The 144,179-nt window shown below is 43.0% G+C and overlaps 2 protein-coding genes across 2 annotated transcripts in view; both read right to left on the reverse strand.

The window, feature by feature from the left end:
• Window positions 1–9,953: 9,953 nt before the first annotated feature.
• Window positions 9,954–80,397, reverse strand: LOC306918077 (uncharacterized protein; the record flags this gene model as incomplete). Its single annotated transcript, XM_079530965.1, has 5 exons — window positions 79,959–80,397; window positions 61,443–61,583; window positions 60,308–60,514; window positions 14,253–14,393; window positions 9,954–9,973 (listed from the first exon to the last, which is right to left on the reverse strand). The coding sequence occupies exons 1-5, from the start codon at window positions 80,230–80,232 to the stop codon at window positions 9,954–9,956; spliced, it is 783 nt and encodes a 260-aa protein (XP_079387091.1). The 5' UTR covers window positions 80,233–80,397.
• A 41,493-nt stretch (window positions 80,398–121,890) lies between these two features.
• The window catches only part of LOC306918078 (uncharacterized protein), a gene marked incomplete at its 3' end in the record, with an annotated part of 28,254 nt that continues 5,965 nt past the window's right edge, over window positions 121,891–144,179 (reverse strand). The window contains exons 2-9 of the mRNA XM_079530966.1: window positions 133,819–133,959; window positions 132,553–132,765; window positions 128,489–128,773; window positions 127,062–127,280; window positions 123,957–124,024; window positions 123,618–123,868; window positions 123,271–123,516; window positions 121,891–123,055 (exon numbers count right to left, since the gene is read on the reverse strand). Coding sequence (XP_079387092.1) covers window positions 121,891–123,055; window positions 123,271–123,516; window positions 123,618–123,868; window positions 123,957–124,024; window positions 127,062–127,280; window positions 128,489–128,773; window positions 132,553–132,765; window positions 133,819–133,959 — 2,588 coding nt within the window. The remainder of the gene's footprint in view (window positions 123,056–123,270; window positions 123,517–123,617; window positions 123,869–123,956; window positions 124,025–127,061; window positions 127,281–128,488; window positions 128,774–132,552; window positions 132,766–133,818; window positions 133,960–144,179) is intronic.

Below are 144,179 nucleotides of genomic sequence, written 5' to 3' on the forward strand. Positions count from 1 at the left end.
TTTAAAGTGCGGGTGCATATTCACTGTGAACTCACATTGTAGCCAACTACGCCACCTTTTTGAGAGGTCTGGTCCTCTATTAAATAATACAAATATAAAAACAAGGCAACACAGGTTCGAGTTTAAAACCAGGTAAAAGAGCATAAAATAGCTAAAAACACAGGGAAGGACTGAAACCAGCTATAAGGAAGATACAAAATTACAATGTTTATTATAAATTAGGCCTAATTACATGGGTACCTAAATCACCAATTAAAGACAAGACAAATGCTAAAAACTCTTAAAACAATCTAGTGTTTCAACATGTGCAACATTAGCTCAGAGGTAGGGATTGGTGCAGGGGAGGTTCTCTGGAAGAGTAGTCTGGAATATCCTGATCCTCTTCACAAACAGCTCCTGCAATCACATACACAGGTAGGCCAGTACAACGGTTCCAACATCTTCTATTTAAGCAAACGGCTCTGGTAGACAGGTATGTGAGCGAGTACTGCATCAGAAGGTTACTTACAGCGGCGGCCGGCATCAGAACCGGCCACCTACGCTGACACGTAAGCAGCACTCGCTCCCTCTCTCCAGCCTCGTCCGTCTGGGTCGTCTCTCTCGGTCCCCTCGATCCGTCACTCTTTCCGTCCCCTGCTGCATTCTGTGGGTCTCTCTCATGTTCTCCGGACAGCCCCCCCATGGGCAAGGCCAAGCCGGGCACACACCAGCCAGGGGCCGCGGTCGTGGCGCTTACAGTGTCGAAGGCATGGCTCTCATGGCACTTACAACCCATCTGTGGTCGACGAACATGGCTACCGCTGGCCCCCAGCTGGGGTGTCCTGGCCCTAGCCCATGGAGCTGCCCCCATTCCTCCTTCTCCCAACACAGCCTTCTCCTTCCTCTGTTTTTCTCTCTCTTCCAAACACTCTCTTGACTTATATAGGGCTCCTGGTTGACCACACCCAACCCAGGTGCATGTCCTTAAAGCTGCAGGTCCTTGATTAGTTCATGGGTTAGTGGCAGTCAGTGGAAACATAGGTTATACACAATATCATGCAACTCAAAACACAAATAAACAAGCAAAATAATGAAGTAAAATCACTCGACAATAATCTCACTCTACACAGCAACTTAAAGAAAACATTTCAAACAAACATGCAAAAGGATAACACAGCAAAAGCACCAATATCACAATAAACCAAACATCCACATTTCCACCGGCTCACACATGATGTAGGAATTGCTGACAAATAATTTGAACAATGATTTTGTTGAAAAGGTCATGTGACCAAAAAGTTATTCCATTTTTTAGATTTCAGAATCATAAATACATTTTTAGGAAAATAAAATCTAAATAAAGGGTGTGCATAGTGTAGGCATGGTCAATGAACATTGTGATGTAGGAGATATTGCATATTGCATCTGCAATCTGTAATTTATTGACGGTCCCTACATTTTTCGAATATCAACTGGGTGAATATCCAACCTGAAACCAACTTCACCGCAGTGATAGGCCAAAGAGCTGATATACGTTGAATATACGGAGGAAATAAATAAGACACAAGTAGGCAGCAGTGTCAGTTCACATCATCCTCGTCAGCTTCATGTTGACACACAACAGAACTGACGGGAGGCGTTTATTCAGCCAATATACACACACATGTTAATGGGCACTTCCTATTAAGCATGTTCACTTCAGAATAAGAGCATATACAATATAATAAAGATCACATCTCAACACCCCCACTTGATCGAATATTGGTAAATAATAAAATGCAGTAAACTTAATGTTAAAACTTGAATCTCAACATATTTTACACCATAATTTTGTTCAGAATCAATACAATCCATTTCAATACCAATAAAAGTTTCAATAAATATGTGCAAAATGTAAGCATCTCTTTTACATCTGTCATCACATCACATTACTGGTTGCAATAATACAACTTCAAATATGTGATGTCATTTCTCAAATACATGTTAGTTTACTTTTCAAATAAACAGATTAAATAAATCACAATCAGATCACCCAAACACAAATAAACACTTATTTTTTTTGTTTTTTTGTTTTACTGTGTTGTGACAATAATGCACCATCACCCTGTTTTTGTTTTCACCCCCCACTGCATTCTTGCCCTGTATAGTCAGGGTACATTTATCATTTTCTCTCATAACTCCATAACAATAATCAAAGGTTACATCATCTTGGTCATCAGATTTTACTTGACACTCATAATCCTTTAAATATTGAGGTGGTTTTCTTTCCCTTTGTGGATAAGTTGAACTCTGGCTACTTTCACCTGCCTGAAAGTAGTATCTTGTTCTTGTGTTTTTGGGGTTACATTGGTTTTATTAACTTTAGGTAGATGGTTTACAGCCCTCCTCATACTGCAATCATCCTCCTCCTCCATTTCTTGCTCTGTTTGAGTCTGACTCTCAATGACACTCTTTTGACTGACTTTACCAATCTGTGTTTAGCTACTAAAGTACTTTCCCTGTGTCAGGATAAAACACCAAATAAGCTGGGCTGTTTTTGTCATAACCTACAAAAATACCCTTTTCACATTGTGAATCCAACTTTTTGTTGTATGCATAGCATGGTGACCCAAATGTTCTCATTCTCGAAAGGTTTGGCTTCTTTCCTGTCAACATATAATATGGGGTCTGTCCTACACGCTTGTTGAAACACCTGTTTCGAATAACAGCAGCAGTCATTACTGCATATGTCCACAATTATTTTGGTAAATTGCTTTCAATCAGCATGCATCTGGCCATTTCAAACAGTGTTCTCAAATTTCTTTCAGCTGTCCCATTCTGAGCTGAGGTCTCATGTCTGATGGCATTTTTGCTTAGCACTGCTTGAAATAGACCAGAAGCATACTCGGTACCATTATCTGATCGAATACACTTAGTTTGGTGGTGAAACATCAGCAATGTATTTCTCTGTAGCTTTGACTGTGTCACTCTTAGATTTCAAGAAATAAACAAAAATTGCTCCTGAATAGTCATCAGTAAATGCTGAAGTGAATTTGAATCCATCTTTAGCCGTTGGATCGATCGGTCCAAATAAAGCAGTGTGTAGTTCTAGTGCAGCTTTAGCCCTTTGGTCTGGCTCTCTGTTTCGGCTCTGAGCAAATTTACCTTTTGTGCACACTTCACAGACAATTTGGAAATATCAACTTTGCCTTTAATTTCCATACCCTTAGTTACATTCTGCAATTTCAACACATCTTCTTAGTTGCAATGGCCTAGAATGTCATGCCACGTTTTGATATCATAGCACCCATGACATTCATCAACATCAGAATTTCTCTCTACAGTGTTTAAATAAAACAATCTGTCATGTACCTTTATGTTGAATGTTGTACCGTTTTTATGGATGAGCTTGTTCTGTCCCTCTTTGAATATGACTGTGGCTCCGTTAGCTGTAGCTGCATTGACTGCATTGACTGCATTGACTGCATTGACTGTCATGTCTTGGGGAAAGGATGGAACGTAGAGCGCCCCCTTCAGCATCGTTTCCACCTCACGACCCTTGTTATCTCTCAGCCAAACGTTTGCAGTACCTCTCTTCAGCGCTATGCCAGAGGCCCTCACTCCATCAGCCATCTCCAGAACATGCTTTCGTGGCTCGAAACTCTCGTCGAAGTTTTGGAACTTCTTCGCGTCGGTCACAATGTGTGACGTAGCCCCGGTGTCAACCATCAGCCCTCTGCTCAGAGCAATGCTCCGACAGAGTCTCTGCTTCGGTCCCCCGGTGCCGTCCACTTGGCAAACCTTGAAAGCGGACGTGTGCTCCTCTTTATCCATGGCATGTTGTTGCACGTTGACGTTGTCTCTCAGTCTTCTCCGCCTGCAGTTGGTATCGTTGTGCGTGGAACTTTTGCAAAAACTGCACCACTGTCTCTGCTCCCTCTGACCAACAGCAGCCTCAGTGCACTTGAAAGCTTTATGCCCCCTCTGGCTGCAGTTGTAACAGGACAGTTTCACGTCTTTGCCTTTCATCACGCTGTCTCCGACGGAGTTGCACTTGCCACTGAACTTATCAGCGCTCTTGTAACTCCTCAGCTTGGTTTTAAACTCAGCGAAGGTCATCTTGTCATCACTTTGTGTAATGTGGATAGAAAATGGCTTGTATGATTCTGGCAGCCCCTTCAGAATCATAGCTGTTCGGTTATTTGGCGATGGTAGGCCTGGGCTCCGACCAGCCCGAGAGCAAGCAGATTGTTAGAGACTAATACGCACAGTTTGAACTAAATGTCCAATAATAGCTTATATTTGACGAACTCAAACGTGCTTTTTATAGGGTTTTATTAATTCATTATTAAACAAACACATATAACATACATTCACACGTTCTGTTCACACTTCCCCCAACACAAGATGAATTCAGTACCCTGGAGCTTGTCCTATTGGTCCGGTTCTACCCTGCTCTGATGGTTAGGAATTCTAGCTATCATTAAACACTCTCAGCTGACCAGAATCGGCCCTGTCCTGACTATCAGATATTGGTAAAGCTTAGCTTCCTTGTTGTAATGCAGACTTAGTTCAGTGATATGTGTATCACTAAGTGGTTTTAAATCTACGTTATCATTAATTAATTATTGTTATTAATTGATTAATTGATCGGGAGACAAAGAAACACAATAACACTTGGTTACAATCTAAACATCATATTACATAAATTATGAATAATGCACAATTATATATAGCATTTATACGCACCGCTGGCATCTGCCTGCTTCATGTTTCATGTTCGATGTTATTTGTGAATCTGCTTGACACTAGGCCATACAGAATAGTTACAGTAGGCTCTGACTGAAGTCACACCTCCATGCTAACACTTACAGCCAATCAGAAGCCACTGAACATGCATCCTTCCTGGCCTCTCTGTGAGAGGGCAGTTAGAGATCTGACTTTAGGTTAGATTAAACTGTCAGACTATTACAGGTATTATTATTTAGGCTTCTTACCAACCCAATATATAATAGGTTATTAGAACACATTTAAACAATTGAAGAGGAATTAAAGATTAAAGTTTACTTATTCCACATTGCCATGTTATACTTGTGTGAGTTGACACTGCTCTGGGAGGTGTCATAAACTATAGACCCTTCACAGCTGGAATGCTGACAAGCAGCTAAACCCCAGCAAGGAAGTGGCCTGGCATTTATGACCTCCCAGGTTCTCCTTACCCCACAAATGAGCAGTTATTCTCTCTTCTTTGGAAATACACTTAGACCCCATAATCCAATATATTTTCTACCCCAATTTCTGAGAATACATCTCGCACATCCATAAATAACACGACAATAGCTGTCAACAAGCTGTCACTTATAGTCTCTTCCGCATTCCTCAACTTCCCCAGCGCTGCGATAGCGGCTTCTGCTAGCATAATATAGTCAGTGATTGTCTCATTAGCAGCTTTCTGGAGCTACGTAAGCTCTGTGTACAAACAAATCACTCTTGGTTTTCCCTTACCAGCATGGTGATTGTTCAGAATCTTCAACGCCTTCCTCCCATCATCTGCTGCATCGCGCTTCGCGCACAATCAAAGACAAACTTTGATCGTCGAGCACTTGAATTAGCTCAGCATATGCCTCCTCATTTCTTTCGGCGTCCATATTGTCGCTGTTGTCAGGCGCATTCAATATGGTGCTCTTCAGTCAAACAAACATAACCTACTCCACGGCTTCCAATATTCTTCCTGCTGGGTCCCATAACCGAGCTACCATTGCAGTGTAGGAAGAATCTAGATAGCCTATAGAGCTAGTCTGATATACGTCGAATATACGGAGGAAATAAATAAGACACAAGTAGGCAGCAGCGTCAATTCACATCATCCTCGTCAGCTTCATGTTGACACACAACAGAACTGACGGGAGGCGTTTATTCAGCCAATATATACACACAGGTTAATGGGCACTTCCTGTTAAGCATGTTCACTTCAGAATAAGAGCATATACAATATAATAAAGATCACATCTCAACATTGGAATTCTTTATAGGAATAATAATCCCTTTTATGTCGTTTTCGAGGAGGTCTTAGACACAATACACTTTAACAACAACAAAGAAAGGAAAAAAACATTTAGACAACACAGAAACTACAACAACCAAATCAACAACAAATATACAAGTAAACAAACATGGTTGAAATACGGTTGGCATAAAATCATAACTTCATAAGGCCAATGGTTCCACACTTAAACAAAACTGTCACAGGGGGAGGGTTATCACTGGCACATTGGCATAAGTGTGTGAGAGAGGATATTTATTTTTGAAATAAAATAGTCAATTAAATTAAGCCCTCATATCTGTATAAGTGTAGGCTATTCTGTAGCCCCTCTCGGAACCCTCCGTAAAGCATTTCTGAAATTTGGATGACACTTTACGTAGGGTCCCTATGCATTTATTCCACGCGATATGGTACACAGATGTACATACTAGGGTTTAATATTTTCCCGGATTTGGCTCATTTTAATTCCCGGGAATTTGCGGACCTTTTCCCGGAAAAAAAGTGCCCACCAAAATGCATTTATATGTATAGATACTTCATATGTTCAATAGAATAGTGATATTTTTTGGTTTAAAACGTTTTATTTGAACGAAATATGAACATATAGCCTACAATAAAAGTATTCAATTAAAATATTAATAATGTTATAGGCCTATACGCTATTCAGAAAAAGGGACACAGGAGTTTGCACTAATACTGTCTAATGACTGTCGAAGCACGGGGAAAAAACGACCTCACGTCTTTCACATAGATACCTTAGCCATGGTCTTTCACCCTTTGAGCATGCAGTGGGTCCCCTTCTCCGCTGCAGAGACTGTGATCATCCCGCTTTGTACTTTATGAAAAGTCCGATTGGGTGTTAAAATAGCCAGCACGTCCAGTGCACAGCACACTGATTATTAGAGAGAGAGAGCGAGAGAGAGCGAGAGAGAGAGAGAGAGAGAGCGAGAGAGAGAGAGCGAGAGAGAGATAGAGACGCTGCGTGTTGGTGCACTATAAAACAAATTGTAGACTACTCATCTTTGTTTGTGTTCCATTTCACGTTATTGCTGCACACATGCAGGCAAAAGCAAAAAGGGGTTTAGAAGTGACAATGTCCATCACAGGGAAAGGAAACTCCTCGCTCCGTCCGTAATACACACAATTCTCACAGAGTGACTGATTAGGCTAATGCTTGACAGGTGCAGCAGCTTTGGGAGCATGCCTGAAGATGTCTGTCAGACATTCATATTTTGCTAAAGTGTATATAAACTCTGTAGGCCTATCTGATTAATTGCGGGAGGATGCAGGATTCGCGGGGTCCCACTGATTTCATCTTGACCGGCCGGCGGCCGTGCCTGCCCGCCCGCAGGTAGGCTATTTAAATACCGCCCGCGCCGCCAACATTTACGTTGGGTCCCGCTGGCTCCAGTTCCCGTTGCAGGCTTGCAGCCCTCGAGTGTAATCCATAATTCCATATAAATATCATCAAACATGTTTGAAAATGATGGGAGGGTTCAGATTGGACATTTGATCACTCATAGATAAGGGGAAAGAACGAGCGCACTGTGTGAAAACTCCTTTAGTGTAATTTCCCTACAAGAAAAAAAAACTCCGGGACAACGTTCCCGAAGAAATTTCCGGGCAAGAAATTGCGTGCCCTATTCCCGGGAGGCCCGAAATCCCGGGTTACCGGCATTAAACCCTAGTACATACCCTCCGTGCAGGCCGTGCTGCTGCCTTTTGGTGGTGGTGAGATGTTTCAAAAGAAGCATAAATCGGCTATAGGAGACAACGGAAACGTGAGAGAAATTTAATTTGGCGCAGAAGCCGTTAAGTATTTTTGTTTGATCGTTTTGGCTGCTCTAAAATCCTCTCTTCCTTCCTTTCTTGACTTCCTTATTGACTTCCCATTGTACCGCCTCCCGCACCGGGACTGGCTAGCTGAGACAGCGCAGATCAGAGGCAGGAACGTAGGGACGCGCAGCTAGCCAGTTCCGGTGCTGGAGGCGGTACAATGGGAAGTGGAAGGAAGGAAGGGAGAATTTCAGAGCAGCCAAAACGGTCAAACAAAGATTAAAAATACTTAACGGCTTCTGCGCCAAATTAAATTTCTCTCACATTTCCGTTGTCTCCTATAGCCGATTTATGCTTCTTTTGAAACATCTCACCACCACCAAAAGGCCGCAGCACGGCCTGCACGGAGGGTATGTACATCTGTGTACATCGCGTGGAATAAATGCATAGGGGCCCTACGTAAAGTGTCATCCAAATTTCAGAAACGCTTTACGGAGGGTCCCGAGAGGGGCTAGCTATTCTGTTACAGTCTGTCTGTCTGTCTATGAGATACAGCGGGTTCAGTCTAATAATCATTACAATGGCCCGAAATGAAAGGAAATATTTCAAAATAATTAAAATGAAGGTTATTATGTAGATTCATTGATTGCTTTATTAGGCAGAAATGTAAACAGTAGGCTACAGAGTACAGTAGTCACCGAATATCACCGAAAAAAGTCCTTGCACTCTTGTTTCCATTCAGGTCCTGGGTATTAAAATCATAATCATGACATGGAGCATAACAACAAAATTAAAATCATCACAAGTTTGTAAATACATCGAAGATGCAAATGTAATCCATTCCTAATGGATGAAGCCATGGCCTGGAAGAGAGGTCATCAGGTGGTCTCCAACCTTCGTAGAGTGTTTCAACCCTTAACCACTACACTCTCCAGTTGGCTACATCATCCATGCTGGCACAAGCATTTCAGGCAAAAAGTGTATTGATACCTGCCAACCAGCGCTGCCCCGGTAAACAAATTTACATCTTACGTGACGGTACACACATTAACCAGTGAACAGTTTCCTCGATATTATTTTCCAAAAGTAAGAAGGTTTGCCCTGTCTGTTAGAAAAATACTGTATTTGAAGGCCCTAGTAAAATGTAGTGCAAGTCATATGGTTTGGTTAAATAAATAGTCTAGTTGCCAGCCCATTGTGAACCTGGACATGTTGAGTACACCAAAGTTTTATGTTAGAAATGTTGAGTATGGGTCCCCAGCATGTAGAAACTGCCGGATGCTAACTTGCATATGTTGAGCAATTTTCATAATATGTGACCACACACACACACTTTTCTGATGCGCCTCACGAGGCTATTATGGATTTATTTGTGCTTCGTATGTACGTGCACAATGCACGTACATTGTGTAAGAGCTGATCTACAGTCTGACAATGTGTCCCATCTGTGGTTTTGTACACCACATAATGTTATCTGCACGACAACATCGTGCAACGAAAGATAATCCAGGCTTGAACCCATAGAGACAGAGTTATTGAACTTGTGGCAGCCGCATCATCATCATCATGGCATTAAATATATTCCCGGTGCAACACTGTAGGCTACCAGAGAATACATTGGGTGTTTATTACTAGATTGATTGCAGCTGCTCATCAATGCAAACTGCAAAGCCGTTATGTTTCATCGAAACTTGGATGAAACACTTGGAATAGGCAAGTTATATAAACACAATCCGTGCCGGGATTCCTTCAAAGTAGGAGCTCTGGGGTGCCGGAAAGACATATCCGCTTTTACTCTGAAACCCACGACCCGGAAACAATCCGGAAAAAAAGTTTGCTTTACATTGGTAGTTTACATTGCTATCGTTTTAATTTATACGATATGTGATCCAAAAAGCGTTCATATTTTGCGGGAGAGACGGATGAGCAGAAATGAAGCGCTAGTATATCCGTCAGATCAAAACCACGGATAGCGCCCTGGATTAGGAGAGACGAGGCATTCTTTCTGCCAAACAGCTAAATCAACGGTAAGCCAACATGAGCCCAGAGTGTAGCATACGGTATCCGAAAGGCGAACTGACATAAAAAAAGGAAAAAATTCAGAATATTCGCCCTGTATCATTGAGGATGCGCTAGGACGTCTACAGACGTCCTTTGGACACATCGGTTCGATTCCCTAGGACGTTTCCAGACGTCCTATGGATGGAATGTGTTAAGGGGATAGGATAGATATTGTGTGTGTGTGTGTGTGTGTGTGTGTGTGTGTGTGTGTGTGTGTGTGTGTGTGTGTGTGTGTGTGTGTGTGTGTGTGTGTGTGTGTGTGTGATCACTGAACATGTTATCTGTTACTGTATCAAACATGTTTGAAAATTATCAGAGTGATCATGATCAACTCGGGACGGTTCAGATTGGATCTTTGAACACTCACAGATCAGGGGGACCATCCTCACTGTTGCTGCTGCTCCACAATTATTTGTGTGGATTTCGGATCTGCAAAATGCACTAAAGAACGCGTTCTATGTGCAAACTCCCAACATTCCCTTGGCGCGCGTTGGAAATGAACGCCTTGGAAGCGCCTTGGAAATGAGCATCCTCAGAAAGACCAGAATGAACTTAAAGCCGAATGAGTGTATACATGAGTCCAATCCTTTTTTAATTGCATTCAACATCGGAATAATCCGGTCAGTTACATCGGAATGGTTTTTAAATCGCATTGAGCATTTTCATTCGGATTTAAGTCTCTGTAGGTGTTTACATGACAACTTTTATTCTGGATAAAAAGGGGTTAAAAGTCCTCATGTAAACCTGGCCACTGACATAGAAACATGAGGCCCTCATGCCTTAATGTGGTTAAGCTTAGACTTCTCTGCATATGAATCTATGTGCATTTGGACTAAAGTGTTTGTCACAAACTGCAGCTAAAGGTTTCCCCCCACTGTATGAGTCCTCATGTGTCTTCTTAGTTTACCGCTGTCATGAAAGCCTTTGTTACAAACTGTACAAGTGGGCTTTTCCCCTGTATGAGTTCTTATGTGTTTTTTTAGATTACCACTCTCACTAAAGCCTTTGTTACAAACTGTACAAGTGAATGGCTTTTCCCCTGTATGAGTCCTCATGTGATTTTTTAGGTCACTGTTGTAACAAAAGCCTTTGCTACAAACTGTGCAAGTGAATGTCTTTCCCCCTCTATGCGTTCTCATGTGTCTGTTTAGAACACCGTTGTCACGAAAGCCTTTGCTACAAACTGTGCAAGTGAATGGATATTCTCCTGTATGAGTTTTCATGTGACTTTTTAAAAAACTGTTGTAACGAAAGCCTTTGCTACAAACTGTGCAAGTGAATGGATTTTCTCCTTCACCTGTATGAGTTCTCATGTGACTTTTTAGAACACTGTGGTAACGGAAGCCTTTGCTACAAACTGTGCAAATGAATGGATTTTCCCCTGTATGAGTTCTCATGTGTCTTTTTAGGTCACTGTTGTCCCGGAAGACTTTGCTACAAACTGTGCAAGTGAATGGAATTTCCCCTGAATGAGTCCTCATGTGTTTTGTATTACCGCCGACACAAAAGCATTTGTTACAAACATTAGAAGTAAAGGGCTTTTCTCCTGTATGACTCTGCATGGAGTGAGTTCCTTTCGATGGTTTCAGGTCCCGGGACATCTTGTTGCTCAAAGACAATCTCTGTCCTTCAACATGTTGTGTTTTGTGTGACTTCAGTGTGTTTAAAGGTGACTGATCTACACTGTGCTGCCACTCATCACTGTCTTCAGTGATGTCAAATGCACTGGGCTGCCACTCATCACTGTCTTCAGTGATGTCAGATTCAGAACAGTGTGAAGAGAAAAGCTGGTCATCACCAGCTGGTTGTGATGTTCCACAGTCCTCTACATCAGCTTGTGTTGTCATGTGTTCAGTTGAGGTGCTGGCTACAGGCTCTGTGTCTCTGTTCTCACCATCCTCATGTTGACTTTTCACTGCTAGTAATGTCAGCATTGGCCTATCAACCTCTTCTGGTCTTTGAAGTAGCTCCTCCTGCTCATCTTTAATGTGTGGGGGATCTGGTTGCTCCTGGACTATACTGGAGCTCCTCTCCTCTTCAGAGGAAACCTCCTCTTTACACACAGGGAGGTGCAGGACGTCTAGGGAAAGATGCAATCAGAAACTGTAAAGGTTTGAACTTTACATTTTCATGCAGTGTTTCCTCTGTTAAATGAAAATCACTGTAGTGATCAGGTGCAGTTCTCAACAACGGAAAATAAAGTATTAATCGGTTAAAATGCTCAGCTGTTTTTATTGCGCTCTAAATTCCCTAATGAATGATGGAAACACTGAGGGACCCTGAACACTAGTCTGATTCATGTTACATTCATATTAATCTAGTCCGATTCATGGTACATTCTGATTGATCCAGGAGTCAACGCATCGATGCAAATCACATTGTTAATGTTAAAACCAATTACGGATTCATCGGTTCATCTTCAAATTTCTGCCGTAATCTTAAAACTCACCCCTTCAGACTCCAATTTAGCCGTGACTAATCTTGACGACCATGCAGTCTTATGCACAGGTTAAAATGTAATTTAGATGTTATTTAAACAGATGCTAGGTTAATTTGTTGACCTGGCATCCTACAGTTTGTCTAGTTTCAATGTACAGATTATTTATTGTGTGATATTATAGTGTTTAGACTGCTGCTAGGTTCATGGTTTACCTACAGGGTAACAGGTACGCTTGCCCCTTTTCCAACTCGCCCCCGCGAAAAGTGAAGAGCGGTCGCCCCGGAATTTCGAAAAGTGAAGACTGCTCGCCCCAAGCCGTGGATATCTCGCCCCACAGCGTGGATATCTCGCCCCAAAGCATGGATATCTCGCCCCATGTTTATTTTACCTTATTAGAACATTTAGTTGTTGTTGGTCAAATGATGCATGGATAATGAATGGCTCAACCCCCTCCATTGTTCTGGAAATTCCATTCTGGAGAACATTTAGAACCAGTTTGTTGTTGTTGTTTGTCAAATGAAAATGATGCATGGATAATGATTGGCTCCATTGTTATGGAAATTCCATTCTGGAAAGGGGTTCCATTCCTCCATTGTTACTGAAATTAGTTGTTGTACTATTATGCTATGTCTGCCTAAAAGTACAGTACTTAGATTAGTTAGAGTTAAAGATTTAGCTGGGGACCTGGGCCTGTTACACTAGGACAGTCTAGATAGTTCCAGTGGACTGCAGAGCGTGGACATTCTAAAGCAGAGGTTCCCAACCACCTTTACGCGAGAAGTGAATCACAAGTTTGCCCGTCGTATTTTCAAAATCCACGAGAAAAAAAGAAAGGACAAACACAGGCAGCGGATTGGCCGTTGCTCGTAGTAGAGTGCGCGACCCTCAATCAACCATTGGAATGCAAATGCGTGCCTTTCAGGCAGCCTTTGTTTCCTACTCGTCTGGCAGGTATATCTATTTGAAAACCTTTAGTGCTACGATTGTGCGTGGAGAGACGACAATTAACACATCTTGCCTGTCCAAAATGTAATTCGTGCCTGCCCAAAATGTAATTCCTGGAAACGCCACTGGTGAAAAGTTGACTCTTTCTCTTCACCTCCTCCTATGATCTTCACCCGTTCATATGTGTGCACAGCCACGGAACAACAGCTGCAGCCTATTTCATCACGATCGCGCTAATGAAACGTATAAAAAAAGTATATGTATCAGAAGTTGATGTTACCCAGGTAAAGTAGGTTAATGCTAATACATCAATCGCACATGTTTAACGTTTTCCATATGTTTTCAGACATGAGCCTAACCTTTTTTTCATTGTTGATATAACGCCATTTAGGTCAATGATATTTGATATAGGCTAACATTATGTTGTGATATAATAATATAGCAGCGGGTATTTAAGGGCCAGTCAACTGTCATCCGTGAGAACGTGTTTTGGTACGATGATGCGTGACCCAAACCGGCACCGCTCTCGCTCTGTTTAAAAGTACAGGAAAAATCTCAAAGTACAGGTAAAAATATAGTACAGGTAAAAATCTCTCTCTGTCTCTGTTTAAAAGTACAGGAAAAAATATAGTACAGGTAAAAATCTATCTCTGTTTAAAAGTAGGCTACATGTAAAAATCTCTCTCTCTCCGTTTAAAAGCACAGGTAAAAATCTCTCTCTCTCTGCCGTTACCTCGAAAATACTACGGTTTTACAGGGCAACTTGTCCGGACTTTTGGGGGCGACTAATTCAGACTTTTGGGGGCGACTTCGCCAGGCTTTGGGGCGACCGTTCTTCGCCGCTTGGGGCGAGTTGGAATTGGGGCGAGCAGTCTTGTATTCACCTACAGTATGATCCTAGATCACTGAGACACTACACTAACTCTATACATTTGATGAATGTGCTTACCTTGCTTACTGTAAGTTGCTCTGGATAAAGAGTGTCTGCTAAATGCCTAAATAGTAAAGTGTAAAGAGCTTGAAACTTACTGAGATCTATGTGGTCTTCAGGTTCCCGTTTAAGGTGGTCTTCAGGTTCCTGTTTAAGGTGGTCTTCAGGTTCCTGTTTAATAGAAACAGTGGTGGCTGGAGGACTGATCTTCACCTGCAGACTGGACTCCACACACTGGTCTGGAATGAAGGAATACAATAAGGACTTTTAACAATAAAGACTTTGATGTGACCTGGATAAGGACTTCATATGATGGGACACAAATAATGGCTTCAATTAGGTTTGTTAAACGACTCATATAGCGAGTCGACGTGTCATGGCCATTTACAGACGTGTCGATCGATTTCTCTCTTTTATTTTTTTTCAATCAGTTGACAGAAGAGTGCAACTGTCCATTGACTGCATTCATTTAAGCGCCACAAGTTATGCAGCTGCACCTATCATGTTTAGAATTTGCATCAAAGCCCCAGTGATATTAAAAAAAATCACACCCGTGTGAACTGAGTGGTGTAAGGTCTTATATAGCCTGATCAGCTGTGGTCTGACGTAATGTCTGACGTAATGAAATCACACCCGGGTGAACTGGGTGACCGTAGCAACCATGCTCATTTTTTTTAGCACAGACAGACAGACAGACAGACAGACTAACAAAGCCAGTTGTAGGAGTGGTTTACACCACTCAAAAATAAATACATGTGTTAAACTGTTAATCCGTAGGAGTGCCGGCAATCTTCACTAGCCTCACGCAGGCAGACTAATCTGCCGTTGCAACAAAAAAAATCCATTCAGTGATATTGTCTGCGAGGCTGTTGTCTGTTTCTCTTCTGTTTTTTTCCTTTGTTTAGGCTTTTCCCCATAGTTTTTGTATATTTTTTGAGGGGCACCAGCCCCTCCTATGCTCAGCCTTGTGTGTCTGTGTGTACCCCATAGGGATGATTTGATTGGCTGAGAAATGTATGTGTAGTATGTATTGAAGATAAAAGTATGTATTGAAGATAAAAAGTGAGGACGCCAATTGGGATTGGCCGGAATGTGATGGACATCAAGCAGTGTGGACTGACATGGAAACAGCTGGAAAGAAGGCCCAGGATGGCAGACTGTAGTCAATGGCTGTTACGGCCCCTATGGCTAGGGGCAAAAGAGCCTGCAACATTTTAGATGGAGGACAACCACTTTGCAGCATAATCCATTTTATTAACCCTCTTATTGCTATACCTAATTAACAGTGGATTGATTCTTCAGCCAGCATTTTTCATATGTTTAATTTGTCATTTTAATGCCAATAGAAAAATCCGCGATATACACACTATATCTCATTCTGACGGGGCAAGACTATAGTATTGGGACAATCAGTCCTGATGGTGGCGGTAACGTCACCATTGTGCCGATTCTGACCAAAAGGAGCGAGTGAACGATGACCACATCCGGTTAGGATCAAAATATCCGGCAGTAGCTTTGCTAGTGTGCCACAATGAAAGATGTCCGGAATGCTAAGCTATCATCGTATTTTTCATAACTAAGTCAAATTAAGCTCTAATCAAGCCCAAAACATCGCATTTTACGCAGCGATGCATGCGCGATCACGCGCGTGCGCGATCGACCGTGCACGCGCGGATTTTCGGCCGGTTTTAGGAAGATTACATCGGCCGTTAGCCAAATTAGCTAAAAAATGCTAAATTTTGCGACAATAAGCTCCCGATTATTGGGAATCAATCGATTACGTCAATTACGTCAGTGGCCATAAGGGATTTATTGATTTCATTACGTCAATTACGTCAATGGCCATAAACCAGTTTTAACAGAATTCAAGTGAATTAAGGCAACATGTACATGATTGGGTTGAATGCAAGAAAAGACAAGTCAATGATAGGAAACCTGAACTAACAAACAACAGTAGCAAACTACAACTAAAACTAACTCCTTTCCGAAGGGAGATAACTCATAACCTAAAATAAATTAAAGGTTGGAGTATAGCGCGGCTGGGGGAAAGAGCCACAAAGCAGTTGTTTCCCCCAATGGCTGCTTAAAGGCGATATGGCCTGCAGCTGTCAGGTCAGCGTCGTCATGGGAACAGCTCCCAATCCGTGGGGGTTGATCAGATCCCCACATGACCATCAAGGTGATTAGTGGCAATCAGCCCAGAGCCCACTCCTCCAATTCTCCAACTGCATGAGAGTATAGATTCACAACAGTGTTGTGGTTTTTACCATATAGACATAATTATGCAAGCCTTGTGTTCAAGACACGTATTGGTAATCATGAATGTAACCAGGCCTAATATCAGAACGAGAGAGAGGCTAGTGCTGTGTGTCAACCTCTGGACTATGTTATTATTATCAGCATTGTGTAATCCTCCACTACTAAGCAGCGTGATATTGTATATTAGCCAATCAACTTTAAGACCAAGGAGTTAGAGAGAGATGGATGTACCTTTAAGGTAATGTTTATTTCTGTTATCATCTGTAACCGGGACAATGTAGTGGGAAAGTCATAGTCATGCAAACATACTCCTAGTAAGAGAAATCTATGAAAATCTGGGAACTAAATCGTTACCAAGAAATTTCTTCACCAATGTGTTTCTAAAGGTGTCTAATAACATGTACTAAAATTTTGAAATTCAACTCCAATTCAATTCAAAATTTCATCATTCTTTAAGTAGCATGTGACATATGAAACTAGGGTGATTTCATGATTCTGAATCCATTCCAAGCATTAGTTTTGCACAAAAAACACTCCTTGGGAGGAAAACGGCCACACAAACGTGATGAGGTCAGCACATTTGGTCAACTGGATATGGCCTAATTTAGCCCAAGGAGTGTTTTTTGTGCAAAACTAATGCTTGGAATGGATTCAGAATCATGAAAACCCCCTAGTTTCATATGTCACATGCTACTTAAAGAATGATGAAATTTGGACTTTTTTGCCTTATATAGGATGTTATGGGTATGGTCACATATTATGCTAATAACTCAATTTTCCCATGGGAGTTCAAACTTTTAGTACATGTTATTAGACACCTTTAGAAACACATTGGTGAAGAAATTTCTTGGTAACGATTTAGTTCCCAGATTGGTCAAATACCTGATAAAATGCCCTTACTATCATGCTCACCGCGACTCAAAAACGTATGAGTCGAAAAATCGTTATTATTTTTTAATTATTGTTCATTTTTTTGTAATAGCTTGTTATAAAACGTTATAAACGTTATAAACTTTGTGGTTTTCTGTGTGTGACACTGCTGTGCTGCTACTTAAGTGCTAACTGTCAGCGCCACTCGTCACATCATGCATGGTAGCTGCTGTTGTTGTGGTACTTTGAGCAGAAAGAATGGAAAGAATAGACTGCATCGTATCTTAGCAACACTGAAAGCACTGTCCCATTGGTCGTGTCATGAGCCAATGGCTGCAGCTTTGAGCTTCCCGGAACCCAGGTTCACATCTCAATGGTCACACTCAAAGACATTGTTGCCATACCGTTTTATTATAAGCGACTTTGGCATTGTTTTTCTGTACGTTTCTTGTAAAAAATTGTAGTTGCAGCAATGCAGCCTGCAACTACAACTTACAGGTTGCGTTTTTTGGGGCTTGTTTTTAAAAGTGTAGTTGTTTATTTGGGCTTAGGTGTCAAGCTTTGTGATGCACAGCGTCAATGCGTGATAGAGAATAAGCAAGTCTTTGTATTACCATTAGCCTACCGGCATATTTTATTTGTATCATAGTCTGGATGTTGTTTTCATTCCAGCGTCTAGCATATTCCTGGCGCTCTCCAGAGAGAACGTAATGACGTCACGTCCTGTGCGTAAACCTTGTCACAGCATACAATACAACACAGTACATAACAGAGTAAGGGCCCCACCTATCAGTAAAATTAACATTAGGTTTGTTTCTAAAGTCTAGTTGCTTGTTTGGGCTTGTTTCTAAAGTGTAGTTGCTTATTTGGTCGTTTCTAAAGTGTATAACTTTTTGGGCTTGTTTCATATTGTTGTTTAAACCAGTGATTCCCACAAATTTTCATGTCAAGGACCTCCAGATTACAACCTAGATCTAGACATATTTTGTGCCAGGAACCCCCATACAAGATTTGTGTTGTTGGTAAAAGGTTTCAAAGAATATTCCACATTTTGTAAAAGAAAATAATAATAATTCCATGATTTATGTTTCGAAAATAGAAGATCTACACGATGGGTTGTGAGCTTGTAGATCGGCTATTTTCAAATAGCCTAGTAGTCACTTCTTTTTGGCTTGTTTTCATAGACCTGAATGCTTATTTGCCTCACAAATTGGCAACCATTGGCAACCATTGGCTAGGCACTAGGCAGTAAAGTAAACTCACTTTTGCTGCCACAATTATGATTTTGTTATTTTGATATTAGGTTTGGTATTTGTTTTGTACAAGGTGTTATTTTCTACATGTTTGTTTTCATTTCTATATTGGTTTCTACACTTTTTAATGATTTTCGTAACTGTTCATTTTCAATACCATATTGCCGTCATTTCCGGCGCCCCGACCATATATGGTGTGTCGAGAAACCTCACAGGTTCACAGTCATTGCAGCTTCCGTCTGGCCGTCAAGCAGACGGGAGTTTGTTTGTTATGGAGCGTGTTGCCACTAAAGGTTTGTTTGTTATCTCGTCCCATGCCTTAAGAAGTTTGTCAACATTTCAGTTTCATGTTTCATGTTATATTTCTGTATGAGTTTCATTGACCGTTTGTTTATTGCTTTTCCTTTCAGTCCTGGTTGTTCAAATGGGTTCCTTTACAATGTACACATTCGTTCATTCCCTTTGAGATCCGTGCAGTCAGTAAGGTAATTAAGTTGTTCATATTTCCTTTTCTTTATATTTCGTTTATATGCTTTATTTGTTGTTTATTATTTGATCACTGATTATTGTTTGTTTTGTGTTTCGTCAGTTTTGACGTGGGTTTTTGGACTAAATAAAACCGCCAGTACATGCTACAACTGCCTCGTTTCAAGTTCGTATCAGAGGGAGTGACAGTCAAAACTTAGACGCAGACCAGCTCACCAACGGCAGCCCCGGGTCGTCCGTCCGTCCGTCCGAGGTCCAGCAGACGACAGCCTACAGAACCAGCGGGCCCGGCCGGGCCGTTGCGACTCACGACGCTATCGGCGTCACTGTCACACACTACAGCTGCTGATTGTTGGTGAAAATACGGTGCATGGACCCTTCCGAACTGAAAGATCCAGGCTTGATAAAGGCACACGTTTGTTGTCGACTACGACAGGTAACGCACACACGACACTTTACAGTTTCAAATGGAACAAAGACTGTGCTGCTAAACCTTGTCAAGAGACTTTTAAAGAGACATTTCAAATGAAGGAAACGAAGAAGAGAATCACATTATAAAACAAACGGGTCTAGAGTGAACTGTTTTATTTTTGTTTTTCTATTTGATGGTTTGGTTCCACTGCGTCATTGTTGAATTAAATGCAATATAAAGGGCACTGTTGAAATTGTTTTTTACTGGTTTTAAGTTTGGTTAAGTGTGAGCTATTAAGATGTCGGGCAAAGGTGACGCCACAATAGCAACTGAAGGGCAAACGCATGTAAATGAGCCATCACAAACTGAAGAGCCAGTTCAAGCAACAGAACCACCAGTTAAAGAATTTAAAGATGCAGAAACCGATCCTTTGGGTTCCCCCCCCTCCTCCTCGCAGAGGAGAACGATCACGCACACTTACTGAAAAGGGAAAAGTTTTGCAACGTGAGAAAATGAAAAGTTGGTTATATAATTTCGACTGTGTTTATGAGCATTGGAAAATCCAGGCAAAAAGAACAAAAATGGGTGTCATTAACAACGCTCCACATGATGAGCTGAGAGGCTATATCAAAGCTGTTGAGAAAGACATGGAGGAGTTGAATGAAATCTACAATAAATATCGGGCACTTGAAATGCCACCAAATGACCTGCGGCGCAAATTGGATAAAGGTAATCAAGTGACAAAAAATGTAATTGGAAATGCAACAGCTCAGCTACAAGGAAAGGAGGCAGAGTTAAATTGGCCAGATGTAAGTTCTGTGTTTGACTCCAGTGTAGGTGGCTCCTTAACAACATGTCATCAATCTAATCACTCTGGTCAATCTCAAGCAGGCTCTCATATCTCTAAACCACAATCTGTTAAACAATCTGCTGCAGAGTTTGAAGCCACCCAGGCTGTTCTAAAAATCATGACACAACAGGAAAACCATCGACAAACTTTAATGCTAATGGAAAAGGAGGACGTCACAAGAAATCAGACTGAGCATGAATTAAAACTGGAAATTGATCGTTTGGAGCAGCTCAAGAGGATAAAGGCGACCAAAGCTCAATTGCAGATTGCTGGAGCAAGTCACAAGCATCCTTCACAGCACCCACCACCAATGAAGCCTGTAGTTCAAAATGGAGATAATGAGCAAATTATCAAAGCACTTGCTGAAGCAATCACCTCTAACAGACTTCCCATCCCAGAACCTTCTGTCTTTCATGGAGATCCCCTAAAATTCAATATTTGGAAAACCTCATTTCAGACCCTAATTGAAAGAAAAAATATTCCCACAGTTGAAAATATCTTTTTCTTGCAAAAATATATTGGAGGCTCAGCCAAAGAGGCAATTGATGGATATTTTCTGATGGACACTGAGGAGTCCTATCATGCAGCATGGAACCTATTGGAGGAAAGATATGGAGATCCATTCATTATCGCTAAGGCATACAGAGACAAACTGCACAGTTGGCCAAAAGTTAAATCAGAAGGATGGTACAGAACTTAGGAAATTTGTTGATTATTTAAGGAGTTGTGAGACTGCTATTACACGTAACAGCCACTTGAAAATATTGAATGATCCTATGGAAAATCAAATACTTGCAACAAAACTGCCAGACTGGTTGCTGACAGGATGGAACCGCTCAGCAACAACTTATCAATTACAATATGGACAGTTCCCTAATTTCAGTTACTTTGTCACTTACCTTAATCTTGAAGCCAGCATCGCCTGCAACCCTATCACTTCATTCACAGCAGTGCGACAAAGAGAAAATGACAACCTCAACAGAGTCAAGAACGCACCTGTCGCCTACAAAAATCCAACTGCACAAATCTTCACTACAGCCACTACTGAAAACCCTTCTAACATATGCCACCTCTGCAATAAACCAGGTCATGGTCTTTTCAATTGTCGCCATTTCATAGCCAAGCCGCTTTCTGACAGAATTCAATACATACGCAGTGAGAGACTTTGTTTTGCATGTTTAAGCCCTGGCCATCAATCGCAAAGCTGTAGCCATAGACTGACATGTGACACATGTAATAAACGTCACCCAACATGTCTTCATGATGACCACTTTACTTTTGTACCCAAAAGGGAATCATGTCACAATGAGGATGGATCACAGGCAACACCTATCCATACAGTGACCAACCAATCTAACAGTGTTGTACAAAAATAAACAAATGCTCAAACCACCTCAATAATACCGGTTTATGTGTCCACACCAAATGACCCTAAGGAAGTTCTTGTCTATGCCATGCTTGATTCCCAGAGTGACTCTTCATTTATACTTTATGAGGTGGCAGACATGTTGAATGCCCCTGCAGAACCGGTTAAGTTAAGGTTGTCCACCATGTCTTCTAAAGGGACAACTGTAGCAAGTAAGAGACTTAAAGGCATACAAGTAAGAGGATTATTTTCCGACAAGAAGATCACTGTACCCACCACTTACACCCGTGAATTCATTCCAGCAAACCGGTCTCATATTCCTACCCCACAAACTGTCATGTCATGGCCACATCTGCAGCATCTGTCAGACCACATTGCACCTTCTGAAGATTGTAAGATTGCCCTATTGATTGGCTATAATTGCCCCCAAGCCCTTCTTCCTAGAGAGGTTGTAAGTGGCAAAGAAAATTGGCCCTATGCTCAAAGAACCGATCTAGGCTGAAGTGTCATAAGTTATGGAGCACCATGTGATTACAGTGATGTCGTTGGCATCAGTCACCGTATTTGCATAAGACAAGTGACTCCTGAACCAAGCCCAACAGTGAACCTCAAAGGTGAAGGTCATAAGAATCGAAGCAAATAAATTAGTGCTGTAACTAAAGTCCAAAATCTGATGTTAAGCAAGTTAACAATGTCTCTCAAGCTCTCTCTTTCTTGCCTAAAGTGAAGCATGAGATGAAGCCAAAACCAGACTGTCAATTTGAAATGCCCTTGCCCCTCAAAAAGAAGTGCCCAAATCGTAACGCATCATGTGCCATTCAGTGTATACCCCACCCCAGAGTTTATCATCCTAAAAGACCTGGTAAATCACATGGGATATTTGATTGTTCAGCAAGGTTTAGAGACTCATCCTTGAGCGACCATCGTACAGGTCCAGCGCTTACCAACTCATTGGTGGGAGTTCAGTGTCTATTCCACAAGGGCCCCATCTGTGAAGTGGACCGACTGACCCACCAATGCCATGTCAAAGTTGAAGGTCAAGACTATTCAAGGTTCTTATGGTGGGAGGAAGGCAAGATTCCCCCCGTTCACTGTCAAGCAGTACCAGCTTCACCACTTCTCTGATCTCAGTTGTGAATACAGACTCAAGTTGTCCTCGACTATATAAATAATGATTTAAGTCTATTCCATGTGTTCGTTGCAAACGGAATCTAAATAATCAAGTCTCTTACTGATCGAAGCAGTGGCACTTTCGTTCAGTCTGAATTGTACAGATCATGCGTCAAGATTGGCCCAGATTTATGGCAAAGAGCTACCCAAAGGAGAAACATGATGGAAGAGATCACGGACGATCCTGAACTTCACAAGGCCCATGTATATAGGACGGAGGCAAAAGGAAGTCAGGACATTGCTTGACCACTTGAATAAGTTCTCTAATGGAAAAGTGCTATCAAAGCCGTTGTCTGAATGCCAAGTTGCACAAACTAGAACTTTAATTGTCACAGAAGTTGATCCTAGTCCTGATGTAAGGATTGAGAGGGTCACACTTTGATGGGAGATTCAACCTTGAGTAATCAGGGGAAACGATGTACAAACCCAGTTCATCTCGACAGACCCGTACAAAAAATGTTGTACTGGTTGAAACTGATTAAGTCCTATGTCATGAATTGATTTAAGTTGAGAAAATCAATGTGATTTTGGTGGGAGTTTTGCTGCCACAATTATGATTGTTATTTTGATATTAGGTTTGGTATTTGTTTTGTACAAGGTGTTATTTTCTACATGTTTGTTTTCATTTCTATATTGGTTTCTACACTTTTTAATGATTTTCGTAACTGTTCATTTTCAATACCATATTGCCGTCATTTCCGGCGCCCCGACCATATATGGTGTGTCGAGAAACCTCACAGGTTCACAGTCATTGCAGCTTCCGTCTGGCCGTCAAGCAGACGGGAGTTTGTTTGTTATGGAGCGTGTTGCCACTAAAGGTTCGTTTGTTATCTCGTCCCATGCCTTAAGAAGTTTGTCAACATTTCAGTTTCATGTTTCATGTTATATTTCTGTATGAGTTTCATTGACCGTTTGTTTATTGCTTTTCCTTTCAGTCCTGGTTGTTCAAATGGGTTCCTTTACAATGTACACATTCGTTCATTCCCTTTGAGATCCGTGTCAGTAACGTAATTAAGTTGTTCATATTTCCTTTTCTTTATATTTCGTTTATATGCTTTATTTGTTGTTTATTATTTGATCACTGATTATTGTTTGTTTTGTGTTTCGTCAGTTTTGACGTGGGTTTTTGGACTAAATAAAACCGCCAGTACATGCTACAACTGCCTCGTTTCAAGTTCGTATCAGAGGGAGTGACACTCACTGACAGGTCTGCTCTGAGCGGTGAGCGCTCTTCTCGTTGTGAAGAAAGCAGGACAGAGTTGTCAAATAAATTGTGGCGTCATTCATACTGTAGTTATTCCCCCCACCCGACGGGACTCGTGACAGGCTGCAGACACTTGAGAGTTGGGACATAGCCGATAGCGCCGCTGCTAGTTCAGTGTCATTGTTGTTTACAAAATAAATATTTATTTATTTATTATTGGGCTTTGATGCAAATTCTAAACCTATGCATAGTTGCGTTCAACTGCTGCGCAGCAAAATAAATAAATAAAAAGAGGAAAAAAATCGATCGACACGTCGATTTGCAGCCTCGATTTAGATAGATAGATAGATAGATAGATAGATAGATAGATAGATATCCTAATGTCACGATTCGCTACTACTACAATCTGCACGCAGTCTGTTGCATCATCGTCAACTAAAAACACTGTCTGACGTAAGTCATAATGTAGTTGACTTTCTTGTTAGATTAGAACTAATGAGGTTTAAAACAGTTGCAAAACTCATGAGAATAGTCTACTGCTTAGCTTAAAACACACACACACACACACACACACACACACACACACCTGCTAGTCTGATGGGTGGCTGTAGCATCACGTCCAGCAGTTTGTTCTGTTTCTCCAGCAGAGTTTGTGTCTCCAGCTCTGTCTGGAAGAGGTTGCACATGAACTCCCCCACCGCGCTGAGGCGCTCCAACACAAACACTCTGACATTAAGCGTCACACTACAAACATCAACACCACGCCGTTTGTCCAAAACACACAATATCTCCTCTCCCACCGACGTCATGTGTTCATTTATCTTCAGCCGTACAGACTCCATTTGACTCAGTTTACCTCCTTTATGAGACATTTTCACCAACTGTAAAATACCAATATAATGTGTAGAGCTCTCTGTTCCTACTGTAAAATACTAATAATCTATTTTCTTACGACGAGGATCACAAACAAAGATGTTCCAGAACCTTCCGCCTCGCCGATTCCGCCATTAAGGCTGATAATAAACAACACGCATTTACTTCCGGGTCAACGTGTCACGAGCATGCGCAGCAAAGGATGCAGACGCTGTTGCCTGTCGCCACCTGGTGGAGGTGGAGTGTAACTGTTACTGAATACAAGGATGGTGAATGGTGATTGAAATTATTTATAGGCCTATAGCCGGGGTGCCACAGGCCCAAGAGCTCAATGGTTAAGGATTAACCTGTGATGTCATGCCGTATTTTTTATACCACACCATAGACAACCAATATAAGGCAACATTTTCCAAATTCCATCTTGCTATAAGTAGCATGTGACAATTGTGACATGTCAAACTAGGGGGTTTTCATGATGATTTTGCACGAAAAACACTCCTTGGCCTGAATTCGGCCTTAGCCACTTGCCAAAATGTGCCCAAATGTGCTGACCTCATCACATTTATGCTGACCTCATCACATTTGTGATGACAGCTATGGCCGTTTTTAGGCCAAGGAGTGGTTTTCGTGCAAAACTAATGCTTGGAATGTATTCAGAATCATGAAAACTCCCTAGTTTGACAAGTCACAATTGTCACATGCTACTTAAAGCATGATGGAATTTGGAAAATGTTGCCTTAATTATATTGGAGGGAGGGCGAGGTGAATTTACCTCATGGGTGGCTCATGGGTCGGCCGGTCGGCCCATGGGTCGGCTGCATGGGTCGGCTGGTCGCTCCATGGGTCGGCCGGTCGCTCCATGGGTCGGCCCATGGGTCGGCCCATGGGTCGGCCCATGGGTCGGCCCATGGGTCGGCCGGTCGCTCCATGGGTCGGCCGATGGGTCGGCCGCATGGGTCGGCCGCATGACCCATGAGCCACCGGCCGACCCATGGGCCAACCAGGCGACCCATGGGCCGACCGGCCGACCCATGAGCCGACCGGTCAGCCGGTAAATTCACCTCGCTCCTTCTGGAGGATTGGTTGTCTATGGTGTGGTATACAAAAATGGCCATAACTTTTTTTCGTGATGTTTCCGGCAGAGCGCGTCATCGAGGATTGGGCAACAAGCGCTCCTAGGCTGTGGAGCGATGTGATCGGTTTTGATATCATTAATCTCCGTCCTATTTATCAATCTCCGCCTTGGGCACTTGACCATGAACTTGACGGAGATGTCCGCCCTGGGCCTCCATGGTGTCAGGAGGTTTGAAAAAAATCATTAACATGGTGAAGTACATCTTGATGACATCATCAAGATGTACTTCACAATGTTAATGTGAAGTACAATTGACTACTAATCATTTCATAATAATAATAATGACTCAACCAGACAATAACTCCCCCTTTTCTGTTGAATTTATTGACCTCCAACTTGTCAGTAAATGGTCACCATAGGTCACAGGGTCATTCAGTTATAGTTTTCTCAACTAGTGGAAAGAAAAAAAAGTCAACTAAATCCCCCATATAGTGCTGGCCTTCAGCAGGGGTCTGCTCTCAATATGGCTCAGACTGTGACATTATGTATAATGCAAAGAAGAGCAATATTATGATTGTAAGAACCAAGGAAGAGAGTAAACTGTCATTTCCAGTCTTTTTTCTGTCTGGTACAGCCCTTAAGGTTTGTGGTGAGGTCAAGTACTTAGGCCATTATTTAACAACTATCGGATGATAGGGACATCTACAGGCAACGTAGAATGTTATATGCACAAGCAAACATGATTGTTCGTAAGTTTAGTATGTGTTCAGCTTCTGTGAAGTCCACACAATTTAAATATTTTTGCACACCGATGTATACTGCCCACTTGTGGCGGCGCTACAAAAAGAGCAGTATGCAGAGACTCAATGTGGCTTATAATGAGACAAGTGCAAAGGTGCAGCAGTGAGACTGCTGCTTAAAGTGCAAAGGTGCAGCAGTGAGACATGAGACTGCTGCTTAAAGTGCAAAGGTGCAGCAGTGCAAGTGAAATGTTTGTCAGTATCGGCTTACCCACCTACTCCGCTGTGCTGCGAAACCTCATGTACACATGTATGTGTAGGCTGTCTGATTCTTCCAACAGCATTGTTTTAATTCTGACTAACCCTTTTATTGAGTTCAAACTTCAGTCAGGTTTGTTTCTAAACTGTGGAACCATTGGCGTGTAACCTGTATATTGTGTATAATATGCATTTATGATTTTATGTAAACAATGTCTGCCTTTGTTTGTCTTTGTATTTGTATGTTTTATGTCACTATGGACCTTGTGTCTTTAAAAGTTTGATTGATGGGTTTAATATTGTTAGAATGTAAATATATTATCCAGATACCTAAATATATCTTAGCAATCTCCCAGTTACCAGTTTCTTTCTAGAATGTTGCATAGAGCATGACCTGGGGGAGGAGCTAGATAGGGGTGGAGCACATGCAGCAGTTTGTTAGGTTATGATTGGCTGAGACAGGGTTCTATTGTTCTCCACTTTGGCCAATCAATCCCAAGCAGTTAGTGGTTCCACCTCAGGCTCTCTAGTATAGAATAGTTTGTAGTTGTCATTTCTCCACAACTCCTCCAGGATATCAATCATTTCTAATCACATCTGACTGTGGACTCCAGGCTTGAAGTGAAGATGGACTCTCTCAACACCACCACAAACGATTCTGCTCAACAGGGAGGACCCAATGATCACCAAGACCTCTGTAAGTTATTTACTGTGTCTATATGGATATACAGCACGTCTTTTTGCTGGACTTTATTTTAAGGCTTGTTAATTGTGGTAATTAACGAACACTTATTTATCTTTGTTTCCAATTCAGTGTTGCATCATCAGTCTGGCTTCCCTGTTCTACCAGAGGTGAATGAACAAAGAAGCTTGGCTAAGCAAAAATGCCACTGCTGTGATCAGTGTGGTAAACGCTTCCCTACAATGCCCAAACTTAAAATACAACAGAGGATTCACACTGGAGAGAAACCCTATGGATGTGATCAGTGTGGACAACACTTCTCACAAATGGCCAGCCTTAAAAGCCACCACAGAATTCACACTGGAGAGAAACCCTATGGATGTGATCAGTGTGGACAACACTTCTCTGACAAGTCCACCCTGAAAAAACACCAGATAATTCACACTGGAGAGAAACCATATGGATGTGATCAGTGTGGACAACACTACTCTACAATGGCAATCCTTAAAAGACACCAGATAATTCACACTGGAGAGAAACCCTATGGATGTGTTCAGTGTGGGAAACACTTCTCTCAAATGGTACACCTTAAAATACACCAGAAAACTCACACTGGAGAGAAACCCTATGGATGTGATCAGTGTGAACAACACTTCTCTCGAATGGATAGCCTTAAAAGACACCAGAGAATTCACACTGGAGAGAAATCCTATGGATGTGATCCGTGTGGCCACCACTTCTCTGACAAGTCCACCCTTAGAAAACACCAGAAATGATTGTTATATGTGTGTGGAAAAGCTTTTGGTATATTTTGTGAACATACAGCTGCATATATAGATCGATTTTATTTTCAACTGAAAAGAGGGCGTTTTCCTTTATTTGATTGCATCCCACCAAACCACCTCGTAGCAAGTCCACAAATAGTGTGGGATCTTGAGGTGGTCTTTTTTTTGTGAAACAATTTGAACGCACAACAGAGTCAATGCATAGATTACACTCTACTGCTGTTGCACTGCATGGTACTGTCACTTATGACTGTTAAGAGACTGCATTTGTATCTGATGCTGCAAATGTTTGACTACTTGCAAAAGAAGCATTTCTAATTGTATGTATTATTCCCTTGGACATTATGTATATTAGGCATTTTATATTAGACATTGTGTTACGTTCACATCATTGGCTGCATTCCAACTGAGAGAAGAAATTAGCACAATACATTTTGTAAATAATTGTTCTATTGATATATGTTGTAAACATGGTTGAAATAAACGTGTTACGTTGAAATATGCGTTGTGTACGTTCTTAAATATGGCCCAGAACAGGATCATATTTTCCAGTTAACTTAGCCTATAAATGGTAAATGGTGCATTTATATAGCGCCTTTATCCAAGGCACTTTACATAGATTGTGCATTACATTCACCCATTCACACACAAATTCATACACCGATTGCAGCGGAAGCCATGCAAGGTACCAACCAGCACATCGGGAGCAATTTGGGGTTCAGTGTCTTGCCCAAGGACACTTCGACATGTAGACAGGAGGAGCCGGGATTCGAACCGCCGACCCATGGATCATTGGACGACCTGCTCTACCTCTTGAGCCACAGTCGCCCCTATAATGAATTAAATTTTTATAGCACTTTTCCAAGTGCTCAAAGCACTTACCCTCTGCGTCGTTCGGCCGCTATCTCCTCATGTCGCGCCGAACGCCGAGCCTCAACACCACCGGCGGAACAATGGTCATTGCACTGCCACCAAAGTCGCCTCCCTTCCACACTCACGCCGGCAATGCATTTCTTTACTACAAACACTATCGCCCCAATCACCCACACCCCCGCACGCACACACATGGACACGGAACACTGTCGCCAGGTCTATGAAAACAAGCCCAGAAAAAATGCCATTTAACACGCTACTTACACACACTACAACTCGCGGACCTGGCAACACTGCATCCTGCATCCATTGGCTACAATTGCTAATTTGTTGCCACATCTAAGAAAACCAGCCTGCAAACCCTGACTTCCTACAGGCTACTTCTTACACACACTACCACGCGCTTACAATACGTGGACCTGGCAACACTAACATGCCCTCTTCCATTGGCTCTAACCCCACCACGTGACCCACAAGTTTCCATGTTACATTGCATAGTTCCCAAAAGCCAACCGGAACTACTGGGCTATACGCGAAAATATGAGCAAGCGTCGGAATGGAAGGTGACACAGACATTGTAAATGAGCTATACCCCCAAACTGTGGAGGGCAGCATTGCACGTAGTCTGCAAGCCGGCCGGAAACCAAATGAAGAAGAAGAACTAGCCTACCGGAAGTTACACACTACACACACACACATTAGAAGAACAAGACACGCTGCAACAACTTGCTGCAACACAAAACAGCTGCGTACACTGCAGACACATGGGTTCACAGTACACTGTGTGGAGGACTTCTGTATCACAACGCGGGAGTACTTTAACTGACAAGTGAGAGTGTGTGTGCGGGGGGGATTTTGGATCGCATCGCGATAAGTCAGCGAGTGAGTGCGCGCCGTAGGCTACACATATTTACCCAGCGTGTGTCTACGATGTGTAGCCATCCGTTACATGTATGAAGTGGAGTCAGTCAAATCCCGCAATTTCCTTCTTCCCATATTGCGCTGCAACGTAACTCTAGGATTCTACTATCTCTACATGTATTGATTGTATACTAGATAGAACGTCCTTGCGGTCATGTTTCCATCCATCCATGTCTTATATATGTATTAGTAAACACACAATAACAATTCAATATCATCACAACATAAAACAACTAATAGTACAGCCCTGAAAGGTGGATTTACAGACCTGTTGGATGGGGTCAGGACATTCCACACTTGGGTGATATTGCAGTGCTGTTAAGGAGAGATAATATAATTTCATAATGTATTAATATTCTGATATAAATCACTGCTAGTGTTTGGTCAGTAACGTAATGTTACATACCATCTCTTTGGTAAACTGTCCAATCAAGGCATCCTGCACATTTACCAGTTTCACACTGTGAAATAGTAATAATAGGTTGATAGGTTCCAAGTGATAGACCTATTTTTGTAGTTTTGGTGAAACTCATCACTCATTAACAGGTGATCTGTCCAATGCCAGGTGAAAGAATGCAGGTTTTCTTCATTATTTTCATTCAAAAATACTTTGAATGAAAGTTTAATCACAACCCATTGAAACTAATTTCACACTCAAGAGTGTTCCACGTTCCTTCACAACAACACAACCTGAACGGAAGTCTTACACTGTAAGGTTTCCATATTTAAATGAACATGAATTGATTGATTGATGAATTTATTCAAAGATTGGAGAATTACAGTACATTTCAAGCACACCTCAATACAGAAGTATTGTGTTGTTATTGTGTTTGTTTAGTTCACTGGACACATTACCATTCTGAACTTGATACGTTTTAATATGAGCAAAATAAACACATGAAAAGTCAGTTGAGAGAGCAAAACTATCAAATATAACTAATAACTATAACTAATACATGATAATAAAAAACAATGAATTGCCTACTGTGTCTTTGCAGAATAACAAAAGTGTGGATCAGAATACTTTATTACCCATAAAATAAATGTAGGCTAAAAGGACATTTGAATTCTAACTAAGTAAACAAGAGAGAGAATACAGAAATGACTGAATATTTCATTTCAAGGTAGTGGTAAATGTATTCACAGCTAATAAAACAATTATGCAATGTCCATTCAGAATACTAGGCATAGGCCTATGTCATATATATAAAGATATATTCATCTTTAAATGAAGCATAATATGCATTTTTCTAACTTGATTTGTTTTCACACGGCTGGTTTTCGTGAATTAGCCTATGAAACAAACAATAGCAATGATTGTTACAGGAACATATAGCCATTTTAACACCCTAAACATTGCACATAGAAAGCTGAAAGAGTTTCCAAATAACAGTTTCCATGTGATGATAGACCTTCTGTAGTTCTGCTGAAACTCATCAGAGTCAAAGAGGTCAAAGAAATGGTCTCAGTTCATTCATAATGTGATCATTAACAGGTGATCTGTCCAGTGGTTCCCAAAGTGGGGTCCATCCATGGACGAGTTCCAGTACACTCTCAGAGTTAAATTAACATTGATTTTACAATTGGGGACTAATGCATGTCAAACTGGCGGTGTTTGGGATTAAACGGATTGAGAATCACCATGGAGCCACAAATCTTCTTTTATAGGGTCCCTGTCATATCTCTTCAAATGGGCTATTAAATTAGTGTCTATTTGGGGGTCATTGACGTGAATACGTTTGGGAAACACGGATATACAGGGTATAAACAGCAGCATGTTGTGCACTCACTGTGAGTAAACATTGCACTTTAACATTTTCGCCAGTGTTGGCAGGTTTTGAGAGAGAAAACAAGTAACCACGGTCTATGAAAACAAGCCCAAAAGAAGCGAACCCTTCATGGCTATTTTCAAATAAATCTTGGTATGGTGGTAAAATATATTTTTAAAGAAAATGAAGCCCAACGTCGCTTATAATAAGCGGACATGGCAACTGTGGTTTTCACAGCGGCCCAATCCCATAGCCTGCGGGTACACCGTCCGTAAACATGACAACACAGCATTTGAGCGCACAGTGACAACAGATCCCATAGGCCGAACATATGCTTCGTTGTTAACACACAATATCTAATAAACAGCTACATAGCTATGACTAACGTTCTCATGGATTTAGGTTGAGTTAATACAATAACAAACCCAGAGAAAACATGTTAAATCAACTTCCTTCAAGGAAAAACAGCTACGATTTAAAACATGTATACAGGCAGCAGCCACACCTGTTTGTTGACATGAAAACGCTGACGGACGCTGGGTGGGCGTGTCTCCACTTGACCGTGACGTGGCATTGGCTGACCTCGCTGCCATGGTTTGTTGAATGATTTGTTGACAGGTTTGGCTTTAAAAGCAGCAGTTCACAGGTCATATCCTCATTATGAATGATGGCAATCATGGAGATGAGTGTCCAGCGGAGGTCAGGTGTGATGGAGTCGACTTTGTCTAACTGTAAAACAATAGAGTCTATGAGGAGGAGCCCCACTAGTGCCACCACCAACACCTACATGTGCAATGATGGTGTCATGACATGGAGGAGGTTAGCCTTGGTGCTGAGAACCGCCAAGCAGAGAAAAGATGCCTGGAAGGAGTTGCTGCAGCAGTGCCTGCACAATCAGATGAACAACACGCAGGCCAGGCTGCTGCATGCATTTGTTCGGTCCACACTGGAGCGCAGCACCCTCGCCACAGAGCGAATTATGCTGCTACACCACCAGCAACACCACCGATCCATCGTCACACCAAGCAGCCTGACGGATGAGGAGGACGTCAATAAGCTGCCTGACCACAACCATGAGGGCAACAACAAGGAGAAGAGGAGCAGGTTGTCCCAGAAACGAGGGTACATCATGGACGAGCTGTTGCAGACGGAGAGGGCCTATGTAAGAGATCTGCGCGAGTGTCTGGAGACGTACCTGTGGGAGATGACCAGCGGAGCGCAGGAGGAGATACCCGCGTGCATCCTCGACAAGGAACAGGTCATCTTCGGGAACATGCGGGAGCTCTACGAGTTCCACAGCGATCATTTCCTGAAGGACCTGGTCGACTGCGAGCTGCCGGAGGACGTGGGACACTGTTTCATCGCGTGGGCTGAGAAGTTCCAGGCGTACGTGAGTTACTGCAAGAACGCGCCCGTCTCCAATCGGCTCGTAGCGGAACACGCCAGAACCTTCTTCGACGACATCCAGCGGAGGCGTGGTCTCGATCGGGCAAACTCCATCAAGTCCCACCTCATGAAACCCGTGCAGAGGATCACAAAGTACCAGCTCCTGCTCAAGGACTTGTCATCGTGCTGCGAGGAGGGCAAGAAGGGGGAGGTTGAGGACGGCGTGCAGGTGATCCTGGGTGTTCTCCAGAGAGTTAACGACGCCATGCACCTTGCCTCGCTGGAGGGTTTCCACGAGAACTTGGAGGTCCAGGGGAACCTGATCCTCCACGACAGCTTCCAGTTGCAGATCCCAAACTCGTTCATTCAGAAGGTTCACCACCGCCACCTGTTCCTGCTGGAGAAGTCACTGGTCTTCAGCAAGGAGGTCAGGGACTCCGCCGGCGGGACAAAGTACCGCTTCAAGAATAAAATACAGACATCAGAGTTGTTGGGGGTGATTGAACACGTTGAGGGGGACCCTTGTAAGTTTGCTCTGTTGGCTGTAGGAAGGAAACCCACCTCTCACAACAAGACCGTACTCAGGGCATCCAACGTGGAAGCAAAAGAGGAGTGGATTAAGAACACCAGGGCGCTGATGCAAGAGAGGACGACTCACCTGACGACGAGTCATTCTCTTCACCTCCCCAAAACACTGTCGCTGTTCAATGTAAAACGCAGGAGCAGGAATAGCTTTGCAGGCACTGGCGTCTCAACTTGTAGCAGAGGAACGTAAGGGCAGTGGGCATCGACGGTAACATCAGGGACCAACAGAATAATAAAACAGGTGAGGACCTGTTTTATTATTCTACACAATAAGTGCTTTAGTGTTAATTTAACCTTGAAGAGTGTACAAATGTACAAAAAGATATTGTATTTTCTTGTTTTGTTTTTCTTTATGAATTATTCCAAATGTATTTTGTCCTTTGTTGTTCCGTTCTGTCTGTAACAACTTCAATAAAATATATATTAAATAACAAAACAATGTCAACTTCTAATATTATCTCACAATAGTGGTGATCATAATTATAGCTTCCGTGAATAAATGGGACTGGTTCCAGTTCCATTCTTATCACACTAAACCCTGTGGAGGTACTGTGTGTGCTGAAGTGGTCTCAGTCTATCTATGAACACAGCAATGTGCTTCATGGTTCTCATAACTACTATAAAACACATTATTTCTAATGTGCTTTGGGGCAATCTTAACATGTTTAATTTAGCATGCAAAACAAAAGGATTAGGAGAACTCAAATTATATAAAGCTGCAACTTTTTAGAAATAAAATGTTATACAGATTTAACCAATGCGTATGGTAAAGTATCCTGATATAATATAACTAACTGTGGTGGTTGTGGGTGGGTGGTCTTTATCTTGGGAACTGTAGACAGTTCCATGTGATAGACCTATTTCTGTAGTTTTGGTGAAACTCGTCACTCATTAACAGGTGATCTGTCCAATGCCAGACAACCAGTGACCATTAACACGCTTAATCTCTGCATTTTAATGCATTGTTTATAGTGAATGAAGCATCGGCCATCATCATATTCACATGTAGCCTATTAACCCTATTTACACTTCAACCAGGTGAAAGAATGCAGGTGTACTTCATTATTTGCATAAAAAATACTTTGAATGAACGTTCCACGTTCCATCACAACAACACAACCTGAACAAAGGTCTTACACTGTAAGGTTTCCATATTTAAATGAACATTAATTTTGCTGTTATTGTGTTTGTTCAGTTGTTATACTCTGCTGTTCACTGGACACATGACTGTTCTGAATTTGATACTTATGAATACTTAGGCCTATTATATTAATGTTTATAAAACATGAATATAAAATGTATAAAATAAACACATGAAAAGTCAGTTGAGAGAGAAAATAACAAATATAAATGTAACATTGTTCCAAGATAAATGAAGACACTGGGATGTAAATCACAGTATGAGCAGTTGTTTCTTCACCAGAGCTGGTTCTACTTGGTTCTGATGTTACTGAAAGAATGTGGAGAAATCCTCAAGATGAATGGCTCTGCTGCAGTAACAATTACTTCATATCCACTTATTCAATAGTTAGATTGTACATATTTATCCAGATACTCAGTGCATGTACATAATATCCATACCATATAGTTTGATAACATCAGTCTCCAGTAGGAGTCCCAATGGAGAGTGTTTGGTAGAAAATAAGTATTTTTGGATGAACTACTCAATGTTTTAAGGTTTATTATAAACCAGCAGTATCTGTGCACCACATGGAAAAACTCCCAGAAAACAGCAGGTATGCTCCAACTCTAATTAATTTTTTAAATTGTAATTCTGTTTCCCACTGCTGATTGAGTTTTAACCTTCTTTCACTTCTGCACTGTTATAATAACTCCTGCTTTGACTTTACTCACGTTCACAAAACTAACCTTAAAAGCCACTTGAAAATTCACACTGGAGAGAATCCAAAATAAATGTGATTTGTGGAAAAGCTTTTAGTAATTCAAATAATTTAGAATTTCACTTAATTTAGAATTTTATTATTAAAACCATCCTTTTGTTATACAGTATCCGACATAGTCTCAAGTCGCAAAATACATTTTATTCTCAATCTTATCCTTATTGTCTCACTGCAATTTGACCTGTAGATTTGCTGTACTCGTCTCAGAGTTTGTTCATGCTGGATATTTTTTAATTGAGCCTGACGTTATATTTAAAACTGCTATTATGAAAGTTACTTCTTGTCCAAAATGGGCATTTTTTCCATGGTAAGTATCTTAGTATACAAACCATGTAGTATATAATTAAAAACTATGTAGGGACACTTTTTTGTTTTGTATTCCTTTGATAAATGTAAACAATGGTTGTGCAGTCACAAACATTCAAAGTCAATAGTTTTTTTGCTTTTGTTTATAGGAGTACTGTGTGTGGTAATTTCAGTCAATCACATGAAACAACCTTTGGAAGCTAATGACAAACCTTGAAATGTAGGGAGCACATCGTAGTTTGACAAGATTAAGGTTCTGTCATGAACAATCACATACTATTAACACAATATCACAAACAGCCGTTCCTTCACCAAAGCTGATTGTACCTGATGTTGTGCTTCTGAAATGAATTGGAGCAATCATGTGTAAATTAGGTTTCTATGGGGACTTGATGGTCCAAACTATCTTAATGGTTCAGCTTGAATACCTCTTTCCTACTCAGATCATGTTCTCAAATGGAAAATTATCTGGTTACCATTTCAGATTTGTCTGCATTCCAACTGAGAGAGAAGAAATTAGCACACGTATTTGTATATAGGCCTAATTCATTTTATACTGATATATGTGGTAAGCATTTTTTAAATTAAAACCTGTGAAATAAATATTGTGTCATAAGTTATGTAGAGCCCATGGGCCTTATTCTCTTCATATTACTTTATTATTATTATTATTATTATTATTATTATTATTAACACATTTCACATTATGATATAGTAATAATTATGTTAGTGAAATGGGTATGGAGACGTGGGAAGATCTCTGTTACTGAACAAACAATATAACAATGATTAACAAGGCCTTATACAACACCTTTAACATTTCACAAAGCATGTCCTGTACAGAAACAAGACCACTCTCTTCTATACTAAATAAGTGGAAACAAATTGAACTTACATTACAACTTAACACATAAATAAAAAACGTACAAGGGGTGTGGTATATACTTGTAAAAGACAAGATGTGAAGACTTGTGTACTATTTATATAGACTGTGCAATCATTTTAGGGGGTTGTGGCAGTTTCAGTCTTGGGAAACAAATATGCCTAACTGTTTTTAGTTCTGTTTTCTTCTTGTTTTGACTAAATGTTTACAGTCAAGATTTGATTTTTTTTATCTGTGTTTTTTTAAGTATTCAAAGATAAATTAAGATAAATTAAGACCCTGGGATGTAAATCACAGTATGAGCAGTTGTTTCTTCACCAGAGCTGGTTCTACTTGGTTCTGATGTTACTGATATCCTCTTAACGGCTCTGCTGCAGTAACAATTAATTCATATCCACGTATTCAATAGTTAGATTGTACATATTTATCTATACTCAGTGCATGTACATAATATCCATACCATAGTTGATAACATCAGTCTCCAGTATGAGTCCCAATGGAGTGTTTAGTAGAAAATAAGTTATTTTTGGATGAACTACTATACTGAAGGTTTATTATAAACCAGCAGTTTGTATGCACCACATGTGGAAGAACGCACAGAAAACAGCAGGTATGCCGTCACTCTTATTTCACAATTAAATACTGTTCTGTTTCATGGATCACTAAACTAGTAGAAAAATATTGTTCAACCAAAGTGGACTGTTATGTTCAAGTGGACTCTGTTTTCAGCAATTGTATTTTGTTTTTCTCCAGATTAACTGGAAAACCTGTTCTTAAAGGGGCATTCCACTCATTTTCATCATTTTACTATGTCATTAATATACCTTAGAGCTGTTGTGTGGAAATAAATTTAAAAAAGTCCCCCCCCATTCTGTGTTTCCTAGAACTGTAGGTCTACAAAAAAACACCATTAACATTGTGAATCACACCTTGATGATGTCATCAAGCTTTATTTGAAATCCAGCTTTTAGCAGTGCTTCAGTTGTGCCAATAAAATTGTAACAAAAAAATAATAATACACAAAACTGTCACAGTTCAAGTCAGGAGAGCTTGTTAACAGAAACAGCAGTCCAATAAATTACTGCCTACATAATGAAGTTGTAATGTATTTAGCGCAATTCAATGAAATAATGTTAGGTAACATATATTTTTTAATGTCAGGAATTAATTAATATTAATAAAACATATGTTCGGAGACACAATTAATGTCTCACATGCATGTACAAAATATATATTGGACTTTAGCACATAGCTTTACAACCTCCACGGTCTATGAAAACAAGCCCAAAAGAAGCGAACCCTTCATGGCTATTTTCAAATAAATCTTGGTATGGTGGTAAAATATATTTTTAAAGAAAATGAAGCCCAACGTCGCTTATAATAAGCGGACATGGCAACTGTGGTTTTCACAGCGGCCCAATCCCATAGCCTGCGGGTACACCGTCCGTAACCATGACAACACAGCATTTGAGCGCACAGTGACAACAGATCCCATAGGCCGAACTGCCATGCTTCGTTGTTAACACACAATATCTAATAAACAGCTACATAGCTATGACTAACGTTCTCATGGATTTAGGTTGAGTTAATACAATAACAAACCCAGAGAAAACATGTTAAATCAACTTCCATCAAGGAAAAACAGCTACGATTTAAAACATGTATACAGGCAGCAGCCACACCTGTTTGTTGACATGAAAACGCTGACGGACGCTGGGTGGGCGTGTCTCCACTTGACCGTGACGTGGCATTGGCTGACCTCGCTGTGACGCACGTTGCCATGGTTTGTTGAATGATTTGTTGACAGGTTTGGCTTTAAAAGCAGCAGTTCACAGGTCATATCCTCATTATGAATGATGGCAATCATGGAGATGAGTGTCCAGCGGAGGTCAGGTGTGATGGAGTCGACTTTGTCTAACTGTAAAACAATAGAGTCTATGAGGAGGAGCCCCACTAGTGCCACCACCAACACCTACATGTGCAATGATGGTGTCATGACATGGAGGAGGTTAGCCTTGGTGCTGAGAACCGCCAAGCAGAGAAAAGATGCCTGGAAGGAGTTGCTGCAGCAGTGCCTGCACAATCAGATGAACAACACGCAGGCCAGGCTGCTGCATGCATTTGTTCGGTCCACACTGGAGCGCAGCACCCTCGCCACAGAGCGAATTATGCTGCTACACCACCAGCAACACCACCGATCCATCGTCACACCAAGCAGCCTGACGGATGAGGAGGACGTTGATGTGTCTTTTCCTCAGGGTTCTGTGGAGATTTTACTAAGTTGCTTGTTGAAATGAATATGGAGTTCCAAGCAGGCACATAATCCTTATTTCCATTTATTGGTCAGCAATCAGTTACAGACAGGTTACAGATATCATCGTTCCATCGTATTGAGGCCTGCATCTCATGCAGGGCCCCCCTTGTCTCTCTCTCTCTCTGTCTCTCTCTGTATCTCACTCACTCCCTACTGATTCCCTGCATCATGTCTTATACATTCTTAACATGTGGGTGTCGCCTTGTTCCTGTGTGTGTGTGTGTGTGTGTGTGTGTGTGTGTGTTGTTGACCCTCAAGGCTTAGTCAACAAGCTACCACAGAGTCAGCAATCAGTCACCACAGCAGGGGTCCTTTTGTAAAAGGACTCCTGAGTGATAAAAGTCACTGTCCTTACTATATGACAGGAAGAACTCACAGCTGTTTGTAAGCTGACCATCCCAAGTGTCCCTAGGCTTAACTCTTCACTCATTGAGACTCAATGTGACCTCCTAAGCCAAAGTGTTGTGTACAATTATGACATATGTTGAGATGCATAAGCTATCAAAATATACATCAGACCCCCCTTCTGGGGAATTAAATATTCCCCAGACATAATTCATATTTTATAAATGACCAAAATTAATTTTCCAAAAAAACGTTCACTTTTTTCTTTTTTCTCAAAAAATCCCAAAATGTTCAAATTCCCCAAACGGTCTCCCTTCGTAGGTAATTACCCTCTTCCCCCCTGGATAATGAGAAGGTAACACAGTCAGGTTGACACAAAACTCAAAACAAAATGAACAAAATCAATCTGTTAGACAATGACCCTATCAGTCCGAAGCTGTTTGTTGTCACACCCAGATAAAATAAATTCAAGTGAACTGTTCCTAGGCTAATTACTATACTATTTTTAATTTGTTCCCCAACATTAGATAGGCTGATTCCTGTACCTGTATAGACATCAATATTTGTTTGGAAGTGGATCCCAATATCGACTTAATAAGAAATAATATAATATTCCCTTCTCCCCCCCTTCTTAGTTAGTGAGCAACTTTCATGGAATAACGGATGAATGGCCCTGCAGAAACCATCCATCCGACACTCGGAAAGTTGCACACAAACTAAGAGCTAACATGTAATACTCATGGTGAGTTTCAACCCGTATCAATATTATATGTGACTATTAACATAGTAACATTATACTGACTCCATCAGTTCAACATTGTCTGCAATATATTACTCGATAACCTAAAGCCTACGGGTTACTTCATCCTGTTTTAGTACTTGGTAATGTTCAGTACTTTGGTCTGTTCCACCCATATAAACAAGCACACAGAGGCGACCCCTGTGAACCCTGCCACCCCAGGCAGACGAGTCAATTTAGTGCACGTGTATACAGGTCCCAATACCAACTCACTCACATCTTCTGACGTTAACTCATTATCCTAATGTAGGCCTATTTTAACTAACAATCAAACAACATTTGTATTACTAACTAGAATATAATACTCATTTTCGGATTGGATTTGAACTGTGATACTTAAGGAAGTTATCTAAAATGAACTCATATTATTACCATTAACTATTATAGACCCCCCTGGACACAGGAGCATTCTTTTAACTACCTATATTGTACCAAATTAGAACCGAACAAGCATGGGGCTTGTTCTGTTGTAACAGAAATTAAACTCCGTATTTAACTGAAATCCTATTTAGACTAAATCAAATTCCTATATTGATTACATCCTGTTTAGACTAAATCAAATTCCTATATTGATTGAATACACATACCTGTAAATGAAAAGTTAACACTCATAGCATGACAAAATGGTTAATCATAAAAACAAACATCCCTAAAACAGTACTATTTCAGTACCTTGTTATATCTACTTTGACCTGTCAGCACAGAATACAATATTTTCCAACATTAATCACAATTCAGATGAACCGCGATTTTTTCCCTTCATGACGCAAATCGTTCAGACGTTCAACGCGCAGTAGGAAACGGTTCCCACAATTATTTTTTCGCCTATAGAATAAAAACGCTTGGAACATCCTTCTTGATTCTCAGAGCTAGCACAGCTCTCTGATCTGTAGGTTCGAAGCAGACAGTTTTGTCACCATATGCTCCAGCACCAATGAACCACAGCTGAACTGCAGTTGGCAGTAGAATCTCCTTTGAGCAATCACAAGGCTTCTAGTGAACAGCTTATTGCTTAGCCATATCAATTATGACAGCAAAAGCATTGAAACGCTCCTTTCCTCCATTGTAACATGAACTTTGGAACGGTCTCCCTTGGACCTCTCCTCCTCTTGGAACGCTCCTCCTCTTTCCAGAGCAGAAGGAGCACGCTCCTCTCCTCCATCACGGTGGAGAACCAGTTGGCGTGGGCCGTAGCCGCAGAATAGCGTTCAATCCGACACCTCCTGTAGCGAACACAGGTCTGTGAAAGTCACCTGCTATTGATTTCCGACGGTAGAAGCTGATTCAGGTGTCTTTTGGTGCAGTCAGATGTCACTTTCGACACCTTCAGGAATCCATGATCCATGATGTCCCTCTCCTTTACACCTATTAAAAGGATACAGGCTCCCACTACAAATATCCCCAATCATTTCTTAGGATATTGATGACACTACAAGCTACTGGTCACTAAGATGACCTCTCTGGCATTAATCTCACTCTTTTTGCTAATCTCCCTAGTTCTGGCATGGCAAAGGAATGTAATAACCATGGTGTTGAGAGATTACAATGAGACTATTAAATGAGGGCCCTAAATAGTGTCACTGAACTAACTAAATTCACTGATGTCAAGACAGTCACCAAACGTATTGATGGACAGGTGTTTTGAGCTGGGGGGCTTGCTTGCTTTAACCCTGAAAGGTTCAACCGTGGGTCTAGATCCCCCGGTTAAAACTTCCACTCCTGGAGATATGGGTCAAATCCCCCTCAGTATGCTACCAGCAAGTCTTGTGCTCAGAACACAGGGTGGCGAATTCCTGTGATCACCGTTATGCAGTAAGGCTGTAAGCCGTCGCCTCCATTAGCCTACACACAAACAGACACTTTTGACTAAAACCAATATTTAAAATTCACACCATAATACACCCTTACAAATGTAGTCCTTAATTGCGATCTACTTGTTGACATCAGACTCCAAAAGCAGACTTTCTTCCCATCTTTTTCTCTAAATAGCACTCCCAATAAACAGCTCACAGCGGGTCAAACAGAGGTAGGAGGTATGGACAGGACAGGACAGGAGGTCCACAGGAGGTCCCTAAAGCCCTCTCCCTGTTATCTGAAACTAAACAAGGTATTTATTTTAGGGTGAGAAGGAAATAGCTCTCTCCCCCCTCTTTACCCTAAAGCACATTCCGTCAGAGCATATAAAGATTGACTCTCCAGTATTCGTATTCAGCTCTGTATGTATTTGCTCATTTAACTATCACTCTTAGAATGGCTTCTACTAGCAATATTTCACCGGACATAGCTAGAACCTTTTTGAAGTAAGTCTAGTATGAAGTACATTCAATCATTCATTCACTCACATACATTATTCTCAATCAATTCTCAACCCTTCAAACATAACTCACCTAACTCACTCACTTCACACAGTCGAACAGAGAGGGGAGAGGGACCCCCCTCGTCTCACTCACTCATGCACTCAATCAGGCGGTGTCCCCTTTCACACACACATTTCAATAGAGAGGGGCGTGTCAAGTCAACTGTCAAAAGAAGAGCATGGCACTTCTCCTTTAGCTGTCCTTCTCATCCATGAGGTCCGGTCAACTTGACTTCCCTCAAAGTTTCCCAATGTGGTTTCTGATCACATTGTCCAGAAAAATGACCATATATCCCACATTTATGGCAAACACCTCTCATCCTCCAGCTTTCCGGGCTGTGACGTGTCTGTGGCTGCACTGCCCCCTGATAGGGTCGCACAGGTGGCTGACATCCCCATTGCCACTGCGTCCTCTGTTGTGGCCCCACGAAACCAGGAGTCTCTCGTACTCTCCATGGCAGAAGTGGTTGTGGAGGTTCCCACTGCTGTGGCAGCGGGCTATTCGGCAAAACAGCCGTGCAAAAACGCTGCAAGTGCGTCACATCGCCACACCTATAACAGCCTGTGTAATAACGTGGTCCACTCGGCTTGGGATTATGTGGACGAAACTGTTCGGGCTGAGTCTTGTCAACCCTGGGTGCACTGGGTAGGTCAGGAGCCGCCTGGGGCTCAACCCCAGCTGTCACGACAGCCGCTTGTATGATCTGTTGTGCGACCTCCAACTGGGTCTTGGTCAGCAGTCGAACCATTTCTGTGTGACTTTGTTCCTGCTCATCTGCCTCCTTGCGAGCAAGTCCAACACAGTGCACAATGTGATCCACGTACAGAGCAAGGGGCAATTTCGCCAGGCCAACCACTGTCTGCAGATTGGCCCTGACTTTCTCAGGAAGACCTTGTTCAATTTTTGAGTAGACACTAGACCGTTCAAGATCATTACGCTCAGGGTCCTTTCCTGTGGCATCCATCCATTCCTGGTACACGCGGGCGACATATTTGCGTGGTGGTTCGGAGACCCCCAGCGGAGATATCGTAATCGTATCCGGATGCACGACAGTGGGGTACAAGACTCTCAGCGCACGCCATAGTGCTCCTCTGTGACTCAAGAAAAGGTCTGCGTCTCCAGCCGTCGTGCCTGCGTACAGTCGAAGTCCCGCACGGATAAGAATGTCATCTAGGCCGTCTATGTCAATCAGATTTGCCAGAAGTTGTTTTAAGTCACCCACAGTTAGCTCTGTCTCAGTCAAAAGGTCCTCAAACTTCGATATCCAGCGGTGCGCACCATCCCGCAAAAGGGGAAGTTGACGCACAATGTCAGTCATGTCGACGGACGCCCATGGCTTGTATTCCATATGTCTGCCCTTCCCCAGCACCGGGAGCATCCTGGGGCAGTTATCATCAATGTCAGGTGTGGGCCTCTTTGATCTGCATGGGCATTCGTTCAAGGCCCCCCTGGAGTCTTTCACACGTCTCCGGCTCGAACGTGTGCGAGTGCCGGAATGGCTCTCACAATCACTGCTGTCCTGTTCAAAATCCTCATCACTTTTGTTGACGTACTTCCTCTTACTCCCACTCTGCCTGTCGTGACTCGGTAACACACGTTTCTCCGTGCGTCCAGCAGCTCTGTCACGGCAGTGTTTGCTCTCCAGCTCTTTCAACGCATCAGAATGGTCATTGTACAATCGAACCAAGTCTTTTTCTTGAGCAGCCAATCCAGCCAAACGCTCCGCCAGGTACGTAATATCGGCTGAATCAATATTCTCCCGCTCAATATTCTCTGTCACAAAAATCTGCCCACGAAGAACGGTGAGACTATCACCAAGAGAGTTCAGCATCATGACAGCGTCCCCCCTCACTTCCTCCTGTGACAGGTTGCTGCCGCTCATGGCCGGATTGGGGCTTGCTGTCCTTCTGTAGATGTCATCACCTCCATGTAAACTGTGGCTGTGTGCAGCCTTGTCACTGAGATCACCGATCAACTGTTTCTCCCTCACTGAAAGTTCATTCAACTGCGTCTCAATCATACGCAGAAAATGTCTGTGTGCCCTCGTCGACACAGTCAATTCACTGATCAAGTCCCTTTTCAGGCGCCGGACCGATCCCAGCTCCTCTTTAATACAGTCTGCTTGTAGCCCAGGTTTTGACTGCTCAGATGTTCTCACGTCCCTGTTGTCCACCTCAGTCTGTGCTGAGTTGTTGCTGTGACCCTCAGTGTCAATGCACTGGTTGTCTGTGCTGCAATCAGCGGAAATCTTCTCATCGGGCAGTACTGACACAGGAGACAATGGTACGGACAATTTCCTGCTCATCTCCTCACTGTCAATATGACTCGTTCTCAGCTGTCGACCTATTTTTACTTGAATCTGATGCCATTTTTCTGAAATTCTGGGAATATTCTTAGATGAGAATTTGTTTTGCACAATGCGCACTAGAGTGGCAGCCATAACTACTAAATTGTAGATAATCTCACTCACTGTCATAAATTCTGGGTGATACACTCTGTACTCTGACTGCAGTCTCCTCTCACCTCACACAGACACGCATACTCATTTGCATACTAGCCCCAAAGAATGAGTAGATAGTCTACAAACTCATGTAAAAACATGTAATACTTTCTCTCTCACACCATCCACACAGGAAAATGTAACATAAAGAAATGAGAGACAAACTACACATAAAAATAAACATAGAAATGCCTCTATATATATTTTTGTTTAGACTAGCAGCTCACTGACTTAGGGAAGAGATTGACCCCCCTGCATGCACTCTAAGCAACTGTTTTGTCCCAGAATCAAATTCCCCCTGCAGGCTATATTTTTTTGACTAAAATAAAAAACCTGTATGCTTAACCATCCAAATTAACCTATCTAATTTTACAAAGGATAAATGAAATATCCTAAATGTGATCATTTACAATGAGAAATGTATTCTCAATTACCTCCTAAATTTAGCTTGGACCCCCAAATTAAAGCCAATTTAACCTGAATTAAATCCCCATTTTAATATCTATATTACTCCCCCCTCAGAAACATGTCCCACATGCTTCAGAAATACCTAAAAGAAAAAATAATACTATAGGCCAACCCAAATAATAACACCCAAGCCTAAAGCATAAAATCCTCCCCCGCTCCGTCGCAAAGACAAAGAAAAAGGCCTCCCCAGCATGCGGCATTCAACCCCAACTCACAAAGATGCTCTAGCACACACATGTACGCACAATCATACCACATAAGCTACACTACCATCTAACTCTTAAACCCTGTCAACACCCTAACAGAAGCAGACTCCAAGTACCTAATCACTAACCTAACCAATAACCTGCCTAACACAGCGTCCAGATGTACACTATGGCCCTAACACGTACGCTCAACACAAGAATCACAAACCTATTCCATCATCCTAACTTCAGTCCTGGGTTCCATCCAAAGTCACGTTAAAAGCAACAAAAAATCCACAGATACGCAGGTCCGTCTCGCGTGGCGCAGAAAATCCCCAGACTTTTCCTCACCAACCTCCCTCCAACGTCTGGCGCCATTTGTGATGTGTCTTTTCCTCAGGGTTCTGTGGAGATTTTACTAAGTTGCTTGTTGAAATGAATATGGAGTTCCAAGCAGGCACATAATCCTTATTTCCATTTATTGGTCAGCAATCAGTTACAGACAGGTTACAGATATCATCGTTCCATCGTATTGAGGCCTGCATCTCATGCAGGGCCCCCCTTGTCTCTCTCTCTCTCTGTCTCTCTCTGTATCTCACTCACTCCCTACTGATTCCCTGCATCATGTCTTATACATTCTTAACATGTGGGTGTCGCCTTGTTCCTGTGTGTGTGTGTGTGTGTGTGTGTGTGTGTGTTGTTGACCCTCAAGGCTTAGTCAACAAGCTACCACAGAGTCAGCAATCAGTCACCACAGCAGGGGTCCTTTTGTAAAAGGACTCCTGAGTGATAAAAGTCACTGTCCTTACTATATGACAGGAAGAACTCACAGCTGTTTGTAAGCTGACCATCCCAAGTGTCCCTAGGCTTAACTCTTCACTCATTGAGACTCAATGTGACCTCCTAAGCCAAAGTGTTGTGTACAATTATGACATATGTTGAGATGCATAAGCTATCAAAATATACATCAACGTCAATAAGCTGCCTGACCACAACCATGAGGGCAACAACAAGGAGAAGAGGAGCAGGTTGTCCCAGAAACGAGGGTACATCATGGACGAGCTGTTGCAGACGGAGAGGGCCTATGTAAGAGATATGCGCGAGTGTCTGGAGACGTACCTGTGGGAGATGACCAGCGGAGCGCAGGAGGAGATACCCGCGTGCATCCTCGACAAGGAACAGGTCATCTTCGGGAACATGCGGGAGCTCTACGAGTTCCACAGCGATCATTTCCTGAAGGACCTGGTCGACTGCGAGCTGCCGGAGGACGTGGGACACTGTTTCATCGCGTGGGCTGAGAAGTTCCAGGCGTACGTGAGTTACTGTAAGAACGCGCCCGTCTCCAATCGGCTCGTAGCGGAACACGCCAGAACCTTCTTCGACGACATCCAGCGGAGGCGTGGTCTCGATCGGGCAAACTCCATCAAGTCCCACCTCATGAAACCCGTGCAGAGGATCACAAAGTACCAGCTCCTGCTCAAGGACTTGTCATCGTGCTGCGAGGAGGGCAAGAAGGGGGAGGTTGAGGACGGCGTGCAGGTGATCCTGGGTGTTCTCCAGAGAGTTAACGACGCCATGCACCTTGCCTCGCTGGAGGGTTTCCACGAGAACTTGGAGGTCCAGGGGAACCTGATCCTCCACGACAGCTTCCAGTTGCAGATCCCAAACTCGTTCATTCAGAAGGTTCACCACCGCCACCTGTTCCTGCTGGAGAAGTCACTGGTCTTCAGCAAGGAGGTCAGGGACTCCGCCGGCGGGACAAAGTACCGCTTCAAGAATAAAATACAGACATCAGAGTTGTTGGGGGTGATTGAACACGTTGAGGGGGACCCTTGTAAGTTTGCTCTGTTGGCTGTAGGAAGGAAACCCACCTCTCACAACAAGACCGTACTCAGGGCATCCAACGTGGAAGCAAAAGAGGAGTGGATTAAGAACACCAGGGCGCTGATGCAAGAGAGGACGACTCACCTGACGACGAGTCATTCTCTTCACCTCCCCAAAACACTGTCGCTGTTCAATGTAAAACGCAGGAGCAGGAATAGCTTTGCAGGCACTGGCGTCTCAACTTGTAGCAGAGGAACGTAAGGGCAGTGGGCATCGACGGTAACATCAGGGACCAACAGAATAATAAAACAGGTGAGGACCTGTTTTATTATTCTACACAATAAGTGCTTTAGTGTTAATTTAACCTTGAAGAGTGTACAAATGTACAAAAAGATATTGTATTTTCTTGTTTTGTTTTTCTTTATGAATTATTCCAAATGTATTTTGTCCTTTGTTGTTCCGTTCTGTCTGTAACAACTTCAATAAAATATATATTAAATAACAAAACAATGTCAACTTCTAATATTATCTCACAATAGTGGTGATCATAATTATAGCTTCCGTGAATAAATGGGACTGGTTCCAGTTCCATTCTTATCACACTAAACCCTGTGGAGGTACTGTGTGTGCTGAAGTGGTCTCAGTCTATCTATGAACACAGCAATGTGCTTCATGGTTCTCATAACTACTATAAAACACATTATTTCTAATGTGCTTTGGGGCAATCTTAACATGTTTAATTTAGCATGCAAAACAAAAGGATTAGGAGAACTCAAATTATATAAAGCTGCAACTTTTTAGAAATAAAATGTTATACAGATTTAACCAATGCGTATGGTAAAGTATCCTGATATAATATAACTAACTGTGGTGGTTGTGGGTGGGTGGTCTTTATCTTGGGAACTGTAGACAGTTCCATGTGATAGACCTATTTCTGTAGTTTTGGTGAAACTCGTCACTCATTAACAGGTGATCTGTCCAATGCCAGACAACCAGTGACCATTAACACGCTTAATCTCTGCATTTTAATGCATTGTTTATAGTGAATGAAGCATCGGCCATCATCATATTCACATGTAGCCTATTAACCCTATTTACACTTCAACCAGGTGAAAGAATGCAGGTGTACTTCATTATTTGCATAAAAAATACTTTGAATGAACGTTCCACGTTCCTTCACAACAACACAACCTGAACAAAGGTCTTACACTGTAAGGTTTCCATATTTAAATGAACATTAATTTTGCTGTTATTGTGTTTGTTCAGTTGTTATACTCTGCTGTTCACTGGACACATGACTGTTCTGAATTTGATACTTATGAATACTTAGGCCTATTATATTAATGTTTATAAAACATGAATATAAAATGTATAAAATAAACACATGAAAAGTCAGTTGAGAGAGAAAATAACAAATGTAAATGTAACATTGTTCCAAGATAAATGAAGACACTGGGATGTAAATCACAGTATGAGCAGTTGTTTCTTCACCAGAGCTGGTTCTACTTGGTTCTGATGTTACTGAAAGAATGTGGAGAAATCCTCAAGATGAATGGCTCTGCTGCAGTAACAATTACTTCATATCCACTTATTCAATAGTTAGATTGTACATATTTATCCAGATACTCAGTGCATGTACATAATATCCATACCATATAGTTTGATAACATCAGTCTCCAGTAGGAGTCCCAATGGAGAGTGTTTGGTAGAAAATAAGTATTTTTGGATGAACTACTCAATGTTTTAAGGTTTATTATAAACCAGCAGTATCTGTGCACCACATGGAAAAACTCCCAGAAAACAGCAGGTATGCTCCAACTCTAATTAATTTTTTAAATTGTAATTCTGTTTCCCACTGCTGATTGAGTTTTAACCTTCTTTCACTTCTGCACTGTTATAATAACTCCTGCTTTGACTTTACTCACGTTCACAAAACTAACCTTAAAAGCCACTTGAAAATTCACACTGGAGAGAATCCAAAATAAATGTGATTTGTGGAAAAGCTTTTAGTAATTCAAATAATTTAGAATTTCACTTAATTTAGAATTTTATTATTAAAACCATCCTTTTGTTATACAGTATCCGACATAGTCTCAAGTCGCAAAATACATTTTATTCTCAATCTTATCCTTATTGTCTCACTGCAATTTGACCTGTAGATTTGCTGTACTCGTCTCAGAGTTTGTTCATGCTGGATATTTTTTAATTGAGCCTGACGTTATATTTAAAACTGCTATTATGAAAGTTACTTCTTGTCCAAAATGGGCATTTTTTCCATGGTAAGTATCTTAGTATACAAACCATGTAGTATATAATTAAAAACTATGTAGGGACACTTTTTTGTTTTGTATTCCTTTGATAAATGTAAACAATGGTTGTGCAGTCACAAACATTCAAAGTCAATAGTTTTTTTGCTTTTGTTTATAGGAGTACTGTGTGTGGTAATTTCAGTCAATCACATGAAACAACCTTTGGAAGCTAATGACAAACCTTGAAATGTAGGGAGCACATCGTAGTTTGACAAGATTAAGGTTCTGTCATGAACAATCACATACTATTAACACAATATCACAAACAGCCGTTCCTTCACCAAAGCTGATTGTACCTGATGTTGTGCTTCTGAAATGAATTGGAGCAATCATGTGTAAATTAGGTTTCTATGGGGACTTGATGGTCCAAACTATCTTAATGGTTCAGCTTGAATACCTCTTTCCTACTCAGATCATGTTCTCAAATGGAAAATTATCTGGTTACCATTTCAGATTTGTCTGCATTCCAACTGAGAGAGAAGAAATTAGCACACGTATTTGTATATAGGCCTAATTAATTTTATACTGATATATGTGGTAAGCATTTTTAAAATTAAAACCTGTGAAAGAAATATTGTGTCATAAGTTATGTAGAGCCCATGGGCCTTATTCTCTTCATATTACTTTATTATTATTATTATTATTAACACATTTCACATTATGATATAGTAACTAAACTAAACAAAATACATACATACATGGATGCACCTGGGACGTATCCTCAGTGATGTATCCCAAGGTCATCGGGGTTTCGGGTCTCCCAACATCATACCCCTCACTCAGGTGACCCAGCCGGGGTGATCAAGTCCCGACTTACGTCCCAGTAGCTACCCTCGATCAGTCCCATTAGGGAAAAACCAGGGCCACACAATCCGTTCCTCCTGAACTACTCTGCCGGGACTGGGAGGTACCATTCTGGCGCGTGGAAGGACTAGGCTCTGTGGGTAATAATTATGTTAGTGAAATGGGTATGGAGACGTGGGAAGATCTCTGTTACTGAACAAACAATATTACAATGATTAACAAGGCCTTATACAACACCTTTAACATTTCACAAAGCATGTCCTGTACAGAAACAAGACCACTGTCTTCGTATATACTAAATAAGTGGAAACAAATTGAACTTACATTACAACTTAACACATAAATAAAAAACGTACAAGGGGTGTGGTATATACTTGTAAAAGACAAGATGTGAAGGCTTGTGTACTATTTATATAGACTGTGCAATCATTTTAGGGGGTTGTGGCAGTTTCAGTCTTGGGAAACAAATATGCCTAACTGTTTTTAGTTCTGTTTTCTTCTTGTTTTGACTAAATGTTTACAGTCAAGATTTGATTTTTTTTATCTGTGGTTTTTTAAGTATTCAAAGAAAAAATTAAGACCCTGGGATGTAAATCACAATATGTGCAGTTGTTTCTTCACCAGAGCTGGTTCTACTTGGTTCTGATGTTACTGAAAGAATGTGGAGAAATCCTCTTAACGGCTCTGCTGCAGTAACACTTAATTCATATCCACTTATTCAATAGTTAGATTGTACATATTTATCCAGGTACTCAGTGCATGTACATAATATCCATACCATAGTTGATAACATCAGTCTCCAGTAGGAGTCCCAATGGAGAGTGTTTGGTAGAAAATAAGTTATTTTTTGGATGAACTACTATACAGATTTTTAAGGTTTATTATAAACCAGCAGTTTTTATGCACCACATGTGGAAGAACTCCCAGAAAACAGCAGGTATGCCGTCACTCTTATTTATTTTAAATCACAATTAAATACTGTTCTGTTTCCCACTGCATTTGATTGAGATTTATTTATCTTCTTTACTGTAATGTTTTATGTATTTTTGTGTTAGTTATGATTTTATATATGTTTCCTGATTTGGGCAAATCACATTGAAATGCCTTGTTGGAGTTTGCTATACCAATAACTATGTTAATAATCATGTTTTCTATATTTTATGCTTTGACTCTGACAGTGACTGTTCTTTTATATTTATGCTGACTCCTTTGACTTTAAGAAACTCCTCAATGGATCACTAAACTAGTAGACTAAATATTGTTCAACCAAAGTGGACTGTTATGTTCAAGTGGACTCTGTTTTCAGCAATTTTTTTTTTCTCTGCAGATGAACTGGAAAACCTGTTCTTAAATGGGCATTCCACTCATGTTCAACATTTTACTATGTCATTAATATACCTTAGAGCTGTTAATTTAAAAAAGTCCCCCCATTCTGTGTTTCCTAGAACTGGAGGTCTGAAAAAAACACTATTAACATCGTGAATCACACCTTGATGATGTCATCAAGCTTTATTTGAAATCCAGCTTTTAGCAGTGCTTCAGTTGTGCCAATAAAATTGTAACAAAAAAATAATACACAAAATCAAAACTAATAGAACATCAACAACAACAGGGGACAACTATAAGCTTGTTCATGTAGGCTAATAGGGGCCCAATACCCCCCCCCCCCCCCCCCCCCCCGCCTCCCCTCAACAACACACACATTGTGAAAGGTGTTACCTGATTGGCCAGAGAGGGCCATGCTACTCTGACCAACCAGGTAACATCTTCCCTAAGTACCCTGACTAGACTGCATATATAGTGCACGGTCAGTGTTTTCTTCAGAGCAGATCATCTGAATCTTGAGAAAGCAGCAGGAGAAATATTGAGGACTCAACAAACGCACCATGACTACATTAATGACCAGGATTCAACAGGAGAGCAAAGGATTAAAACTCAAAGTAGGAGGTCTGAAAAAGCACCGCTTTGAACCATACCAGCGCTCTTCAAGGACACATACAGGTTCAATGACCACACAGTACACTTCTCGTCTTATCTTATCTTGAAATAAAATGTATTAGATTGAAGCAACTTCAGTAAATATGTTTCCATTTACCTGCATACATTTTATTTCTATATATTACTGATATATAGTTTTTGATTTGTGAAACTATTAGCCTATGCTAGTCAAATTTGTACATAATATCATCGTAGCTTGATTAATTCATTGTTATGGACTGTGTTAGTGATACAATTAATGTGTAACTCATCTCTTGTATTTGTTGAGCCGAGCGTATCAATCACAGATTTAATAGTTCACAGCTTTAATTGATCATCTTTGGGGAGTATTACTTTGTGTATGATATTCCATGAGTCACTCACAAGGGTCTAAAATTATCTCTCTTCTCTCTGTAGGTGCTCAGAAGAAGCAGTTGCCTTTTCAAAAACCTTCCGTGGGCAAATCCGTTGAGGTCACCCCAATGGCCGATGTCCTGACTACGATCGTCCCCCGACACTCCATCATGTCCTTCCCCACTAGCTCTGATCCAGAGTGGGACAGATTTGAGCAGGACACAAAAAACTCTGAGGACGTCCCTATCGATGTCCTGATCACCCCTCCCCCCAACGCTCTGTGACAGAGTGGTGCCTGGTTGGGCACAACTTGTTCAAAAACGTCCCGCCCCAGACCGCCCCCGGCCCGGCATCATGTCCTGCTCGTTTAGCTCGGATCCAGAGTGGGGCAGAGTCGAGCTGGGTGGCGTGTTCAACTCCGTTGACATCCCGTCCCCAACACCACTGGTCATGGTGATCTCCAGCTACTCCCAACACTCGGACGGTCCAGAGAGTTACATGGTGTCTGAGATGGACCTGCTGGACAGAGGCCAGTACCTGGTCCAGAGCTTCATGGGGGAAGGAAGCTTTGGGACGGTGGCCAAAGCCATCAGCACGTTCACCGGTGACACGGTGGCCATCAAGATATTGAAGAATCGCCACGATTACGATGAATTGGCAGCACGTGAGGTAAGCAATAGCATTGTTCTTAGGGATTTTAATATATGGCTCTGATTTATCATTACGTTATCTAATCTAAATCTTTCTTGTCTTCCTAGATGGCCGTGGTGCAAATTATGAAAGTCCTGTACCCTGACACATGTGGAACAGTGAGATTTTATGACAGCTTTGTGCATAAAGGATTGAGATGCATGGTGTTTGAGTCTCTGGATGTTAATCTCCTGGAATTCTTGAACGAGAGACATGTCCCTATGTCCATGATGGAGACGAGATGCATCATACAGCAGGTATGGCTTTGACAATTACATTTTAAAGTGATGGCAACATTTTTGATACAAAGATACTGAGTTAAATTTCTGAATTTCTGATCATGCTCTGTATTCTTGTCTTGCAGCTTGTCATTGCACTCCAGGCCCTGAAGGGAATAGGCCTGATCCATACAGACATCTAACTAGACAACATCATGCTGGTGAACCAACGAGAACATCCCCTCAAAGTCAAACTCATTGACTTTGGTCTGGCCGTTTCTGTCTCTGAGACCAAGCAACGGAGGATCAGACCGCCTCTTGAGTATAGGTGAGTTCTATTGAGCTGTTATTATTTTATTCATCATTGCCGTATTATCTGCTTCACTGAAAGCTCAATGCAAGCAAATATTAAAATGGTGCAATTGAGAACTTAAAAAAACTTTAAGAAAGAAAAGTTGCTAACGTTATCCTTTTCTTTTACAACCCACAGATCACCAGAACTCTTCCTGGGCCTCCCGATCACAGAGGCACTTGACATGTGGTCACTGGGCTGTATGGTGGTTAATGGGATGCTGTGATCTCTTCGGCGGGAAGACTGAATATGATGTGGTGAGTACTGTGCTGATGCACTGCACATTACTACATGCATTCTGACTGTGTACATGCAAATATCCTGTGTTTTTTCTACAGGTTCAATCCATCCTCTTGACGCTTGGTATGCCAGAGCAATCTCTCTTGGATGCTGGACAAACAACCTGCAGCTATTTCATTCAGGACGACGATACATGGAGATTTAAGGTATGACTGCAACTAATACTGGAGTAATAATAATAAAGTATAAGGCTATCTTTGCATGTCATTCAATCAGAATACTAAAGATGTTTCATTTTGTGTTTTCCAGGAACCAGAGGAGTATTACATAGTGCAGGAGTTCAAGGCAGAAGATGAAGACCTCTACTTGGACGAGACCGGCTCACTGGAAGAAGTGTTCTCCTCCCTGCGTTACGACGCTGACGAAACATCTTGTGACGTCTTCATGGACCTGTTGAAACGAATGCTTCATCTGGATCCAGAGGAGAGGATAACACCTGACCAGGTGTTGGACCATCCCTTCATCACCATGTCTTACCCATGACCGTCTCAAGGTGTTTGTGGGGTCAACAATTACAAATGTAATGCACTCCCAGTTATTAGTATTGGATTTGGTGTACAGTACATGTTTGACTATGACAACGCCACAAGATGGTGATGTCGGCCAACACTGATCCAGACAGGACACTATGCTACCTAAAACACTTCAGTCAACTGAAACTGAGGTCATTTGTGACCCATGGTGTGTACCATTTGTGATCACAGTACTCTTATAGTAGTTATACTGTATATTATTTAAGAACACATGCACTATCACTGACTGTTACTATATGACTATATACTATACACACTGCTGCTACAGTGCTGCTAATAGATGCAGCTATCCGTTATGTATACACTTACATGTGTGATATTATCTGCTGCTAAGTGTTCTCTCACCTGCACAACAGACTGTGATTCTGTAATATGCTGCTATTCATTTCTGCTGCAAATGTTTCTCTACTTGGAGATGAGGCATTTCTGTCTCTTTTAATTTCCATTTTGACCATGCACCTTATTATATGTATTTATTTTACATTTAATGTTGCACTTGATAGTTCATATTGTATATAGGCCTACCAGTACGGTATATGACACTTTTTATTAGACATTTTATATTAGACATTGTGGCACAACTAAGTGAATGTTGATGTATTATTAGTGACACAGAAGCCCTTTCTTCCATCCTCAGCCAGTATACAGTAGTGTTCAAGAAATTAGCATTTGTTTTTGTATATAATGTATTTTCTAGTGATATGCTGTAAGCATATGTGAGCATTTTTCAAATAAAATCAAGCCTTTCCTCCTTCATATTACTGTTGATCAATTGTATTATCACATTTCACATTATGAAAGCATAATAATGATCTTAGTGAAGTAGGTATGGAGACATGGGAAGACTTCTGTCTAGCACACATATTTGTTAATTAACAAATAGTTAATGATTCAATTAATGTGACTTTACTTTGGAGGACAAACATCTAGTAACTAACCCCTAATTAAACATTAATTAATAATGAAATGAAAGTGACTTTACTTTGGAGGACAAGCATCTAGTAACTAACCCCTAACTAAACATTAATTAATAATGAAATGAAAGTGACTTTACTTTGAAGGACAAGCATCTAGTAACTAACCCTTAACTAAACGTTAATTAACTGGAAGTGAATTGATGAAAAATGACCCCTGGGGGTCCTCCTGCGACCCCCAGGTGAACATGCGAGACCCCCAGAAGTTTTAGAACCAGTTTCGGAGACCGAGTCAACTCACTAATCCTACCCGCCTATGAGCACTCATCCTGGGCATAGAACTGACCGATAATAACAGATCTACAAACACATCACATTAAGTAACATGCTTAACTACTGATAGATTAACGGAGGTTAAGTAATGGGTTACTTAAGCATTAATTAATTGAAGACAAGTAATTAATTATGATTTAATGATAGTTCATGATAACTAATGCATCACCTAAGCCTTAATATAGGCTTAATTAAGGCTTAATTAAGCCTTAATTACGTGTATGAATTTGTCCCTTAAAGTAAAGTGTTACCATGTATTTTATAGTGATATGTGTGGTAAGCACATGTGAGCAGTTATAAAATTAAAACCTGTGAAATAAATTGTGTTATAAGTTCTTATACTGTAGAGCCCATGGGCCTTCTTCTCTTCACATTACTGGTCAATTATATTATGAACACATTTCACATTATGAAATAGTAATAATGTTGGTGAAATGGGTATGGAGACATGAGAAGATCTCTGTTACTGCACAAACAATATAGCAATGATTAGTAGAGCTATTTTAACAAAACATATCACTTAACAATACATATCACTTACAAGTTACAGCACCTTTAACATTTCACAAAGGATAATAATAATAAGTTCTGTGTGATAAGCCTATTTCTGTAGTTCTGTTGAAACTCAGAGTCAAGGAGGTGTAAAATGGTCTCAGTTCATCCATAATGTGATCATTAACAGGTGATCTGTCCAATGCATGACAACCAGTGAACATTAACGCATTTTATCTCTGCATTTGAATGCATTGTCTTCGACGTATTGAAGTCCTGGACCCTGACACGTGTGGAACAGTGAGATTTTACGATAGCTTTGTGCATAAAGGATTGAGATGCATGGTGTTTGAGTCTCTGGATGTTAATCTCCTGGATTTCTTGAACGAGAGACATGTCCCTATGTCCATGATGGAGACGAGATCGATCATACATGGCTTTGACAATTATATTTTAAAGTGATGGCAAAAATATTGATACAAAGATACTGAGTTAAATTTCAGAATTTCTGATCGTGCTCTTTATTCTGGTCTTGCAGCTTGCCATTGCACTCCAGGCCCTGAAGGGAATAGGCCTGATTCATACAGACATCAAACTAGACAACCTCATGCTGGTGAACCAACGAGAACAACCCCTCAAAGTCAAACTCATTGACTTTGGTCTGGTCGTTCCTGTCTCTGAGACCAAGCAACAGAGGATCAGACCGCCTCTTGAGTATAAGTGAGTTATATACAAGTGTAATGCTTTATGGTGTCATCCACAGTTATGTTTTTGAATTGAGTCATGCTTGAAATGTACTGTAAGTCTGCAAAGTGTTTATTTCAATCAATCAAACCCTCCCTACGATTGAGTCCGATATGTTAATGTAGGCCTAATTTACGTTGCCTGATCGATATAATCTGATCTGTAACATTACAGGATGTGAGTACTGGACTATCGTTGTTATTGTAATGCTACTCAAGACCTATAATGATGTCTGTCTGATTATCAAGTCGCAGGTGGGGTGGGCACCAGGTATATTCTTGGCTACACTTGTTCTAATGCTTTGTGAAGTGGTTGGGTAATGTAAAGTAGGCATATAGGCTATGATTTCACATTATCAATGCTTTAACCATATTATTCAATCAATCAATCAGACATAAATGTAAAGATAGGCTATGGACTGCTGAGCCTAATTGTACTATGACTAGGTGTCCCCAACTGTAGGCTATTATGACCGAATTAGCATTTGTAGTGGACAGTGATGTCACTGTTATGCAACACGGAAGTAGTACAGACTTGAGCTGTTTATAAACAGTGACATCACTGACAAATCCTTGGTGTTACTCTTCCTGCATGCCACTCCTTGTGCCTTGTGTGAGCTTTGGGAACCCCTGGCCTAGAACCACATTAGACGACATTAAAAATAAATCACAGTTAGCCTAGAACACTGGCCCCAAACTTATCTCTTGACCTAGCTGACGCACCCCCGAATTTGGCCAAACAATTATATTTTTTTTTTATAGGATTATGGCAAATAATCACAGAATGTCACTGCACTAGGATAAATTGCCTTGCCTTGCCTTGCACTGAGATACAGGCAGCTCATCATCATCCATGCTGGCACAAACATGTCAGGCTAAAAGTGTATTGATTTTGAAGCAAGGAAGCCCGCACAACTCCAATTCGTCTGACTGTCTCTATACATTCTTACCGGGTGCGCAGTCGGGAAAAGTAAAGGATGTGTAATTGATCTCAGACGTTGGTGCTATATTAAGGAAAGGAAAGGAGACCCAACTTGGCAGTTCTTTGTTTTGGAATACTTTATTTACAGTTTACCGAACAAATGGTACAATTATACAACAATTAGGATAACGGAGCGGGGGAAAATGTGTTGCTTCTGGGGGGTCCCTAGAACAATACATTTTCAGATGGTTTGCGACCAAATATACGTCATTCTGTATGGGGGTCCTTGACATGAAATAGTTAGTTTTCAGAAAACTAAGGATTTATATTTGTATAATGAGGCCCTCATGCCTTAATGTTGTTAAGCTTAGACTTTACTACTTCTCTGCATTTTAATCTATGTGCATTTGGACTAAAGCGTTTGTCACAAACTGCAGCTAAAGGTTTACCCCCGATGTATGAGTCCTCATGTGTTGTTTTAGATTACCGCTTTCACAAAAGCTTTTGTTACAAACTGTACAAGTGAACGGCTTTTCCCCTGTATGAGTCCTCATGTGTTGTTTTAGATTACCGTTTTCACAAAAGCCTTTGTTACAAACTGTACAAGTGAACGGCTTTTCCCCTGTATGAGCCCTCATGTGTCTTCTTAGATGACCTTTGTCGCAGAAGCCTTTGTTACAAACTGTACAAGTGAACGGCTTTTCCCCTGTATGAGCCCACATGTGTCTTCTTAGATGACCATTGTCGCGGAAGCCTTTGTTACAAACTGTACAAGTGAACGGCTTTTCACCTGTATGAGCCCTCATGTGTTGTTTTAGATTACCGTTTTCACAAAAGCCTTTGTTACAAACTGTACAAGTGAACGGCTTTTCCCCTGTATGAGCCCTCATGTGTCTTCTTAGATGACCGTTGTCACGAAAGCTTTTGTTACAAACTGTACAAGTGAACGGCTTTTCCCCTGTATGAGCCCTCATGTGTCTTCTTAGATGACCGTTGTAACGAAAGCTGTTGTTACAAACTGTACAAGTGAATGGCCTTTCCCCTGCATGAACCCTCATGTGTCTTCTTAGATGACCGTTGTAACGAAAGCCGTTGTTACAAACGGTACAAGTGAATGGTTTTCCCCCTATATGAGTCCTCATGTGATTACTTTTATTACTGCTGACACAAAATCCTTTGTGACAAACATTAGAAGTAAAGGGCTTTTCTTCTGTATGACTCATGGAGTGAGTTTCTTTCGATGGTTTCAGGTCCCGGGACATCTTGTTGCTCAAAGACAATCTCTGTCCTTCCACATGTTGTGTCTTGTGTGACTTCAGTGTGTTTAAAGGTGGCTGATCTACACTGGGCTGCCACTCATCACTGTCTTCAGTGATGTCAGATTCAGAACAGTGTGAAGAGAGGAGCTGGTCATCAACAGCTGGTTGTGATGTTCCACAGTCCTCTACATCAGCTTGTGTTTTCATGTGTTCAGTTGAAGTGCTGGCTACAGGCTCTGTGTCTCTGTTCTCACCATCATCATCTTCACTTATCACTGCTAGTAATGTCAGCATTGGCCTATCAACCTCTTCTGGTCTTTGAAGTAGCTTCTCCTGCTCCTCTTTAATGTGTGGAGGCTCTGGTTCCTCCTGGACCAGACTCTCCTCTTCAGAGGAAACCTCCTCTTTACACACAGGGAGGTGCAGGACATCTAGGGAAAACACAGGGAGGTGCAGGACGTCTAGGGAAAAGACACAATGACAAACCGTAAAGGTTTGATAATATTATTATTATTATTTGTTTCATGCAGAGTTTGTTATATGAAAAGCTAGTGCACACAGTAGTGCTCAGGTGCAGTTCTCAACAATGGAAAATAAAGTATTCACATTGGTTAAAAAAGCTTGGCTGTTTTTATTGCGCTCTAAATTGGGAGGCATACTATGGTCCGACGGAGCATTGGTTCGACATGCGTCCGCACCTCGGACTAGCGCCTGCTCCCGTGCTTGCGGTTATGGTTAGGTTAGGGGTTAGGGGTATCGGATCAATGAATCGTCCGACCAAACACATGTAACCCTCTAAATGACCTAATGGATGATGGAAACACTGATGGACCAGATTACTGATGTTTTAACTGAACCGTAACCCTAACCCTTCAACACATAGATGCTAATCACATTGTTAATGTTAAAACCGATTACCGATTGATCTATTCATCTTCACATCCTTAGTACCGACAAACTTTCACCCATGATTATAGCTCCACAAGAGATCAGAATAAAATACACATTTCTGCCATAATCCTTAGATTTAACCCTTCAGACTCCATGTTAGCCGTAGCACATGACTAGTCTTTACGACCAGTAAATGACAGAGGTTAAAATGTCATTTAGATTTAGCACGTTATTTAGACAGATGCTAGGTTAATTTCATGACCTGGCATCCTACAGTTTGTCTAGTTTCAATGTACAGATTATTTATTGTGTGATGTTATAGTGTTTAGACTGATGCTAGGTTCATGGTTTACCTACAGTATGATCCTAGATCACTGAGACTCTACACTGTCTCTATACATTTGATGAGTGTGCTTACCTTGCTTACTGTAAGTTGCTCTGGTTAAAGAGTGTCTGCTAAATGCCTAAATAGTAAAGTGTAAAGAGCTTGAAACTTACTGAAATCTATGTGGTCTTCAGGTTCCTGTTTAATGTGGTCTTCAGGTTCCTGTTTAAGGTGGTCTTCAGGTTCCTGTTTAATAGAAACAGTGGTGTCTGGAGGACTGATCTTCACCTGCAGACTGGACTCCACACACTGGTCTGGAATGAAGGAATACAATAAGGACTTTAACAATGAGGACTTTGATGTGACCTGGATAAGGACTTTATATGATGGGACACAAATAATGGCTTCAATTAGGGATGTTAAACGACTCATATTTGGCGAGTCGACGTGGCGTGGCCATTTACAGACGTGTCGATCGATTTTACTGTTTTACTTTTTCAATCAGTTGACAGGAGAGCACAACTGCACAGGCCCCAATGTTAATACAAAAGTACACCTGTGTGAACTGAGCGGTGCAAAACTGTGTGGGGTCCCCGGAACTTCCAGACCCACAACCGGCCCGCCCAGGGTGTCGGGTTACTGTGTGGTGATCCCCGGGGGTCCCTCTACTGTACTGTACTGTCACACCCCAAATCATCATATATGCCTATATACAGTGTATACAATGTGACACTTGGTGGTGAAAACCAACCAAACGCTATTGCTCGGACGGACCCAGCCAGCCAACCAGGGACACACAAAGCTCCGCAATAGAGTGGGTGCAACACTCAAAACTAAATAAATGTGTTAATCCGTACGCTACAGCAGTAGGATGGCACTCTTCACTAGCCTCGCGTAGCCAGACGAATCTGACATTGCAAAAAACTAAAGAAATAAAATCCATGCAGTGGTATTGTCTGCGAGGCAGACCACGCCGCGGTGGTCACCACTCACACAACACATCTCTCTGGTTTTACTAAATACCGTTTCGGTGGTCTACTCTTCACCGAAAACTGGACTATGAATAGGCCTTAACTCTTCACAGCCCAAAATAGTGAACGGTTATTTTCACATAAGACTGCGCTGTTTTGTTTACTCCCTGACTTCCTGCTTGCGCATAGTGTGTGCAGAGTTGACAGCCAAGGTGATCGAGGGGAAAGGCTTCCGTGAGCCTATGGCACTTCTCGAATCATCTTGATCGTTCTCTCTGTGCAAGCAGGACCTAAAAACCGCACACATGGCGAGAGACGTGCACTAGACTAGAGCAGCACAGAGACACACACACACTAAGGCATTAATACAAAAATGTATGCATCGATTTCATTAACACCAGTCGATTCAAATTAGGCGAAGTCGAATGTTGAAAAAAAAGAAAACAAAACATTTTCAATTGTTTTTCAATTTTCAATATCATAAGTTTTTCTCCATGTGTACAGATTTCAAACTGTAGGATTGGTTATTGTCCTTCTTTCCCTTTGCATACCGCACCGGAGTGCACTCGCCTATACTATTTTGCATTGCACAGTGCGCTATTTCAGAACGCGTCCTTAATTTAGAACCTAACTGAAGCGGTGTTCCACTAATTGACAGACTGAAGTTGAACTGCACTGTGTCAGAGTTGCAACAGATAGAAGTGTGCAAACTTTATCCCCCCCCCCCCCCCCCCACCTCCGTGCTGACGCAGTGACTGTCCTGTTTCTGGTTTAGCTTTACGCGTAGGACGCATGAATCTCTCCATCTCCGGTCAGTGTGGGTTGTTTATTTGCATGGCTCAGAAAATATGTAATATGAGGACGTTATCGAGTTGTTGTTCGTCGGAGGAGGAGAAGGAATACATGTTCACGTCGTGAACGTGGAAGGTAATAGCAGATTGTATTCTGATGATGTGCTAACTGCTGCTGGCTGCTATAATGTTAATATAGACACAGACATTAATAACAAAGAGAATTTTAGTGATCAAAGACCTTTTTGGTCTGACTCGGTCGCATTCTGATTTTCTTTTTTCACCAAATACCAATAAAATAATCTGGGTCGCGCATATTTAATAGAGTCGGTCGGCAACCGGAAACCAAAGTATTTTTTTGTTAGGCCTTAGCCAATCACGATGGAATATGAAATATCGGACAGATCCGTCTTGAACACATGACTATAGAGATAGTGTGTAACGATTTGCAGGATTTTTGGACAGAATCTGGAGGAGTAATATAAAAAAATGTGTTTTTCAAAAACACATTTGTGGCGTTATAAGTAATAACAGGACGTGGAAAATTTGGCAACGACCGGGTTAACGGTGCCGGAGATTAGCTGGTAACAGATGGACGGACGCACACACACGGACTCACACACGGACGGAGTGCAAAACATACTCTCTCCCCATGACTTCGGCCTGGTGGACACAATTAAGGCAATGATTGGGTTGAATGCAAGAAAAGAGAAGTCAATGATAGGAAACCTGAACTAATAAACTACAACTGTAGCAAACTAAAACCAACTCCTTTCCGAAGGGAGATCCAATCCAACCCACTTCATTTATATAGCACATTTCACAACTCAAGGTTTACAAAGTGCTGTACAGAAAGTTGAAAGCTAAATACACTGTAAAGCTAAAATATAAGACACCAGCAAAACCACACAGTAGAAAAAGGAGAGACAGCGAGCTCCATCCTCGACTGACGACGACTTTCGCGACATCATCAATATCATCGCGTCGCGAGACGTTCGCCGCGACTCACGGGACTTTCGCTGCGACCTGCGGCTATCGTCGCGCCGAGCCGCGACTCGCGGGACATTCGCCGCGACCCGCGGCTATCGTCGCGCCGAGCCGCGACTCGCGGAACGCTCTCCGCGACCCGCGGACTGTGCGCAATGGGGAAAGTGTGGCTTTTGGTGGTTTTACATGCCGGGGAGAGTCTTTCTAATACTAGCAGAGAACCCTGTTCTGGCAGCTCCCTTGCTGGCCTAGAGGACTCTGGCGCCGACTTCCGAACTATTGGAATTTGGTCACCTGTTCGCGCCCCGCTGCCAACAATCTTTTTTACAAGTCCCATGGACGCAGAACTTCACCTTCTAATACTAGAATAAAACCTGATTCTGGCAGCTGCCTTGCTGGCCTAGAGGATTCCTATGCCGACTTCCAAACCATTGGAATTTGGCCATCTTTTCGCGCCCCGCTCCCGACACAATTTTGCCACCGCGGTCTTTTTTAATAGTTTTTGGATTAAGGTTGGTGAGGGGTACAAAGACCATAACTCAGCCGTTTCTCCACCGATTGTGACGCGGGAAAGATCGTTTTAACCGGGCCGGTTATTATAATAATAATAATAATAATAATAATAATAAATTAAAAAAAACAGTGTTTGCAGCGGGGCGCGAACAGCTGACCAAATTACAAGGCGGTATAGGAATCCACGGACCCAGTGGGACTTGTATAAATAGTGTCGGCAGCAGGACGCGAACAGGTGAACCCATGAACAATGGATTTCAAGGCGGCGTAACAGACCACTCGGCTAACAAGGCAGCTGATAGAAGGGAGTTCTCTGTTAGTATTAGAAGGTGAAGGCGGCCGTGGGTCTCTCCCCGGCCGAAGGGGGCCCGAAGGTTGATAATTGATTGATTGATTAATTGATAATTAAACAACAATTAGATGTATAAAATATATATTGGATTTTAGCACAAAGCTTTACAACCTCACCAACCTTAATCCAAAAACTATTAAAAAGTCTGCGGTAGTAAAAGAGGTGGCGGCAGTGGGGCACGAACAGGTGAAGCATGGTATCACAAGTCGGCGTAGTAATCCACTAGGCTAGCGAGGCAGCTGGCAGAATGGGGTTTTGTGTTTGTATTAGAAGGTGAGGTGCCGCCAGCGCGGGCGGCGCTTTCCTTGGCTACTAGTAGTAGCCCCGCCCGGCCGGCATGGTAAAACAAGAACTCCTTCCCTGAGCTATCCTAGGAATAAAAAAAAATTGCCTCCCGCGCGCCATGACGCAGTGGAACAATTGATTGATTGATTAATTGTTAATTAAACAACAATTAGATGTACAAAATGGCGTGCTGCCATTGTATTGTTAAATATTACCTGCATCATCCCCAGAAACACAAAGAAATATACTGTCCGCTTAACAAATAACAACAAAGATGGTTATTTTCCAGCACATTATGGTGAATATCACTGCCTTACTTGTATATAGAAAACTTCCCATGTCCCTAAGCTTCAATTTAAGCCCAAGATGACCTGATAGATAGATAGATAGATAGATAGATAGATAGATAGATAGATAGATAGATAGATAGATAGATAGATAGATAGATAGATAGAAAACACAGTTGTGCATATTTGACTTTTTTCTTTATTTTTTTGAGTGGTGCAACCACTCCAAGGAACACCAATGTCCGTCACTCCCTATGTCCATCTCTATGTATATGTCCCTATGTTTAGGGTACCAACAGTGTACTTCAGATTTTTTTGAGTGGTGTAAACCACTCCTACAACTGGCTTTTGTGTGCATAAAAAAATGACCATGGTTGCTATGTTCAAAATAATTTCTGACGTAATTAAATCACACCCGGGTGAACTGGATGACCGTAGCAACCGTGGTCATTTTCTCTGCACAAAAAAAGCCAGTTGTGAAATCACATCCAGGTGTGATTTCATTACGTCAGATCAGAGCTGATCATGCTATATAAAACCTTACACCACTCAGTTCACACGGGTGTGATTTTTTAATCATCATCAGTATCAGTATCTGTCTGTCAGCTGTGCAGGGGTCTCCACCTCACTGCATTGGTTGGCACAGGTTTGTAATTTGCACAGGTTTGTGCATTTCAGCCCATTCTTGAGACATGTGCACTAAGTTTGCATGACCTCACACACTTGCAGGATAGCAACTGCAAAACAGCATCTGCTGCTGGGGAACCACGCATCCACTGTATTTCCAGCTGCCCTTCATCATTTGTGGTCCACCGATGGTCCACGGGGCTTGGTACAGATGGCTGGGTTTGAAGAGACCGTCTCCAGATAGCAGCCTGATAGTTGGCACGAATTGAATGCATAAACAGGCAATCCTGACATGGTGGAAGCTGGCTGGACTCTACCTCTCCACGCCTGGTGCAGAAAAGTTGGTAGCGAAGAAGATTGACTTCTGTAGTGTGTGTAGAGGGTACATGCATGCGGCAAGTGATTTCCTCCAGCTTCTTGAAGAGCTCATCGGAGAGAGTCCAATCACGGCCCAGCTCAAGGAAGGCTTCTTGGTATGCCCTGTCTGACTTCAATTGTTTGAAGGTGCCCATTTTCCCACGTCCTGCAAATGCACTTACAGTGTCACAACCGCACCACTCTCAAATGTATTCTTCATGAGTTTACTCCAGTTTAGTTCGACCTCCCTTTTTGCTTGGGCTTCTGCCTTGAAACCTCTGAAGGACGGAACCTGTCCAGCCCTAAACTCCTGGCTCTTCTGCAAAATTAATGACCTGCTGACTGCGTTTAATGTGCATAGCTTCTTCAGTCTGTAGTCCACCTTGCCACATTGTTTCTCCATTCCAATGTTGTGCACAGGGGTTTCATCTATCTTGCTTACCTGTTCGCTGACAGGATAGTCCATTGGGAAGGTCTCCTCATCAATGCCATAGTCACTCTGCCTGGCCAGGACAGTCTACAGGTGGGGCTGCATGAGATTGGTCAGCTTCTTCACATCCTCAGCAGCCATGTCTGACACCGAGTTCAGGACCTCCTCTGTGTAGGTCTTCTTTACAACACTGACAATGACAAGCTAGTAGAACTCTCTGAGCTGAGTTTGGGTAACATCTTTCTCTATGGTTCTGCCATAGAAGGGCTCCACCAAGTGCACAACCAGGCAGGCAAACACCACAAGGACCACCTTGAGGTAGAGAGCTCCATCACTTCTCTGACGAGGCAGGCCAGGCGGTTGTTTATGAGTGTTTATGTAAAGGTTCTGGAACAGGACCTCTGTCAGATGGCCAAAGTGGTAGGTTAGGACTGCTGCTGCCCTGGAGAGCCAACCAAACCTGCCGTCTTTGTAGGCAAACAGCACACTATACCTGCCTTTGCTCAAAGAAGCGGTTCCAGGGTTTGTGGGCATACTCAGGAGCCACCAACTTGAGGCACAGGTCCAGTGCCTGTCCAGCCACACTGGTATTCTTGCTGTCTACATCCAGATCCACCATGAAACTCTTTAGCACTTGCTCCATCTTCATATCAGCCTCCACCAACCGCATTACCTTATTCATGGCACTGCTAAAGCCCAGTGTAGGTGCCACAAGGCACAAGGTGCTGATGTTTCCAAGTTGTACATCTCTGCCAGCAGCTTTGAAAACCCTTTGTTGTGCTCTGTACTCAGTCATAATGTGTATCTACAATCTATCTCTATACACATCCTCTACACTGACTCCTCTGACCGACGCCAGTATTTCGAACACCATTGCATTGCTATATATCTCCATGGATTGGTAAGATAGGCAGAGGAAATGGGTTCGCCTGACCCACATGTAGCCCTTGCACCATAAACTTGCCTACACCTTTATCCTTTCTAAGATTTTATAAGATTTTATTTATTTAATTTTGTAATGAAAAAAGGGGGAAAAGTGGGGAAAAACATGTCCGATTTAGTTTTTTGGGTGGGGGGTTTATTTCATGCTAGGTACCAACTCCCAATACAAAATATCTCCCAAATGACCCAATGCACCATCACTGAAATGGGTGTAATCATTTTCCAATATTTTTATTTTTAGACCATTTATCCCCCCTCCCTACTATAGAGGAAAATAACAAACAGTTAAAAATATAAAAAGCTGCTCCTATGGACAGTCTATCATATTTTAATTAACTTATATTGACCCTATGCACACTTTAAAATAGGTAATGTTTTGCCGCCTTTTCGGTACCGATATCTCGTCCGGCCCAAGGACTATTAGTATTAGGAGGTGAAGGCGGCCGAGGCCGTTCTCCTCGCCGAACTCCGTGCGCCATTGCCCAGCGACGAACCTACGGGTTCATGACCGTCGACAAATTCGGCCAAACGCCATGGCGAGCCGCCAAATACCATGCCTACCCGTCGCGGGCGAACTTGTCGGCGACCTATTAAGTTAAAAGTCACGACGATGGCTTCTTTCGTCGCGACGACTTGCGACGAACCTCCCGTGCGCCATGACGCACGGAGTAGGGCACGACGCACGGAGTAGGGTGCGACGAAGGCTCATTACCGTCGACAAATGTCTGTTTTCACAACTGAATGACTACTGAATGAGATGAGTACACAAATTAAATAACAAATACGGCCACAGCCGTAACAACGGTCTATGCTCCATGAAAAGGAGCGATAGGCATAAGTGTAATGTGATTATGTATGATGATATGAGCACCCCTCACTTCACACAAGTGTGATTTACTGTTTTGGTGAAAAGGTTGGCAAAATAAGCCAGAGGGGACAGCGCCCCTCAAAAAATGATCCTATTTGTTGACAAAAATAATCTGCACGCAGTCTGTTGCATTGTCGACTGTCCGACGTTATAATGTAGTTGACTTACTTTAATTAGGCTACTCTTGTTAGATTAGAACTAATGAGGTGATTTAGTTGCAAAACTCGTGAGAATAGTCTACTCCTGCTTAGCTTAAAACACAACACACACACACACACACACACACACACACACACACACACACACACGATTAATCAAATTTAATCGAAATCGGACGATGTCAAAAAAAGAAAATAGAGTTTCACTTTAACTAGCGCATTTACGGTAAATTCTCACACTCGCACGCGGGCTACTGTAGTTACTTCCTCCTCCCTCTTCCTGCCGCGCAGAGAGAAAAAGTGAAAGAAAGAAGTGAATCATCCCCAGAAACACAAAGAAATATACTGTCCGCTTAACAAATAACAACAAAGATGGTTATTTTCCAGCACATTATGGTGAATATCACTGCCTTACTTGTATATAGAAAACTTCCCATGTCCCTAAGCTTCAATTTAAGCCCAAGATGACCTGATAGATAGATAGATAGATAGATAGATAGATAGATAGATAGATAGATAGATAGATAGATAGATAGATAGATAGATAGATAGATAGATAGATAGATAGATAGATAGAAAACACAGTTGTGCATATTTGACTTTTTTCTTTATTTTTTTGAGTGGTGCAACCACTCCAAGGAACACCAATGTCCGTCACTCCCTATGTCCATCTCTATGTATATGTCCCTATGTTTAGGGTACCAACAGTGTACTTCAGATTTTTTTGAGTGGTGTAAACCACTCCTACAACTGGCTTTTGTGTGCATAAAAAAATGACCATGGTTGCTATGTTCAAAATAATTTCTGACGTAATTAAATCACACCCGGGTGAACTGGATGACCGTAGCAACCGTGGTCATTTTCTCTGCACAAAAAAAGCCAGTTGTGAAATCACATCCAGGTGTGATTTCATTACGTCAGATCAGAGCTGATCATGCTATATAAAACCTTACACCACTCAGTTCACACGGGTGTGATTTTTTAATCATCATCAGTATCAGTATCTGTCTGTCAGCTGTGCAGGGGTCTCCACCTCACTGCATTGGTTGGCACAGGTTTGTAATTTGCACAGGTTTGTGCATTTCAGCCCATTCTTGAGACATGTGCACTAAGTTTGCATGACCTCACACACTTGCAGGATAGCAACTGCAAAACAGCATCTGCTGCTGGGGAACCACGCATCCACTGTATTTCCAGCTGCCCTTCATCATTTGTGGTCCACCGATGGTCCACGGGGCTTGGTACAGATGGCTGGGTTTGAAGAGACCGTCTCCAGATAGCAGCCTGATAGTTGGCACGAATTGAATGCATAAACAGGCAATCCTGACATGGTGGAAGCTGGCTGGACTCTACCTCTCCACGCCTGGTGCAGAAAAGTTGGTAGCGAAGAAGATTGACTTCTGTAGTGTGTGTAGAGGGTACATGCATGCGGCAAGTGATTTCCTCCAGCTTCTTGAAGAGCTCATCGGAGAGAGTCCAATCACGGCCCAGCTCAAGGAAGGCTTCTTGGTATGCCCTGTCTGACTTCAATTGTTTGAAGGTGCCCATTTTCCCACGTCCTGCAAATGCACTTACAGTGTCACAACCGCACCACTCTCAAATGTATTCTTCATGAGTTTACTCCAGTTTAGTTCGACCTCCCTTTTTGCTTGGGCTTCTGCCTTGAAACCTCTGAAGGACGGAACCTGTCCAGCCCTAAACTCCTGGCTCTTCTGCAAAATTAATGACCTGCTGACTGCGTTTAATGTGCATAGCTTCTTCAGTCTGTAGTCCACCTTGCCACATTGTTTCTCCATTCCAATGTTGTGCACAGGGGTTTCATCTATCTTGCTTACCTGTTCGCTGACAGGATAGTCCATTGGGAAGGTCTCCTCATCAATGCCATAGTCACTCTGCCTGGCCAGGACAGTCTACAGGTGGGGCTGCATGAGATTGGTCAGCTTCTTCACATCCTCAGCAGCCATGTCTGACACCGAGTTCAGGACCTCCTCTGTGTAGGTCTTCTTTACAACACTGACAATGACAAGCTAGTAGAACTCTCTGAGCTGAGTTTGGGTAACATCTTTCTCTATGGTTCTGCCATAGAAGGGCTCCACCAAGTGCACAACCAGGCAGGCAAACACCACAAGGACCACCTTGAGGTAGAGAGCTCCATCACTTCTCTGACGAGGCAGGCCAGGCGGTTGTTTATGAGTGTTTATGTAAAGGTTCTGGAACAGGACCTCTGTCAGATGGCCAAAGTGGTAGGTTAGGACTGCTGCTGCCCTGGAGAGCCAACCAAACCTGCCGTCTTTGTAGGCAAACAGCACACTATACCTGCCTTTGCTCAAAGAAGCGGTTCCAGGGTTTGTGGGCATACTCAGGAGCCACCAACTTGAGGCACAGGTCCAGTGCCTGTCCAGCCACACTGGTATTCTTGCTGTCTACATCCAGATCCACCATGAAACTCTTTAGCACTTGCTCCATCTTCATATCAGCCTCCACCAACCGCATTACCTTATTCATGGCACTGCTAAAGCCCAGTGTAGGTGCCACAAGGCACAAGGTGCTGATGTTTCCAAGTTGTACATCTCTGCCAGCAGCTTTGAAAACCCTTTGTTGTGCTCTGTACTCAGTCATAATGTGTATCTACAATCTATCTCTATACACATCCTCTACACTGACTCCTCTGACCGACGCCAGTATTTCGAACACCATTGCATTGCTATATATCTCCATGGATTGGTAAGATAGGCAGAGGAAATGGGTTCGCCTGACCCACATGTAGCCCTTGCACCATAAACTTGCCTACACCTTTATCCTTTCTAAGATTTTATAAGATTTTATTTATTTAATTTTGTAATGAAAAAAGGGGGAAAAGTGGGGAAAAACATGTCCGATTTAGTTTTTTGGGTGGGGGGTTTATTTCATGCTAGGTACCAACTCCCAATACAAAATATCTCCCAAATGACCCAATGCACCATCACTGAAATGGGTGTAATCATTTTCCAATATTTTTATTTTTAGACCATTTATCCCCCCTCCCTACTATAGAGGAAAATAACAAACAGTTAAAAATATAAAAAGCTGCTCCTATGGACAGTCTATCATATTTTAATTAACTTATATTGACCCTATGCACACTTTAAAATAGGTAATGTTTTGCCGCCTTTTCGGTACCGATATCTCGTCCGGCCCAAGGACTATTAGTATTAGGAGGTGAAGGCGGCCGAGGCCGTTCTCCTCGCCGAACTCCGTGCGCCATTGCCCAGCGACGAACCTACGGGTTCATGACCGTCGACAAATTCGGCCAAACGCCATGGCGAGCCGCCAAATACCATGCCTACCCGTCGCGGGCGAACTTGTCGGCGACCTATTAAGTTAAAAGTCACGACGATGGCTTCTTTCGTCGCGACGACTTGCGACGAACCTCCCGTGCGCCATGACGCACGGAGTAGGGCACGACGCACGGAGTAGGGTGCGACGAAGGCTCATTACCGTCGACAAATGTCTGTTTTCACAACTGAATGACTACTGAATGAGATGAGTACACAAATTAAATAACAAATACGGCCACAGCCGTAACAACGGTCTATGCTCCATGAAAAGGAGCGATAGGCATAAGTGTAATGTGATTATGTATGATGATATGAGCACCCCTCACTTCACACAAGTGTGATTTACTGTTTTGGTGAAAAGGTTGGCAAAATAAGCCAGAGGGGACAGCGCCCCTCAAAAAATGATCCTATTTGTTGACAAAAATAATCTGCACGCAGTCTGTTGCATTGTCGACTGTCCGACGTTATAATGTAGTTGACTTACTTTAATTAGGCTACTCTTGTTAGATTAGAACTAATGAGGTGATTTAGTTGCAAAACTCGTGAGAATAGTCTACTCCTGCTTAGCTTAAAACACACACACACACACACACACACACACACACACACACACACGATTAATCAAATTTACGGTAGCGCATTTACGGTAAATTCTCACACTCGCACGCGGGCTACTGTAGTTACTTCCTCCTCCCTCTTCCTGCCGCGCAGAGAGAAAAAGTGAAAGAAAGAAGTGAAAACATGGCTGCGTGTGCTGATAGGAACGAGGAGTTAGTTGCTAAAAAAGGCAAGACAAAGTTTGTCGTCTGGAAATGGTTCGGCTTTGCTGTTTCAGATGAGGAGCAAACTAGTCCCTGATGTAAACTTTGTAAAAAGACGGTGCCTATGAGAGACGGTAACATGAGTAAGTTGTTCCAGCACCTGGGAAATAAACACGAGCATAGCGCAGAATGGGAAGAGTGCAAAGCATCGCAGGCTGCTGCTGCTGCATCACAGCCAACGGATCCAAAGCCAAGGTATCGCTAGGTGATTCCTTTTCACGTGGCATCCCATACAGCAACGCAGAAGCCCGGTGGAGAAAAATAACTGACAGGGTGGCTTTCATATTGCAAAGGACCAGGTACCGATCCTTACAGTTGAAAAGCCCGGGTTCATAAAGATGCTGCAAGTGATAGACCCCCGCTACGAGCTACCAAGCCGAAACTACATAAGCAAATACATCTATCAGAGTAATCAGACCATGTACCCAGCCACACGTGAAAATGTGACAACGAAGCTGTATGACGTGTCATCCTTCTCCGCCACGACCGCCCTGTGGTCTAGTCGGACGATGCAACCATACATGAGTTTGACTGTGCACTTTATCTCGGACCTCTGCCTAACCTCGTTCTTCCCAAATAACCACACAGGCATTGAGATCGCCCAGGGGTTGAAAGACGCACTTGAGTCCTGGCACCTGGCACTGCATAATTGCATATATTTATCTGAAGTGTAGTGCTTAAAAACAAGTTACTCCTTGCTAGATTTTCAAGATTAATGAAGCAATAATAATAATAATAATAAATATAGCTGCAAGCAGCGATAAGACAATACGCAATAAAATGGTAAATGGTGCATTTATATAGCGCCTTTATCCAAGGCGCTTTACAGAGATTGTGCATTACATTCACCCATTCACACACACATTCATACACCGATGGCAGCGGAAACCATGCAAGGCACCAACTAGCACATCGGGAGCAATTAGGGGTTCGGTGTCTTGCTCAAGGACACTTTGACCGTAACTCTGGGGGAGCCCGGGTTCGAACTGGCAACCTTGCGGTTACCATCCAGGCACTCTACCCCTTATCCACCGCCACCCCAATAAGAACAATATGCACAAATAAGAATCATGGGCTGATTTGTCGGTACCCGTATTTGAACACACAACCTTGTGGTCTAAGGGGCAATTCACACTATGGTCCCGGGTTCGGACTCGGGACCACTTGTCAGATGTTGTGGTAATGTGAATGATTTCTCAACGCCGCCCGTCGCCGATCTACAAGCTCACAACGCGTCGCAGTGCGACGCGTTGTGAGCTTGCAGATCTGCTATGTTGAATCTGCTATACACGCAGCACCGCAGTACGCGCTGATCTTGGACTACACGTGGCTCTTGGGCTTTGCTTGGCATAGTTTCCAAAGTAAAACAAAATAATAATAATGCTAAAGTAGAATCCATTAAACTAATATCAAACACGACACTGGAGCACAGAACTGACTGACACAGTGAATAGCAGGCAGGCTGACAGACGTGACAGTGACATAGTATAACGGTAAAGAGCCAAAAGAGGCAATGCAATGCAGTGTCTGGATTTATTGGAGACAATGTCGCAGAGTTGATGGTCAGTGTCCGTGCGCACCGGTCATAAAGCACACCACCATCTGGAGGATCAAAGTGTTTTATGCAAGTGTACCCGGGTGCGCTGTTGAATCTCGGGCAATGTGAATCATGGCCATCGGGGACCAGGCAACCGTATTCGGAAACGGTTCCAATGAAACGGATTCAGTCCCTCTCAGTGTGAATTGCCTATAAAGGTGTGAGCTCAACCAACTGAGCTATCTGGACACAGTCAGTTGTTTCATTGTAAACAGTAACATCATTCAGTGTTTTGGTAACATGTGTGTCCTCATTTTGGGCATGTCATCCATTTCTACAGTGTGTTCGATGTTCATGTTCTCACGTAAAAACTTCTCTTCAACCGGGATTTCAGATAATGGTCCATAGATTGTGTGTAGGACGTTTCACACAAATTGCTCAAAAATCCAGGCAGAAAATCAGGTATAAGCATTTTTCATACTGCTCAAAATGGCGGAAAATCTGAGGGCGGAGCTTACTTGTCAAAGTGACAAATGTGTTCCCCATGAGTCAAGGAACATGTGGAAACAAGTCCCATGAATTTTGGCCAAACGATGCATGAGTTATGCCTAAAATTGCTATAGCGCCAATTTGGCCAATATTGGCCAATTGGAGTAAGACCGCTTTCAGTGTTATTTGGCATGACCCTCTACTATACTGAAAACTAAAGCATATGACGCTGCATGTATGTATTAGAGGCAGGAGAAGAATTTTCACAAAACAGCAAGTTTCATTGACTCATACAAACTTTTTTTACGATTTGTTTTGTCCGTATAGGTTCAAAGTTCACATGTTGAACTTTTCGTGCATTTTGATCAAAGATCCTGGGAGGAGATGTATTTCAATTGATTTTCATATAATTCAAAATGGCGGGTGATATAGAGGTCAGAGGTCAAAAGTAAGAGTTGTTCGGCATGAGGAGACGAATATGTGTATCGATGATGAATTGCTGACGGTCAAACGGTTCATGAGCTATGTGTGGTCAAAGTCTGCATTTTCAAATGAGTGCTATAGCGCCACCCTTTGGCCAATGGTTGTGGGCTTCACATCCTCACCGTTTGGCATGGCCCTCTACCATATCTTCAAATTTCGCGAAAACCGACTTCATGGTTCAGCCAGAACTGCTATTTTTGTCGGACGGAGAAGAAAAAAAGAGACACATACAATAAAGGACCAAGTCCTTTCAGGACTGCTTGGTCCTTTAATAATAATAAAAATCACACCCATGTGAAGCTAATATATTAAAGTCTAACTCATGTTGATTAGGTGATGTAATGGTGATGTAAAACAACAATGGCTGGGTTTCCCGAACGCATTTAGTGTAAGACTTGTAGTGCTGCACATGCTCAAATGCCCTCTAGGCCACACACAGAAGCCTGTGAACATAGACATTCCTTGCATAGATGTGCCACGCAATGGTAGGCCTCAGGTTCGGGAAACCCAGCCATTAACAATAAAGAGACAACATGATGTAATGAGGGACAATATGACATAATGAGAGACAATAGACAAATTATTTGTTTACAAACATTGGGACCGGGCGCACGGGTGACTGTTTAATGTAATCAATTCCCAACAGATCTCCAAACCTGTTGTTTTGGGGAAGCGCTTGTTTCAGTCCATTCAATCTCTCTTGTGTGTTGGCTAGTGAGATGCACCCTAGGAGACATATATTATACTATACTTCAAAGTGCAACAGTACTGCACGCAGAGAACAGCTGATATACAAGCTCACATCGCATCGCGGATGCGACTGTTGTGAGCGTAGAGGTCTGCATGCGCGACACCATCGCGGGACGAAGCATAAATTATACTTGATGGGCTGCAGGTGCGCGTGCAGCCGTGCACAAAATAGGTTCTGCTGCGGTGTTCATGAGCGCACCTCCCGTTCTTATGACAGCGACTGGAGGTGTGGTTTTGAGTTGAATTGCTATTATTGTTCACACACAATAGAAACCAATGGATTATATATTTCAAGGGCGAGAGATCACAATAAAAATCCTAATCATTCTTCCTCCACACTGGGATAAAAACAGCATCTAAAAGTTTGATTGGGCATTTTTTACACGTGAGTGCAGTTAGAACTTTTCCATTGCATCTTATGAGAGGTGTTCTTCTGCTGCCGTTATGTGTGTGCATGCTGTTGCTTATCAGTGTGACGTCGTCTGTTAAGGCGTCTATATGACTAACTGATAAATTTCCCCTTCATTGTCAATGGCGTTTTTAAAACAAACATTGAACTGGCGTTTTTAAAACAAACATTGAACTAAAAACAAACTTTAAACCTGAATATAGGAGGGGCTGGCGCCCCTCAATAATAGCACCTAGCATCATTACATGAAATGCAGCTCAAAGTGCTAAAACATAAAACATTAAAATAGTATTTGCAATACAGTGACTTGATCAACATAATTACTTAAACGTGGTTTAGTATGGAACAGGTGAATGAATTAAGTCCATGTGATGTTGCACTAATTGTTTAGTTTCTTCTATATTTCTTTGTATACCCAACGGATTGTGCGGCCCTGTTTCCCTAGTGGTCTGATCGAGGGTAGCTACTGGGACGTAAGTTGGGACTTGATCACCCCGGCTGGGTCACCCGAGTGAGGGGCATGATGTTCGAGAGACCCGAAACCCTGATGACCTTGGGATACATCACTGAGGATATGTCCCAGTTGCATCCAGGCGATGTTATTTTCGTTCTGAGGTATTCTGTTTGTAGTGACTCATAGGAATAGTGTGACAACCAGGTATAGTCTGGTGACCACCGGAGAGACGGGTGACAGCCGGAATGTAGACGGCACCCCGGGAGCAGTATGGGTTAGCGCCCCTGCCTGCATCCTCCGTGAGGAGGAAGCTGAAACCTTCGATGAGGCCTTTAGGAGGGCCAATCGAGCCACAAGTGGAGTCTGCAGTACTACCGTTGCCCAGCGGTGGAGCCTGCAGAACCACTGCGGCTCAAGAATCCACCACTCCGAAATGAAGTGTCTGGTGCTGGGAGTCTGGTGCAACGCACAGGTCCTGGCGGTACTCCTGGTGAGAGCAGGAGTGAGACGTAGGAGGGCCCCGGACAGGAGGCAACCCACAGAACCTAGTCCCTCCACATACCAGAATTGTACCTCTCAGTCCCGGCATAGTAGTTCCGGAGTGGTCCCAATGGATTGTGCGGCCCTGTCTTTCCCTAGTGGTCTGATCGAGGGTAGCTACTGGGATGTAAGTCGGGACTTGATCACCCCGGCTGGGTCACCCGAGTGAGGGGTATGATGTTCGAGAGACCCGAAACCCTGATGACCTTGGGATACATCACTGGGGATACGTTCTAGTTGCATCCAGGCAATGTTATTTTCGTTCTGTATACAGAGAATGGTGTGAAGGAGGACCCACAGCCTGGGGTTGATCGTGCCATCGGTCTTTGTAAAAAGATTGTCAGTTCTTTTTCATATAGTTGGAAAAGACGAAGAGACCTGGCAGCAGCTCAGAAAGATCTTGGTCTAGAGAGGACCTCCAGCTCATCACAGAGTCCCCAACCAGGTGGGGATCAAGGCAAGCCATGATACGTGTCCTGGATCAAGAGAAAGCCATATCCCGTGTCCTGGCAGCAGACAAGAAATGCTTGCACCTTGTGCCCACATGGCAAGACATCGCTGTTTCACAGTCGATAAATGCAGCCATTAAACCACTGCAAGAATTCACTGACGCTCTGTCCGGAGATAATTATGTGACTGTCTCTATCATCAAACCAACACTCGGCATGTTCAGAACCGACCTCCTCAAGCCAGGAGAAAAGGACACTGATCTCACAAAAATAATCAAAAGAAGAATTGTGAGTTACATGGTTTACAAATACAGTGATGGCCTCTCTTCTGGATCCCAGGTTCCAAGCACAGGCTACATTGACCCTGACAATGTGGAGAACATTAAAGAGAGAGTTGACAAAGAGCTGCTCAGTGACAAAACCACACCAGAGCCTGGCCCAGCAGTGCAGTTACGCCAGGAGCCTCAGGAGGAAGAACCAGAAGCTGCTGCTGCTGCTCAGCCTGACCGGGCTCCGAAGAAGAGGAGGAGCTTGGCAAGTTTCTTCCGGAAGAAGAATGTGGCCTCTGCTTCTTCCTCCCCGTCAGAGAAAGACAAAATTGAAGTTGAGCTGGCAACCTACCTGTTGACCCCTGATTTAAAGGAGGATGATGACCCACTTCAGTGGTGGGAGAAACATGAATGCAGCTTTCCAAGGCTCGGCAAGCTAGCCAAGAAGTACCTCTCAATCCCTGCAACGAGTGACCCGTCAGAGAGGCTCTTTAGTGCTGGAGGGAACGCTGTTACATGCCACAGGGCATCCCTCAAGCCAGATAGTGTAGACAAGCTTGTGTTCCTTTCAAAAAACCTGAAAGTAAACTGATAATTTGACTGACTGACTTGACGGTTGAAGAAAATCTGACTGACAAAATGTGACTGACTGACAAAATGTGTTTTTTGGTAAATCAATGTTTTCCTGCTATATAGCCTATATTATATAATAGTGTTATATATAGTGTTCTACTGTTTCCATTGTTAAATGAGAAAAAGTTGACTGTTCAATAAGATACTTTATTCATCCCAAATTCGGGAATTCAATCATTCTTTGTTCAAGAAAAAGCACTTTATTCCTAGTTGGGGATCTCCCACCCTTGTTGGTGGATGGATTCGTGTCACAGCCATCCTCCGCCCACTTATTAGTGGGTTGATTGGTAACGTTATAAGGCAGCGTGTCTTCCGTTTGACGTGAGCTGTGTTGTCTCTCCGTCTGCTCGGTTGTGGCTGCCACGCCATGCTTCTTGAGCTGGCGTGTCCACACGGAATCAATGTCTAACTCTGCTGGCTGGTTGAGCTCCCTATTGCTGTTTAAACGATCGCCTGCAGTTAATAGTTTGTGTTCATGAACTTGACCGACCGCTTATTGTCTTATCTCTTTAGCCTCTGGGCTACCCAACTCACTCCTTCTGAGTCCTGTCTGGCGGATGGTGAAACGTCACCACGCCACCCAGGTATGATATGGTCGGTCCTCCTCCTCTGCAGTATACTCATTTGGTGTCTGACGCCACAGGAATATGAACATGGGCTCTTGTTGTTTACAGTTTCCCTACCTGGCTTCCGCAGCGGGAGGCACTACGACGGTGCGCCTCGTCCCCCATTAAAGCGGTAGGGCTCATTGTGTGCTCTCTCTCTCTGGCTTGCCTCAGTGAATGGTAGGATGGTGTTTCAAGTATTAGTTTAACACGGCCGCTTGTGCTTTGCAGGGCCAGCATCACCACTGCTGCTTTGCTGGGGATTATTTACGGGGAATATCCACAAACCCTTACCCGTTCCAACTCCCCAGGTGGCGTAGTTGGCTATAGGTTAATTCAGATCATCCTGTCACACATGCACTAACCTGCTCTGTGTAGTCTGATGTGTGGCTGTAGCATCATGTCCAGCAGTTTGTTCTGTTTCTCCAGCAGAGTTTCTAGTGTCTCCATCTCTCTCTGGAAAAGGTTGCACATGAACTCTCCCACCGCGCTGAGGCGCTCCAACACAAACACTCTGACATTAAGCGTCACACTACAAACATCAACACCCCGCTGTTTGTCCAAAACACACAATATCTCCTCTCCCACCGACGTCATGTGTCCATTTATCTTCAGCCGCACAGACTCCATTTGACTCATTTTACCTCTTTTAGGATTAATTTACACCAACTGTAATATACGAATAGGCCTATAATGTGTAAAGCTCTCGGTTACTAGTGTAATATACTAATAATGTGTAAAATGTCTCGTTTCTTACGACGAGGATCACAAACAAAGAGGTTCCACAACACCCCGCCTCACCGATTCCGCCATTACGGATGAAAATAAACAACACTCATTTACTTACATAGGATGCAGGCCCTGCTGCCTGTCGCCACCTGGTGGAGGTGGTGTGTAACTGTGATGATTTAGGCCATGTTATCTGCTATGGTGATGATCCACTGACAGTGAAAACTTAAAGGGGGAACGACATGCCCCGAAATTAATATTGCTGATACTGTACATCACGTGGTCTGAATGAAAACGGTTTCGACCTGCACGCGGCTGTATCTCAGGCTCTGACGTGACCTAGCATCTAGGCGAGCTGAGTGGCTAGCGCATTTCAGGCTACTAGTTTTGAGGTCACGTTTAGCTCCATACTGGGCGAAAGTGTCATTCAAAAAATTATTTTTTCGATCGAAACTCTTAGTTAGAATGCAATTGAGGGTTACGTGGGGTTTTTTAGGGGAAATGCAGCACAAGCGCAAATTTCGGGCTCGAGTCCCACGTTCCCCCGGTCACCAACTTGCTTCTGCCCGCTCTGAGCCCCGCAGCGGGACTACGGACTGTCTGCTGTTACCTCTCTGCCCGCTCTGAGCGCTCTCATCCCCGCAGTGCATGTCTAATGTACCGCTGTTCTATTCCCTTCCTTTCTTCCCCTCTCAGCCACAGGACGAAATGTATACCCTCTGCAATACCTTAGTTACCACAACATTGTTCAAGTGAACTTGTGTGTTTGTTTATTCATTGTAATAATCAATATCGCTATGATGAATTGTCGCCCTGGTTGTCCGAGCCGCTCCGCGGGATGGAGGCAGTCTTGCCCCGGGCCGGAGAGGCTGCGTAGCCGAGTCCGCAGTGAGAGCTGGTCATGCACGCACACACACACACACACACACACACACACACACACACACACACACACACACACACACATCGCGTCTTGCAAATTGTTTGTCTAAGCTTATTTGTTGAATTTATGAGAAACGGGACACCCATAGCTTGGGGGGGGCTGTCAGTCAGTCCTTCAAGTTCCTACTATGGAAGGCTGACCCCCCCCCCCCCCCCCCCCCCCAATGTATGACCAGGGATTTGCACGTCAGTTTTACACACCCCCTTTGGCGCCTCAACGCATAAACGGAGGCGTGGCAGGCAGACGAGAGGCGCGAAAATTGCGATACAGAGTAGTAGTCGGTATTATGTTTAGCACACTGTTTTCATCAGATCGAGATTTATAGCAACTTTTATAGCAACAAGCAGTCCCCGCAGTACCGGGAACACTCCATCTAAGAGCCTGTGGGAGAATATAGTCGACAGAGCCGGGAACCCTCCACGCAAGAGCCCGGAACTCTCTGGAGGAAGGACCGAGTCTTCCCGCGGAAGCTGGCCGAGAATATAGTCGACAGAGCCGGGAACCCTCCACCTCAGAGCCTCGGAACCCTCTGAAGGAATAGAAGACCCCAGGAACATTTTCCAACTTCGGAGAATTTGGAGATTCGACATCATGCCTCAACATCGTCGCTGTGTGTTTGGTTGTGCGAATTTCAACTCACTGTTCCCCTTTCCTCATAAGGAACTATATCCGTGGCTTCGGAAACAATGGCTGGAGTTCACACATTTTGAAGAAGGGGGGGTTTTCAACAACTCACGTCTGTGTGATAACCACTTCTCAGATGGCTGCTTTGAGAACAAAGGCCAATTCACGGCGGGATTCTCAAGCCACCTTTTGCTGTCAAAGGACGCAATTCCGTCTACTTACACCGTTGGAAACTCTCCTCCACCAAAGGTAATTAATTCTACTCTCGTTTGTAGCTAATATATTAGTTTCAGAGGTTATATGAACTATGTAATGATTTGCTCTTGTATGTGTATCTTTTCAGCCAACCACTAGAGACTTTGGATGCCAGTGCGTTGTGGTGCAAAAGACAGCCAAAGTGCAAACAAATCTGAAACCAAAGATGAGAAGTGCAGGTGTGTCTGTCTGTCTATCTGTACCAATGTATTGACCTGCCTGTCTGTCTGTCTGCACCTAGACCTGTTGGTCGGTCTGTCCTGTCCTGTCCTGTAATTGTGTGTGTGTGTGTGTGTGTACGAGAGAGTGCTAAAGTAATATGGGTATATGGTTGTATACATTAGGCCTATGTTATAAGAAACTGAGTTGGCTAATGTGGTAATAGTGGAGCTCAAGTATCTTGACATTATACTGGTCCATACATCACAGCATCACAGCAGCTGTTTTTGACTATCTTTGCATAATGACATGCCCAAAATAGTGTCAACAACAGGTTGAAAGTGTTTCATGTTGGCATATTCCATTATCATTACCTGTTCCCAGAGTAACCACCACCAGTAAGATGCCCTGTGTCTCACGCATCCGCCTGGGTGACGGCAGACTGCTGGGCTGGCACTTTGGCAAGGGGGGGGGGGTGAATTATGTGTTGGCCATATATGGAGCGTGTCTTGAGTATACAAGGTTTGATGAGGTCAGATCGACATATATAATGGTCAGCTCCATATGTGGAGATGTAAGGGTTTGCTGGCCGGCTCCATATATGCAGATCTAGGTGATGATCCAGTCTTCTCTGTATGGCTATCCAGGGTTTGATGAGGTCAGTGTTGTGATCTTCATATATGGAGAAGGCCATATATGGAGACGTGATGTCACGAGGCGTGATGGACTCCATATATGGAGGCGTGACACAACTTCATCGTAGTAATCTGTGACCTGAGGTCGCAATAATGTCTGCAATCGAATACTAATAACATTGCAAAACATTGTGCCAGCATTGTTTTTGAGTGGTGCAACCACTCCAAGGAACAGTCCCTATAGGACTATGTTACTATGGCACTATGTTTAGAGTACAGGTATTTAGAGTATAGGGGGTGCTGTTGCACCAGTCGCTTCAGACTGGTCTGATTTCTAAGTTACATGCACCTTGTTTTTTGTCTAAGTTTTGTAATTTGTTTCTTTGTGTGAATTAGGAGTCCAGGTGCGTCCAAACACAAGGACTGCTTCTACATGGATGCCTGACCAGTGTGGCATTGACCATCCAGAGACACGGCACACATCCACACCCACATCCACACCCACGTCGACGCCAACGTCCACACCCATGTCGACTCCCACATCCACACCTGTAAAAAGGCCACGGATTTTAGCTGCAGCAGCAGAGAACGTGGAGAGCATGGACAGCACGGACACACAGACGTATGTGCCTGATGACTCTGTCGCTGAAGATGTCGGTGCACAGGATATTCGCAGGTAATAATAATAATCTAATGCTCTTTGATGAGCCCCTGCCCTTTGTTATAAAATCATATATCTGTTCTAACATGTTGTAATATCTTCTCTCCAGTACTCCAGCTTTCAGTGCAAGGAAGTACATCGTGTTTGAGGACAACTTGTTTCAGCTGCTCGGCACATGTCCTAATTGCACCCGTGAATGTGGACTGCAGAAGCATGTGATGGGAACTTTCCTGTCTGTCACCCAGGTAATTAAATCATGTGCTTTACAGGTGCTTACAGGTGCTTTACATAGATTGTGCATTACATTCACCCATTCACACACACACACATTCATACACTGATGGCGGCGGAAACCATGCAAGCTGCTCATCGGGAGCAATTAGGGGACAGTGTCTCGCTCAAGGACACTTCAGCACTAACTCTGGGGAAGCCTGGGTTCCTTCCGGTTCCCATGCGGCCGCTCAACCTCCTGAGCCACAGTCGCCCCCATGTGTAATCACTGTTCATGTGTAATTCTTTCTCATTTCTCAATATTTCTGCTTTTGCTCTTTACCCATTAGACCTGCCTCCACTGTGAGCGTACCGCTAAGTGGCAAAGCCAGCCCTATCTTGGGAGCATCCCAGCTGGGAACATTCTGCTTTCCGCAGCTGTGGCTTTTAATGGCGCCTCATTCATTCAGGTCCACAAGGTAAGTTGATGTGTAGATCATCAACTACAGTTACAGCTAAACACATTGGTATAGTATTAGTGACCATGTTTTTCTTGTTGTAAACTTAGGTTCTGTCATCACTGCGGCTCCAGTCCTTCACTCCGAGGACATACTACCGCCACCAACGGTCATACCTTCAGCCAACCATTCTCCACCAATGGAAGATGGAGCAGGCCAAGGTTTTGGCTGTTGCGAAGGCAGCTGGGAAACCCATTACTTTGGGAGGCGACATGAGAGCGGACTCGCCGGGTTAGTATAACTACGTATAGCTCACCTTCATTGCTATTTTCTTGTGGAAATGCAGTAATAACCGTCTCTCTCACCCCACAGGCCACAGCGCAAAGTATGGATCATACACGATGATGGATTTGGAGCAAAACAGGATCTTGGACATTCAACTTGTGCAGGTAGGAATTATGTAATGGTCATAGTCTTCACATCGTTGTCCACAATTAACCTGTGCATTAGCAAACTCATTGTTTTTGTTGACAGAGTAATGAGGCGGGCGTGAAGTACAGCAACAACATGGAAATAGCAGGTTTCACCAGGAGCCTGTCATTTCTGGAGTCGGCTGGCTTGACAATAGGTGCCATTGTCACTGACCGTCACCTGCAGGTACAGAAGTACATGAAGGAGCAGAAACGGGACATCCAGCACTTCTACGATGCCTGGCATGTAGCCAAAGGTTGTTTATTGAGCCAAGCAATCACAGTAAATTAGTGATATTATTCATTTATTATTAGTATTATTATTATTATTCACAAGACATTTTTAGTTTACTTGTTATTACTTAGCATGTGTAAACTAATTATTTTCTTCTTTTTCTTTCTCTTCTCTCTCTTATCCTGTTCAAAGGCCTGTCCAAGAAACTGGAGGCACTTGGGAAGGAGCGTGGCTGTGATGAGGTCAAAGTGTGGAGAAAGAGCTCTGTTAACCACCTGTACTGGTGCACATCCTCGTCGCAGAGTGGGGAAGAGGCTGTGGCTAAGTGGTCATCCATCACCAACCACGTGCAGAACGTCCACGCCCACGCCAATCCACTGTTCCCCAACTGTGCCCATGACCTCCTCACACCCAGAGCATGGCTGTTACCAAGTGAGACATTTACATTGTCTACATCTTATGCTGAAATCCTACAAATGTACTTCTTCATTACTTTATTCTAAATATGAATTATATCATTTATATTATTAAAAATAACCATTTATGCTATCTACAGCTGTTTGTGACCTGGGCTGTACCTATATGGATCTTTTGTGAAACGGATATTTTTGTCCTCTGTTTATAAAAACTGCTCATACGACAAAGATATGTGTCCACACACAAACGCAGAAACTCATTGAACACCGGAGAACATCAATGCAATAGCAGGTTTCAATTGTAGGCTATATTTGATTTTATATTTACACGTATGAGGTGCCAAATACATAGGCCTATCACATTTGTAATGAAGGAATAAGTACCGCATTTTAAAAGCCACCTAAATTGTGAGTGGAAGTGGAACACGTGTCTTGCATTGTCTGTCAGGCGTGGCAGCATGGCTTTGTAGTGTTAGCACAGTCTTTTGCGGTACATTTGGCAGCTTGTATCTGTAGATATGAATATTTGATAAATAAACCCCGCCTGATTGCCTAAAATCTATGAAAAGCTATTGTTGAAACTTGAAATGCACTGTATTGAATATTGAGTCAAGTGCAATGAACACAGATGCTGCCAATGGTCAGTAGAGGGCAGTGCAGTCTTCATATTGTGAGGACATGCGCAGTGCAGATGTCAGTCACAGTGTCAGTCACTCCATGTCTTTCCAGTTTGGGTATCGATTAAAATCTGATAACTGTGATTCTATTGACTGATTACTAGCAAACATTACAGTAGTACAGTAGTCATCATGCATAAGTTGTAATTGTAGTTGTAATTTTTAAACTGATAAGTGGTGATCTTTACATCCTCTGTTTTTTATCATTCCTCAGATACCAAAGCCTGTGAACGGTTTTGTGACCTGGTGCTGAAAGCTCCATTGCTGAAGGACGTCGCCAAGATCAGTCCTCACGCCCAGACCTCATCCCTGGAAAGCTTTCACGCTCTACTCCTGCGTTGGGCCCCCAAAAATGTGGTCTTTCCGTTCATTGGAATGCTGTGCAGGTTGGTGAATTTAGTAAGAATGCTTGCAGCTTAGTATAAGATGTAAAACGTTTTTTTAGATTATTATTAATATTTAATTATCAAGTGAATGCACTGTCAGGCCAGAGCCTATATGTGGCATGCGCCTGGACCACTTGGCCAGCCGGTGCCCCAACTGTAAAACATTCCCATGGCCATGAAATTCCTGGAATTCTTTTGAAATTAGAAAAACACATTTCCAGGCCTTGAATTACTCTGCATATACATTGTTTTTGGCCGTTTACATTGTTCATAAAAACATGTCTAACATCTAACAGAAATGTGTAATGAGCTCCGTGAGTGCGGCCTAATGTATACATGACGTCACAACAACAGCTTCACAAGCTCACAACACGTTGCACCGTGTTACTCGTGTTACACCGTGTTATGCGATACTCGATAGCATGTGTAAAAATGTGTGGGAACCCTGTTTAATTGAAAATGTTCCATAATGTATGTACTGGATGTAATTTAGGCCTACAGTACTAATTACCCCCCCCCCCCCCCCCCTCCCTATATTTCAGATTGCTTTTGGCTTGCCTGCATTACAATGAGAACGCAGCACGTGAGCGACTGCTGGGGCCAGATGGAAAGCCGAAAACCACAGTGCGTTTCCCCAAGTACAAGAAGGGCGAATACTCCAGGGCCTTTGTGAAGGGGAAACCGACATTCAGTACGTTCCAATATGAGTTGATTGACTGATTTGATTTTCATATATAAACAAAAAACAATTCCAAGAAGAACTGCTTTGTTTCCCTGGTGGTGAATGCTGCAGACTAACAGGGAATTTGTCTTGGTCAAGAGCACTGCAATAACTGAGATTCCCATAGCTTTTAATTGATTGGCTCGTCAGCATATTTGAATACGAAACAAATGACACCTTCATATGTTTCCACATTCACCCATTGGCCTGACGATTGGCTCACACCCTATAATAATAATAATATTATGCAAACAATCTGATGCCTGAATTTGTGAAGCAAGTTTTGAGTCTGCATGTCTTGTTCTGTCTTAGATTATGTGGACGCCTTACAGCAGCTCTTGGTGGAAGTGGTGCTGGACAACCCACGTCCGTTTCAGGAGAAGATTGAGGCCATTTATGTCCCACCAGCACTTTGTGCCGAATATGAGAGGCCCGGCTCAGATGAAGATCTGTCCAGATGGTCTCGGTTTGAGGCTGAACCGTGATCACAATACCCAACTAGATAAGGGCACAGGTCTCCACCAGGTCAGGTTGTGGCATTTGATGACATTCAGCCTCTCGGACTCATTTGAGCCACGGACCACCATTTCATGACATTTAGCCTCTCGGACTCATTTGAGCCACGGACCACCATTTGATGACATTTAGCCTCTCGGACTCATTTGAGCCACGGACCACCATTTCATGACATTTAGCCTCTCGGACTCATTTGAGCCACGGACCACCATTTGATGACATTTAGCCTCTCGGACTCATTTGAGCCAAGGACCACCATTTCATGACATTTAGCCTCTCGGACTCATTTGAGCCAAGGACCACCATTTGATGACATTTAGCCTCTCGGACTCATTTGAGCCAAGGACCACCATTTCATGGCATTTAGCCTCGGACTCATTTGAGCCAAGGACCACCATTTGATGACATTTAGCCTCTCGGACTCATTTGAGCCAAGGACCACCATTTCATGGCATTTAGCCTCGGACTCATTTGAGCCAAGGACCACCATTTCATGACATTTAGCCTCTCGGACTCATTTGAGCCACGGACCACCATTTCATGACATTTAGCCTCTCAGACTCATGTGTATATACTCTCAGCATTACAGACCTGTAAGGGTCCATGTGGTTCCATGTGTTACACTGGCAGAGTTACAGAGCTGTAAGGGTCCATTTGGTTCCATGTGTCACATTCTCAGAGTTACAGAGCTGTAAGTATCCATTTGGTTACATGTGTTAAACTCTCAGAGTTACAGACCTGTAACGGGCCATTCCGAATCTGGAGGAGTAATATCCAAAAATGTGTTTTTCAAAAGTCGGCCTTCTTGTGGCGCTATAACAGGCCGCCTTGGAAATTTTATTGTCAGTTCACACTGGAATTTGTCTTGCGACACAGCAGCCAAGTATGCAGAACACCTACACACATTTGACATAACACAAAGAACAAGACAATTTACATACATAAAGACAAGTTGGTACTACAGTACTGAAGAACACTCATAATAACAGAAGTGAAAAACAAAAGAAGAATCCGTCTACTAGCACCAAAGGATCTTAGACGGCGAAGGAAGTAGATTCTTTGCTTTGTTTTCTTACACACTGAATCAATCTGATCGTTCCATGACAATAGATGGTCTATTACTACTCCTAGGTATTTGTACGAACATACCTGGTTGATCGGTTCACCATGAATAGTAATGGGGGATCTGTGTATCTCTGGTGGTGTACCAAAAACAATCTGTTCTGTCTTTTTTGTGTTAATGATGAGAGCGTTGTTATCACTCCATTCAACCACCTTATTTACTCTGTGTTGGTGCAGTCCAGGATCACTGGAACTATCTAGGAGAGAAATCAAAACTATCATCTGAGTATTTTAGAATGTATTGGTCTGGTGTGTCAGTGCGACATTCAGACAGGCATTCCTCAATACGACAGCTGTCAGTATAAAGGGTGAAAAGTACAGCTGAGCTCACACACCCCTGGGGCGCACTGATGAGAGGGTTGTGTTCACTTTCACCCTCTGTACTCTGTTAGTAAGAAAATAAGCATACCAGTGAATTAAGTATGGATTCAGTTACAACTGTACCATTTTTGACACTAGTATATCAGACTGTATTGTATTGAAAGCTGAAGAAATAGCACTCTTGCATGATTCTTTTTTTTTTTTTTAAATGTATTTTTATTGAGGCTCTGAGATTTCACAACTGTTCAATCACAATTCAATGTATATAGAACCACATTTTTCTTTTTTCAACATAACATAGGAAAACAACAAGAACCACAATACAGACATTACAATGCACAGACAAAAAACAAACACAAACAAAACGAGTACACCACAGTCTTGACATGATTACATTACAGGTCACCAGTCTTTGTTATTCACTACCGTTCAATAAGGTACATTGAAGCACAGTCTAGAAGGGTCCACTGTATCTAAGACTGGTTCCCATACCTTTGTGAACCCTTCCATGTTATCACGGAGGAGATAAGTCAGTTTCTCCAGAGGAACCACAGTCATTACCTCCTTGTACCAATCATCCAGTGTAGGAACGTCTCTATGAATCCAAAGCTTGAGTATAGTCTTCCTCGCTATGTATAAGAGTATTCCAACCAATTTGGCGTTGTGTCTGGTCCTTGCACTGGATACCTTAGCTGCTAGTACACACTGGAGAGGTGACAAGTTCAAATTATATCCAAGCAAGGTGTCCAGCTCATTCTTCACCTCATTCCATAACACCTGTATCTTTGTACATTTCCAAAGCATATGTGCATATGTACCAACTTCTGTGTCACATTTATTACAGTTAGGAGAGCTGAGACCAAGCTTGCTTCTCAGTAGAGGTGTATAATGGAGTCTGTGTAAAATTTTGAATTGTCTTTCTCTATCATTATTGCAACTCAAAATAGTAAGTGTATTTCCTATAATTGTTGTCCACGTATTGTCTTCTATCTGACATTCCAAGTCAATCTGCCACTGCCTTCGAATATGATCAGTGGAGTGGTTTGAACTTATATCAAAACATTCATACAGATAGGAAATAAATCTTTCTGGCACAGGACGTGTAAGAATATTTTCTAAGAAGGATGTCCTAGGCTCAGGGGCTTGCATGTTCTTTGTTACATAATGACGGATTTGTAAAAATCTAAAGAAATGTGACTGTTGCAATGAATATTTATTCCTTAGATTCTCAAATGACTCCATTGTGCCTCTGTTATATAGTTTAGCAAGCTGGTCCAGTCCCCTATCATGCCAAACCCTGAATACTGGGTCCTGATATGAGGGAAGAAAATCTGGGTTCTTCCATATAGGAGCCAAAGGTGAAAAATGTTTTTTAAGTTTAAAATGGACTTTGATGTTATTCCAGGTGTTCAGCGTATTTAAGACAATGAAGTTCTGATCAACCTCCAATTTAGCTTTGTTATGATTCACAAAGGGGCAGACCTCAAGTGTCAACATACCACAGTTTTGAGATTCAATATCGATCCATGTGTTTGTTATGTCTGGGTTCACCCATTCATATATGTACCGCATTTGTGCTGCCCAGTAGTAAAAACGTAAGTTCGGAACCCCCAATCCACCCTCATCCTTGTGTCTTTGAAGCTTACTTATTTTCATTCTAGGCCTTTTACCCTGCCACAGAAATTGTGTAAATATCTTATCCAGATCAGAGAAAAAGCTGTTGGGGATTGAATTTGGCAACATCTGTAGAGGGTACAACAGCCTAGGCAGGATATTCATTTTGAGCACACTTATCCTACCTAGCCATGACACAGGTAGAGTTCCCCACCTCTGTAAGTCTTGCATGATTCTTATTTGACTTATCTAGGTGTTTTGTAATTAAGTGGACCAGTGTCACAACCGCATCCTCTGTACCGCAACCCTTTTTATAGGCAAACTGACTGGGGTCGAATTTTTCTTTGGTTATACTAACAAGATGTAACAGTATTCTTTCAAGTGATTTCATAATCACTGAAGTGAGAGCTATGGGTCTATAATCCTTATGTTTTGTGTGTGTTTGTCTACAGAGGTTTGGAATATTGGTTTTCAAGTTTGGGAACTAAACTTGGTCGGCTGCCTTAATTGGATGATTAAATATAGTCCCAGCAATTCAAGTGTCTCACGCAACTTGATTACTTTGTCTCCAATACGTACTTTTGTTTTTCCATCCAATTCGAAAAGGTCTTCAACTTGAGTTTCGTCAAATTGTCCCACACTGAGAGACTTGATGTAGAGATCAATCGTTGTCCTGATGAAACCAGAATCTTCAATGGTGTCTTCTCTTGGTACGGATTGCCTCCACAGTTTAACTCAATCAATTTACGTTGCTTGAGAGCATTTTCTCTTTACCTCAATGCAATCTCTAAAGTTCTCCTCAGAATAGGGATGCTATGGTTCAAGAGGTTTAATGTTTTAAAAAAAAATGTTCCTATCCCACAAAGATTTGGCCCCTGTAGTAATTCTGAGGACCCCCTAGGGTCATGCGCCCCCTGTGGAAGACCCCTGGTATTTGCTACTCATTTGTGTTATCAGAACCGAGCTACAACTACTTTTATTCTTCATTTATGATCTAATTTGACGTTATTCTGGAACAGGAGCAGAGCGAGGAATGTAATGAGAACTTATAGGCACAGGGGTCAGTCCGGGGGCACCCAGGTGAGGAAACACCCCTACCAAAAGTCAAGAAAATTTGAACCCAATCATTTTCTCATAGTTTTGACTCTATAGAACCATGATCAATTCAATCAAAAAAATCAATTTTAGCACAAAAATCCTACGGGAGCTGTTTTTTTTTGACGCCTCGTACCACTAACCTGACTCCGCCAGATGGGGCAGCAGAGAGTACACTCCTCCTGCTCCCATCTGGGAACTCTCAGGCAGACTTGATGCCCGGCCACAAAACGGCCTGGCCAATCAGCAGCAGCTAGAAGCTAGAAGCTGCTAGAAGCTGCTGCTGATTGGCCAGGCCGTTTTGTGGCCGGGCATCAAGTCTGCCTGAGAGTTCCCAGATTGGAGCAGGAGGGGGGAACCCAGTGTACTCTCTGCTGCCCCATCTGGCGGAGTCAGGTTATCGTACCACACTATTTCTCTAAATTCACACTCAATTAACAACCTATAAGGGTCCATTTGGTTACCAACTCTCCCATCATTTAGTATTCAAGCACTTCTTGTGCCCCCCTCAGTTTTACTTATACTTCAACCTGTACATAGATTTCATGTTTTTGAGATGTCTCAATTTTGGGTGGTGGTACTTGGCCTTTTTCATGTCAAGGACCCCCAGAATTATCTGTATTTGGCCACTGACCCCCCCCCCCCCTCCTCGTTTATTCAATGCTCTACCCTGTCCAACTGTATATACTTCCCCACTGTTACTATATTTTTTACACTTGCTTTGGCAAAGTAAAGGTATGTTTTCTCTTGCCAATAAATGTATGTCCGTTTCAATACGGACTGCTGCAACACGGACTACTGACTACTACTATTTGTATTTCAATACCTCTTTGTTTTTTCGATTACAAAACCCAACCAGGAACATGTAATGTGTTACACATGACCAAGCAGCTTTATTTCAGTAAAACATAAAAATAAAAAAAAATAGGCAGAAAAACCATCAGTGACAACAAACGTGTGTGCCTGTTGGGAGGACGTCTGTTGTGTGGCCTGTGGAGTGGAGGCAGTCGGAATCCTGTGTATTGCCCAGCAGGCGAAGGATAAGCGGCCCTAATTTGGGCGACAGCACAGGATGGGATGACCCTCCGGTTGCCTTGTCCCAGGTACCCCCAACACCACCTCACAAATGAGCGGTACGCTGTGTACCGGTAACGCCTAAAAAGAATCGATGACATGAATGCGAAAATGAATTACTACAAATACTCTTGCACATGGAAAGGAAAGGACATTGCATTTTGATTACATCATAAAAGTGAAAGGGTTTGACAAGCACTGATGCCAAGAGGAAATTGACAACAATGGCTACAGAAATACAATTATTTATTTATAGTATACTCACTCGTCCTCTGAGAAGTCCGCTTCACCTTGGTGGCCCTGGCCGAACCGTTGATACATAACACTGTATGAATGAATGAATGAATGAAATATTTATTTTCGTGTCATGCCACTTTGGCCCATCCCATATGGGATTACATGACACATTTAACAAGGTACATTGAAAACAATTGACATTACAGTCCTTCCTGTTCCGAAATGCATTATTAAATACATGAATACACATTTGTACAGTATTTGAACAAAAACAAAAAACAAATAAACAAGGCCATTTTACATGTAAATGGCCCCCCTCCTCATTGACCAGGCCTTTTCAAATGAAAAGGTGTACTTTAGAAATGGGCGTTTCAGTTTCTCGAAGTCCTCCAACCATATAAATTCATGATTTGGATCTATGTTATTAAAAAGTCTCTCCCTAATAGAGTTGTAGAATGGACAACAAAAAACAAAATGCATTTCATTTTCAATTTGCTTTATATCACACAGACTATAATAAGTAGATATACCACAGTCTCAGCCTGAGAGATCCCAGACTCACCCATTTGGCAGAATGCAAATGTTGTCCAGCAGGGGGAGTGGTTCTACCAGGCTAGGGTCAAAGGGGGTTGTGCTGCATTTGCCATAACATACAAAGTTGTCCACCAGAAATAATATCTATGACGCAGTAGGATCACAACCTACATGGACAAGCTCAAGAAAATATGTCCCTTCTGTGCCATGAATCTTAGCCAATGGATTAATATTGCTTGTGTTTGCCAAAACAGTCAACAATCATGGTAGAAATCATGGTAAAGCACTATTTTGGGTAGCCACCATCTTGTAAATATGCACAATAAGGGTACAGACACAACCAATAATAAAAATAGGTATTCCATTGAGTCTCTCATGGTCAGAAACCATGAAATATACACCAAGTTTGCGTTTCTAGCTCATCTGGTTCAGAAGTTGGAGCCAAACCTATTTTCTGGGTGCTAATATTGTGGCGGCCATATTGTGGCGGCCATATTGGATTTCATGGAAAATTTAAATACAAAAAATGTTCGTATTCACATCATTGATCCACCTGTGAAGTTTCGTGGAAATATCCCTCAGTTTAAAATTTTGCCCTATTCACCCCCCAGTATAACTAATAGGGGTTAATATTGTGGCGGCCATATTGGACTTTTTGCGCAAAGAATTACCGGGTTGTCCATATAGGTTGTGATCCTACTGGGTCATAGATATTATTTCTGGTGGACAACTTTGTATGTTATGGCAAATGCAGGTTTCCTAAAAAAAGGGTGGTTTGCCCCCTGGGTAATTAGAGTTCTACTACAGTTCAACCCCAGTATTCTGTTCCACAGACGTACCATGTGACTCCACCGTACCTATAAGTCATTTGTTGTACCCACGGATTAAGACAGCAGCCCGCAAAGCCAGGATGTTGAGTTATGCACTCAGCCACAGGCTCTTCTTCAGCACATTTGTCCATAACCTGCAGAACAGAGCAAAATAAACAATATGCAACAATGCAGAATGTTCAGCACATACACATTGGTGACCAAAGGCATGGGGAGAGAGTATGTTTTTGCACACACCCTCCCTGGATGCCAACGATGAACCTCTGCCCCAAAATTTCCAGAACAGCCTGTTATAGCGCCACCAGGAGGCCAACTTTGCCTTCATCTCATCCCGATTGGACCACTGCAAAAACCCTCAACAAACTACAATACGTTCAAAACTCAGCTGCCCGCCTGCTCACCTCCACCCGCTCCAGAGACCATATCCTGCGCTGCGCTGTACTGTACTGTACTGGACTGTACTCCACTGTACTGGACTGTACTCCACTGTACTGTACTGTACTCTACTGTCCTGTACTGTACTCGGCTGTACTGTACTATACTCCGCTGTACTGTACTGTACTGTAGTGTACTGTACTCAGCTGTACTGTACTGTACTGTACTGTACTTGGCTGTACTGTACTGTATTCCACTGTACTGTACTGTACTGTACTCTGTGCTGTACTCCTCTGTTCTGCTCTCTTCTCTTCTCCTCTGTTCTGCTCTTCTCTTCTGTACTGCACTGTACCGTACTGTATGGTTCGGTACCATAACGTACCGTACTGGACTGTACTGTATCATACTGAACTGTGCCATACTGTACTATACGGTACTGTACAATACTGTCCCGTACTGTACGCTACTGTACTGTTCCATACTGTGCTGTGCCTTACCATACTGTACTGTACTGTAGCATACTGTGCTGTACCGTGCTGCGGTGCCCTGTGTATGTGTGCGCACATGCGTGTGTGTGTGTGTGTGTGTGTGTGTGTGTGTGTGTGTGTGTGCAGTGAAAAGGGGAGGTGCCGGGGAATGAGAAAGTTGTGATGTAATTTGCGTCACAGCGAAATGTTGCGCAATAACAGTATGTGTGACAAAAGTAAAGCAGCACGGATAAACGGCCATGTGCTTGTGTACCCCCTGTCTATAAAAACACGTTTTTTATATTACTCCTCCAGATTCTGTCCAAAAATCGTTACACACTATATGTGCTCAAGACGGATCTGTCCGATATTTCATATCGTCACCTTATTAAACTAATGGCCTAAGTCATTTTTTGCCGAAAATGAGTTTTTGGCCTAAATCAACTCCTGGTGATGCTGGCCACCTCTGGTAAAATCACCTAAGCCCTAACGTAAAAGGCCTCCCTGTTACACCCTATTAAAAAAATGGCCTATGTCAAGAGTGAGACTTGAGTGAGGCCATTTGATTTTCCCTAAGTCATAATAAAATGTGACTTAGGCCATTTTAACACACCTTTCAAAATGGGAGTGAATGGGACTGAATGGGAGTGAATGGGAGGTACTGTTACTATGGGACTGATACTATGGGAGTGAATGGGAGTGAATGGGAGGTACTGTTACTATGGGACTGATACTATGGGAGTGAATGGGAGGTACTGTTACTATGGGACTGATACTATGGGAGTGAATGGGAGTGAATGGGAGGTACTGTTACTATGGGACTGATACTATGGGAGTGAATGGGACTGAATGGGAGTGAATGGGAGGTACTGTTACTATGGGACTGATACTATGGGAGTGAATGGGAGTGAATGGGAGGTACTGTTACTATGGGACTGATACTATGGGAGTGAATGGGAGGTACTGTTACTATGGGACTGTCACTCCCATTCATCCCATTCACTCCCATTCAGTCCCATTCACTCCCATATTATCAGTCCCATAGTACCAGTACCTCCCATTCATCCCATTCACTCCCATTCAGTCCCATAGTAACAGTACCTCCCATTCACTCCCATTCACTCCCATTCACTCCCGTTCACTCCCATTCACTCCCATTCACTCCCATTCAGTCCCATTAAATCCCATTCACTCCCATTCACTCCCATTCACTCCCATTCAGTCCCATAGTAACATTACCTCCCATTCAGTCCCATTCAGTCCCATTCACTCCCATAGTATCAGTCCCATAGTAACAGTACATCCCATTCACTCCCATTCACTTCCATAGTAACTACCTCCCATTCAGTCCCATTCCCTCCCATTCAGTCCCATAGTATCAGTCCCATAGTAACAGTACCTCTCATTCAGTCCCATTCAGTCCCATTCACTCCCATTCAGTCCCATTCACTCCCCTTCAGTATCAAATGTCTTTGTGCTCTGATATTATTTTAAACACTCTGTGGCTGACCCTAAACCATGGTCTATTAAAAATAATTGGAATAAAAACATTTTGCCTAAGTCACTTACTGCAGTAAGTAATTTGGCCTAAATAAGGTTTATAATTGCCTAAGATAAAATGGCATGTTCAGATATTGGCCTAAGTCATTTTATCACTGCCTCAAATCATCCAATTGCCATCAATGATGTAAGAACAAATGGCACCCTTTTCACATTGGCCTATTATAGTGCCACCAGGAGGCCACACCATGACCTGGCCTGGTGGAGACCTGTGCACAGAGGGGCACTTTTTCTAGTTGCCTATATCTTTACCAGAATACATGATAAACATGCAAAATGTATGGATATAATGTGAGGGGACATTTTGGTGTACTGTAGATACGTACATGTATGTATGTGGGTTTGTTAGAGACACAAGCTTATGTCTAAACAGTGAATTGTAACAACATAATGTATATGCATGCTATTGACAGTCATCTTGATGTACTAACCCTGTCATGGTCTTTACAGCATACCCTGTCTATAGCGGCATCCATATTCTGGCAGTGACCACAGGTACACCTGAATGATAAGCAGAGAAACAATAATGTGAGAGCTTGCACTGATCTGTGCGAATGAAAAGTGCAAATAACTTCACGACTAAAGAGTATAACAATCAGGTCAGAAAATAACAATTATCATACATTTCACAGTGTAAGCTGATATTCCAATACAGTAAGCTAACTTTCACAACTGCTAAATGAACGTATGGCACTTCTCTCTAGGTATACCATGCAATAATACACATTATGGGTTATCCCACTAAGGTACAAACTCATCATGCCTAGGCAATAAATACTTGATTATAAAGGAACTTTACCAGCTTGACACATCAAGATTCGCCCGTGGGTGAGGAGTTGCTGCTGCTGCTGCTGCACCTCCTGCTACACCTCCCTCCTCCTCACCGTCGGTAGCAGGAGCCAGCAGAGGCTCGAACATATAGGGCCTGATTCCGTGGACGTCATGGAACTCCTCTTCTTCCTCCACCTCCTGCTCATCTGGTTCTGACTCTTCCTCTTCATACTCCTCAAACTCGACCGTGGACACGAAGGCTTCCTCCTCCTGCGAGTCATCCATTTATTTTGAATTTGTGAACTTTCTGCTTTCTACTGCGATTGGATCAGTCTGTGTTGATTTTCCTCCGGGGTGGAAAGCCTGGTGACGCGAGGGGGTGGGAGGGGCAGAAACGAAGGGACCCTCAGATGTCCCGCGCACTTTACCCGCGCACAGAATCTGTACCTCGGTACTAGTCGGTAGCGCCGAAGTGAAGCGACATTTCAGGTTGAGGTTGAGGACTCATTCATCCCAAAATCGAACGTGGAAGATATCAACGGGGTGGAGCAACAAAGATTGGTAAATAAACACAACTTCGCCATCATATTTCAATCAATCAATCAAAAGCCAACTATATCATCCTGCTCCTATGCTACACAGGCTAAAAAATACCAATATAATAATAATATTGTTTGCTTAGACATAATAAATGGGGGTATGTGTGACATGTAGAAACCATGCTGTTTTATCATATTCAGTATTGCATCGTGTATAGTATATATACATGTTGAATTATCTCTGGTCAATAGCCCTAATGCCCTTTGCTGGCATTAGAGCTATAATTCAATGTGACTCGGATGAAACTTCATCCCCATGTAAACAACCAAACCAGTCTTGGTGCTTTTCTGGTTTCATCTTCTTGTTGTATTCACTTGCTTGAAATGTAGGCCTATACCCATTCTACAAGCTGAATAAAAATGTCAATCAATCAATGATGTATAACGTCGTGTGAATCACATTGCAACTATGTGGTGTAACTTCACAACAGAACCATGCCATTATTCCAATTTTGAACATATTTGACTGTAAGCACATACCAGAATTGTTGCATAGGCTATTGTTTATTTTGCCACAGAACCATGCCATTATTCCAATAGAACGAACTAACAGTCATCTTACAAACAAAACTATTTAATTTTCACTTATATCACCTTTGTTGTCATGTCTCACATATAGCATGTCAATAAAAGACACCATGTCATTTTCAATTGGAACTGCAATGATGCAAATAGCCCAGGATGCAGGTTATTTGCATCATTGCAGTTTGAAGTGAAAATGACATCCTTAGACTCTGGGATGCAATACTGTACTCTAACGTCGTTGCATGTGGTTGTCGTTTCAAGTCATTATATCACAGTTGTACAAAAATCTTACCATCAAAGCCCATGTACAGTAAATCATGTCTCACAGTCTGTTTCTCTGCCCAATAGGCAGTACCGGTACACAGCCTACCGGAACTTTGTCCGTTGGTGCTAGGGATGTCTGGCAGAGCTCATCAGAACGGTCGTTCCCTCATGCGTCTTCACGAAGATTCTGGTATTTATGTTGGATCCAAGGACAAGCATTTCAACCTGCCCCCTCTACCAGAGTCCTAATTTCTTGTAATGAAATACAATAAATATATTGTGTATAAATATAATTGTTTGATATTTTTTTTTACCATGTACGGAAATTATGCATTTATAATGTCATATAGTCCAATGCAGTGGTTTTCAACCAGTGGCCCCGACCACTAGTGGTCCTTGAGGGGATTCCAGGTTGTCCCCATGGGCCCAGCTAAATGGAGAGTTGGTAACCATTACCAATGGACCCTATATAGATCTGGTCCATTTGGTTTAATTTTATGCTCTCAAGAGTACAATTATTGCACTGCATTACAATTCAGGATTCAGGACAGGAACCCCGTTTGGTGCATTATGTTATACTTACACTATACACACATTTTGTTTTAGCTATTGAAAAATAGCAGATCTACATAGAATAGATCAACAAGCTCATAAAACAAACCTTTTTGAAAAATCATGAAAATGAGTGCCAATCTTTGAATATAATATTAATTCACAGCGAACGTTTCTGGGAGGTCCCTGAAACAACATTTTGAGATAGGGGTCCACGGTCAATTGCATACATATTTTGGGGTCCTTGACATGAAATAGTTTGAAAGCCACTTTTATAGAAACAGGTTTTTCAGAAAATGATTTAGAAAACATTTAGTAGAATCTGGTCTCAGTCCTAAATGGGTATGATGTAGAATTGTTATTTTGCTCAACGTCTGTCATCTCTCCTACAATGATACATCAATACAGCATGGAAATGTGAACAACATTTTATCCAACAACGACAATATTCTATGTCTTGGGTCTTCTGAGAGGCTAAAATCTCAAATGGTAGTCTGGGTCAAATGCTGAATAAATAATGATTTTTGATTAGGGATGCACAGATATGGAAATTCTTGGCTGACACCGATAACAATTTAGCCAATACTGATATTGATATGTTTATTTAGTTCGTTATTTCCCCCTTTTGTGTCAGGGAAACAAATACATATTCAATCAAATAAATGTTCAGAATCCACAGCTTGGTAGGCTGCAGATAACCAACACACCAACATATAATCTACATAAGCTTGGTAGGGCAGAGATAACCAACATACAACCAATAAAGGAATTACGGTAGGTGGACAGCAACAACATGAAATATTAGCTGTGGTTCCTTTACAAACTTCACTAGTGTGGGAACATTCTACCAATGAATGAAAAACAGGAATACTTTTAGATAATTAATTGAAAGTAAACAATACTGAAGAGTAATTTATAAAACTGTTATTGGAAGCCAAGAGGGGCCAAAAAACCTCTATGGTGAATCATGAGCATTGGGGATTTCATGTCTCACACGAATCAACACAGGATGGGAGGACAAAGCAGCCCAGGTAACTCCAACACCAACGGACAATTTTGCTGTATCCCAGGTGCCTGTAATAGCTGCATGACCTGTATTTGGAGAGACATGTTTTTAGATTCATCATATACTAGTACTACATTTCAATTTCCTATCATGATACAAAATTAGTTTGTCTATTATACTCAAAACATTTATGTATTATGTTGACAGTACAGCATTGAGGTCATGGGGGTGACCTGCTGCAGTCAAGTGCATGGATCTGCAACCTTTTTGACAATTTCCTCATTTCATCATCATTTTATCACGACCACAATCACATGGTATGGAGCACAGATTCACTATTTGAACAGTGAAATTGACAGGTATTTTTGCCTGAAATTCATAATACTAGTATTCTTACATTCCAACAAAACATGGTAGGCTACTCATCTCCAATTCTGGCTTCATTCCTGATAGTGTCATATCAACATGAAGTGACATATCACATTCAATGCTGTATTGTATGTAATATTTCTAACTGGTTTTGATTGTCTAAAGGCAATACATGACCTTTGTGTTTTATTTATTTTGATCCTTCAGAAATATTTCCTTTCACTTCAGGGTGTATACTGATAATTAGAATCAAAGCACTAACCCACATATCTCCCAGACAGAAGCCAGGGTGTACTTTGTGTATAAATGTTGTGAGTGAGTCACTGTGAGTGGACTAAAATGTCTAAACGTTTTGTATATAAAAACTCTTATAACACTTATGCCAGTTATTACAAGTCCCCTGTGCTTGTGTTGGCTCTCCATAGAAAAGTAAGGGCTACAGCACAGATTTTCTTTGGGGGACAGTATTTCACAAAGCCCACGTTGGAACAGATATACTCTTACTAGATCAAGTGGGGTGACGTTCATTTACCAAGTTGATTATATCGATATGTTTTAGCCTGTGTAGTGTATAGCTGTTGTGAACGCGAAGAGTTGTGTTTATTTACCAAGCTTTGTCACCCATGCGATAATCAGCGGCCATGGCTTCACACCTCCGACCGCTCCATCAACTGCCTCCGTAGCTGCTGAGCCAGAAGCCAGGGCAGGGGTTCAAACTGGTAGGGCAATGATGGTTGCTCCACTTCAAATAACGCTTCGCTAATGGTGCCAGATTCCGTCCTCCATTGCAAGACGTGATGGAGTGTGTGTGTGTGTGTGTGTGTGATAGAACCAATTTCCCTCTATGGTTGTGAGATCTGGGGACCATTAGCAAACCATGACCTTGAAAAATGGGATAAACACCAAACCGAGACCCTACACACAGAATTCTGCAAATCCATTCTCCGTACCCAGCAAAAAACACCAAATAATGCATGCAGGGCAGAATTAGGACGATACCCACTCATAATCAAAATAAAAAAGAGAGCACTTAAGTTCTACAACCACCTAAAAGAAAGCGACCTAGATGCACTCCATAACAAGGCACTCACACACAGCGAAACTCTTGAGAGATGCCCCCCTCAGCCCTCAGAGTTCCAGGGCCAGCTGCCCTGGAACTCCGGGCACAAACACAAACAGAGCCACGAGATAGAAAACCCATTGGACTAAACCAAATTATAAAACAGCAAAAGGAAAACTATCTGACACATTGGAAAGAAGCAACACAAAAGCAGAGTAAACTGCTATCTGGCCCTAAACAGAGAATACGCAGTGGCAGAATACCTGAGCACCGTGACCGACCCAAAACAAAGAAACATCCTAACTAGGTACAGACTCAGTGAGCACAGTCTTGCGATCAAGAAAGGCCGTCATAGGCAGACCTGTATCCCGAGAGAAGACAGACTATGCACCCACTGCACACAAAATGAAGTGGAAACCGAGCTACACTTCCTAACCATCTGTCCATTGTACCAAGACATCAGAGACACATACTTCCCACAGACTTCACACACGGAGATTTTGAAAACATGACCAATGACAAAAAACTCCCATATCTGCTGGGCGAAGTACAACAATGTGCAAACACAGCAGCAAGATTCGTGAGTTGCTGTGATAGGAGAAGGATATCAAACGGAACACAACCACCCTAAAGACTAATCATTGTGTATATTCCTGCACTATACCTGCATCCAGTGATCTTGGTACAATATAGAAATTGATCTATTGAAGATTCTGACGTTCAAATGTACATATTTTTTGTTTTGAGTGTATTGCTGTATTGTTGTATTGTGCTTTGGCAATGTAAACGTATGTTTTCTCATGCCAATAAAGCCCTTTGAATTGAATTGAATTGTGTGTGCGAGAGAGAGGGGGGTCCCCCCCCCCCCATATCTGTGAGTGTGTGTGTGTGTGAGTGAGAGAGAGAGAGAGGTCCCGCCCCCCATATCGGTGTGTGTGTGTGTGTGTGTGTGTGTGTGTGTGTGTGTGTGTGAGTGAGAGAGAGAGGTCCCGCCCCCCAATATCGGTGTGTGTGTGTGTGTGTGTGTGTGTGTGTGTGTGTGTGTGTGCATGACCAGCTCTCACTGCGGACTCGGCTACGCAGCCGAATAGAACAGCGGTACATTAGACATGCACTGCGGGGATGAGAGCGCTCAGAGCGGCCAGAGGCACCAGCAGACAGTCCGTAGTCCGTAGTCCCGCTGCGGGGCTCAGAGCGGGCAGAAGCAAGTTGGTGACCGGGGGAACGTGGGACTCGAGCCCGAAATTTGCGCTTGTGCTGCATTTCCCCTAAAAAACCCCACGCAACCCTCAATTGCATTCTAACTAAGAGTTTCGAAAGAAAAAATAATTTTTTGAATGACACTTTCGCCCAGTATGGAGCTAAACGTGACCTCAAAACTAGTAGCCTGAAGTGCGCTAGCCACCAAGAATGCTAAGTCGCAGCCTCGCAGGCAGTACCCGCGCCCCAGATACAAGATCAATTTTATTGGGCAAATTTTGATCTCCCAAGATGCGTCATAATCAACAGATGCTAATTTAATAGCCTTAATACCTCCCCGGGGGGGATGTCATTATCCCTTTAAAGGACCACTTTACCACTTTTCAACCTATCTTCTCCAGCCGTAGGTGTGAACGGCTTTGCCGGCGTGCGAATGGGGGACAATTTAAAACAAAGGCGCCTTGCTGTAGTTTGCGACTAACAGAAAAGGGCACAAGGGCTGCCAAGTAGGCTATATTTTGTCGTTTTTCTTTCTCCCACTATCTTCGAAGTTAGACTGGACAAATAAGCTCTAAACTGACTGACTGGGCCACGGTAGGCTGACGCTCCACCCGTGGGTGGAACGGGTGGAAAAGTTTGGTTTATTTTAAAAGACAAGAGGGGAGCTAAATGCAATAATGTAGCACAGTTGTTAACTTAATTAGACTAGCATGTAATAATAACCTAGCTCCTTCTAAAGCTATATATGGACCAGATCAATAATCATAACCATTATAAAGACCAAAGGAACTGTGGTTGTAACTTGTTGTGAACATTTAGGCTTGTATGAATTGAATGAATAACATCCCATCGTTTTCAACCAGCGCTGTGGTATAACTCCATTCCAAAGTAACGTAACATGCTAATGCTATGCTGCTCCGTAGAAAGGTCTTGCACAACGAAAATAGCAGATCTACAAGCTCACAAGGCGTCCATCAGTGAGGTAGTGTAGACTTGTAACTTTGACAACAGCTGTTGTGAATTTTGGCCAATCAGAACGGCAACAAAAAAATCACACCTGTGTGAAGTGAGGGGCGCTAATATATTAAAGTCTAACTCATGTTGATTAGGTGATGTAATGGTGATTATGATGTAACATGTCTATTTGCTCAGACACTATGACATACAATTGTCAATGAGAATTAATATTTTTGTAGGACGGAAATCTACACTAATAGCTGAATATAGGAGGGCATATATAGGGGTGCATTTCATTTTGAAAAGAATGCCTTATGTGCCAAAATATGTTATTTAAATGTATTCAATGTATTCTATTGTTAACTTGAATTAAAAAAACTTCTTTTGAAGTTTAGAAGTTTAAAATGTATTTTTTATTATTTTAATTGATTACTAAACATCGGTCCAAAACATCGGCATCGTATCGGCATCGGTGGTGTAGGTCTCCATTGTCTGGAATTTGAATGTATGCAATGAATTAATTCAAAAGTGCTGAATAAATGTTTTATGGACCCATAAGTGTTTATTATTTAAGTTAGGTTTTGCCATAATCATATATTTTGCCATAATCAGGTAGCTTTACAACAAAGAAGTATTCGGATATTCGGTATTCGGCCAACTGTTTCCTATATTTCGGTATTCGGTTTCGGCCAATAATTTCCCTTTCGGTGCATCCCTAATTATTAGTGAGGACCTATTATATGAAGATAGGTTGAAAAGTGGTGAAGTGGTCCTTTAACACTGGTTTCAACACAGCCATCTTTTTAGAGTACATTGTGCTTCAGTATGTTGACAAGCTTCATGGAGATGCTAATCTTCCTTTCCAGCTCGATTTGGCACCTGACCACAGAGCCAAAACTATAGTAACTGGTGTACTGACCATGGTATTACTGTGCTTAACTGACCAGCCAACTGGCCTGACCTGAACCCCACAGAGAATCTAGGTTGTATTGTCAAGAGGAAGGTGTGAGACATAAGACTGAACAATGCAAATTAATTTACGGCTGTTATCAAAGCAAACCTGGGCTTCCAAACACCTCAACAGTGCCACAGGCTGATCACCTCCATGTCATGCCATAGAGCACCGAAGTCCTGGCGTAACTTGCTCATCCCTTCGATTCCCCTGGTTCGCGGAAGTAATTTCTCTATGGAGAATAACATGGGCTCATCTTAATGTCTACTATAAGCGTTGTGGTCAAAAAAAAAACAAGCTGTCTCTGCGTTATTGTCGGGGAGGTGTCGCTGTATCGTTTGCACTAGCGAAAATGTAACTAATTTAGTAGCAGTAACATTAGCGTTTTCTCTCAGTCAGTTGATTCTTCATATGAGTGAAACGGCCGGGGTGACATGCTTATATTTCAAACGCAGTACTTATATGAGGCGATCTAAAATCCCCCTATGGGGATTACAATACAAATAAATAGTGCACGAACCTGTGGATTTGCGCCCTCTACCGTTATTGAGGTCAGACTTCGGTGCTCTATTGATGAAATAATTTGTTCAAAAGTTGCCCAGTATTAACTGCATAGGCTACATTAATGTAACATTAATGTACTTTTCAAAAAAAATCTTAATTTTGGTGGACTCGTAAAATATTCTAATTCATTGAGATTTTTTAATTTTCATGAGCTGTACGCCATAATCATCAATATCAAAACAAAAACACGTTTTAAATACTTCACTTTATGCACATTGAATTGAGAATATAATGAAAGTTTCACTTTTTGAATTATATTACGGAAGAAAATTAACTTTTACAAAATATTCTAATTACTTGAGATGGACCTGTAGATCTTTAACTATTGAGAGTGTCAAATGAAACCAAATGTACCCTTAAGGGTCCATTTGGTTTCATGTTACACTCTCAAGAGTTTCAATTAGTTAAATATCTGCATAACTTAAGTTAATTTACAAGAAGTCTACACAATTAGAGCATGTAGAAGAATTGTTAACGTGGCAACATCAATACAGCATGGAATTGTGGACGAAATGTTATGCAACGACAAACAAAATATTCTTTAGTTTTGGGTCTGAGAGGCTAGATCTAATTTAATGGTGGTCCATGGCTCATAATGCCAATTGGGGTCTGAGAGGCTAGATCTAATTGAATGGTGGTCCATGGCCCATAATGCCAATTGGGGTCTGAGAGGCTAGATCTAATTGAATGGTGGTCCATGGCTCATAATGCCAATTGGGGTCTGAGAGGCTAGATCTAATTGAATGGTTGGTCCATGGCTCATAATGCCAATTGGGGTTTGAGAGGCTAGATCTAATTGAATGGTGGTCCATGGCTCATAATGCCAATTGGGGTTTGAGAGGCTATATCTAATTGAATGGTGGTCCATGGCTCATAATGCCAATTGGGGTCTGAGAGGCTAGATCTAATTGAATGGTTGGTCCATGGCTCATAATGCCAATTGGGGTTTGAGAGGCTAGATCTAATTGAATGGTGGTCCATGGCTCATAATGCCAATTGGGGTTTGAGAGGCTAGATCTAATTGAATGGTGGTCCATGGCTCATAATGCCAATTGAATAGTGGGGCTTTAAAGGTTGAAAACCACTGATGAGACATTTCTGTCTCAACAGCAACGATATAACATGCCTATAACATTTAACATAATGTAAAATGCAACTGTATTTCTTACTTTTAAACCAGGTAGGTTTACTTAAAATAGTTAGAAAGTGCTTTTTAGCTTGTAAACATAATATAAAATAAAACTTTTGAGGTAGTTGTACTTAAAATATTGTGCTTTTTACTTGTATCATGTTAATTGTAGCTTGTAAACATCATTATTGTGCTTTTTTAGCTTGTAAACAAGTAGAGTACTTTTGTTGAACGAAGCTAGCGTACAGCGTCAGATCCACAACCACCCAAAGCTAGCCGGAAGCATGACGGAGGGGTAATAAAGAGACTCAGAGAGCAGATGTGGGTTTGCTTCCTAGACCATGGCTGAGAGAAGCGAGTGTGTTTATTTTGTCATTATATACACGTCAACACAATTGACACATCCGGCATCCGGTTTCAGTATAAAAGCATATATAAATATACATACAATGACAATGATATATTTATATACATAGGCAATTAATGATCATTTTTAATACATCTCAACACCCCCACTTGATCGTGAATTGGTAAACATAAAAATAAATAACCAAACAAAAAAAAACAAAGAACCCTTGAAGGAGAAAAAAAAACTTTGGACTGTATGTTATTCTCCAAACATGAAACCCTCAAAATTTCTCAATTGACACAGCCTGGCTGGTTTTGTCATAACATCGGCAACCATTTGTTCAGTTGGACAATACTCGAGAATCACTTTACCATCATTGACAGTTGATCTTACAAAGTGGTATCTTATGTCAATATGTTTTGACCTCTGTCTCTGTACAGGATTTTTAGCTAACGCTATTGTACCTTGATTGTCCTCGTAAATCTTTGGCTGCATGTAATGAAATTCATCAATACATTGTAACAATTGAATCAAATACAAACACTCTTGTAGAGTTGCCGCTAAAGCCATGTACTCAGCTTCACAAGTTGAAAGTGCTACGGTGTATTCCTTTTTAGACCTCCATGAAATCAAAGGGCCCTCTGGGTTTAGGCTGACACAATAACCACTAGTGCTACGTCTGTCACTTGCATCCTCTGCCCAGTTTGCATCACTATATGCTATCAAGCCTAGTTCCTCACATTTCCTATAGCATAAGGATTTTTCCCTGGTTCCCTTCAGATATCTCAGCACATGTTTCACTGTGATCCACTGCTCTTCTGTTGGTTTAGAAAAATATTGTGAAAGTTTTCCCACTACAAAACTCAGATCTGGCCTGGTACAAGTAGTCAAGTATATTAGACTACCCACAACTTCCCTGTACTTTCTCACATCCCCCAATGACTCACTGCTGTCAGTGTAGTTCAATTTAGCCTCACAGGGTGTTGTTCTTGGCTTGCAGTCCTGCATGTCAAATCTAGTCAATATTTTGTAAACATATTTCCTTTGTGACATAGTCACATAATGTTCACCTTGTTCAAAATCAATACCAATGAAATGTTTCAATTTGCCTTCTGAATTTTGCTGTAAGCATTTCTTTGACATCAATCATCACATTGTCATCACTTGCTGCAATTATTATATCATCGACCCAAAATAAAATGAATACCTTTTGATCCTTCATTTCCCTTGTGTAAACACAATAATCAACTGGGTTCTGAATAAATTGATTTTTATTTAAAAAATCATGCAACATCTTGTTCCAATTTCTCCCTGATTGTTTTAAACCATATGTGACACACACTAAAAGTATGTATCACATTTGTGTTCTTATTTTGTATTGAATACCAGTAGGAGGACTAGTAGTAGTAGGAGGACTACCACTAGGGGCAGTGTGGGGCAATACGTGCTTTTATGGACTGTGGACTTTATCTTGTTGGTGGCTGCCTGTCTTCCTCATTCCAATGAAAGCAGCTACAACTGAATGCAGCACGTTTTATTTGTCTCATCTGTCTTCCACTTTTAGGTATGTTTTTAAGTGCACAAGCATTTATATTAACATGGAACAACATGTGAACATGTTTAGCTAATGGACAAACGTTTTTGAGAATGTATAATTGCAGTATGGTTTGCCTAAATAATATAATAATACAAGTTTCACACTTGTCTTGAACACTAAGTTTGTGTGGTAACAATACACAGTTACTGTGTGTTTTCAAATGGGTAAATCTGTATTTACTCCACAGAACAAAATGTATTCATTATTGTAGGCCTACCATTGTTTTCATGTAATGCTAATTTGGATATAAACAGTAGCAGCACTCTAGTATTTCTAGCCACAGTGAATGCCATATAAGAAAATGTGTATGAATGTAGTTGTCCATCTACAGTAAAGTCATGGTTGTTTGTTATTGATATGTTATATTGATGAAAAGATTTAGCATCTGAAGTGAAGTTATCCACTATAATACAGACTGATAGACTGTACACTGATTGTTAATAAATGATTCCAATGAAAGCAGCTACAACTGAATGCAGCACGTTTTATTTGTCTCATCTGTCTTCCACTTTTAGGAGACATAAATACTGTAGCACTGCCCCGTGCCCGGGAGGTGTTACAGATTTTGGGGGCTTCGTCCGGGATCAGGTTTCCACCAACCAGGCAGTCTGATCAACCTATGAACCACGGAGAGGCAGCGTGACGTGTTACCAGCACCAAAAGACCACGAGTGGGCAGCCAGAGGCAGCAGGAGACCAGAGCGCAGAGGCGAGAGGGATCCCTGGCCAGGAGGAAGCAGCACTACACGGTCAAGGCGGGTTGTGAAACACGTTACAGCTACCACCAGACTATATACAGAGTGAACATCATGGATTCCCAGGACAGGAAGACCATGGTCTGGTCGATCAAGAAAAAACTTCATACATTGACGCCTGATGAACTATACCTACTCGCCGACGGCATTGATTCAAGTTCAACACCAGAACTAGAACGAGACAGGTTAGACATCACTGATGAGGAATGTTGTTTTGAGTACATTGTTAAGTACCTGATCTGTGAAACTTTAGTTGATTCTGAAGATGGTGGTATGTCACAGTTATTGTATATGGATAGCGCAATCGATGATATTATTAAGAAGCGTGATCAGAGTTCAGCACTTTCTGCCAGTGGGGGGGGCGCACTTCCACTAGTAAAGATGCATGATGCTGGTGACACTAATGTAGGCACACGTGAGGTTGAGTACCAACAAATGTTGAAAAGCTATGAGGAATTAGGCAAAAAGCTGTCACAGCACAAAAACACAGCAAACAAGCCATCCCATTCTGAAGGCAATAGCCGTTTGTCTACTAGTTCATCTGATCAGTCACCAAGTCATCAGGCTCACAATATGATCTCACTCAGAGACCTTTCACTACTCCCACTACAGCGCAGAGAATTCAAAGTACAGGGTGGTCAAATTAGTGATACCACATCCGACATAAGCTATACTAGTCTTTCTAAGCAGATAGATGAGGGCCTAGCAGAAAACCACAGTGAAAGCGATTTAATCAGGAGCGTACTTAGAGTCATTAAGCCAGGGAACTTTAAAGACATGCTCATAAACAAAGATGGAATGACAATTGCTGAGCTGAAAAGTTTACTCCAGTCACATTTAAATGAGAGAGACAGCTCTGAGCTATTTCAGGAACTGATGTGTGGAAAACAGCTTGACCATGAAACACCACAGCAATTCCTGTACAGATTAATGGGTCTTAAACAGAAGTTAATTTTCACATCTAAACAGGCCACCACAGACCTTGAGTACGATGTGCAGACCATTCAAAATGTGTTTTTGAGGACAGTATATCAAGGCTTGGGTACAAAATATAATCATCTCAGAGCAGAATTGAAGCCACTACTTGCAGATAAGTCAGTGACAGATGAAGCGCTCCTGCGACAATTAATGAAGATAGTGGGCGATGAAAGTGAAAGGAGCCGGAGGTTAGGACAGAACCGGTCCCACAAAATGACAGGTGCCCACAGTGCCCAATTAGAGGATGGCCAAACAAAAGGAGAGGTTGTCCAACAAAAAGATAACACTAAGACCATTCAGCAGTTGAGTGCACAAGTTGAAGCTCTCACTAATGCTATTGACTCAATGCAAAAGTCAAAAACAGAACGGGTATGTGAATGTCAAGTTAACCAGACCCAGTTTCAAAGAAAATCGCGAACATATGGCTGCCCAAAATGCATTGAACAGCACGAGCCAAACTGCAGCCATTGCTTCATTTGCGGCGAGGAAGGACACAGGGCGGTAGGCTGTCTGAGGAAAACCAAGCCATCGGGAAACGGGCGGCGGTCACTGCAAAGGGACAACCAGTGACCAACCAAAATCCACGGTCCCAACCAAATGTTCGTTCTGATGATGCCCAATTACCAGTTACACATGTAGCTTCCCCCCCCCCTGTCGAGCAAAGCTGCAATCCACACCGGAACGAGTAGCACAGCTGATTGGCAAGAAGTGCATCCTGAAATGTAACCTAAATGGCCACGCCGTTAGCACTCTTCTGGATACGGGGGCACAGGTCAGTATTATAGACCGTGCATGGAAAACAGAATACTTACCTGACGATATTATCCGCCCCTTGTCTGAGATCATTGGGAAGGGTGACCTCAATGTTTCAGCAGTAAATGGAGACCGCCTTCCTTTCGATGGCTGGGTAGAGATAATGGTGAACCTGAAGGGAAGTGATGACTCCAATCTGGCCATTCAAGTCCCATTCCTGGTGGGGCAAATGCCATTGGAAAGGCCTCTGCTGGGGTTCAATGTCATTGAGGAACTCATTAAAGGGAAAATGGACACAAATCAGAGCTTGCTCCTATTGATAAACCTTATCAAGGCTGCTTTGGAGATCAAGGATGAACAAGCCAGTGCTATGGTGAGCTTCATCCAAGAGTGCCCCCCAACTAGTCAGCAAGCCATGGTAAAAGTTGGCTTCCACAGCATTAGTATCCCCCCCAGTCAAGTGGCCTACATCAAGTGTAAAATCCCAAAAGATTTTGACTGCTCTGATTCAGTAGTGTTATTTGAGCCGCATGAGGAAAGCACACTACTAGAGCAATTGGATTTCGGGGAAGGACTGGTGGAGATTGAAGGAACGGACAGACCTTATGTCACCATCCCTGTCGGGAACCCCACCACTCATAAGGTCACCTTACGTCAAAAGACAGCCTTAGGTAGTATTCAGCCTATTGCCAAGATTGTTCAAACTGACCAGTCAGAGTCCTCAGATAGAGCCACTGCAGTCATCAACCGGGTAGATTCTCCCCTAGACGCCACAACAGGCAAACATGAAACCGACAGCCTGTGGCACCCGCCGGTGGATCTAAGCCACCTAGAGGAGGAACAGCAGCGTATCGCTAGAGACATGCTATATGAAGAATGGAAAGCATTTGCACAAGACGATGATGATACTGGGTGTATCCCCAGTTTGCAGATGGAAATTAAGCTAAAGGATGACATCCCAGTGCAACGTCGATATGCATCAATCCCTAAACCTCTGTATAAGGAGGTCAAGGACTACATTCAGGATCTGTTGGCTAGAGGGTGGGTTGTAAAGTCAAAGTCGCCTTATTCTGCACCTGTTGTGTGTGTCCGTAAGAAAGACGGCAGCCTCAGGTTGTGCATTGACTACAGGCTGTTAAATCAAAAGACTGTCCCTGATAGACACCCACTCCCCCGCATCCAGGACCTCACCGACACCTTGGGAGGCTACCGATGGTTCTCAATCCTGGACCAAGGAAAAGCCTACCACCAAGGATTTATGGCTGAGGGCTCGAGACACTTAACTGCATTTATCACCCCATGGGGGCTGTATGAGTGGGTCCGGTTACCTTTTGGGCTCACTAACGCACCAGCCTCATTCCAAAGGAGTATGGAGGAGATGCTCGCCTCTGCGTGATGAGCTGTGCATCCCCTATTTGGATGATGTCCTCTGTTTTGCAAAGACATTCACTGACCATGTGGACGGACTGAGAAGAGTCCTTCCTGCCCTACAGAAGCATGGAGTAAAATTGAAACCAACCAAGTGTGAACTGTTCAAAAGAGAGGTCAGATATGTTGGGAGATTGGTCTCTGAAGAGGGAGTCCGTATTGACCCAAAAGATTTGGAGGCAGTCTACTCACTGAGAGATACAACGCCCAGCACAGTTGGCAATGTTCGCAGGTTGCTGGGGTTTCTTAGCTATTTCCGTGCTTACATCCAAGACTTTTCTAAGATTGCAAAGCCACTCTACGAGCTCCTTCAAGTCAGGCGGACAGAAACTGGGATGCTACAAGGAAAGCCAGGCAAGAAAAGACCAACTCAAAAGAAAAGGGGATCACAGCTTTCATCCTCAACACCGGTGGAATGGACAGGAGCACACCAGAGCACCCTAGAGAGACTGATCAAGTCCTAGCCAGTCCACCAGTATTGGCTTATCCGAACTTTGAACTCCCTTTCACTCTCCATACCGATGCCTCTGAACAAGGGCTTGGGGCGGTGCTGTACCAGCGACAGGAAGGACGGCTTAGAGTAATTGGGTATGGCTCTAGGACCCTGACACCAGCAGAGAGAAACTATAATCTCCACTCAGGCAAGCTGGAATTCCTGGCGCTCAAGTGGGCAGTATGCGAAAAGTTTCGTGACTACTTGTTCTATGCCCCCCACTTTACAATATACACCGACAACAACCCCCTGACCTACATATTGAGCACAGCCAAACTGAACGTGGTGGGTCACCGGTGGGTTGGAGAACTGGCCGATTTCAGGTTCAACATTCGTTACCGACCAGGCAAGGCCAACATTGATGCAGACACGCTCTCACGCTGTCCTCTTGACATTAACAAATATGTCGCCGAGTGTACCCAAGAGATGTCGGACGAAGTTGTTCGTGCCATGTGGGAGGGGAGTCAAGCTGCACAAAGAAAGGATATTGCCTGGGTAGCAGCACTGAATCTTGACCAGGAAAGCGAAGAACAGGATGGTGGTGAATGTCTGCCAACAATCACCCAACAGGAGCTGGAAAAGGCTCAGAGGGAAGATCCAGCCATTGGTGAGCTGATGAGATTGAAGGAGAGCAACCAGTTGATAACAGATGAAGTCAGGCGAGGAGTCAGTGGTGCCGCCAAGAGACTGATGCATGAATGGGGAAAGTTACATCTCCAGAAGGGTCTGCTCTATCGAAAGACAAGTCAGAGACATCAAGTTGTTCTCCCACTGAAATATAGACAGTTTGCCCTGAAGCAGCTTCACGACAATATGGGCCATGTGGGAACAGAGCGGGTCCTTGATCTGGCCAGGAACAGATTTTACTGGCCCTTTATGAAGAGGGACATAGAAGAATATGTCACCAAACTCTGCCCCTGCATAAAACAAAAGAAGCCCGTTGCCCAGGTCAGAGCACCCATGGGGAGCATCACCTCCAATTACCCATTAGAGTTAGTCTCGATTGACTACTTACACCTGGAAGCGAGCAGGGGCGGATATGAATATATTCTGGTTGTCGTAGACCATTTCACCAGGTACGCGCAGGCGTATCCTACAAAAAAAAAATCTGGGAAGACAGCAGCCGAGAAAATATTCAATGACTTCATCCCAAAATATGGTTACCCCTCCAAACTCCACCACGACCAAGGGCGTGAATTTGAGAATAATCTCTTCAAGAGCCTGCAGCAGCTGACAGGAATGGGTCATTCCAGGACATCGCCCTATCACCCCAAGTCCAACCCTGCAGAACGATTTAACAGAACGCTACTGCAGATGCTAAGAACATTGGAGGAAAAGGAGAAAGACCGATGGAAGGAACACCTACCTCAAATTGTGCATGCATATAACTGTACCAAACATGAGGCTACAGGTTTCTCACCGTTCTATCTCCTCTATGGGCGCCACCCCCGTCTTCCCATTGACCTGCTCTTCGGTTTGGGGTTAGATAATGGAACAAACTCACCTCGGGGTTACGCAGAAAAGTGGGCTGAGAGAATGGCTGAAGCATACAAGCTCGCATCCGACAACAGCAGACAATCCAGTGCCCGAGGTAAGAAGTATTATGACCGGCATGTCAGGGGGGTGGGTCTGCAACCTGGTGACCGGGTATTGGTCCGGAACCTGAACGAGAGAGGTGGACCAGGAAAACTACGGTCGTACTGGGAGAAGACCGTCTACAAAGTGATGGAGCAAGTGAAAGACAGTCCTGTGTATCAGGTATGTCCAGAATCAGGTGGAAATCAGAACTCTACACGTACCCGTACTCTGCATCGTAACCTACTACACTTAGTTAATGACCTACCAGTAGACCTGCCGCCACCTGCCGCCAAAGAAATCCCTAGGAAGAAAAAGGAAAGGAATAGACGTACACAGCCAGGGATGGAGTCAGAGATGGCATTTAACAGTGACACAGAGTCTGATGAAAATGACCAGCCTAGGACCTACTACTGGCTGAGAGTACCGACCAGAAAAGATCAAAGAAATGTTGAAACAACACTCACCTGCAACTCTCCAAGGGATCCTGTACCTCAAAGGACACAAAGTATGTCTGCACCCGGAGAAGAGGGAGATATTAACATCGAACCTGAGGAAGAGTACTTACCTGTCGCACCTACCATGTTAGAGACGGAGAGTGAGCCAGAACAAACAATACCTGTTAGAGAACAGAGACAAATGCTTAGCCCTCCAACAGACAACTCAGGAAATGAGTCAGTCAGGCGATCCACCAGAGATAAGAAGTGTACACAGTTGTTTACTTACGAATCATTGGGTCAGCCGTCTTACCATCCCCGCAGTGCAGTAAATTCAGCAGAAGCCTATGCAGGACAGTTTATGCCAGTTCAGGGGCCGCAGTCTTGTCTCATCCCCTTTCATACACCCTACCAGATACCGGCATACAATTCTCCCCCACCCTTTCATTTCTACCACACTGCACCTTGTACTACACTGTTGTCTTACGACATGCCCACAACTGCATATTAAGGAGAAGCTTTACACACGTACACTTATGGGTACTAGTGACAACCGTTCTCTTAAATATATTGGTTGAGAAGGAAAATTTGGTATTAGGTTGTAAGGGGACTTTTCTTTTTGTTGGGGAGTGTGTGACACACACTAAAAGTATGTATCACATTTGTGTTCTTATTTTGTATTGAATACCAGTAGGAGGACTAGTAGTAGTAGGAGGACTACCACTAGGGGCAGTGTGGGGCAATACGTGCTTTTATGGACTGTGGACTTTATCTTGTTGGTGGCTGCCTGTCTTCCTCATTCCAATGAAAGCAGCTACAACTGAATGCAGCACGTTTTATTTGTCTCATCGGTTTTCCACTTTTAGGTATGTTTTTAAGTGCACAAGCATTTATATTAACATGGAACAACATGTGAACATGTTTAGCTAATGGACAAACGTTTTTGATAATGTATAATTGCAGTATGGTTTGCCTAAATAATATAATACAAGTTTCACTAAGTTTGTGTGGTAACAATACACAGTTACTGTGTGTTTTCAAATGGGTAAATCTGTATTTACTCCACAGAACAAAATGTATTCATTATTGTAGGCCTACCATTGTTTTCATGTAATGCTAATTTGGATATAAACAGTAGCAGCACTCTAGTATTTCTAGCCACAGTGAATGCCATAAGAAAATGTGTATGAATGTAGTTGTCCATCTACAGTAAAGTCATGGTTTGTTATTGATATATGTTATATTGATGAAAAGATTTAGCATCTGAAGTGAAGTTATCCACTATAATACAGACTGATAGACTGTACACTGATTGTTAATAAATGATTCCAATGAAAGCAGCTACAACTGAATGCAGCACGTTTTATTTGTCTCATCTGTCTTCACTTTTAGGAGACATAAATACTGTAGCACTGCCCCGTGCCCGGGAGGTGTTACACATACAAAGATTTATTTAGTTTACACACCAGCATGTCCCCATTCTCAGATGTAACTTCATATCCCTCTGGTTGTCTCATGTAAATCTCAAAATCTATTGGTGCATGCAAATAGGCCGTTTTGACGTCCATTTGGTGTAAGATCATATTCTCTTGTGCTGCCTTTTGCATCAATACCCTCACACTAGTCTGGTTTGCCGTTGGTGAAAAAGTCTCTTCATAATCCACACCTGGTTTTTGATAAAAATGGTAAATGGTGCATTTATATAGCGCCTTTATCCAAGGCGCTTTACATAGATTGTGCATATACATTCACCCATTCACACACACATTCATACACCGATTGCGGCGGAAGCCATGCAAGGTACCAACCAGCACATCGGGAGTTATTTGGGGTTCAGTGTCTTGCCCAAGGACACTTCGACATGTAGACAGGAGAAGCCGGGATTCGAACCGCCGACCCATTGATCATTGGACGACCTGCTCTACCTCTTTAACCTTTGGCTACATAACGTGCCTTGAATTGTTTAGATTCATCTGCATTTGTTTTTAAAGCATACACCCATCTACCCCCCACTATTTATTTGCCCTCTGGCAGTTTAGTCAGGGTAAACGTGTCATTTTCCTTTAGTGATTCAATTTCCTCATCCATAGCTCTTGCCCATAACTTAGAGTCAGGTGATGCCATTGCCTGCTTTACTGTGTGTGGCACATCACAAATGACTCTATAACAATAATCAAAGGTTATGTCATCTAGGTCATCAGATTTTACTTGACACTCATAATCCTTTAAATACTGAGGTGGTTTCACTTTTCTTCTGGGATAGGTTGCACTCTGGCCACTGTCACCTGCCTGAGCACTGACCAAATCATCCATCTCCCCTGCTTCCTGTTCCTGTATCTCACTGGTTTGGCCATCTTCACCTGCCTGAACATTTGCCAAATCACTCATTTCAACAACCACCTCTTGTTCTTGTGTCTCGTTAGTTTCCCTATCTTCAGGGAGGTGGTTTACAGTCCTTCCCCCACTGCAATCATCATCCGAATCTGTTTGGGTCTGAATCTCAATGACATTCCTTTGAATGAACTTTACCAATCTGTGCTTAGTTACCTTCCCAGTGTCGGGATAAAACACTAAATAGGCTGGGCTATTTTTATCAAATCCTACAAATATCCCTTTTTCACATCGTGAATCCAACTTTTTCTTATTTTGTTTATATGCATAGCATGGGGACCCAAAAGTTCTCATTCTTGAAAGGTTTGGCCTCTTTCCTGTCAGCATGTAATATGGGGTCTGTCCTACACGCTTATTGAAACATCTATTTCGAATAACAGCAGCCGTCATTACCGCATATGTCCACAATTCCCTTGGTAATTTGCACTCAATCAGCATACATCTGGCCATATCAAACAGCGTTCGCCAATTTCTTTCAGCTGTCCCATTCTGATGGGGTGAGTATGGAGCTGAGGTCTCATGTCTAATGGACTTTCCGCTTAACCCTTAGAAGGTGAAAGACGCCAATTGGCGTCATTGCTTACATTCCGTAAGAGATCAATGACGCCAATTGGCGTCTTTCTCATTATGTATTAATCTAAACATATTAATGTCCCCCGGAGCGCTGTATAAAATCCTGAGCTTATATTTCAACTCCATTACCCAGAAAACCCGTGTCACGTGACACACGTGTATGCTTTCCTATTGGAAACGGACGCCCAGCCCCCAGTGAACAGGGGGGTTGGTTGACTCCTCCGAGGTGGGCACTGGAGGAAGAGTTTTTCAGCCAGGTTTGCAGTCGCCGCAAAAAAAACAATCTGAAAAGTGAAAAATGATCCATCCGTGTCCAGTGGCATTCTCCAGTCCCAGACCGTTGGCCGGGCTGCAACATCCACCCTCGCGGATTACACGTGTGCAATGTTTTTTCTTCTCCCCACCGGAGTTATCACCAAGGCTGATGCCTTCGCTAAAAGGTAATTTTATTGTATTCGAAAATGCCCCAATATGACATGTCTAGTAAGACGATCCCTATATTTGGCCCGAGCCGACCTAGTGCTGATATCAGATAGATGTGGTAGAACCATATATGGATAGATCTAACTGGTTTAGTCATCGTGACAGGCATAGTCGGAGAATATATAACAAGGGTCGGTACTATAGGTGATCGACGTAGCTAACAAAAACATCTGATCAAATGAATGTATTGTACTGTGTCTTTGTGGGCCGAATCGTGGCATCGTGGCATACAAATAGATGTTTGTATAATTAGTATCACGATAAAATAATATGGCGACGTTAGAATGACACCACCAATGAGTGATCGCGGGTAATGTAGCTGCCCAGCGTATATCCAGCACCATCGCGTCACCACATTCCACTGGCTGTTGGCTAGTAGTAGTTGCTAACAAACACTGCACAAATGGTACTGGCTATTGGCCGGGCCACAAGCCCGGGCAATAGCCAGTACCAATGTTGCTGGATGATTGCGACGCAATGGTGCTGGATATACCCTGGGCAGCTAGCTACATTACCAGCGATCACTCATTGGTGTTTCATTCTAACGTCGCCATATTATTTTATCGTGATACTACTTATACAAGCATCTATTTGTATTTGTCATGCCACGACTCGGCCCACAAAGACACTGCACAATAAAATCATTGATCGCCAGCAGCCGGGTAAAACGCCATGTAATAGTAGCGTGCACTGACTACAGCTAAAGTGTTTATTTATTTTTATATATTTAGAACTGGCATCAGATGAGGAGGAGGATGAAGAGTCAAGACTGCGATGGCGTTCTCCGACACTGAACCGGATTCATTCATTCATTCATTTCAGGGGGGGCAGTTTTTGGGTGTTTTTTTTATTTAGCCTACTCACACATAACCTGACTCCGCCAGATGGGGCAGCAGAGAGTACACTGGGTTCCCCCCTCCTGCTCCCATCTGGGAACTCTCAGGCAGACTTGATGCCCGGCCACAAAACGGCCTGGTCAATCAGCAGCAGCTAGAAGCGAAGTTGCTCACAAAACGGCCTGGCCAATCAGCAGCAGCTAGAAGCTAGAAGCTGCTGCTAGAAGTTGCTAGAAGCTGCTGCTGATTGGCCAGGCCGTTTTGTGGCCTGGGACATACAGCGCCCCCTTCAGCATCGTTTCCACCTCTCGACCCTTGGTATCTCTCAGGTAAAACACTGCAGTACCTCTCTTCAGCGCTACGCCAGAGGCCCTCACTCCATCAGCCATCTCCAGAACATTCCTCCGTGGCTCGAAATTCTCATCGAAGTTTCGGAACTTCTTCACGTCGGTCACAATATGTGACGTAGCCCCGGTGTCGACCATCAGCCCTCTGCTCAGAGTATTACTCCGACAAAGTCTCTGCTTCGGTCTCCCGGCGCCGTCCGAGTCGCGGTTCACCTGGCCCACCTTGAAGGTGAACGCGTGCTCCTCTTCATCCTGCGTCACATTGACGTTGTCTTTCCGTCTTCTTCGTCTGCAGTTGGTGTCGTTATGTGTTGGACTTCTGCAAAGACTGCACCACTGTCTCTGTTCTTTCTGACCAGCAGCATCTCCGCACTCAAACGATTTGTGCCCTCTCTGGCCGCAGTTATAACAGGACAGTCTCACGTCGTTGTCCTTGCTTCTTAGTCTCATCACGCTGTCATCCCCGGAACTGCTACAGAACCTTTCAGTGATCTCGTAACTCCTCAGTTTGGACTTAAAGTCGGCGAAGGTGATCCTGTCATCACTTTGTGCGATGTGGATGGAAAATGGCTTATAAGATTCTGGCAGCCCCTTCAGAACCATAGCTGTTAGCAAGCCATCACTCAAAGTCTCTTCCGCATTTCTCAGTGCCGTGATAGCTATTTCTGCTCGTATAATATATGCTGTCATTGTTTCATCTGCAGTTTTCCGGAGGGACGTCAGCTCTGTGTACAAACTGATCACCCTCGGTTTCCCCTTGCCCGCATAGTGATCTTTCAGAATCTGTAACGCCTTTCTTCCGTCATCCGCTGCCTCACGCATAACCAACGACAAACTTGTATCATCGAGCACTTGAACCAATTCAGCGTAAGCATTTTCATTTTTCTCGGCGTCCTCAGCGTCTCTTGCTGCGGCCTCCTCCGCACCGAGTATTTCCTCGTCGTCGTACTCGTATAGTATGGTGTTTTTCAGCCCCTTCAGCCGGAGGTAACCGAGAAATTTTACCAACCATAATTCAAAGTTCCTTTCATCTCCGTCAAAGCGAATACGGCTCCATTGGTTGTTGCCTCTACCACTGGGCTCCATGACCTGTTGAACAAAGCTAGCGTATAGCGTCAGATCCACAACAACCCAAAGCTAGCCGGAAGCATGACGGAAGGGTAATAAAGAGACTCAGAGAGCAGATGTGGGTTTGCTTCCTAGACCATGGCTGAGAGAAGCGAGTGTGTTTATTTTGTCATTATATACACGTCAACACAATTGACACATCCGGCATCCGGTTTCAGTATAAAAGCATATATAAATATACATACAATGACAATGATATATTTATATACATAGGCAATTAATGATCATTTTTAATACATCTCAACAACTTTTACTATGGTACTCTAAGTATATTATGATGAGGACGACGCCCAAAAAACCCACGTGAGGCCTTTAGGAGGGCCATTCAAGCTGCAAATGGAGCCACCACTGTCGCCTTGCCGGTGTCTGGTGCTGGGAATCTGGTGCAACGCACAGGTCCTGCAGGTGACCCTGGTGAGAGCAGGAGAGGACCTGGTGAGACGTAGGCGGTGCCCGGCCAGGAGTCAACCCACAGTGCCTAGTCCCTCCACGCGCCGGATGGCCGCCCGTTACCCGCCGGATGGCCCGCCCAGTACCGGCAGAGTAGTTCTGGAGCAGCGGATTGTGTCCCTGGTTTTTCCCTAAGGGACTGATCGAGGGCAGCTACTGGGACGTAAGTCGGGACTTGATCACCCTGGCTGGGTCACCCGAATGAGGGGTATGATGTTGGAAGACCCAAAACCCTGATGACCTTGGGATACATCACTGAGGATACGTCCCAGTTGCATCCTAGCGATGTTTTTTAGTTCTGATGCCAACACTGTTATAATTTTAATCAAGTAAATTACTATTAGTATTGTGTAATTGATTCATGAACATGTCCTCTTTTGTCTGTAACAGATATTTTGTGGAATTGATTCATGAACATGTGCTGAGAAGAGACATTGTGCTGAACGTAACCCTCTATTTGGGCGTTGTGGCCGGTGTCATCGCATCATTGTCCTTTTTTTTTTTGCCATACCCCTTTGCAGCTTGAAGTTCAGCCTTCCATTCAGCCAGAGTTGTGGTGGCTGTGGCCTGGCAGTACCAATTGCCAAAGTAGCCATTGTGGGTTGCAGGGTCCCGCTCCACCTGACACTGCTTGCAGGTGATGATGTCAGTCCTCTTGGTGTTCCGTCTAATCTTTTTGCCACTTGCTTCCTCCTCTAACTTCCTCTTACGGTAGAGCAGGGTGCTGCGAGACACTTTTCTTGTGGAAGTTACAAGAACGGCAGGTTGGGAGGTAGGTTCAGGAGCCAGCGGACGTTGTGAGGTAGCCACCGGACTCTTGGTGTTTTTGCCATACCCCTTTGCAGCTTGAAGTTCAGCCTTCCATTCAGCCAGAGTTGTGGTGGCTGTGGCCTGGCAGTACCAATTGCCAAAGTAGCCATTGTGGGTTGCAGGGTCCCGCTCCACCTGACACTGCTTGCAGGTGATGATGTCAGTCCTCTTGGTGTTCCGTCTAATCTTTTTGCCACTTGCTTCCTCCTCTAACTTCCTCTTACGGTAGAGCAGGGTGCTGTAAGACACATTTCTTGTGGAAGTTACAGGAACGGCAGGTTGGGAGGTAGGTGCAGGAGCCAGCGGACGTTGTGAGGTAGCCACCCGAAGCAGAGGTTGGGAGATAGCCACAGGAACGCGAGGTTGGGAGGCAGAGAGTAGAGATTGTGGAGCAACTAAGAATGTACGAGGCACATATGTTGTGGCAGCTGCAGCTCTTGGACCAGCTACCTGAACCAGAAACCGGGGGGCATAGAGGAGAGGTTGAGTTGGCAAGAGAGGTCGCTGCACACATGGTTGAGGTTGGACAGCTGGTGTGGGTGTCGGGATAGCGTCCTCAAGGGCTGCAAGGAAAGGTGGCCTAACACTGGCACATGGAGCCAATGACACCTTTCTCCTTTTTCCCAGCGCTGTCCCTGTAGTGTCAGGGGGGAGAGCAAACACATTTTCCACAGCACTGGTCATACAGGGTCTGTCTATCCTCTGAACTGCAGGGGGCAGGCTCTCTGGGCTCACAACTGGGTATGTTGCCCTAGGGATGCCTTGTTCCAGCACACTCCTGTCCAGTCTATCTTGCCGTTCTTTGTACCTGAAAATATAATTTACAGTATAAATTATTTGGGTAATGCAAGTGTAATATGTAAGTCGCCACATCCTAAAAGCTTTAAATGGCTCTCTTGAGGTATCCCTTTTCACAGGTATTTTATCATGTCCTTCCCCACATTGTGATTTATATATGTACACAGAAAATAGCATGGAAAGTCATGTGTTGCCTCACTATAGGTTAAGTGTTCATCAACTCACCAGGTACCAACAGTTTTAGTATTCATCAATGGGAGCTGGACAGAGGTTCTCTGCTTCACCTCGTGATTGTCTGTAATGAGCTCCCGGATGCGCCTGTATGCTCTGTGTGCCAAATTCCAACGTGGCATCCTTTTTCCACCCTCACGCCTGTCTCCAGGGAACTCCTCCGAGATTTTGACCCAAAGTGCCTCACAGTACCGGGAGCATGTAGGTGACGCAGCTGGTGTGCCCGGCCCTGCAAAGGATCTGCAAAGGTATTGAGCAACATTAGTGCTAGTACAAAAAAATGATATAATAGCATGATGCAACATTGTCATTCTTGCACAACATAACAGTACTGTACGTACCGTTTTGTATACTCCACAGAAGGAACAACCACTCGTGTTGTAGCCCTGAAACTCCCTTTGAGTGTGTGTGGGGAACTTTCTGGGAACTTTGCACCTTTTTTGTCATATTCTGACAAACACTCCCATAGGCTACACACTTTGTCCACCTCCTCTCTGGACAGCTGGGCATCGTTGTCTTTTAATTGGAGTAAGAACGCTGCAAAGTTCTGGACTGCTTGGAACCCCTCAACATTGTCAGGTCCAACACGGTCCTACATCAAACAAAATAGTGGTGAAATGTGTATGCAGTTACTACAGTTACAACTTGAATTAAGTTTAAACAAACAAAAGTAAACCTACATCATGACTGGTGGAGGCTGATGCTGTTGATTGCTGTCTGCTGGCTGTGTCTTGCTGGCTATGGGTAGCTGAGAGAGAGACAAAACATTCATGAAAATATAATGTTAACACACAAGACACATTTACAGTAAGTCAGTAGCGCTGTCGCCTCACAGCTAGAAGGTCCCGGATTTGATTCCCCCCGGGGATGTACTCTCCTCTCCGTCATCAGTGCCCATAACCTAGGTCAGGGGTTCTCAAAGTTTTTGGCTGGAGACCCCCGGACATGCTTTGGCCATGTCTTGTGACCCCACAAAACACCGCCCCGAAGTGATTGCATTGGCACGCCTGTATTGTGAGAGTAACAAATAAACCCTCTCAAATCTCTTGATTGACAAACATAGCAAATGTTACGCTGTCTAATTTAATGCAAGAGAACCGAACGTACCGGTAAGCACTTTTAATGTCAATTACGGCTGCCTTCCCTGTCAATACCATTCCATCCTACCTGTTGCAATCAACTTTTGATTTAGAACTCCAGTAACTTCCATTATTCCTGTGATGTCATCTTTTGGATGCTGCCATGATCCATATGGAGAAACTTCCATAACTTCAGTGGTAAATTAAATCCATCCTACTTTTAAGTCAGAATAGCAGGGTGAAATGTAATCGAGCACAACAGACTTAGTTGCGCACTGGTGTTGCGTGCAGTAAATAGCAGATATACAAGCTCACAGTGCGTAGCATTTGTGACACGCTGTGGGCTTGCATATCTGCTATTTACTGTCTGCGCAACAGTGCGCACGACACCGGCAGGCCAACACTTTGGTGTCGCCGTGTCGGGTTACATTCAGCAGCGTGTGGTGCATTCTGAGCAGCTGATCGATGTAAAAATGATTTGAGTGGGAATGGATGCTTGGTAGTTTGGACTTTGGCGAGATCACTTGACTAGTAGCAAGTATATGCTGCGTTTTGATGACTTAATGTCATTCACACCGTGGCCATGGCTACATACACCCTCCGGCCCCCACCCGCCACGCCTGTATTTGTTTGCCGATCTGCACTGATCTCATTAAATGGATCATACAAAGAAAACAGATAACATAGTATAAGAAATGCCTGTTTATAAAGAGCCCGAGTTGTGTCGTAACGTTGTGAGGAGCTACATTGATTGCTAGATCAATAGTAAAGGAGCACGTGATGTAACCCATTAAGATCTGAGATTGATTCTACAAATGTCTTCTAAATCCTGACAGTTTTATGAAAAACCTGTTTCGGTGTGCTCAAACTTTAAAAAAAATACATTTTCACAATTTTTCAAGATATGCCCGTACACTGATCATCTGCTCTGTACAAGAGTATACGTTTATCGAGGGCAACGTTTCGGTCCCTACGGACCTTCTTCAGGTATCTTTCATTGTTATGATCCATGTGCACTGGCCTACGCACCTGTTCATACGCCTTATCTCTAGGTGTGCGAAAAGCTTTTTTTCTACAAATATAGCAGATCTACAAGCTCGTAGCTGGTATATCTGCTATTGTTCAATAGATAGTTTAAAATAAAAGTGGTTAAAGGCTAAAGTGACAGATCGGTTCCAGGTCTAAATGGGTTAACCCACAAATGTGTCTCAGAGGACAGTTGTGGACAGTTCAGAAACATGACTACCAGTGACACCGTCGCGGCTTCCATTTCGGCGTGCCAACTTTCCGGGAAGAGAAAGGCTGTAGTTTATATGGATGAGGTCACTGGTAGTACAGGTTTGTTTCTGAACTGTCCACAGCCCACCAATGAGACACACAGTAGATGGAAATGGTTGCATTGATTCAACTGAGTTCGATTCCCGCTCGAACCGAGTGGGAATCGAACCCAGGACCTTCTAGCTGTGAGGCACTACCAACTGTGCCACCGTGCCCCCTCTCGACTGTTCAATTTTAATATCCCTGGCCTAGATCATACATGTGTCTGATATCATCTGTCAACTCAGATGATCCTTGTGGAGATTAGGGCCTAAAGCAAAAAACAAAGATCCCAAGACTGAAAATGTTTTTAGTGCAAATCTGCACTTATCTCATTAAATGGCCCCTTTGAAATCCTCAGGAATTAAATCCATCCCCAGGACTATAATATAAGCCCTGAATTAACTTTGTCTTATTACAACATTTGTATTTTTATTTATTCACGTGCATGTATTGATCTACTTAATACAAGAGTGTCACATAAAAGCAAAAATGTTATCCACTAAGTTTATTAAATTGGTTTGGAAACTTAAAATGTTATTTTTCAAAACATCTGCAATCAGTGGTCTAGCACTCTGTATTGTGATATGTATCGATCATGAGGTTGTTGCCAATACCCATCACTAACCGACAATATGCCACCCCCGACCTACTTATTACATGGCTTTTCCCCTGTATGAGTCCTCATGTGATTTTTTAGAGTACCAGTTTGACTAAAGCCTTTTCTACAAACTTTACAAGTAAATGGCTTTTCACCTGTATGAGTCATCATGTGTCTTTTTAGATCAGCAGTTTGAATAAAGCCTTTTTTACAAACTGAACAAGTACATGTTTTTTCTCCTGTATGAGTCTTCATGTGTCTTTTTAGATCAGAAGTTTGACTAAAGCCTTTTTTACAAACTGAACAAGTACATGTTTTTTCCCCTATATGAGTCTTCATGTGTCTTTTTAGATAATACAAGTGAATAAAGCCTTTTCTACAAATTGAACAAGTAAATGTTTTTTCCCCTGAATGAGTTTGCATGTGCATCTTCAGATTTCCCTTGCGATTAAACGTTTTACAACACACTGCACAACTAAAACTTGTCCTCCCTGTGTGACTCTGAGTTTCTTTCGATGGTTCCAGGTCCCGGGACATCTTGTTGCTCAAAGACAATCTCTGTCCTTCCACATGTTGTGTCTTGTGTGACTTGAGTGTGTTTAAAGGTGACTGATCTACACTGGGCTGACACTCATCACTGTCTTCAGTGATGTTAGATTCAGAACAGTGTGAAGAGAGGAGCTGGTCATCACCAGCTGGTTGTGATGTTCCACAGTACTCTACATCAGCTTGTGTTTTCATGTGTTCAGTTGAGGTGCTGGCTACAGGCTCTGTGCCTCTGTTCTCACCATCATCATCATCTTCACTTTTCACTGCTAGTAATGTCAGCATTGGCCTAGCAACCTCTTCTGGTCTTTGAAGTAGCTCCTCCTGCTCATCTTTAATGTGTGGAAGCTCTGGTTCCTCCTGGACCAGACTGGAGCTCCTCTCCTCTTCAGAGGAAACCTCCTCTTTACACACAGGGAGGTGAAGGACATCTAGGGAAAACACAGGGAGGTGCAGGGAGTCTAGGAAAAGATACAATCAGAAACGGTAAAGGTTTGAACTTTGCATGTTTTTCATGCAGTGTTTCCTCTGTTAACCCATTTAGACCGTGTGGAGACGTCATAGCTAATCCAACCGATGGATTGCGACGACGTGTACACACATCCTAGTGCATTTTCATTGATATCAAACGAGAGAAAAATATTCAGATTTTTCCCCTTTTTGGGAGGGGGGTGGCCCTCCTTCTGCAACAGGCTACTCCTTGCTGTTGGCGCATGTGTGCTGCCGTTCACTTCCCTGTTTATCGCTCAGAAAGAAAGGCTCGTAATCTAGGGAGCTCTCCGTGGTTTTGACCAGATGGATATACTAAGCAATTCATTTCTAAGTTCAACATGCCTCTCGTTTAAAATATGAACACGAGGGATTATCGAGCGACTTTATCTTAATCATAGCGAGGTAAGCAAGCAACATTATGCCTCCCGTTTTTTGTACGGAACGGAAGGAGGGGGGGGGGCTTTCAGAGTAAAAGCTGTCATATCTGCGCGGCACCCCGAGCTGCTATTTTGAAAGAAATCCCGGCGCTGATTGTGTAAAATGAAAAGCTAGAAAAGCTAACCAAAGTATTCACATTTAAAAGAGCTCGGCTGTATTTATTGCGCTCTAAATTCCCTAATGAATGATGTAAACACTGATGGACCAGATTACTGATGTTTTAACTGAACCCTAGTCCGATTCATGGTACATTCAGATTGATCCAGGAGTCAACACATCGATGCAAATCACATTGTTAATGTTAAAACCGATTACCGATTCATCTGTTCATCTTTACATCCTTAGTGCTGACACACTTTCACCGCTGATGATGGCTCCACAAGAGATCATAATAAAAAAATACAAATTTCTGCCGTATCTTAAGACACACCCCTTCAGACTCCACTTGACGACGACCATGCAGTCTTATGTAGAGGTTAAAATGTAATTTAGATAGCATGTTATTTAGACAGATGCTAGGTTAATTTCATGACCTGGCATCCTTTTATTGTGTGATATTATGGTGTTTAGACTGATGCTAGGTTCATGGTTTACCTACAGTATGATCCTAGATCACTGAGACACTACACTGTCTCTATACATTTGATGAATGTGCTTACCTTGCTTACTGTAAGTTGCTCTGGATAAAGAGTGTCTGCTAAATGCCTAAATAGTAAAAAGTAAAGTGCTTTAAACTTACTGAGATCTATGTGGTCTTCAGGTTCCTGTTTAAGGTGGTCTTCAGATTCCTGTTTAAGGTAGTCTTCAGGTTCCTGTTTAAGGTGGTCTTCAGGTTCCTGTTTAAGGTGGTCTTCAGATTCCTGTTTAAGGTGGTCTTCAGGTTCCTGTTTAAGGTAGTCTTCAGATTCCTGTTTAAGGTGGTCTTCAGATTCCTGTTTAAGGTGGTCTTCAGGTTCCTGTTTAATAGAAACAGTGGTGGCTGGAGGACTGATCTTCACCTGCAGACTGGACTCCACACACTGGTCTGGAATGAAGGAATACAATAAGGACTTTAACAATGAGGATTTTGATGTGACCTGGATAAGGACTTTATATGATGGGACACGAATAATGTCTTCAATAAATTATGGATGTTAAACGACTCATATTTGGCGAGTCGACGTGTCGTGGCCATTTACAGACGTGCCGATCTATTTTACTCTTTTACTTTTTCAATCAGTTGACAGGAGAGCACAACTAAACTGTGCATTGACTGCACAGGCCCCAATGTTAATACAAAATCACACATGTGTGAACTGAGTGGTGCATAACTGTGGTGATCCCCGGAACTTCCAGACCCACAGGAACGCGCCCATGTTGGCGTTCCGGTTAAATAAATAAAATCCATGCAGTGGTATTGTCTGCAAGGCTACATGTCTATTCATAGTCCAGTTTTCGGTGAAGAGGTGACCACCGAAAACTACAACATGAAGTCACACCACGGTGGTCACCTCTTCACCGAAAACTGGACTATGAATAGGCCTTAACTCTTCACAGCCCAAAATAGTGAGCGGTTATTTTCACATAGGATTCTGTAGTCAACGCTGTCAGCTGCTCTTGTGCAATGCATGTCACTCGTCGTGTGTGCTGTTTTGTTTACTCCCCGACTTCCTGCTTGCCATAGTGTGTGCAGAGTTGACGGAAAAGGTGATCGAGGGGAAGGCTTCCGTGAGCCTATGGTACTTCTCGAATCATACTCTCTGTGCACACTATGCGCAAGCAGGACGTAATAACCGCACACACGGCGAGAGACGTGCACTAGACTAGAGCAGCACAGAGACACACACACACACACACACAGGTTCCCTCTACCATTTGGAAAAACATCTGATCTTTTTGAGTGGTGCAACCACTCCTATATAGTCCCCACAGGAATCCGCAGAGAAAAAGTCTTGATTCCGCGGAGAACATTCCTAATTCAGCGGAGAACAATCCTTGATTGCTCGTGTAAGAGCCATGAATTGGTTTGGTTATGTTGATTATACATTGGTCAATGAAATGAGTAGGCTGTCAATGGTGTTGATGTGGATGATTGACAGGCATAGGGGCGGACCCAAGGTTCCCATTAACATCACCTGTTAACCTGCTGTGGACACAGAGAGAGGGGGTGTGTGGGACGGCATACTTTTTGTTGACCGCTTTACACCGCTTTATTTTATTTACGTTGATTCTGTGGTTACTTTTGCTTTATGTTTGAGCACCCTTATGAGCTTTTACACTGCTTTAACCCCTTAAACGCAGTCCTTGGACCCAGCAAATTTATTTCGTCTGACAATAAGTCCCATATGATCGCCTCTCAGCGACTTATAGTTTAAGCTCCTGCAGTCGCTTACAGCGCGCCTTAGTTAATATTCCGCGGACATTAACATATTTAACCTAAATCAAGTTATCAAGCTATTTTTTTTAATAAGTCAAATCTTTCATGAAATAGATACAATTAATTGTAATTATGGATGTGTCATAATGTTCAAATAATCGTTTTTGGGGATTGATTATAATTCATGTTTTAATTTGTTTTGGTTGCAAAGGTTGTCATTCAAACTGGTCCCGAGACATCTTGTAGCTCAAAGACAATCTCTGTCCTTCCACAGTAACAGTAACTACAGTTTAGACTAGAGGATACTTAATGTGGGAGTAATATTTATTCTTTTCTGCTTTAGCATTGTCAATTTGTCACTGTCAGGAGTCAGGACCTTAGAGTATATATGAATAGAGACGGCACCCGGAGGAAACCCTGACGCGAAATGGACATAGTGGTCCGTTGACTATCATTGTGCACGTTCATGATGACACATGAACGCTGTTTCATACGTGAACGCCGCCGTTTCATATGTGAACGCGTGCAATGATAGTCAACGGCCAGCGCGTTCATGTGTTTGGGGCAAATCCATCCCAGAATGCACTCTGTTCCTACCCGGAAGGAGGAGTGAAATCGCCTCATGCGCTTTTGAGCAACTTAATGCAAGTGGATGGGAGGAGAAATCCGGTGCCGTCTCTATTAATATATACTCTAAGGTCAGGACATGGATTGAGTTTTAGTAGGAACCATTTACACAGATTCCGTTTCAGAAGGAACCTTTTAGAGGGCGCGCGTTTCGGTCCGTGCCTTATTTATGCCCCCTCTGAGTCAGGACATAAATAAATAGTGTTGTCAGACACCTCACCATGTACAAATCCTTATTATAGTACTACTGGTAGTAATAAGTTACTTTGTCATGTTATACGGACGCTCCGCGACCAGTTTTTCCTCCCGGAATTTTCCGGGAGTAAAAACGGGGGCATCCGTCTATTCCACAGACATTCTACTATTCCGCGGATGGTCGAGAATTCCACGGACGGCTTTGAAATCAGCGGTAAAATCCGCGATCGCGGAATCGCAGATTCCTGTGGGGACTACCTATAGAAAGCTATGTGTATCCCTGGCTGGCTGGCTGGCTGTGTCCGAGCACGAAAATGGTTGGTTTTCACCACGGGTCAAGCTGGACCCCAGGTGAGCGAGTGGGCGAGATTTTGGGTATTGGAATTTAGCTTTACGGTTCAGCATTGGTGAACTATGACCCGGCAGTGATAGGCACTAGCCAAAGGGAGGACAGATACACCCTGTGTTCACTCCACTGGGCGGGGTTTCATTCAGTGATCCACCAGCACTCCAAATGTAAGGCAGACGATGCAGAGCAAACACAACACATGCACTCAGATTTCAATACATGTAAACCTCTTTATTTGTGGTGAATGGCCTGAATACGTAGCACTGTTTACCCCATCCGGATAGCTTAGGTTAAAACAAAACAAAACCAAAATAAATCAACAGGAAGTTATGCACAACTTTCACACAAGGGCTCAGGACACTGGAAACAGGTTGATACAGGGGGATTATACTGATGGCCATGACCTCTGGTTCAGCTAAATATTTCCCCTTGCTGTATGAGTCCTAATGTGTTTTCTTAGAGTACTGCTGTCACCAAAGGCTTTGCTACAAACATTACAAGTGAAGGGCTTTTCTCCGGTATGAGTCCTCATTTGTGTTTTTAGATTACACAACTGACCAAAGGCTTTGCTACAAACATTACAAGTGAAGGGCTTTTCTCCGGTATGAGTCTTCATGTGTCTTTTTAGAGTACTCAAGTCGAAATAGGCTTTGCTACAAACATTACAAGTGAAGGGCTTTTCTCCGGTATGGGTCCTCATGTGTGATTTTAGGTGAGTTTTGCCTAAAGCCTTTTCTACAAACTTTACATGTAAAGGACTTTTCCCTTGTATGAGTCATCATGTGTGTTTTTAGAGTACTGCAGTCACCAAAGCCTTTCCTACAAACTTTACAAGTGAAGGGCTTTTCTCCTGTATGAGTCATCATGTGTGATTTTAGGTGACCCTTTCGCCTAAAGCCTTTTCTACAAACTTTACAAGTAAAGGACTTTTCTCCTGTATGAGTCATCATGTGTCTTTTTAGAACGCCATTGAAACGAAAGCCTTTGCTACAAACTGTACAAGATAAGTACTTTTTTCCTGTATGAGTCATCATGTGTCTTTTTAGACTTCCCTCATGATTAAACATTTTGCGTGACTTCAGTGTGTTTAAAGGTGACTGATCTACACTGGGCTGCCACTCATCACTGTCTTCAGTGATGTCAGATTCAGAACAGTGTGAAGAGAGGAGCTGCTCATCACTAGCTGGTTGTGATGTTCCACCGTCCTCTACATCAGCTTGTGTTTTCATGTGTTGAGTTGAGGTGCTGGCTACAGGCTCTGTGTCTCTGTTCTCACCATCATCATGTTCACTTCTCACTGCTAGTAATGTCAGCATTGGACTATCAACCTCTTCTGGTCTTTGAAGTAGCTCCTCCTGCTCATCTTTAATGTGTGGAGGCTCTGGTTCCTCCTGGACCAGACTGGAGCTCCTCTCCTCTTCAGAGGAAACCTCTTTACACACAGGGCGGTGCAGGACGTCTAGAGAAAATACAGGGAGGTGCAGGACGTCTAGGAAAAAGACACAATGAGAAACGGTAAAGGTTTGATTTTATTTGTTTCATGCAGTGTTTCCTGACTTTCCTCTGTTACATGAAAAGCTAGTGCACACAGTAGTGCTCAGGTGCAGCTCTCAACAATGGAAAATAAAGTATTCACATCGGTTAAAAAAGCTTGGCTGTTTTTATTGCGCTCTAAATTCCCTAATGAATGATGGAAACACTGATGGACCAGATTACTGATGTTTTAACTGAACCCTAGTCCGATTCATGGTACATTCAGATTGATCTAGTCCGATTCATGGTACATTCAGATTGATCTAGTCTGATTCATGGTACATTCAGATTGACCCAGGAGTCCACGCATCGATGCAAATCACATTGTTAATGTTAAAACCGATTACCGGTTCATCGGTTCATCTTCACATCCTTAGTACCGACGCACTTTCACCCCTGATGATAGCTCCACAAGAGATCAGAATAAAATACACATTTCTGCCATAACCCTTAGGCGCGATTCATACTCCTATTTTAGACCCGAATGGGGGGGGGGCGGGGGGGTGATGCTAGGTTCATGGGTTACCTACAGTATGATCCTAGATCACTGAGACACTACACTGTCTCTATACATTTGATGAATGTGCTTACCTTGCTTACTGTAAGTTGATACTAGATCACTGAGACACTAGCCTGAGTTAATGTGTTAGGTTTCTGGTCTAGAGGGGCGGGTCGTGGCTGAGATTTGCGCACGCCCTGATTGGTTCAGGGCGGCCTGTCCATCAGCCCCGGCCCCTCCTCTCCTCTCCCCCCCAGTGCAGCACTATGTCACATAAGTTAGAGCGACGCCCACCCTGAAGGCCTGATTCCCACTCCTAAACCAGAGCGGCCAATGCGTTCCCCCAGGCTTTCATTTTTTGCGCCGACGAAAATGAAAGCCTGGGTACCGAGGCTACTGAGACACTACACTGTCTCTATACATTTGATGAATGTTCTTACTTAAATTGCTCTGGATAAAGAGTGTCTGCTAAATGCCTAAATAGTAAAAAGTAAAGTGCTTTAAACTTACTGAGATCTATGTGGTCTTCAGGTTCCTGTTTAAGGTGGTCTTCAGGTTCCTGTTTAAGGTGGTCTTCAGGTTCCTGTTTAATAGAAACAGTGGTGGCTGGAGGACTGATCTTCACCTGCAGACTGGCCTCCACACACTGGTCTGGAATGAAGGAATACAAACAATGAGGACTTTATATGATAAAGGACACGAATAATGGCTTCAATTAGGGATGTTAAACGACTCATATTGGGCGAGTCGACGTGTCGTGGCCATTTACAGACGTGTCAATCTATTTTACTTTTTCAATCAGTTGACAGGAGAGCACAACTGTGCATTGACTGCACAGGCCCCAATGTTAATACAAAATCACACCCGTGTGAACCGAGTGGTACAAAACTGTGTGGGGGTCCCCGGAACTTCCAGACCCACAGGAACGCGCTCAGGGTGGCAGGCCGGTTTCGGCGAGCCGCCCCATGTCCGAAACGGTCGAGAAATGACAGAGTTACTGTGTGGTGATCCCCGGGGGTCCCTCTACTGTACTGTACTGTACTGTACTGTACTGTCACACCCAAAATCATCATATATACAGTTAATATGTGACACTTGGTGGTGAAAACCAACCTAACGCTATTTCCGTGCTCGGACGGACCCAGCCAGCCAGCCACGGACCCAGGGACACACAAAGCTCCGCAATGGAGTGGGTGCAACACTCAAAACTAAATAAATGTGTTAATCCGTACGCTACAGCAGTAGTAGTAACATAATCCTCGCGTAGCCAGACGAACCTGCCATTGCAAAAAAAAAATCCATGCAAAATCCATGCAGTAGTATTGTATGCGAGGCTAACTCTTCACAGCCCAGCCTTCAAAATAGTGAGCGGTTATTTTCACATAGGACTCTGTCGTCAACGCTGTCAGCTGCTCTTGTGCAATGCATGCCACTCGTCGTGTGCAAGGTTTTGTTTACTCCCTGTGTGCAGAGTTGACGGCCAAGGTGATCGAGGGGAAAGTCTTCCAGGAGCCTATGGCACTTCTCGAATCAGCTTGGTCGTCATCTGTGTACACTATGTGCAAGCAGGAAGTAAAAACCATGCAGAACCGCGACGAGAGACATGTACGTGTCTAGATGTACTAGACTAGAGCAGTACAGAGACACACACTACGTTCCCTCTACCATTTGGAAAACATCTCATCTTTTTGTGCAACCACTCCTCCTATAGACAGCTGTGTGTCACACACACACACACACACACACACACACACACACACACACACACACACACACACACACACACACACACACACACACACACACACACACACACACACACACACACACACACACACACACACACGATGTATATTTTGATAGCTTATGCATCTCAACATATGTCATAATCGTACACATAACACTTGCAGGGTGCAGGTCTCATGCCTGAGTGGAAGGTTCATCCAGTATAGCAGGTCACTAAAAGTGGCCCAGGGACACTTTGGGTAGTCAGCTATCTTAAATAACAGCTGTAAGCCCATCCTGCTATAGAATAGACTCAGTGACTTTTACCACCCAAGGAATGCTTTCAACAGAAAGACCCCTGTGGTGACTGATTGCTGACTCTGTGGTAGCTTGTTGACTAAGCCTTGAGGGTCAACAACACACACACACACACACACACACACGCACATGCACATGCACGTGCACGCACGCACACATTCTCATCCTGGGCCCCTGACCACACAGTGATGGCTTCCCCTCGGATTCCCCAGAGCATCTCATGCACCTGTTCACTAGCCCTGTCCTGACCTGCCCTCTCTGCTCTCCCATAGGCCTACTACATTCTTGTCACAATGGAGGCCCAAAGAGGAAACAAATCCACAAGCCCCCACCACACACACACGCACGCACGCACGCACGCACGCACGCACGCACGCACGCACGCACCCACACACACACGCAGGAACAGGGTGACACCCACATGTTAAGAATGTATAAGACAGGTAGGGGATCAGTAGAGGAGTGTGAGTGAGATACAGAGAGAGACAGAGAGAGACAGAGAGAGAGAGACAAGGGGGGCCCTGCATGAGATGCAGGCCTCAATATGCTGTGACGATGATATCTGTAACCTGTCTGTAACTGATTGCTGACCAATAAATGGAACGAAGGATTATGTGCCTGCTTGGATCTCCATACTCATTTCAAACAGCAACTTAGTAAAATCTCCACAGAACCCTGAAGAAAAGACACATCACAATGGCGCCAGACGTTGGAGGGTGGTTGGTGAGGAAAAGTCTGGGGATTTTCTGCGCCACGCGAGACGGACCTGCGTATCTGTGGATTTTTTGTTGCTTTTGACGTGACTTTGGATGGGACCTGGGACTGAAGTTAGGATGATGGAATAGGTTTGTGATTCTTGTGTTAAGCGTACGTGTTAGGGCCATAGTGTACATCTGGACGCTGTGTTAGGCAGGTTATTGGTTAGGTTAGTAATTAGGTTCTTGGAGTCTGCTTCTGTTAGGGAGTTGACAGAGTTTAAGAGTTAAGTGGTAGTGTAGCTTATATGGTATGATTGTGCGTACATGTGTGTGCTAGAGCATCTTTGTGAGTTGGGGTTGAATGCCGCGTGCTGGGGAGGCCTTTTTCTTTGTCTTTGCGACGGAGCGGGGGAGGATTTTATGCTTTAGGCTTGGGTGTTATTATTTGGGTTGGCCTATAGTATTATTTTTTCTTTTAGGTATTTCTGGAGCATGTGGAACATGTTTCTGAGGGGGGAGTAATATAGATATTAAAATGGGGATTTAATTCAGGTTAAATTGGCTTTAATTTGGGGGTCCAAGCTAAATTTAGGAGGTAATTGAGAATACATTTCTCATTGTAAATGATCACATTTAGGATATTTCATTTATCCTTTGTAAAATTAGATAGGTTAATTTGGATGGTTAAGCATACAGGTTTTTTATTTTAGTCAAAAAATATAGCCTGCAGGGGTAATTTGATTCTGGGACAAAACAGTTGCTTAGATGTGAATGAGGGAGCGATTGAGTGCATTTGAGGCCTGTGTGCAGGAGTGCATGCAGGGGGGTCAATCTCTTCCCTAAGCCAGTGAGTTTAGTCTAAACAAAACTATATATAGAGGCATTTCTATGTTTATTTTTATGTGTAGTTTGTCTCTCATTTCTTTATGTTACATTTTCCTGTGTGGATGGTGTGAGAGAGAAAGTATTACATGTTTTTACATGAGTTTGTAGACTATCTACTCATTCTTTGGGGCTAGTATGCAAATGAGTATGCGTGTCTGTGGGAGGTGAGAGGAGACTGCATGCATGAGTGCGACCCAGAATTTATGACAGTGAGTGAGATTATTTACTATTTAGTAGATATGATGGATGCAGGGATAATCCCAGTGGACCTTGTGCAAAAGAAATATCCCTTATTTGATGATTTTTCTAAATTTTCAAAGAGATTCTATAGATTTTGTAAGGAGGGACAAAGTTTGAAGGAAGGCCTTCACAGTGATGATACTATGACTACGGTTCCATCAATTTGTGGAGTAAATCCTATTTCCTCTGAGTCTCTTCCATTTTTTGAGGAAAGAGGACACTCTGGCCACACTATAATGATACAGCCTGTGGCAGCAGATTTGACGAGGCAGCTGGAACAGCACACCAGGAGTAAGACTGAGCCACTAACGGGTGGTGGAGCTGTGCAGGTTCTGCACTCATCCAGTGAAGACTCCGGCCTGAGCAGCCTTCATTCCAGTACTAGAACTTTGAATGGCTATGATCTACATACTCCGAGGGTCCTGGCGGAGGCGGAACAAAAGCTACGGACCATTGACCAGGCCTGCAAGAACAGCCAGCGCAGTGATGTTGGCACCGGCCACGATAACGATGCAATCTACTCTGGGCCAGACCACAGCAACAACTCAGCACAGACTGAGGTGGACAACAGGGACGTGAGAACATCTGAGCAGTCAAAACCTGGGCTACAAGCAGACTGTATTAAAGAGGAGCTGGGATTGGTCCGGCGCCTGAAAATGGACTTGATCAGTGAATTGACTGTGTCGACGAGGGCACACAGACATTTTCTGCGTATGATTGAGACGCAGTTGAATGAACTTTCAGTGAGGGAGAAACAGTTGATCGGTGATCTCAGTGACAAGGCTGCACACAGCCACAGTTTACATGGAGGTGATGACATCTACAGAAGGACAGCAAGCCCCAATCCGGCCATGAGCACCATTTCCGAGGAAGTGAGGAAGGACGCTGTGGTGCTGAGCTCTCTTGGTGATAGTCTCACCGTTCTTCGTGGGCAGATTTCTGAGGCGGAGAAGAGTTTTCGGGAGAATATTGAGGATTCAGCCGCTACTACGTACCTGGCGGAGCGTTTGGCTGGATTGACTGCTCAAGAAAAAGACTTGGTTCGATTGTACAATGACCATTCTGATGCGTTGAAAGAGCTGGAGAGCAAACACTGCCGTGACAGAGCTGCTGGACGCACGGAGAAACGTGTGTTACCGAGTCACGACAGGCAGAGTGGGAGTAAGAGGAAGTACTTCAACAAAAGTGATGAGGATTTTGAACAGGACAGCAGTGATTGTGAGAGCCATTCCGGCACTCGCACACGTTCAAGCCGGAGACGTGTGAAAGACTTCAGGGGGGCCTTGAACGAATGCCCATGCAGATCAAAGAGGCCCACACCTGACATTGATGATAACTGCCCCAGGATGCTCCCGGTGCTGGGGAAGGGCAGACATATGGAATACAAGCCATGGGCGTCCGTCGACATGACTGACATTGTGCGTCAACTTCCCCTTTTGCGGGATGGTGCGCACCGCTGGATATCGAAGTTTGAGGACCTTTTGACTGGGACAGAGCTAACTGTGGGTGACTTAAAACAACTTCTGGCAAATCTGATTGACATAGACGGCCTAGATGACATTCTTGTCCGTGCGGGACTTCGACTGTACGCAGGCACGACGGCTGGAGACGCAGACCTTTTCTTGAGTCACAGAGGAGCACTATGGCGTGCGCTGAGAGTCTTGTACCCCACTGTCGTACATCCGGATACGATTACGATATCTCCGCTGGGGGTCTCCGAACCGCCACGTAAATATGTCGCCCGCGTATGCCAGGAATGGATGGATGCCACAGGAAAGGACCCTGAGCGTAATGATTTTGAATGGTCTATGGTCCACTCAAAAATTGAACAAGGTCTTCCTGAGAAGGTCAGGGCCAATCTGCAGACAGAGGTTGGCCTGGTGAGATTGACCCTCGTACAATATGTGGAACACATTGTGCACTGTGTTGGACTTGCTCGCAAGGAGGCAGATGAGCAGGAACAAAGTCACACAGAAATGGTTCGACTGCTGACCAAGACCCAGTTGGAGGGCGCACAACAGATCATACAAGCGGCTGTCGTGACAGCTGGGGTCGAGCCCGAACAGTTTCATCCACATAATCCCAAGCCGAGTGGATCACGTTATTACACAGGCTGTTATAGGTGTGGCGATGTGACGCACTTGCAGCGTTTTTGCACGGCTGTTTTGCCGAACCGTCCGCTGCCACAACAGTGGGAACCTCCACAACCACTTCTGCCATGGAGAGTACGAGAGACGCAGTGGGAGAGGCAGCAGTGGGAGAACCCGCGACAGCAGAGATGGCAACAATGGGCATGTCAGCCACCTGTGCGACCCTATCAGGGGGCAGTACAGCCACAGACACGTCACAGCCCGGAAAGCTGGAGGATGAGAGGTGTTTGCCATAAATGTGGGATATATGGTCATTTTTCTGGACAATGTGATCAGAAACCACAATGGGAAACTTTGAGGGAAGTCAAGTTGACCGGACCTCATGGATGAGAAGGACAGCTAAAGGAGAAGTGCCATGCTCTTCTTTTGACAGTTGACTTGAAACGCCCCTCTCTATTGAAATGTGTGTGTGAAAGGGGACACCGCCTGATTGAGTGCATGAGTGAGTGAGACGAGGGGGGTCCCTCTCCCCTCGCAGTGGTAGAGAGATTACTTCTACCCTATTCGACTGTGTGAAGTGAGTGAGTTTGAAGGGTTGGAAAATAATACTACTACACTGTGGTAGTATTTTGAATCAACTCTGTGTGAGAGTGTGTGCAGGCATGGAATCTTCTCATTGAAAAGGGTATAGCAATGGTAGACTTGTCTACGGTTGATCTTTTTTATTTTGGTGGTGGATTTATGGCTTGGTACACCTGTCACAGGTGTCAGAAGAAACGTACAGTATGTTTGCCAGGCCATATGAAGCTTGAGTTTGGGGTAGACACCAGCCAGGGGTTTCAATGAGAAGGTCACACAAGCCTGGGAGTGTTTGTGGTGTGAATGAAATCACGAGAATTGATTGAGAATAATGTATGTGTGAGTGAATGAATGATTGAATGTACTTCATACTAGACTTACTTCAAAAAGGTTCTAGCTATGTCCGGTGAAATATTGCTAGTAGAAGCCATTCTAAGAGTGATAGGTAAATGAGCAAATACATACAGAGCTGACTACGAATACTGGAGAGTCAATCTTTATATGCTCTGACGGAATGTGCTTTAGGGGAAAGAGGGGGGAGAGAGCTATTTCCTTCTCACCCTAAAATAAATACCTGGTTTAGTTTCAGATAACAGGGAGAGGGCTTTAGGGACCTCCTGTGGACCTCCTGTCCTGTCCTGTCCTGTCTTTACCTCCTACCTCTGTTTGACCCGCTGTGAGCTGTTTATTGGGGGTGCTATTTAGAGAAAAAGATGGGAAGAAAGTCTGCTTTTGGAGTCTGATGTCAACAAGTAGATCGCAATTAAGGACTACATTTGTAAGGGTGTATTATGGTGTGAATTTTAAGTACTTACTACATAACGGTGATCACAGGAATTCGCCACCCTGTGTTCTGAGCACAAGACTTGCTGGTAGCATACTGAGGGGGATTTGACCCATATCTCCAGGAGTGGAAGTTTTAACCGGGGGATCTAGACCCACGGTTGAACCTTTTCAGGGTTAAAGCAAGCCAGCCCCTCAGCTCAAAACACCTGTCCATCAATACGTTTGGTGACCTGACATCAGTGAATTTAGTTAGTTCAGCGACACTATTTATGACTCATTTAATAGTCTCATTGTAATCTCTCAACGCCATGGTTATTATTCATTCCTTTGCCATGTCAGAACTAGGGAGATTAGCAAAAAGAGTGAGATTAATGCCAGAGAGGTCATCTTAGTGACCAGTAGCTTGTAGTGTCATCAATATCCTAAGAAATGATTGGGGATATTTGTAGTGGGAGCCTGCATGTTTCCTTTTAATAGGTGTAAAGGAGAGGGACATCATGGATCATGGATTCCGTCACGGAGAGACCACCGGGTCTCCAGGATGTCAACGGTGACATCTGAGCAGCGCCTACAGGAGGTCATCCCGAGGGCAGAGAGTCCAGGGGGGTGTGTCTGCAGGCAGCTGTGACAACACTACGAGAACAGCGACAGAGGAGCTCCTAACTCAGCTTCTACCGTCGGAAATCAATAGCAGGTGACTTTCACAGACCTGTGTTCGCTACAGGAGGTGTCGGATTGAACGCTATTCTGCGGCTACGGCCCACGGGCCCACGCCAACTGGTTCTCCACCGTGATGGAGGAGAGGAGCGTGCTCCTTCTGCTCTGGAAAGAGGAGGAGCGTTCCAAGAGGAGAGGTCCAAGGGAGACCGTTCCAAAGTTCATGTTACAATGGAGGAAAGGAGCGTTTCAATGCTTTTGCTGTCATGATTGACATGGCTAAGCAAGAAGTTGTACACTAGAGCCTTGTGATTGCTCGAGGAGAATCTACTGTCCACTCGAGCCTTGTGAATGCTCGAAGGGAGTTCTACTGTCGACTGCAGTAAGCTGTAGTTCACGTGTGCTGAAGCGTATGGGGACAACTGTCTGCTTCAAACCTACAGATCTCAGAGCTATGTGCGAGCTCTGAGAATCAAGAAGGATGTTCCAAGCGTTTTTATTCTATAGGCGAAAAAAATAATTGTGGGAACCATTTCCCTAGCGCGTTGAACGTCTGAACAATTTGCGTCATGGAAAGAAAAAAAAAAAAAATCGCGGTTCATCTGAATTGTGATTGATGTTGGAAGAGTTGCTCTAATGTTTGTGTTTTGTTGTATTCTGTGCTGACAGGTCAAAGTCGATATAACAAGGTACTGAAATAGTACTGTTTTAGGGATGTTTGTTTTTATGATTAACCATTTTGTCATGCTATGAGTGTTAACTTTTCATTTACAGGATTTAATCAATATAGGAATTTGATTTAGTCTAAATAGGATTTCAGTTATATAAGGAGTTTAATTTCTGTTACAACAGAACAAGCCCCATGCTTGTTCGGTTCTACTTTGGTACAATATAGATAGTTTTAAAAAAAAATGCTCCTGTGTCCAGGGGGGTCTATCGGGTTGAAAAGGTTTTGGTTGGTTTGTTTAAAAATAATAGTTGATGGTAATAATATGAGTTCATTTTAGATAACTTCCTTAAGTATCACAGTGAAGTCCAATTAAAAAATGGGAATTATATTCTAGTTAGTAATACAAATGTTGTTTAATTGTCAGTTAAAATAGGCCTACATTAGGAGTATAATGTTACTATGTTAGTAGTCACATATTGATACAGATTGAAACCTCACCATGAGTATTACATGTTAGTTCTTAGTTTGTGTGCAACTTTCCGAATGTCGGATGGATGGTTTCTGCAGGGCCATTCATCCATTATTCCATGAAAGTTGCTCACTAACTAAGAAGGGGGGGAGAAGGGAATATTATATTATTTCTTATTAAGTCGATATTGGAATCCACTTCCAAACAAATATTGATGTCTATACAGGTACAGGAATCAGCCTATCTAATGTTGGGGAACAAATTAAAAATAGTATAGTAATTAGCCTAGGAACAGTTCACTGGAATTTATTTTATCTGGGTGTGACAACAAACAGCTTCGGACTGATAGGGTCATTGTCTAACAGATTGATTTTGTTCATTTTGTTTTGAGTTTGACTGTGTTTCATCTTCACATTATCCAGGGGGGAAGAGGGTAATTACCTACGAAGGGAGACCGTTTGGGGAATTTGAACATTTTGGGATTTTTTGGAGAAAAAAGAAAAAAGTGAACATTTCTTTGGAAAATTAATTTTGGTCATTTATAAAATATGAATTATGTCTGGGGAATATTTAATTCCCCAGAAGGGGGGTCTGATGTATATTTTGATAGCTTATGCATCTCAACATATGTCATAATCGTACACATAACACTTGCAGGGTGCAGGTCTCATGCCTGAGTGGAAGGTTCATCCAGTATAGCAGGTCACTAAAAGTGGCCCAGGGACACTTTGGGTAGTCAGCTATCTTAAATAACAGCTGTAAGCCCATCCTGCTATAGAATAGACTCAGTGACTTTTACCACCCAAGGAATGCTTTCAACAGAAAGACCCCTGTGGTGACTGATTGCTGACTCTGTGGTAGCTTGTTGACTAAGCCTTGAGGGTCAACAACACACACACACACACACACACACACACACACACACACACACACACACACACACACACACACACACACACACACACACACACACACACACACACACATGCACGTGCACGCACGCACACACACATTCTCATCCTGGGCCCCTGACCACACAGTGATGGCTTCCCCTCGGATTCCCCAGAGCATCTCATGCACCTGTTCACTAGCCCTGTCCTGACCTGCCCTCTCTGCTCTCCCATAGGCCTACTACATTCTTGTCACAATGGAGGCCCAAAGAGGAAACAAATCCACAAGCCCCCAACACACACACACACACGCACGCACGCACGCACGCACGCACGCACCCACACACACACGCAGGAACAGGGTGACACCCACATGTTAAGAATGTATAAGACAGGTAGGGGATCAGTAGAGGAGTGTGAGTGAGATACAGAGAGAGACAGAGAGAGACAGAGAGAGAGAGACAAGGGGGGCCCTGCATGAGATGCAGGCCTCAATATGCTGTGACGATGATATCTGTAACCTGTCTGTAACTGATTGCTGACCAATAAATGGAACGAAGGATTATGTGCCTGCTTGGATCTCCATACTCATTTCAAACAGCAACTTAGTAAAATCTCCACAGAACCCTGAAGAAAAGACACATCACACACACACACACACACACACACACACACACACACACACAGTCTGAGATGGAAAGTGATTTTAACATTTATAAACATATTAAATTTATGGCGGTCTGGATGTTCCGTGGACCCTCACACGGAGTTGCACCACTCACTTCACACGTTTTTTCTTATAATGTTTTTGAACAATACATCAAATATATATGTAATTATTTATAATAAAAAACTTTTTGGGAT

The sequence above is a fragment of the Electrona antarctica genome (genome assembly GCF_951216825.1).
Source record: "Electrona antarctica genome assembly, contig: scaffold_41, whole genome shotgun sequence".
Classification (NCBI taxonomy): domain Eukaryota; kingdom Metazoa; phylum Chordata; class Actinopteri; order Myctophiformes; family Myctophidae; genus Electrona; species Electrona antarctica.